The 144,179-nt window shown below is 41.4% G+C and overlaps 4 protein-coding genes and 1 non-coding gene across 8 annotated transcripts; 1 reads left to right on the forward strand and 4 right to left on the reverse strand.

Moving 5' to 3' along the window:
- Positions 1-4,379: 4,379 nt before the first annotated feature.
- Positions 4,380-73,153, forward strand: LYN (LYN proto-oncogene, Src family tyrosine kinase). Of its 4 annotated transcripts, none has more exons than XM_054984576.1 (13): positions 4,380-4,697; positions 25,782-25,918; positions 31,954-31,999; positions 32,089-32,197; positions 33,318-33,416; positions 33,521-33,624; positions 34,442-34,591; positions 35,715-35,867; positions 49,524-49,706; positions 51,221-51,297; positions 58,443-58,596; positions 60,860-60,991; positions 71,232-73,153. In XM_054984576.1, the coding sequence occupies exons 2-13, from the start codon at positions 25,787-25,789 to the stop codon at positions 71,432-71,434; spliced, it is 1,542 nt and encodes a 513-aa protein (XP_054840551.1). In that variant the 5' UTR covers positions 4,380-4,697; positions 25,782-25,786; the 3' UTR covers positions 71,435-73,153. The 4 variants fall into 4 exon arrangements, with proteins under 4 accessions (XP_054840551.1, XP_054840552.1, XP_054840554.1 ...); XM_054984577.1 differs by having other exon boundaries at positions 32,092-32,197; XM_054984579.1 differs by having other exon boundaries at positions 25,782-25,855; positions 32,092-32,197.
- Positions 73,154-78,089: 4,936 nt separating this feature from the next.
- Positions 78,090-103,021, reverse strand: LOC129333953 (kinesin-like protein KIF20A). The gene is made up of 18 exons (XM_054985883.1): positions 102,890-103,021; positions 101,011-101,088; positions 99,981-100,100; positions 99,064-99,202; positions 98,775-98,959; positions 98,154-98,250; positions 97,692-97,865; positions 95,199-95,310; positions 93,042-93,113; positions 92,146-92,292; positions 89,332-89,497; positions 88,617-88,793; positions 86,583-86,722; positions 82,467-82,632; positions 81,843-81,948; positions 81,689-81,759; positions 80,749-80,868; positions 78,090-78,923 (listed from the first exon to the last, which is right to left on the reverse strand). Exons 1-18 carry the CDS (start codon positions 103,019-103,021, stop codon positions 78,633-78,635), a joined length of 2,493 nt encoding a protein of 830 aa, XP_054841858.1. The 3' UTR covers positions 78,090-78,632.
- A 5,524-nt stretch (positions 103,022-108,545) lies between these two features.
- Positions 108,546-111,597, reverse strand: RPS20 (ribosomal protein S20). The gene is made up of 4 exons (XM_054985036.1): positions 111,469-111,597; positions 110,387-110,486; positions 109,442-109,515; positions 108,546-108,770 (listed from the first exon to the last, which is right to left on the reverse strand). Exons 1-4 carry the CDS (start codon positions 111,469-111,471, stop codon positions 108,588-108,590), a joined length of 360 nt encoding a protein of 119 aa, XP_054841011.1. The 5' UTR covers positions 111,472-111,597; the 3' UTR covers positions 108,546-108,587.
- Positions 109,580-109,648, reverse strand: LOC129334151 (small nucleolar RNA U54). Its single transcript, XR_008597488.1, has one exon. It is a non-coding gene; the product is annotated as a small nucleolar RNA U54 (small nucleolar RNA).
- Positions 111,598-120,423: 8,826 nt separating the features above from the next.
- Positions 120,424-121,455, reverse strand: MOS (MOS proto-oncogene, serine/threonine kinase). The gene has a single exon (XM_054985974.1). It carries the CDS (start codon positions 121,453-121,455, stop codon positions 120,424-120,426), a length of 1,032 nt encoding a protein of 343 aa, XP_054841949.1.
- Positions 121,456-144,179: the final 22,724 nt, after the last annotated feature.

Here is a 144,179-nt window from a genome sequence, read left to right on the forward strand (position 1 = left end):
CTTCTAGCAACTCCTGAGCCAGGCTGCTGTCTTCTAGCCATGGTGTGGCTCTGGGCTGCAGCAGCGGCGTCCTCTCCCTGCCAGGTAAGGGCTCTGCTTGGGCTGCTGCTGCTGCTGGACCCACCTTCCCCCTGCTGTGGCCCTTTCCCTCCAGCCTGCTTAGCCCCCTCTCTTCCCCCTGGAAGGTGGGGCTGGCTGGTCTCTCCTTGCCCCCTCCACCCCTCTGAGGTCCTGGCCTTTTGCCCCATCCCCATGGAGTAGGTAGGTTCTGGCCCTGGTTGCCGGCTTGGGGCGTGGAGTTGCTGCCACCCTTTTGTCCCCTGCTGTTCCCTCTTGTCAAGTCTGGGGGCTGGGGCTCAGACCCCGGACATAGTGTTAATATCATCATCAATATTTGTGGTTGGATTTGCAAATAAAGAACTAGGAACTGTGAACAAGGAACTAGGAACCAACTTCAGCCTCTTTCCTATCTATCACACGTTGGATGGCAACACTTCTTTTCCTACAGAAGTCATCTCAACTCCCAAATACATAACACCCCAAAACCATAGTTTTAAAAATGCACTGGCTTAATAAGAATAAACAAATGGAAATCAATAATAATTCACTGTAGTGGAACTCAGAAACCAGATGACTCCAGCAGTGCATCTATCTGCTTATCAACTCTACAGCAAGAGGCAGAAGGACTGTAATCATATTCTTTTCAAATGTATTTTGCTATCATGACATGAGTACTCTAACAGCAGATTATTGTTATTTTGCCCACTGGTGCCAAGAACTTGTAAAGGCTTTGTCAGTTCTGTTGCACAGGATTTCTAAGATGTCTTAAAGCGGCAAATTATTCACGCCACCAGGATAGAAGGACCAAGTCATTTGTATTTTTGTTGCCAGAGACTTGTCTCAATTCAAGTTTATGTTGCTTGGCAATTTTATCATTAGCCAGCTCCTCCTGAGTCCACCTGCACCTCTCTCTACATTCTCCTTCTGGCTAGAAGGGCCTGGAACCTGGACAGTATCATCAGTTCTCTGGGGCCTGAAGAGCTTATTAGGGCACCCCTATTTCTGTAACTCCTTATGTTTTTTCTGGGCATTAGATTTTAATTATTGTAAGCTACTTTGGGATTCTTGATGGCTGAAAAGTGGAATATAAATATAAAACAATACATGAATTGGTAAGAGATTCTAAGACTATGAGTCAACAACATAAAGGCAAAAGGCAGATACTGTTTTTTTTAACCAAGGTGTGTTCCAAAGCTTTCCAGAACTGAACAATCAGTGTCTTTGTTAATAATGGAAGTTTGCCAAGTGTTTTTACATAAGAAAACCAGCCAAAGAGACCAGATACTTGCTTATTCTTTGAGCCATTCTATCTTTATGATGTAATAGGAATGTGAAATCTATTTGTATGCATTTCATTTTGTCTTTCCTGCAAGTTTATACATGGTATTTCACAACTTTACTTTCAATACCAAGCTACTAGTGCAAGTGTACAAGCCACTGTGTGATTCACACTTGCAATGGTACTAAATATTACTCTTTTAATTAGATTCCACAGAAGATTTTTTTAAAATTTCAAGCTTCCTGGAACATATAACTTTACAGGTGGATGTGTTATTATTCATAGTTAACCATTTCTGAGTTTTTTAAACCCAGAAACAGGTGGCTGGAGCATCCTTAAAATGTAGCATCTGCAGTATTCCTTTATGCCCTCCCATTAATAGAATATGGGAGATATTCCCAACATGAAGCACAAATGTAGATAAATTACCTCAAGAATAATGGTAATATGCAGAGGAAACACAAAGTCATTAATAACATAAGATGTAAAGTAGCAAAGAGTCCAGTAGCACCTTTAAGACTAACCAACTTTATTGTAGCATAAGCTTTCGAGATCCACAGCTCTCTTCATCAGATGCATCAATGCATCTGACAAAGAAAGCTGTGGCTCTCAAAAGCTTATGCTACAGTAAAGTTGGTTTGTCTTAAAGGTGCTACTGGACTCTTTGCTATTTTGCTACTATAGACTAACATGGCTAACTCCTCTGAACATAAGATGTAGGCATTAACCCTTAATGAGATTTATATAAGCAATGGGCAAAGTGCATAACTGCTCAAGATATACATGCATAGCTAGAGTGCATTTGCATTTTCAAATCAGACGGGGAAATATAGTTTTAAGAAAACTTACTAGAGTGATGGAATCAGCAAAAAAGGTTCAAATGTACAATGGATATACATTCCCCAATCTCTCAGAAGTTCAATACTCAAACCTCTTAATTTGGGAAGGTTCTAGGTTTACTGGCCTTGATCCAACCCCTGTCCTTCTACTTCACTGAACAAATTTTGAAGTTTTACACTAGTCCATCCTCCAAGGAGCCTTCGTCCTCCCCCTTGTGGCTCTTCCATTGGAAGATAGCTCCTCGGAGGATGGTTGGATCCACCCCATTATCACAGTATTTCATCTCATTTTTTTTGTTTTCCATATACTAGTATGTGAATTCTCATCTAACGATCTGTTCCAAATCTCTTCAAGCACATTGACCAGCAATTTACCCATGCCCTTTTCCTTCCCCTTCCCCCCAAGCCTGCATTTAACACCTTTTGTACACACTCTATTATCTGTTAAATTGTGGGCATAAGCTGATCTGACTTCTTCCTTAATGTATGTTTGTCTGTAACCTAGAAGGAAACAAAATACAAAGTTTTCTTTGAACAAAAACTGGAATCTTTGGAAATTTTGGCTACCATAATCAACAACATGCTTTATTAATTTCTCCTTGGGATATTTATTTACTTCATTTATTTATTTCACCTTTCTCTCCAATGGAAATCCAAAACAGCTTACATCATTTTCCTCTTTTTAATCCACACAACAGCCCTGTGAGGTAGATTATGCTGAGAGTGGACCAAGGTCTCCCAGCAAACTTCTATGGCAGAGTAGGGAACTTCTAACTCTCCTTTCCATTAAACCTATCGATTAATAATTCTCTATCCATTTATAGTGAGATCTATGTATGTGGACTGATTTAAATCAAGATGCTTTAAATCAAGAGTTTGCGTTATCAAGAGAAAGGCCAATTTAAATAAAATTCCCTGCTGTTCCTTCTTTATATTTCTTATGCAGTGGTGGCGATATGACCTTGGATACATATTAATGTACAACTAAAATGAACATTTTCATTATCCAGAAGAGCATATATCAGGGTGTAAATAAAACAAAACTCTGCTTATCAGGGAGGAGTCTGTAGAATGGGGATAAACGTCCCAATTCTAAAATAACATCCCTGAACACAGCATTGGTAGTTTCCCCCCAATTGGCCCTGTCTCAGATAGAAGAAAACAAAACTCCAACCTTATCAGACACTACCTGAGAGTCAGCTTGAGGAAAGCTATAAAAGTAAGAAGTTAGCTGAGACAAACCAGTCTGTGCACTGGTATAGACTCAAGCTAAGGATGATCAAAGGAACACCACACAGTTACAGAGAATATTTTGTTGACTATAAATGTGCATTTAAAAGTTATATTTTGGAAAGTCTGTAAAAATATATATAAAAAACAATAAAGATCTAACTGAAGTTAACACTATACATACCTGTTAGAGCGTCTTGCTTTTCTAAGCCACAATAGTAACTTGTAGGGATAACAGCATTCTTAGTCAGCATCAGAGTTTCTAAATCCAAGACATCGAGTCAAAGATACAATCCAAAGGTGAAAAGGTACCCATAACTGAGAAAGGCAGGGTATAAATGATGTAAATAAATAAACTAAATTACATGTTACACTTTGTAATACTTTTTGTTCAGAATCTACTGCCAGTCACCCATATATGTTAAATAATTTTAAGGGCAATGATTCTATTTACAGGTCATGTTCATTCACCCTTAACAAGGCTTTTTCTTCTACATTTTAAAACAATTTAAAGACTACAAACTTTGTGATTTCATCATTTGCTCACCCCCTCCCACTTTACAGACACCTAACAAGGGATCCTCACACCATGAGTATAATCTGAGGCAGAGTTGAACATGCTTAGGTTCCTTGAAATAAAGGTGCTAGACTTTGAACCAGAATCCAGTTGCATTGGTCAGCTGACAAGTGCACTTCATTAATGGACTATTGAACCCAGCGAGCCCGTGCCCTTTGCCGTCCAGCAAGTAGGAACAAGGAAGACAGATCGGTGCTATTTAACGTGGAACGAAACCTAGATAAACAAAGCCCTTTCTCTCTTTCCTCCTCTTCTCTCTCTCCCTTTGTGTGTTCGTGGGTGGATGCTCTAGACAGTTGCAAGTTTAATTCTCTTGGGAGCGCCTTCTCCGTTCGGTCCCCTCTGCAAAATCATCACCCTTTTAACTCTCAATGCAAGACCTGGATCGAAGGCCCCCCCCCCCCACGCGCCCACCCCTGCCTTCCCGAATAACTATGCAAATTTCCCACGACCAGGAAGTGAGCAGCAAACGCTCAGCCAGGGGCGAGCCGGGCAACTCGTTTAAGTTCCTCTCTGCACAGGAGTGGGGCTAGCCGCGCTAAGAATGAAAGTTTCGAGGTCGTCTTCTCTGGGTTTTCGAGTCCACTGGCAAGAATCCTGAGCTGCCTGAATTTGAGCGACGCACCTACCGGCTGTGGCTTCGCTCCCACCCCTGTGGGCTGAAGCAACGGTGGGATTAGTTGAACGGCCCCAAATCTTCACGTTCAGGAAAGTAAGTTTCCCCCCCTCTCTACTCTTGTTGCGCGATTCTGACGTTTCTTAGCTGTTCAGCTAGCTGTGAAAATGGATTTCAGGGACGAAGACTGAATGGAATAAAAACTGCCCAAACTTACAAGTTCTTTGCTGCTGACAGAAGTGGCAACTAGTCTGCGGCGGCGAAGCAAAAGGGCTATGCGCCTTTTCGCTGAGAGTTGTCTCCGTGTGATAGGTTTCCTATGCTAGCCAAGCTTGTGAGATGCTTTAGGACAGTCAAGGGGCTTTTGTTCTTGGAGGGAGAGAGGAGCACCTGCGCGCCGCCCTCAAGCCGTTCGTTTCAGCGGTCTCGTTAGTTTAATTAAACCCAAACGTAGCCTGTGAGGTGAATGTGCACAAAAGACCTCGTAGATGCCCATTGGGGGATGGGAGTGGCCGGCTGTGGTCATCTAGATTTACCTCAGGACTGGTGAGGGTGGGTGGAACTGTGGGAGACGCGGATTCCGTCTGGCTCAGCGCTGTGTCGAGGCTGGCCTCGGGCAAGTTGCCTTCTCTCAGAAGTTTTAGGCGCGTAATCAGATAAGCAGCTTGTACAATTTGGTTGTACAACTGGGAGCGCGACTCATAGTAGAGGACTGCTAATATATCAAAGCAGGTCGATTTTTATCAAGTCCTGAAACCTAATATCCTCTCTTCTCCCCCCTCCCCCACCTTAAAGCGCTGTAATGCGGACCATATGGGAGCAAGTTTTTTAAAAGAGGAAGTGTGATACTGAATGGACAGTTGGTGTTTCTGACCCCCTAGAGGAACTTTTCTCTGAACGCCAGCTAAAACCTATGTTACACTACATTGGTTAAAAGGAAGTCAGTGTTATTTTCACAACGGCTCATTTTTCCTCTGGCCTGAGGGAAGGGCTACCAGTACAGTTTAATCTCTCATGTGGTGCTGATGACTTTTAAAGGACATCTGACCTACTGCTTGAATGCTTCACAAGGATTTTTTCCCCCTAGTCTTCCTTGTAGGATAATATTCTATGTAAGTTAGCAATTCTTTTCTTTTTAAAAACCTCTCTGGAATGTATACCAGATATACTACCATTCTTTCCCTCTAAAATCAAAATAATTTTAAGTGAAGGAGCATGATATGTAACCCAAAAGTTTTCAAAAAATGAAGCATGTTACTTTTATTTAAGACTGAAATCCTATGCAGGTTTGCTCAGAATTAAGTTCCACTGTGCTCAGTAGGACTTATTCCCCAGTATGTCTTTAGAATAGCAGTATGAATGGCTGCCAGCAGAAGTTAATGATTTTCATGACTAATTCAGCTTGTTCAAGAAACTTAGATTGCTGTTCAGTTTAGCAATTTACAGTCTTCGCCTGGCATCTGAGTCTTAAAGGTGTGCTTTTACTTTGTTTCGCTAGTCCTCTTGATCATTCCTCTGCAAGTTTAGGATTTTCAAAATCTTATTGTTTAGCATTCTTAGCTCATAACTCTTCTGGCTTTCAGTATATGATGAACAAAAGTTAAGAGTTAATGAAAACAGAGGGTTAAATGGACATCATACTGGATAAATAAAAAAGCAAAATATCTTCATTTTAAAAATGGGGCAATTCTTCACAAACAGCAGCAGAAGTTGCTTCCTGTCTTCTCAGCTGCTGAAAAAGGAACTAAATACATCTGAAATGAGGTTGGTACTAGCCCTTCTGCTTGAAAGCAGTAATGCCTTGGGGAACAAAGGCAGTTGCTGATTTAAATTAAAGTGTTTTGTTCTTTTAGCGTATTTACCACCCACTCATCTCTCAAAGTGGTTGAGATAGTGAACTGAGCCAAATAGTGTTTGAATCCACATCTGTTTAGTTGTAACCCTACTTACATCATCCCAGTTTATTCACTAGGACAGTTGCTTATTTGGTTTCTGGCTATGTAATCCTATAGTACAGTTCCAAACAGGAGAGCTGCTCTGCCTCTGTGATGCCTATCCTTGTTACTAATTGTTGATTGTTGTCATTTAAAAAAAATATGTCACTATAATTATTTTTGTTAGAAGGGTGCAGTACAAAAGATAAGTAAATAACATTTAGTAGAACATTGATATGCAAAAATTCAAAAATAAAATAAAATGTAAACATTCCCAAAGAGAGAGGAGCTGGAGGAGGATGGGAGATGAGGTCAATCTCCTTCCCTTGTATGAGACAGGATGGGCAGAGGGGAAGTAGGATGGTGCCAAAGTTTCCAACAGTACTTTAAAAAAACTATGTGCCTCTCTTCTGTACTCTCCAAGCCATGATCAGTTGTAGGCAGGGTATGGAACATATGAGCAATAGTCAGAAAATTATAAGCATAATTCAGCTAACTTGAACTTTGTCATTCTGCAGTAATTCTTGTGATACTCGTATGAATGACTGAAACAGCTGTTGCATTATCATTTTTAATAAAGATTTTAAGCATGCAGATTTGGTCTTATACAACATATACATTAGAAAATATACTTTTATCTGAGTTTTAATAAAGTCTTTGCACATTCATAATTGGTAGTGGCAATATTTTGTCTGAAAATGGAAAAATACCACAGATCCCCCCCCCCCCCCGTAATGGACCTAATGATTGTCAATTAATTGGTTTTAAAATTACTTTCTTTTTCCAAGACAAGCCTTGCAAGATAAATAATGGCAAGCAACAGGCCTTGTTTCAATAGAAAAGAGATTTATTTTAGCAGTAATCAGTACTCTTTATAAACAAATAGGACTGCATTATCACAGAATGATTTGGGAAGATCTTTCAATAAAGGGACCAGGACTGTGGTCTGTACTACTTGCATGCATTATCTGTTGCTGTATGTTTTTATCTTTCTCTTATTGCATTATACTTACATAATACTATTTCTTGCATTGTTTAACATGCCATGTTTAATACTTATGCCTTGTTTCAGATGTCTGCCATCCTAGTCCTATTACATTGTTTATTAGATGTCTCCTCATCCTGTGGATTGTACTGATTTATGTTATGCAATCCACCTTGAGCCTCAGTGAGAAAATAACATACTAGCAAATAACATAATTAAATATGACCACGAAAGCATGCAGCTTTTTTGTTTTTACAGTCTCATTGATTTGGGATTGATTTGTTTTTTGCTTGTGAACATTTTAGATGTTTGATCTCCATTTAGATCTAAAATCAAAAAGAGTCCAGTAGCACCTTTAAGACTAACCAATTTTATTTTATTGTAGCATAAGCTTTCGAGAATCAAGTTCTCTTCATCAGATGCCTGATCCAAACTGGTCAAATACAGAAGAGGAGGGGAGGGGAAAGAACAGGACATATATCACAAGAAGACAGGATGCAATTAGTGTGAAGGCAATCAAAACATTCCTTTGCTTGTAAATGTAAACATCTCCTTTTGGTGTGGAGTCAGTTTGCCGCAGTGAAGGTATACAATTCCTATGTAGTATAAGCCCTCGATAACCACAGCTCTCCCTGCCAGCTGCGTCTGACAAAGAGAACTGTGGTCCCCGAAAGCCCACACGCACTCAGGCTGAGATAATTGACAAACAAAGTCCACACCAGGCGTCTCTGGGCTCCCCCAGACCACGCCTCTGTAAAGGAAATCTGTTACCTGTGATAATGTGATAACCATTCATAGTCTCTATTCAGTCCCAGCTTGACAGAGTCAAATTTGCATATGAATTCCAATTCAGCAGCCTCCCGTTGGAATTCATATGCAAATTTGACTCTGTCAAGCTGGGACTGAATAGAGACTATGAATGGTTATCACAGGTAACAGATTTCCTTTACAGAGGCGTGGTCTGGGGGAGCCCAGAGACGCCTGGTGTGGACTTTGTTTGTCAATTATCTCAGCCTGAGTGCGTGTGGGCTTTCGGGGACCACAGTTCTCTTTGTCAGACGCAGCTGGCAGGGAGAGCTGTGGTTATCGAGGGCTTATACTACATAGGAATTGTATACCTTCACTGTGGCAAACTGACTCCACACCAAAAGGAGATGTTTACATTTACAAGCAAAGGAATGTTTTGATTGCCTTCACACTAATTGCATCCTGTCTTCTTGTGATATATGTCCTGTTCTTTCCCCTCCCCTCCTCTTCTGTATTTGACCAGTTTGGATCAGGCATCTGATGAAGAGAACTTGATTCTCGAAAGCTTATGCTGCAATAAAATAAAATTGGTTAGTCTTAAAGGTGCTACTGGACTCTTTTTGATTTTGCTACTACAGACTAACACGGCTAACTCCTCTGGATTTAGATCTAAGACTGTCTTCTGTATTTGCAGATGAATTTCCAGGTGGCTTTTCATCATGGTTGAAACCTAACTAAAATGTCCAAGGGGAAATATGATGTGCATTCTTACAGTACCGTCAGAACACATTGTTTGCAATATAGCAAGCCATGAGAAAATTCTTGCAAACAGTTGAGTTTTTAAGCGTATGCTCATGAAGGAAGCTTGAAAATATGAGCTGATTTTGAATCTAGCTGTGGTGAGTTTGCTTATCACTAATAGGAGCAGGAAGTAACTCTGTGTGTGTGTGTGTGTGTGTGTGTGTGTGTGTGTGTGTGTGTGTGTGTGTGTATTCAACCCTGCAACCATGTTTGGGAGGTATTTGCTTCCCCAGTTGAACTTTTTGGGGGGCAGAATACAGAGAAAAGAGGCTCCAGAACTTTTTCCTCTTAGGATATTGTAACCTGTACAGAAGTAAACAGTGTTCTTCAACATATAGCCAGTTACCACAGAATCTTAGAGTTGAAGGGGACCTTACAGACTATCTAGTCCAACTCTCTGCCCAATGCAGCCTAAAGCAGCCCCATCCAGCTGCTCCTTGAAGACTGCCAATGAGGGGAGAACCTATCACGTTCCTAGGCAGCCAATTTCACTGCTGAATTACTCAAAGATCTTCCTAATGTCCAGCCGGTACCTTCCGTCCTGTAGTTTAAACCCATTATTTCAAGTCCTATCCTCTGTTGCCAACAGGAACAGCTTCCTTCCCTCCTGTAAGTGATTTAAATACTTAAAGAGAGTAATCATGTCTTCCTTCAACCTCCTCTTCTGAACATTTCGAGGTCCCTCGGTCTTTCCTTATTTGTCTCCAGGCCCCTGATCATCTTGGTTGCTCTCTGTACCTGCTCCAGTTTGTCCACATCCTTTTTGAAGTTAGGCCTCCAGAACAGTACACGATACTCCAGGTGGGGCCTAACCAACATGGTAGAACATAGTGGAACAATGACATTCTGTGATTTGGATGTTATAGCTTTGTTAATACACCCCAAGACCTTGTTCGCTTTTTTTGCTGCTGCATCACACTGGCTGCTCATATTTAGCTTCCCATCCACCCACATCCCAAGATCTGGTTCACACACTGTTACCCAGAAGTGTATCCCTCATCCAGTATGTATGCATTACATTTTTGTTACCCAGGTGGAAAACCTGACATTTAGCTATGTTAAATTGCATTTTATTCAAATCTACCTACTTTCCCAGTGTATTTAGATCCCCCTGAATTCTATCCCTATCTTCAAAGATGTTTGCTACTCCTCCCAGTTTGGTATCATCTTGTCCTGATCATTTATAACAATATTGAAAAGCACTGTGCTCAAAACCAAGCCCTGAGGCACTCCACTGGACACCCTCCAATCAGACATGTTACCATTGAAAACTTCTGTTTAGGTGTGGTTATCCAGCCAGTTCTCTGCCCATATAACCATCCTAGAGTCCAGTCCACCAGTTTACTCATCAGAACATCATGAGGAACCTTGTCAAAAGCTTTACTGAAATACAGATAAGCTATATCGACAGCATTCCCTTGATCCAGTAAGCCTGTCACTCGATCATAGAAGAGATTAAGTTGGTCTGGCAGAATCTTTTGGGGACAAATCCATGCTGACTTCCCCATATTACCATGTTGTCGATCAGATGCTTGCAGACTGATACCTTTAATATCTGTTCCAGTATCTTCTCTGGGAAAGGGGTCAGGCTGACTGGCCTGCAGTTCCCAGGATTGTCTTTATTCCCTACCCTGAAGACTGGGTTTATATTTGCCCTCCTCCAGTCTTCCAGCACATCGCCTGTCCTCCAAGAGGCCTGGAAGATGATCGACCAAGGGCCTGCAAGCTCTTTTGAAAGTTCTTTAAGCATTCTCAGGTGTACTCCATCTGGCCCAGGGGATATGTACACATCCAGTGCAGCTAGGTGCTTCTCCACAATTTCTCTACTATGTCAACCAGCAGCCCTGAAGCCATGCTTTGCCCATTACCATCTCTAGGTAAGTCTGTTCTCTTCTTCAAGGAGAAAACTGAGGCAAAGTAGGCATTGGGTAGTTCTGCCTTCTCTCTGTCTTCTGTCAGTTTCTCCATTTTCACCCAGTAATTGGGGTATCGCCTCCTTGGCCTTCCATTTGCTCGTCACACATCTGAAGAACATCTTTTTGCTGTAGTGAGCCCCCCTGGCCAGTCTTAGCTCATTCTGAGTGTTGGCCTATCTGACAGCTGCCCCACAGTACCGAACTATCCCTAGATACTCTTCTTTGGATGCATTCCCTTCCTCCATTTCTTGAACGTCTCCTTTTTCCTCCTTAGCTCATCACAGAGGTCTCTGTTCATCTGTCCACATTAGCTTCTTAGATCTTCTACCTCATTTCTATCTTGCTGGGATGGGGATAACAGCTCTTCTTTTAGGAGAGCCTACCCTTCACTCGCTTCTTTCCCTTCCAGAATTCTTGTCCATGGAATAACTCTCATTTATTAAAGTTTTGCCCTACTAAAATCTAACCTGAACATTTGGCTACAAACTCCCTTGGTACCCCAGAGCAAAAGGGATTCTAGAAGGATGTGATCACTTCTCCCGAAGGTTCCCACCACCTTTACCTCATCAACCAATTCTTTCTTGTTGTTTAATATCAAGTCCAAAATAGCTAACCCCTAATGGCTTCCTCTTCCATTTGAGAAAAGAAGTTGTCTACAGGCAGCTCAGGAAGTTCCAGGGCCCTGGACATGTAGCAGAGTTAGTCTCTCAGCAGACATCAGGGAAGTTAGTCTCCCATAACTAAATGGTCATGTACCTTGGATACCCTATTAAGCTGCTCATGGAGGGCACAATGACCCCAGTAATCGATCCATGTTGCCATTGGGGAGTTTTTCATCCCAGCACATATAACATATTGAGATAGAAAAAACACTCTCTGATCCAGAAAACCAATTTTAAGTGCTCTGGAGAGTTACAGCCCTTCATGACAACCTAAAGTCCATCCCTGATGACGTGGAGAATAATTACCTCACCACAGAGAGATATATTTGTGGGTTAGGAAAAATATCCCAAGTATCAGTACCCAAGTATGAAATTTTGTTAGTTATTCTATTAAGTCCAAAACATAGTGTTTGTTTTTGAAAATTAAAAAGCTTTGTAAAGGTATACTGGTAACTCTATATGCAAAAGGGAAAGGGTAAATCTATGTGGGGGAAAAATTGCCTCATGTTAAAGTGTGTTTTCAAGCTCTTGATGTTTTAGTACTGTGAAACACAACGACTTCTGCCTCCTCAAACAATAACAGTTTTGTGGAACTTTTATGACCTCAAGATAGAGTAAGGTTTTTTTTATAGTGTTATTGTTAGAGGGTTAAGAATCTCGTTAGCTGCCATATCACATTGGAGATAGGGCTGCCAGTCCTCTGTAGGGGGCAGGGGACCCCCCCCCCACTCCTAGCCTCTGCCTTCTGCTGCAGTCACTTTCAGCCAGGCCCCTGTGAAGGGCAGGAGCATGCCCAGGAAGTGATGTTATCACGCCGGCAGGGACACATCCGCTGCACGCTGGCCTGGGAGGTTTTTTGTCTCTTGGGTCCATTTCCTGGGGCCTTCCCCCCCCCCACCAGCCAGGTGAGTGGAGGGGGGCAGAGACTGGGAGCGGGGAATCCTTTGCCCCCAGGGGGGGACTGGCAGCCCTAGGCTGGGATCTTAGCCTGAGATCTCAGAGATAAGAGATACTGACTAAGATGGACTAGTGATCTTAATTTTAATGCACTTTATCCCTTCATCATTGTAAATTAGATTTAAACAGCAACTTTAGGTTCACCTATTTGGCAAAGTTCCACTTAATTCAGTAAGGATCAGATTCTTGCTTTCATAATGGCAGAATACCATTCAGAAAGTACCGTATGGAATAAAATTTATAGTATAGATTGCATTAGGATTAATCTGACACAATACCTCTATATGAGAGATTTGTATTTTCTTTTTACTGTTGGCAGTGATTATTTGCAGTGATGTCAATTTAAAGAGCACTTATTTTATCTTTGAACTCTGATGTTGCTTGTCTTGTTTTGTGAAAAAATCTTTTCAATATCTCTATTTTCATGATAGCAGTACTTTTCATAATGTGTTGCTAAAGATTTGTCTTTGATCTATATCATTAATATTACCATTTTTCTTTGACGGTGTGTCTTTTTTTGCCAGTGCATAGTGCATAGATTTCACAATTCTTTATGTTTTTTGTTATACCATTCAGGTGGCATACCACCCCTCCTTTTGTGTAAATCACCCACTAATAGAAAACTGCCTCTCTTATTCTCTAGTGGTAGATTTCTAAGCCTGATTCAAAACCACATGACTTTTGAGGTCATTACCTACAATTTACATGAGGAACAGACATGCTTACATAACCACTGAAAGTGTCATGTTTCCTATAAGGTTATCTTAACTGCTGCAAGTTGTTGAATTTGAATACATATTCACAGTATACTAGGATACTATGTAGTATACAGAAGAGAAGAAAAGCCTAATCTGTATTTGGCACATTTTGGGTTTGTTAAATTATTATAGGTTAAAAGAAATGACTTTCAAATCTTTTGCATCCCATTATTCTCTTGTTAAAGAGATTTTAAGAAATTATATTATTACAAAGGATTTATTGATAAAAGGGAGATAGGGAACATAGTTTAAGACAGATGCTAGAATTTCAGATGAGGACATGAAAGTTTCTGAGGTAAAATTGGAGAGCTCCCCCATGCTTTGCCTCCCAGCATGCTCCACAGCCCCTCAGAGGCCTGCCTCCATCGACTCATCTTTTATCCTGGTGCAGGCGCTCTGCAGGGTCCTCAGTGCGCCTGCACCAGGATAAAATGTGAGTCATTGGCAATATGGTTTGCCTTTTATGTCAGGATTATGCCCTTCTTGCGTTCTGGTTCTGCTTCCATTGACGATAGGAACAGGCTCTTGCACAACTGTATGCTGCTACTTCTCTTTTCCTGTTGCTTCTCCCGCAGTTGCTTCATGTCTGCTGTATTTGCAGATTCTAATTTTTGTTTGCAAGTTTCACTTCACTCCTATAAGGTTTAAGCTTTTCTCAGGACAACCAAACTATAACATTCAAATTGCTTCAATTCATCTTCCATTATTGGCTGCTGTTCCACATTAATACAGGTGATATTGCTGAGAAGGGGGGTAAAGAAAGTAGTGAGGGACATCTACAACAATAAGAACTATTGAACTAAGCAGTTATTTGAGATCCACATGGTAGAGTTACTATGATGTGACTGAAGGATGGAGCAAAGAGGCACTGTTTGATAAAACTGAGAGAAGTTTCTGACTTTTATCTTTAATTATATATTCTTAATTAAAGCCTAGTTTTCAAAGTAACGTCATGTAAAATACAGAGCAGAAGTCAATATAAATGTCATCAGAAAAAAACTGTTTAGCTCTTATGTGATTTTAGAGTTACCAGTCCCCCTGCTCCCTCCCTCTGCCCCCTGCCACCATTCACCTGGCTGGCAAGGGGGAAAGGGTGGGAATGGGCCTCATGGGTGTGCTCCTGCAGCGGCATGACATCGCTTCCAGGGAGTAATGTCATTGTTGCACCCCAAGAGCACTCCTATGCTTCTCAGTGGGCCAGTTTGGTCCCAGATTAGCCCGTTGTGAAGCATACGTGCACTCCTACTCAATGACATCACCAAAAGTGAGGAACAAAGAGAAAGTGAGTGCCAGGTTCCCCTCTCCCTGTTGGGGAGGGGGTAAGGGGACCTGGCAACTCTATGTGGTGGAGCGGGAGATCCCTGCTCCCATCCTCTTCTCCTCGCCACCACTCACCTGGGCCAGTGCCAGGGTTTCTGGCGCCTGAGGCAAGATACCTACTTGCGCCCCCGCCCCCGCTAACCAATTTTAAAGAACAGAAGAAATGTAGGAAAAATGAAAATCACAAAACTTGAATTGCAAACTGACCTTCCCAATGTCCAATACCCACCAAATTTGCAGGAGATCTAGTCCTCACTGTCCTTTAAAGACCCCCCAAGTTTCAGAGAGATTGAACCCCGGGAAAGGCATGATCCATGGATCCCTCCCTTTCCTGTCATTTTCTCTTTACAGTGGCAAAAACTGGAGTGTCTGCTGGCAGCTACATTGAAAGGCTGGCACTTTTCCTGGCTGGATGGGCACAGCCTGATTGCTTCTGCGCCATACATCCCGCTGCGCTACTGCTGGACAGTAGTGCAGCGGGACGCATGGCGCAGAAGCTAACAGGACAAAAAACCCATGCTGATTACAAAAAAAGAACAGTTAGCAGCTATAGGGTGGAGAATAGAAAAGCTTCTTTACACACAAAAAAGCTGGAACTAGGTGTCTGTGTTTCTGTGTCCATGTGTGTTAATGACTTAAACTCCTTTGTTTAGAAGTTTAGGAAACCCCAAGGCCTAGATAGCCATATTGAGAAGAGATGGATAAGAGTATAGTGTTTGAATCTGGAGTTTTGAATTAAAAAAAAAAATAATTTGTTGTATTTGGTAACAAATTATTATTTTTTTTTTTAAAAAAAGAACCTGGAGTGAAAGCCAAGGCTAGTACCTCACTGAAGACTGATTTGTGGCCTTCTAGAAATTGTAACTTTTTTTCCAGCCCACCTCACAGAGTTGTTTTGAGAATAATTGAAAAAAGATTGTAAAAAGTGGGAGCTGTGACAGTGATCATCCCTTTTTACTGTAAAGAGAATATTTTATTTCCAAAAGATGATATAAAAAAAAACAAAGCATTCTTATCAGACATTAGTATTGTTACATTAGTTATGTAATTTTCTTTCACTGTTTTTCTTTGTCTGTTGTAGTCTACAAAGTTAAATGTTTATTATAAAGCTGATCCTATTTATAAAATTGCATGCTATTAAAAATTCAGAAATTAAAAAGGAATCAAGTTTAACAAATTTCTATTTTTTTTGTAAAGTCAAAACCTAACTGTTTTCTGTTTTTAACAGAAATTTGTTGGCATCAGTTCCAGCCATTCTGCCTCTTAAATCATGTTTGTAACTCTTTCCTGCTATAATCATGATTTCTAAATTGAACCAGTGAACAGAATGAAAATTCTCTTGAAGTGTGAATTTAAACTAAAGTCTGAAATTCAGTGATGGTTCAGTTAAAATTAGTCAAATTTGCTTTAAAGGAAGTACAGAATAGCATTGTTACAGTACAAAGCTATGCATAGTTATTCATTGGACTTGAACTAGAGTAATAGTAAAAGTTTGCATTTTTTAGGTTGCAATCCCAAAAATACTTTCCTGGAAGTAAGCCCCTTTGAATCACATGGGGCTTACTTTTGAGCAGAGTTTAGGATTAGCCTGTAGGTTCCCCTCTTAGTCTGTTAAAGCAAAGAAGACTGTGTGTGTCTTGTGGTACCTTGTAATTCATTTTATTTAATAATTTTGTCAGATTTCCTTTTTGTTGGTATTTTTCTACTGCACTCAATGAGAAACAGATTTTCTGGTGTACCCTTTATTTCCAACCATTTCAGAAATTGTTCTACTATCGTCTTGGCCAGTCCCAGAAAATCTGTCTAAATAGCAACTCACACAATAGAAAATCATACTCAGTCATAGCTTAGCAATAGCAGTACTGGTATTGACCTTTAAAGCCCTATAAGCTTCAGGGCCAGCATACCTTAAGGACCGCCTTCTCTCACATGAGTTTGTCTATGCACTCCAGTCACCTTTTTAAGCCCTGCTTCACATACCCTTGCCATCTGAGGCTAGATAGGAGGAAACCGAAAAGAAAGGGTCTCCTCAATTGTGGCATCAAAACTTTGGAACAGCCTTCCCAAGGAGATTTGTCCCTCTTTTTTCATCTTCCACCAATAACTGTCTATCCCCCAATAACTGTTATTGGCCTTCTAGGTTTTTTTGGTATGTCTGTTTATATGTTTTTTATTAAAGTATTGTATTCACACTTTATTTTAAATATTGAAATGTTTTAATGTTTTATGTTCACTGCCTTGGGAACCCTATTTGGGGGTAAAGGCAGAATAAAATAAACAACTAATAACACTGCAAGGCAAACCACAGAAAACCCATAAAGCATCTCACAGAATGTATTCAACATAGTGAGATGGTGATGCTTCACATTCATGAGATCCAAAAAGAACTCACTAATTGTGCAGTGATTCTTGGGTATGCTGAGTACAGAAATCTGTACTCTTGGTAAGATCAGTACATACCATACACACTCCTACTTGGTCAATGTGTGTACTCTCCTATTCCTTCTACCCTAGTCTGTAGTATAACAGCTTCAACGAGACACCTTATCCAAATGTCTATATCCATATGCCATTAATTTTTGAATTTGGATTAGTTGGTATTGTAACTGTATCAAACAACAGGGTATGTTCATTCTGGGTTTTAATGAGTTAACAATGCCATCTATCTATGTAAACCTAGTGCACATATTTGAGCTATGTATAGAAATGTCAAAAGTTGCCCATTCACAGCAAGGTGGTACTTTCACACATTCAAAGAGAGTAGTCTGTCATTTCTGCAGATCTTCTTGAACTGCATCTCATGTTGTTTGTAGAGTTCCCCCAGTCTAAGTGACAGGTTTTTCTTGCATCTTTGGGGAACAGCAAAAAGATTGGGAGAATAAAGAAATGTAAGTCATGTGAACAAAACTCTGCCTGCAGTTCTTTGGATCCAGCTTACTGTTAATTTTTCTATTGGTCTATTCAAGTCCATGGATGCATATACTTTATTTACTTCATTTATATACCACCTTTCTCTCTCTTTGATGCATCCTACCATACAATAGTTGGATGCAGCTGTGCAGATAAAAGGGGGCTAGATTCTCAGTAGCTCACATAATTATTAGTTACATGAGACAAAATGGGTTGTAGTCCAGGATGCCACGGTTAAGACAAAACCCCACTACCACCACAACAGCAATTTTCCCAGTTACAATTTAATGGTTTCTTCAGAGTATACAAGGATACATTGTAACCACCAGTACTAGGAATCTTTGCAATACATGCACTCTTTCTGTATCCTCAGATAATGTCTTTCATAATTAGTTGTTTTGCTATACTAATACTAACATCTTATTGTAAAAGTAATAACAGTGTGCTTATATACTATCTTTCTGGACAGATTAGTGCCTGCAGAGATGAGTGGGTGGTGTCCAGAGACAGGGCTTTTTCATTAGTGGCAGCTCACCTGTGAAATGCTCACCCCCATGGTGTATACTCTACTCTCTTTAAGGTGCCTGGCCAATACCAAGGTTTTGTCTGGAGGACTAAACATTTACATTGATTTTATAATCTGAAGACTGAGAAGAGGATCATTTAGGTTTCTAAATGTTTTATGTGACTGGGGTTTTATGTTTTTATGCTCCTGTTTTATTGGCTGGCTTTCAATGGTTGTTAATTTTAATGATTTTATGTTTTTATGATTCTATCATTTGCTTTGTGAGGTGTCTCAAGAAGGTCTCTGAAGAGGCAGAATGTAAATGTTTTCATTATTTGCCAGTACTCTAATGACCTGACTTAAGTTACACCATATGTTATAAGGAAACCCCATGCTGTATCTGTGGATGAGAGGAGCTTCTGCACTGGTTCTGTCTTTTCCCTGTGGCCCCTGTAAGACACAGCCCATAGGGAGGGTATTAGAGAATTAGGAACAAAATACACAATACATTTGTTCGCTAGATACCTCTGGGTTTCTGAAACCCAACTTGTTTTCAATGCAGTCATACATCAGCTGCAGGAATGTCGTTTTAAAGATCATATGGGGTCATTTTCAGCTTGAATTGCCGCTTGGGGGGAGGAGGGGCTCCTGCCTTTCCCTAGGCCATTTTCAGACACTGAAATGACCCCCCAGGGGAATTATTTACATAACTTTGGAGTAGCTCTTGCTCAAATCTCCCCCTTGGCTTCTTGGCCAGTTCAAGCCAAGAAATATTTCCTCTGATCTTTAAAACGACTTTCCTGCTGTAGATGTGTGACTACAGGGAAAACCAAAGTCATCTAGTAGGGTTGCCAACTATGAGTAGGGAAATTCCTGAAGATTTTGGAGGTGGAGCCTTGGGGGTAGTGGGGTTTGGAGAAGAGAGGGACCTTGGCAGGGTATAATGCTAGAGTCCACCCTCCAAAGCAGCCATTTTCTCCAGGGGAAGTGATCTCTGATCTGGAGATCAGTTGTAAACCTGGAAGGTCTCCAGGCCCCACTTGGAGGTAGACAACCCTAGCCATCTAGTGAACAAACATATTATATAATCTTCGCCCCTTAGATTTCAGACAGTACTTTGTATATCATGGAGGTAAATAATAATGATTTGAGAGTCCAAAGCCTGACCAAGATGTGTTACCCCTATGTAAATGTTTGTTATACTGATACAATACTGATAAATCCATTGAAAGCCGTGGATTTTACTGTGAAACTCTCTGGCATGTTTGTAATGCATGACCATGAGCTAGGAAAGAAAGACGGGCTTATGCAGTTCCTCTTCCCTCTTGCGCTCAATGTGTCACAGATTGATGAGTTACTTCCTGGTTTTTTGCACACCAAATAATAGTCCAAATTGGCAAGCTATGGTTTGCCTTGCCCTGGAATACAGGTTTGCTAGGGTTGCCAAGTCCCTTCACTCTCCCAGTGGGAGATGGGGATGCTGGCTCCTACTTCACTCTGTCACTCTCTTCTCCTCTTGTGTGCATGCACAGCATGTGCGTTTCCAGCTGGCGTGATGATGTCACTTCCAGGAAGTGACATCACATGGGTCAAAGGGTGGCCTGGGAGTGCTCCCATGCTCACCAAGCAGCTGAATCGCCCTGCTGTGGGGCACTGTTTGGCCTGAAATAGGCCCACTGTGGGGCATGAATCAGGCAACTGTGGGTGCGGGGGTGCACTGCACCACCCAGGGGTGCGCCATGCCATCCAAAGGGAGTGCCCTGGGGGAGGAGCCCCCCCCCCACTGACTGAGTAAGTGGGGGTAGGGGGGAAGGTAGGAGCAGGAGACCTCACCCTGGGCAGGGGAATGAGACCCTAAGTTTTGAAAATCTCAGCCACGCAAATCCCAATGCAATGAATCAAATGGAGATTTTTATTAGGAAGCCATTCAAAAGAAATAAGGACAAGAAGCAGCTTTCATGGTAAAACACAATAAAAATGCAAACTGCTTCTTGGTTGACGTATCCTCCTAATATATTAACTTGTGTCTATGTCCTTTCATCACTCTTCAAGACAAGCTTCATCTTGTATCTTTCCAGGTTCTTGCCAGTCTTTAACACCACTACTCCCAACATGGTATTCTTTGTTCTTTCCTGCTGACATAGACCCAAAGGGAATTTCATCTTCCACTTTGCCATTTTTGAGTGCCCAGTTTCTTATATGGAAAGCTTCCATCTCAGGAATGGGCCTATTATTTGTTCACAAGTCTTCTGAGAACATCAAGACACCATTCTCCCCTCTGGAGACATTGTCCTACTCTTGGGTACATTTAGGGTTGCCAGGGCCCCTTCCCTCTGGGCGGAAGGCGGCAGATCTGGCACTCACCTTTTCAGTTGTTTGCACGCGTGCTCCCGGGCTGCATGATGATATCACTTCTGGAAAGTGATGTCATCGTGCATGCCTCGTGTTGACCCCAGGAGCACTCCCGTGCTCCTCAGCAGGCTTATTTTGGCCCATTTGGGGCAGAAATCAGCCTGCTGTGCTGGGGTGGCGGGATGGGCTTTGCAGTGCTCCTGCACTTTGCAGCGGACAAAATTCAGCTCCAATTCAGCCTGCTGTAGAGCGTGAGAACACTGCTGGAAGAGCCCTGGCAAGCATCCCCTCTCCTCCCCGCCGCTGGCCAGGTAAGCAGAAGCCGGGGGTGGAGTGGGAGCGGAGGATCTTCCACCCCAGTGGGGAACTGGCAATCCTAGGAACATCAGATACAGGAACTTGAGTGTTTTGATAGTCTAAGAGTCCAGTAGCACCTTTAAGACTAACCAACTTTATTGTAGCATAAGCTTTTGAGAATCACAGTTCTCTTCGTCAGATGCATAAATTGGTAAGCCATACATTACAATTTACCGTACATCCATTGCAGTCTTGGCTTTTGCAAGATTTCTTAGGTTAATTGTGCCTTTGGGGAAGAAGAAGTGATGCAATAAATTATGGTCTCAAAAAATAAAAATATGTAGTTCCTAAAGCCAAATATTTTCAGCTCTTGGTTTCGTTCTGGTTTTTCATCATATAAAACTATATGGTCATCCTTTATTTCAATTAATCTGTTGATTCAATGGTGTTGGACATCAATAATACCTCCCTGTAATTCCAACCTCATCTTGAAGCCACAGCAGCCAGAAATTCTGCCATAGCGAACATTTGACCATAGTCAGTAGTCAGTATATGTTCATCCCTATTTTGATAAGTGAAGTAGATGCGTGCAAAGTGCATTAAAGACTTTGATAGCATCATGTACAAACACAACGCTATAAAGCTGCCAACATGTGCATAGATAAAGCTTTATCTGAGCTGAGTGCACTCTTCTTTGTTACAGAATTTTGTTTGTTTTGTTTTTATGAGAAGCAACAGGCTTGTAAAACTTTCCTCCTTGGTTTATTAGTGGCAGATTTTTCCTCTTTCAGTTCTTATCTTTTGTCTCTTATGTTTTACTGTTATGAATATTCCTGTTCAGACTACTTATTGAGGGATATACTTAAAATGAATAGTAATTTATAATTAAATTTTCTCCAAAACCATGAGGTATGATACCATATTTTTCTGGTAGTGTAAGCTAGCATTCTCAGGATTTTGACAATTGTCTGTGGTACAAATGTTTTGAGACCATATATTGATTGCAGGATAACATCTCTAGCCGTGAAGAAGCCCTGCAGCTTTTTTTTAAAAAAGTGAAATCAGTAAGATGTTCTTTGTTATTGCAAGAAGTATATAATTTGACCATACTTTTTAAAGCTTGGGTGAGACACCAGTGTTCTTTTGTTTTGTTTTTATTTGCTTAATGAATCTCATACAAACCTACAATCATAATGATTCTGAGTGAGACTATGGGAGTTTATGGGAACTACAATATGTGATCACAGGCAAGAAAGCTGGTGCAGCTCTGTGCATGCATCTGTACTAAACTGATATGAAGACAATAAGATATTGTTAAACTGTTGTACATTAATACGCTGAAAAATAGATTTCAGAAAGCACAGCACATGGGCATGGTACGATTGTGTGTTGGGTTGCCAACCTTCAGGTAGTTTCTGGTGATCTTCCAGAATTATAACTGATCTCCAGGCCATAGAGATCAGTTCCCCTAGACAGTATAGCAGTTTCTGGAAGGTAGACTGTATGGCATTATACACTGCTGAGTTCCCTCACCTTCCCAAACTCTACCTTCCACAGGCTCCACACCTAAAAGCTCCATGAATTTCCAAGCCTAGAGCTGGCAACCCCTATGTGTGTGTGAGTTGCTATGTAAAATATTGAGTGGAATTGCTACTACAAGAACAAAAATATACAACAATAGCATTTGTCAGAAAGCAATGACATTTCAAAAGTAATGAGTACATTTCTGGCATTGCCTCATATCTTAAGCATAGCTGAAATAAAAGGCAAATGTAAAAAAGGTATACGATAAAAATCCCTGTAATGATGGAATGAAATTAGGTGCTGACAGATAAGGAGTTCAAAGAGAAAATTTAAGCAATTGTGTGCATGTACGTGTATCAGAAAGTGAGTGGTTATATAGCAAGGAATTTGCAGGGATTTATTTCCCCAGTTTTTAGCTATAATTGTTCTAAACTACTGATTGCTTGAAAAACTACTGATAATTATTCTAATTATTGTAGTCTTTTAGACAGTATTTTATAGTTCAATCAGAAATGTGTTTGGTCACAACTCCTGTTTAAGGTAAACTTGTCAACCTTCAGGTGGTGGCTCAAGAATTACAACTGATCTCCACACCTAGGGATCTCATCCCCCTAGTGGGGACGGGGATCTTCCACTTTCACCCTCTGCCCCTTGCCACCACTTACCTGGCTGGCAGGGGGAAAGGTGTGGGAACAGGCTTCCCGGGTGCATTCCTGGGGTGGCGCAATGACGCGCCCTGCCAGGCGGTAAGGGGATTTGGTAACCCTATCCATGCCACAGAGATCATTTCCTCTGGAAAAAATGGCTGCTTTGGAGGATGGACTCTATGGTATTACACTTTGATGAGGTCTCTCCCCTCCCCAAACCCCGCCCTCTTCAGGTTCCACCCCCCCCAAATCTCCAGGAATTTCCCAACCTGGAGCTGGCAACCCTAGCTTACAATAATCATGATGATCTCTGTATTTTTTCTTTCTGTTATGCTTGTGATATAAATTGGGTTCTTATCAGTGCTGATCTCCTTAGCATTGCAATCTGGTTTTCTTTCTTGAGTTTTTCAAAAAGTGCTTGTTGGTGCACTTCCTCTCCTCAGTTCCTTTATAATTTTAAATCCTGTGAACTCTTGTGTAAGTATTGATAAAATACAGCATTTAGAGTGCAGGAAAATGACTATTACAAATAGATGCCAGTTTCAGCACATTTCTAAGCAATGTTGTTTTCAGGACTGTATTAAAGTAAAACTATCTAAAATAATGTTTGAAGCCCCTCTGTGGGTTTTTTAAAGTGGAAATAAACACGTTATGTTGCAAAAGATCAGTGAGCTAGTGATTTCATATAACTATGCATGTGCAAAGTCAGCTAATTACATTTGATATTCAATGCACGGAAAAGCCTCTTAGACATACAAGACAGCAATGGAAAGCATGTAGTGATTTGAGATCTCTAGGTCCTGGATGAGCAGCACAAAGCTTTGAAAAAGTGCCAGCTGCATGTGTTTGACGGAAACAGTTTTATTTCTGAAGAAAACTGGCCAGTTTCCTATATATGGCATTGCTTCCCTATATAGCATCTGGTTAAATTATTTTGAAAGGTCTTGCTTGCTTAAAGAAAATAATATCCAAATACACTGAGCATAGAGAGCATAGAGAGAAGTAGCTGTGTTGGCAATCTATATAATAATACCATAGTGTCTCGGAGAGAAGGAAATGACAGTTCAATGGTATTCCTAGCCATATTGCCAGTATTTCGTAGTTATTTATTAAATATATTGCACCTTTCAATAGCAGTTTTCATACTAGAATGCAACTTGAAAAGAATACATGTTATAACTTGTTCCAACTCACATTAAAACCAAGGAAACAAATAAATCAAATGTCATCGATGAAAGAATGAGTATATCTCAAAACAGGAGGCAGAGGCCTTGCTTTCAATAGGCTGGTAGAACAAAAAAAAATTATCAATTGCATAAGAAAGGCAGGGGTCAAAACCACCTTGTGAAGAATTCCCAGCCACTACCTATAATGCTGGGAAAGCCTTATGGATGCCAACTAGCTCCCGCAAAAGATAATATCATGGCTTACTTGCAGAGATCTTGGCTTACTTGTGTAGGGAGGGGAGTGATTTGAAAAATGTTCCTTGGGATTCCCCAGACTGAGACAGCTAGGGAAATAATAGTCAAAAACAAAATCTTGAATTCGACTTAAAAATGTAATGAAGAGGAGTCCTTCTCTCTTTCTCTGATACCCTTGGTTGTTATGTCACTAGAAATTTCAAACTTTGTAAAAAAATCACAGTAGGGCCAAAATAGCCTCCTGCAAAAACAAAAAAAAACAGTTCAGACTCTAAATCTCTAACATGTAAAATCAGATGATGAAAGTAACTCTAGGAGGGAATGGTAGCATAAAGAAATATACTTCCTTTTTAAATTTCAGATTAATTTGGGTTACAGCCTGCCCTTCCCATGCCCTTCCCAATCCCAATTTCCCAGCTGTCCCATTGTGAACACTTAACACTTGAGAACTCCCTCCTCTTGTGGATGTTGGAGCATGTCATTCATTTATAGCCACTTCATAAAAAGAAGCAATCCTGTAAGTATTTCTGTGCTGAAAACTGATGCACCTTCGATCAACTTTGTTCCAATTTAGCAATAAATGCTGGCACTCTGGCACACTTTATGTTTGCACTAATACATGTTAAGTAACGGAAACGATAATTGTGGTATCATGTTGCCATGTAGGTTTTTAAACAGGATTTGCTGCAGAACAGCTTAAAGGAATTCCCAGCTACTACCTATAACATTTTCATCATTTGCTGGTAAACTAGCATGTCAGAGGAATTAGAAAAATCTTATTGTTTTGGTAACCATGGCATCAATAACTTCATATTTCCATCTGTCCAACTTGAGTCAATGTCACATTTTTTAAAAATTTAAAAAATGTAGAATGATTTCTTTTTAAAAAATCATTTATTTTTAAAAACTCCATTAAAATATACTGAAACTTATAAAATAATACAGTTTTATCTTGGAGACTTTTTATATATGGTGACTTAATTAATGGAAATTATTAAGGAGTCTTTTGCCTCTGAAGAAATCCATACAAGTTTATATTGGAATAAAATTTTGGTTACTTTTAAGGTATATTTTTGCTGCAGCAGATTAACATTTCTGTACCTCTGAAGCACTGCATTTAGCTGTAAAGCGCTGCATCTAGTTGTTGGGAGTCTATCAACCTCATAAATATATGCACACAAACAGACATCTTCTTTCAATCCAAATGTACACAACTTTATTGTCAAAGGGACATGAAATGATTGTTTCAGGTCAGTCCTTTATTTACTTAGCTAAATTCAGTTGATCTTAAACAATAGGATGCTGGCAATTTGAAGCTATGAATATCCAGTTTCTAGAAGTTGTACTATAAATGTTGGGAAGGAAAAAAGATCTTTGTTATATAAACTAGACAATGTGTTTACCTAGTACAGAGTTTTTGCTTAATTGTGTTTTCTTCCAACAGGAAATATGGGATGTATAAAATCCAAAAGAAAAGAGAATCTTCATGGAGATGGGCTAGATATGAAGAACCAATCAGTACGTAAAACTGAAAGAACTATTTATGTGAGGGATCCAACGTCCAATAAACAGCAAAGGCCAGTAAGTAGATAGTCTCAGGGACGAACTGCAACAGTGAGATCACAACATGACTGGCACATCTTAAAATTCAGTCAAAAACAAAAGCTTGACAGAAATGAATATTGATTTTTTTTCCTGTAGTTTTGTTTTTGTAGTTGTTCAGCCTACAAAGAATATTGCTGAAATCTCGAGCTTTTTGGGACTTAGGCTCTTCTGAATAGCTTCATGAGCGCACTGAATATTTTGCTCTGTCAATGCATATATGCAAGTCAGTCTCACTGACTGTAGATAACTAACATGGTTTTGGGGTTCCCACTTGTATAACAGTTCATTCTTTAATGAGCACCAATTGATGTAGGAATTCTTGTTGATGTATTTGGAACTTTAAAAGAATTTGAGGTAATTTTTTTAAAGTGTTGTATTACAAACTTTCTTAAATTCTTAATGAGCATCATTATTTAAAATTACTTCCAAAATATGTGGCTTGCTTTATGAAAATCACCATATTTGGTAACCTGAAAAGCAATGTGGTTATATAAATAGGGAACATGCTCTTTCATATGCTTACCTTATGGACCAAAAAGGAAGGATCTCTCTGTAAATGACAGAATGGGAACTTTATTTATTTCAAGAAACATATTTTCAAGAAACACGCAGTTAAATAGGTGCACCTGCCAAATTAAAAAAATATGTATGTCTTGTGCTTTTCTTTCATCCTTTTACAGAAAAGGGGTTCATGACATGTGCCACATCAACTTCAGTTAATTTTCAACATCAGCTACATCATTTCAATTAATTGCCAACTAATAATTTGTATTTAATGTAATACACTGCATGTGATCATGTGCAGAGTGCACAATGTTTTGTGTCATTGGTTGGCCCTAATAAAAAGGTATTTAATGGATTTTGTTTCTTACTGTGAACATGTGCAGAGTGCCTTTCGCACAAAATTTAAATGGGACTAATAATAATAACATTTGATTTATATACCACCCTTCAGGACAACAATGCCCACTCAGAGTGGTTTACAAAGTATGCCATTATTAACCCCACAACAAAACACCCTGTGAGGTGGGTGGGGCTGAGAGAGCTCCAGAGAGCTGTGACTAGCCCAAGGTCACCCAGCTGGCTTCAAGTGGAGGAGTGGGGAATCAAACCTGGCTCTCCAGATTAGAGTCCTGTGCTCTTAACCACTACACCAAACTGGAAGATTGCATGGCATGGAGCCTTTGTCTTTGTTTTCAACCATAGCTCATGCTTCCCTTCAGCCCTGGCGCCAGGGTTTCTGGCGCGGGAGGTCACCCTCGCGTGCGTGCGGCCCCAGTCTGCCAGCAGGTGGTTGGGGCGCACCTCCCCGGCCACCTGTCATTCCTGGCCCATGTCTGCCAGGCGGTGACGGTGGTGGCGCGGGGCTGGGGCAGAGTGAGGAGGCCGCCTGCATGCCGCACGCTGCCCCGGCTGCCTGTTGTTCCTGGCCTGTGTCTGCCAGGCGGTGGCACGGGGCTAGCCGGCGGTGGCGCGGGACGCACGCCTCTGCCCCCGGGGTCCCCTCCAGCACCTCCTCCAGCCCTGCGGCGCCCGCGGCCCCCGCCTCACGACCTCAACGGTGGCCCTGGCCCTGCTTCCCTTGTTAGCACTGGGTACATTCTCATACAAGTCTATTCCGGTTTTTTCACCTCTCTTCCTGTCACTCTTCAGCAATAAATAAATGAAAATAATTTTAGCAGCCTGTTTCCCCATAGGCAAGCATTCCACATAGGCCCTTTTCTCTTAGTTTGTGGCTGGGCTGAGCATTGCAATGAAATACAGTAATGATAAAGGAAAGTGCCTCTAAGCATACACAGAATACCTTTGCCTCACTCCCACTAACTGTTGCCTGTCTCTACACAGTGAGTTTTGGGGTGGGGGTGGGGGTGGAATTTCTAGTGCAAATGGTGCAGTCTTCACACAGCTCCGTTCTATTCATTCCCACACAAAAATCCACTCCACTTTTTTCCTTCACCCCTTGCCAGTATTCTAATCTGAGTGTACCTTATCCATGCCTGTTCTTTTGGCAGGAAACAAGGTTCTACAAACCACTCTGCCTTCTCAGGTAACAATAAGGAAATACATTACTGCTGCATGCAAGCTGGCAATCCTTTCCCTGGCATGAGCCAGCTCCAGTGAGAACTTGAAATTTGCTCTGTTTGCAGGGCAAGCTTAAAGGCAGGGTTCTAGTGCAGGAAAAATACGCAACAGCTTTGTTGGATTAAAACAGGCCACAACTTTATTGGTTACAGAAAAGGAAAAGGAGCGTTGGCAGCGTAGGGCACGGATCCCAGCACTGGGTGACCCACCTGCCAGCCAATGACTCACTCACCCCCTCAGCCTGCCTGCTGAAGGGGGACACCCCGGGATGATGGTTGAGGGTTCCACACTGGGCAGAAGCCTCTGTGTGTTTTCCCCATCACCTGGAAGCAGGCATGCCTTGGCAGCCCCCCGAGCTGGGCCTGCCACTGCCATGCCTGGTCCAAGATCCCTTATGGGGATCCCTGTCTATGGGAAAACAGTGCCTGTAGTTCCTGTTTCCCCCAAAGGGATCGGTGCCCAATGCCCAACTGCCACTGGAGCCACGAAATGGCTCCCCACCAAAGCTCCTAATCCTGCAACCAACACAACTGTCCCGGACATCCTGTAGCCATATGTCCTGACCCCAGCTGGACAGGTGCACTCCGTCCGGGCGATACAAGGCCGAAATCCTGAAAGAAATGTCAGGGTGATCTATAACCAGTCCCTCATTCTCCTTAACAGATTGACCCACCTTTTTGGATAGCCGCCTGCGGGCCAAGTCCACCCTGGAGTTATCCCGGGCTCCCCTCCAAGTGCAGCGCTCAAGCAGAGCAGACCAAAATAGCATAACTATCCCTTAACAAACCCAAGTCCCATAACATGTCCTGTAACACTTCCAACTTGGTTCTTCTGGGCAGGTCGTTTTCCCCTAGCTGCAATACAACCACGTCCAGTGGTCCCTCACGCTCAGCAAGACGTTGAAAACGAGGGATCAGCGAACTCCAGGTCATCCCCCTCGATCCAATCCACTTTATGGTGACAAATTCTCCAAGGCCCAAATCACATTCCCAACCAGATGCCTTGGCATAGCGGGCCGCCCAGAAGACGATGCTATGACCCATGATCCACACCAGCTTGCGATGACCTGAAAGAGCTAAAAAGAAGACAGATTAAGTACCAATGGCCTGCACGCGACCAGGAGGCAGGCCAATAACAGAGGCTTCAGTGGTGGCCCCTGTCCGAAAAGAGTGGGCTCCAAAAGTCCGGGCTAGCAAACCAGCCCCATCCAAGGCCAAGCGCAAGACACTGACAAACTGGAAATGGGAAAGAGGGGTCCCATTCCTGTGAATGAAAAGGAAGCCCCCAACCATGGGGCGCACGCCCATGTAAGCTGTGAGCACCTGTAAGGGAAATGGTCCAGAGTCAGACCTACCCAGGGAAATCTGGGTCCCTTTTCCCCATTGATCTGTCTTTGAATAATGGAGATGTATAAGAACTCCACTGCTCAGCAAGGAAACATCCCCAAACTTGAGGGCCCGACCCACTGCCTCATGACGGGAGCCTGCCACCAGCTCCCCTACCCAGAACGCGGCAAAAAAGGCTAAAGTGAACGTTGCCTCGAATAACAGTGCTTCAAATGAAGAATTGCAGACGCCCCCAAGTTGCTGGATAAGCCCCTTGAGAACTGAATATGTGATGGGTCAGCGAGTATCCGGGGGAGGGGGGCAATGTGCCGCCACCCTTCAATTGCTCTGCGAGCCGCATAAATTGCACAAGGATCAGGCAGACCGCATGCCTTGCTGAAAAATGAAATGGCGGCTAGGTGGCATTTCATGGTTCTAGGGGCAAAACCTCTCTCTCGAAGGTGAGCCAGATATCAAAGCACCAGAACCTCCGACCCACCCTACTTAACAGAAATGGCTAAAAAACCTGTCAGAGCCCTGTGGTACACTTTCAATGAAGATGGAGCGACAGAAGCTAATACTCTCTGCACTATGGAACGTTCCCAAGGTTCCAGAGGTCCTCCAGGAATGGATCCGGGTCCCGACGTGCTTCCGGTGCCAAGGCAAAGAACCGCTCTGTCTGGAAGCGAGATAATGCGTCTGCGATGCCGGTATCTGTGCCTGCTATGTGCTTTACAGAGAAACAGATGTTACTTTCCAGGCACACCAGGACAAACCTGCGCACCAGACACATAACCCGCTCAGAGTGCAAGGATTGCTTATTTAATACCTTGACAACGGCTAAGTTGTCACACGAGAACACCACCCTCTTATTCCTGAATTGCTCTACCCAAATGATGACAGCTACCAGAATAGGGAAAAGCTCTAGGAATGTAAGATCACACAACAAACCAGACCCATCCCACTGGGCAGGCCAAGACTGGGCACACCAGCAGCTGTTGAGATAAATCCCAAAATCCCCGCTGCTGGTGGCATCAGAATGAACCTGAAGTGCCGGAGATGCAATCCATGCGTCTTGCCAGAAAGACACCCCATTGTACCGGGATAAGAAATCTAGCCAAACCATAAAGTCCTCCCTCATACCCTTAGAGACCCTGATGTGGTGCCGGGGGGAAGAGACCCCTAGCCAGTCGAGCACAGAAGGGGCGACCCGGGGAAACCACCCGATAGGCATAATTGAGGTGACCCAAAAGCGACTGCAACCACTTTAGCATGGTTTTGGGCCTATCCAACATGCCCCGAACAAGCTCCTGCAATGCTAAGAGCTTATCCTGGGGAAGCCTGGAGCATCCCACCACGGAGTTCAACTCAATCCCCAGATAGGTGAGCCGGGAGGCAGGACCCTCTGTCTTCTCCCCCGCCAAAGGGACCCCCAGCTCCAAGGCGAGGGCCTGGAAACCTGCTAACCTGTCAGCACACCCATGACCCCCAGGGGGTGCCACCAGGAGGAAGTCATCCAGGTAGTGCATGACCTGAGGGCACCCTAGCCGACCCTTGGCAGCCCATTCAAGGAAGGTACTAAAGGCCTCAAAGGCCACACAAGCAATAGAACAACCCATGGGCATGGCCTTATCCACATACCAGGAGCCCTCAAACTTAAAGCCTAGCACACAAAAATCGTCTGGGTGTACAGGCAGCAACTGGAAGGCGGACTGAATGTCGCATTTAGCCATAAGGGCTCCGGTGCCACAAGACCGAACCAAGCGCACTGCATGATCGAAGGATGCGTAGCGTATGGAGCAAAGCTCAGGCGGTATGGCATTGTTAACCGGGGAACCCTTTGGGTAAGAAAGATGGTGAATAAGGTGGTATTCACCTGGGGCTTTCTTAGGGACCACCCCCAAAGGCGACACCCGAAGATTAGAAAATGGAGGTGCCTCAAAGGGGCCAGCAATCCACCCGGCCTTGAGCTCCTTGTCCAGCTTGCTGGCAACAACATCTGGCATATCCCTGGTGGATTTTAAGTTGCCGGAAATAGTGGGCACCCTGGGACCAGTAAATGGGATGCAGAAACCAAAATTAAACCCTGCCCATAAGTAATCCACTGCTGATCTGTTGGGATAGAGATCCAAGAGAAGGCGCAGTGCCTCCTTCCAAATGGGAGAGGGAGCAGGGGCCAGCCCCAGGGATCCACACTACTTACCGCCAGCAGTGAGCTGAGAGGCAGCGCTGTTGGAGCCGGCAGAACCACTCTGCCTTCTCAGGTAACAATAAGGAAATACTTTACTACTGCATGCAAGCTGGCAATCCTTTCCCTGGCATGAGCCAGCTCCAGTGAGAACTTGAAATTTGCTCTGTTTCTGTTCTGATGTTTGGAGATCACAGATGGGGGTTCAGTGATGGTTTGCTCGATTCCTCAAACTCCCAAGGCAATACAAACTTTGTGAATTTTGTACCACACTTTGTGGTCTGGTAAGAGCCACAGTATTAATGTTATGAAATGCTTCTAAATGCTGGATTAAAAAACAGCTAATTAAAAATAGTGATTAATGTGAGCGTATAAATTTGACATGGACATAAACTGCTTTTTTATTATTATTCTAGGCAAATACAGACGCACTTTTACCAGGTCAGAGGTTCTTTCCAGAAGGTAAGCTTATAAAAGTCATTTTTTGCTACATGTTTCTATTTGTTGAAATCTATAAATGAATGAAAATATCTCTTAAATCTATATGTTAGCAGAGGAGAAGGAATTTCATTCCATTGTAGTTGCCTTGTACGCTTACGATGGTCTTCATGAAGATGATTTGTCCTTCAAGAAAGGAGAAAAAATAACAGTTCTTGAAGAGTAAGTATAAAAGTTCTCACCTGGGCATTATGAAACAGGGATATACTTTCAAGCCTATCCTCATAGCTGTAAAGACTAAGAACTTTTAAAAAGAATATTGAGTTTATTGGGAAACTCAATATTCTACTGAATATTGTACAGAATTAAAAAATTACTGAATAATTGATATTTCTTGTATCACATTCAGGGAAAACAAATGCAGAGAGAAAAACTCCCCCTTATATATGAAAACACTCAAAAGTTGCACAAGTATCTCTAAAACTTATCTGGTCTGTCTGTGGCAGTGGAAAAGCGCAAGAGTCTAGTAGCACCTATAAGACTAACAAAATTAGTGGTAGGGTATGAGCTTTCATGAACCACATGTCGCTTCTTCAGATACTTCTGGTCTGTGGAAGACACACCCATTTCTACTGTTGCATTTCTATTATTTATTTCCAATTTATATCCTGCCAGAATTAAAAGTACATTCTGCTTAAATGTACTTTTCTCAGTCCTTCAATTTATATTTTCACTGCTAGGCTTCAGCCCCTAAATATCTGCCTTAATAAATATGTCATACTTTGAGCTGTTGGGAGTAGCATGGTTAATGTTGTGCAAAAACAAACAAGTTGGTAATAATATCGAACAAATATCTTGTAAGCTACTGGTAGCATGCTGGCTGCTGTAGAGCAGCTTGTGTATGCCCTAGAAAACTCAGGAGAGGTTAGAAAAGATCTTCTCCAGGCTTTTTTTAAAAGCTTTTATTTCACAAGCTTTTCCCTCTATGCGGTTTAGCTGATAGCTTCATTTCTGGTGTTCTTCCTATTCCATGTTCTCTTTCTAGGATAGAGCTAAACTTTATGAGGGGGTGAGGAATAACTCAGGATATTTTTTGTTACTTATGAAGCTCTCATTAAAGGAAAGAATCGTCTAGTCAATGCTATATTGATTGTATTTTCCTAGTATGAGACCATCATCTACAAATGGACCACTTGATAACAGGCATGCCTAGTTGACAGCATTACTTTATCTCACACCTACTCCCACCCAGTGAAGTCTAAGAGAGGGTGTTTTTTTAAGACTGATAAAGATGATCATTCCTTTTTGCTTAAATGACTATTGCACTTTTCATTTTTTCCAGACATGGAGAATGGTGGAAAGCTAAATCCCTCTTGACCAAGAAGGAAGGCTTTATCCCCAGCAACTATGTTGCAAAGGTCAACACCTTAGAAACAGAAGAGTAGGTCCATGATTTTCAATTTTCCTTATTCATCACCTACTATGTTGAATGTTCCAAGTGGGAAAGGAAAGAAATGTGTAACTTTTTTGAAAATATTTTTTCAGATGGTTTTTTAAAGATATAACCAGGAAAGATGCAGAGAGGCAACTTCTAGCACCAGGAAATAGTCCTGGATCTTTCCTTATCAGAGAGAGTGAAACATTAAAAGGTAGGTAATGGCTTTTTAATTGCATCCAAATTAAAAGTAAATTCAACCTGCCCTTGTTAAGTCTATGCTTGGCTAGCTATAGGCTTCTTCGTAATATTTCTTCAGGTATAGCAATTCACTCATAATTTAGTCGTAATTTATAAAGGTCATGCAAAAGGCCTTTGTATTCCAACATCTGAAATTAGACTGTTAAAGGAGACAGAAAGATTCACTTACAACTAAGAAATGAGAGTTTGTGTTCAGTGAACATGAATTTGGTTTGTGTTGAGCTCAGGCTCCTTCCTTGCTCTCCCTGATCCTTTTCCTGCATTAAGCAGAGACTGAAGTTCAGAATCTTCAAGCTAATTCCAGTTTGTCACTCATGACCCCTAAATCTGCCTTAACAAACCAAGATTTGTTTCTATCCAAGTAACTGGAAAGTAACTCTCCCTCCCTCCTCCTCCCCCCCCTCCTGATTAAAATTCTGTTTTGTCTAGCTTATACAAGAGAAGCATTTTCTTAATCCAACATTTTCTCTGGAGCCCTGATTTCATAGCATTCATGTCTTCCTGGTTCCTAATGGGAAAAAGCAATACAGTAATGCCCTATTTAGTTTAGATATATTTTTTGTTCACTTTGGTGTGTGCCACTGTGCTTGCCAAAATCCATCCCTTTAGGAATCACTGTAACTAGCAGAAATCTCAATTTCTCTTCTACAAGGCTTTTTTTTTAAGTAATGCTTTAACATTAAAACTGGCCAGGTAAGCAGCATTTGATTTAGTGTGAATTTTATCTGTAATGCATGCAATGTAATCCTTTTTTTAAAAAATGTCCACAGGTAGCTACTCACTGTCCATTAGAGACAGTGACAATCAACATGGTGATGTTGTGAAGCACTACAAAATAAGAAGTCTAGACAATGGAGGATATTACATCTCCCCTAGAATTACCTTTCCCTCCATCAGTGACATGATTAAACATTATCAAAGTAAGTCACTTAATGTAATATTCTTTCAAATATTTGTTGTTACAAGATGCTCTTCTATTTCAGATCAAGTGTATTTTAATATATGGTACTAGCCAGTGGAAAGACAAAATTTAAAGAAGAATCTGTGCAACACTTACATAGGTTAGAATTAAATCAGCTTTGACTTAACTCAGTCTGAAAGTAAGGGGAGAATCAGATTAGCTTTAAACAGGAAGTATTCGCCAAGGGAGATTAAGCAGTGTTTAGAGTCTTCTGTGGACCTAAAATGAAAAGTTATCAGTATAGTAATTATCTTGTACCAACACTATAGTGTTCTTGTGACCATATTTGCTGTGGGACAGAAAAACAGCCATTGGCTTCTAAAAGCGTACGGTTTGACTTGTGCACAGAATTTTTTTAATACAGATGTTTCCAGGTTTTTTCCTGTCTCTTTTTCCTATGTACCTGTTTCCAGTAGGGGTCAGAAAAAACATACTTTGAATACATTTGGTGAGAAATTGGGTTCCGATTTTAATTAGTTTAATTGCATTCTGGTTTTAATTCAGGCAATTCAGCACTAATTCCAGCTTCTTTTAATATTAGGGTATTGAAAATTGATGTATTGGTTCAGAACTGTAAACTTTAAAACATATTTTCAAATGCTGAAAATAATGATTGCTGTGGCTAAGAAGCTACATTTATAGCATACATAACATCCAAAATAGACTTTAGTCTAATTTATCTCCTGTAAAAGGGTGTTTACTGTTGACAGTTGTCGATCATCCTCCCAAGTGATCACAAACCATGCTCTGATCTTGAGTAACACAGAGCTAGATAAGATTGACTCAACAGCTGTAGTATTCTTATGTCAGTTTATAATGCTGTAGTAGTAGCAGATGTCATCAAGTATGAAATTCGATTGCTATGGAGTTGATGGCACATACTGCATTGCTTAACTGCAAAAAAGTCCCTCATAAGTAACAAAACATAGCCCCTAGAATCGATTGTTGGTCTTGTTCATTTTTAATTTTCAGAATCTTAAAAAATATAGGGAAGCCCACCTGGGTATTTTGTTCATTTTGATTTAATTTTGATGTTGGTTAAAGCACTAAAGTGTAACATATCTTGTTTGTCTCTTAAACAGAGCAGGCAGATGGCTTATGTCGAAAGCTGGAGAAAGCATGCATTAGTCCCAAACCACAGAAACCATGGGACAAAGATGCCTGGGAGATTCCTCGGGATTCAATTAAATTAGTCAAAAAGCTTGGAGCAGGCCAATTTGGCGAAGTCTGGATGGGTAAGATGCTTGTTTGTCTGAAGAGCTGTGCAGATTAGTTTTATGTAAAATACCTCTGACCCTACAGTAGGGGGTCTCTAAGTTTTGTGAGCCTGTGGGAACTTTTGTAATTCTAATACAGAGTAGTGGGCACAACAATGAAATGGCTGCTGTGGCAGGTGGAAACAACCACAAAATGGCTGCTGCAGTAAACAAAGTCAACCACAAAATATCAGGGACTGAGGGTATGCATAAATCTCATAGTAAATCTTCAGCAAATCAGGCAGAAACTCTGTTTAGCAGCATGCCTTTAAAAATGAAAATATTGTTCTAAAATATTTTCTTGCAGACATGCCACAGTGAAGTTCCTTGTGCTGTGGTGGCAACTGTTACCAAAGCATTTTTTTTTTAAAAAAATCACAGCCACTCATATCTTCAATGGTCAATCAGAAGCCCTGCTGGGGAAACACCCCAGCTGGTCCTATATCCTTTCCTAACATCTGTTGGACACCATGAAAGGTATCTGCCATATTGGATACCTCTGCCCTATAGTACTGAAGTTCAAGCATTTACACACAGGATCTTTATAAGATTTTAATCCTAACCACTGTGTTCCCAATATACTGTTTTTTTCTGTACTGGTTTTCATTGCAAGCCCAGGAAATGAATCTGGTGACAAAAAAACACAATAGAAAAAGAAATAATAACTGAAATAACTGGTCCACTACCAGAAAGAATTGCAACAGAAGCCCAAGTGTATTGGAAGTCTTGGAATTGGTGAAAACCATGGATCCCCTCCTCCTCTCTAGTTTCACAGAAGTGGCCTATTCAGAAATGCTCATAAGACTTCCATGAGTGGAACCAGAGGAGTGCATGCAGTGTTTTAGGAACTGCAGGACTCCAACCGTCATACCACACAACAAAAGCTAGAAAACCAAAAGTACATGGAATTCCTATTTGACAGATTCAGTACAAAAACAGCCCAGACAGTTACTGCCACAGTATGTCTCCCTGCTTGCAATGAGAACAATCTGGTTCTGTCTTTCAGAGTGTAAAACAGGATTAACCTAGAATTCCAGAAAGCCTCATCATGAAGATATAGCAGTTTATTGCACTTGGGCCTCCGTCACTACCAGTATACCACTATTGCAGTCACTCAAATCCATCTACCACTGTGAGCTTTAGCTACACAACTAATTATACTTCTTTTAGCAGCACCATCATCAAGAAGCTTTGCTGCACTGCCCCCGCCCCAGCAAGCTAGATTGTCAATAATCATGTTACCAACTTTAGAATTCTCCCAAGCAGCCCTTTCCCCCTTTATTTGACTTGTTCCATAAGTACTGGCCTTTACCTGGATAGTCCAGGTATGCCTGATCTCAGATCTCAGAAGCTAAGTAGTGTTGGCCTTGGTTGGTAATGGGATGGGAGACCTCCAGTGACCAGGGTAGCAGAGGCAGGCAATGGCAAACCACTTTTTTTAGTCTCTTGCCATGAAAACCCCAGCTCTGAATTCTAAAGTTTGTTCTAATTTAATTCCAGAGGGGAAACTATCTTTATCTGTTGCAGCAAAACCAAACAAAATTCTTGTGCTACTGTAACATAAGCTTTCATGGGTCAGAACTAGGTGATAGCTGGAGATCTCCTGGAATTACAACATCTCCTGGCAACAAAGATCAGTTCCCCTGTAGAAAAATGGCTGCTCTGAAGGGTGAACTCTATTGCATTATATCCCACTGAGCCCCCCCCCAACCCCAACCCCCCAAATCTCCAGGAATTTCCCAACCTGGACCTGGCAACCCTAATTAGAACCCACTTCATCAGATGGTCTAATTTAAAGTTAAATGAAGAAATTGTTGTTCATAATCTTAAATGTGTCTCTTTCTTGAGGAACTGGTGTGCCATTGACCGTAAAAGTTGTTAGAGTGAGGCCACTTTTCACTAATGAGAACTTCTCCCCTGTCCAAGAACATTTTTCCCAATACCAAAATGTCCTCTTGTAGATCCTACACAGCACCTACAAATATAGCCCTCTTGGTGCTGCATTGATATGACAGGGCCCAAAAGTATTAGTCCTTTGTTTTAGAGCATTGTACAAATAAACCCTGTGTTCATTCCAACCTCTTCTTCTTTGTGATCTGACTACTGATCCATAGGAGGACTATGTCTGCCCACTTCAATAGTAATATTTAGCACATGCATAGCATTTTCATTGTTTAAAGTATTCCACAAACGTTATCAGAAAAATATTTATTTGGGACAACTTCTCTGAAAATTTTCTGGTAGTCTGAGTATATAAGAGGTAGAATACAGCCAGCTTTTTCCGTCAGTCTATTCCATATCCCTCCTTACTATGGCCCCCCATCTCACATGGCTTTTGTACATGCAGGAACCATTATCCCCAGCATAACATTTTTTTGGTGGTCAAAAGGAGATCCCTCCTCCCTTTTTCACCAGCAGAAAAGCTGGTTGGATCCAATCTATTGGATCACCCTATTTATTTTTATTTAAAACATTGTATCCTACTTTTCCACCCAGTTAGGGCCCTCAAGTCAGTGAACAGTTAAAAACACATTAAAATCAATTTTTAAGAACAATTCATAAATGTTAAACAGCAAATTAAACAGAAAGGAGGTTCAATAACAAAATGCCAAAAAAGTCTTCATTTGCATTCATACAAAGGTGGAGAGGAGTGCTTCATTTGCTGTGACAGTGATAGAGGATAGATACTATACTCTAGTAAACAAAAAGATTATGGAAGAAAAATTTTCTTTTGCAGAAGGATTTTTCCTCTACAAGGCTTATTATAGAGCTTCAATAAATTGACCAACGGGGGTGAGATGGGGGAGGCGTGTTTTGAATTCTGAGTAAATGGAAAACAGTAGCATCTTTAACAGATTACTTCATTCCAGGAAAATGATAAAAAAGTGAAGGTACAGTTTACAAGGTTTGTTGTATCTCCTTTGCAATGACAGATAGTCAGCAGTGAGCTGAGCAGGGCTCATTTTGAGGGGGAACACGCAGGAACGCAGTTCCGGCAGTTCCCCAAAGAGATCACATGTCAGGTGACCCCGCCCACCTGACTCGGCCATTTTGGACTCGTTTCGGCCTGGATTGGGGTCGAAACAGCCTGGATCAGGCCTCTGATGCGTGGTGGATCACTCTCCCACTCAGCAGTGGCCCAATCCTGACCATTTTGGGCCCCTTTTTAGCCATTTTCAGCCCCTTTTTGCCATTTTGGGCACAATTTTGGCCCTGAATGGTCAGGATTGGGTCCAAAACAGCCAGGATAGGTGATGTTAGGGAGTGTGGCTTATGCAAATCAGTTATGCTAATGATGCACTTCCGGTAATGTCAAGGGGCATGGCATATGCTAATGAGTTCCTCTAGTTCTTTTTCTACGAAATGACCCCTGGAGCTGAGGGAAACATTCTATAGGGATAATTACATTCTGTGGCCAGCCATTCATTTCTCTGAGAGAGACTGAAGTACTCTTGAAATGGGGACAGGATTCTCCCCTGACAGAATGCCATCTTGACATGTGACCCAGTAGCATTCTGCCAGGAAGAGGAGTGTCTGGGCGGTCTTTGTATGTGTACTGTAATGGCTCCTTATAGCTTATTGCCTTTTCTACCAGTCTTGATTGTTGCAGATTTACATGTTTAATAGAAAACATATCCTCTTTTGTGTGATCATTCTACATAAAATACCGTTCTTCAGCATCAGAGCATTTGCTGTTTAATAACCCCATATGACAACTATTTGGGGCAGTGAGCTAACATACAGAGATTAGTGAAGTGCTGTCATCTGTAGCACAAAGAACTAATTTCAGGAAGTTCTGTGCCTGCATATATGCATACAAAAGTGGAGAGGAATGCTTCTGGTTCAAGATGTTTCCTCTTGTTTATGTGAACCTTTTGACGTCTATATTTGGCTTAGTATGGCTGGTTCTCTGTGGGTTATTGTTAATTATGGGTAAAATTACTGCACTGAGAACCAAACTACATGCTTCCTCTCCAGGCTTCATTATGAAAAGTTGATTTGCCTAATGGGAAACATTTTGGTTTTTTTTTTTATAAAAAAATTTTATTGGATGGGTCAGTATACACAAATCATAATATTCAATATCAATATCCATCACATTATATCACTCCCACCCTTCCCCCCACTTTTCAGTTGACTTCCAACAGTTTCCCATTCCCTTCATCTACATTACATCACTATCTCCTATAATATTAATTTCTAGATTATAATATATAATATATCTATATCTACCATGTTTAAAATAAGTCTCTAATATTACTTTCAAGACTATAATATAAAATATACTATATCATTCTTACTTATACACTATCCATATTTTCACCTCTAACTAATATAGAGTAAAGATCTATTATCCCCTCTTAACAATTATCCAAAGACCACATTTTGCCTTTCATGTCCCACTTTTTTTCCACATAATTCTTAAGTTTCTCCCAACTCATAGCATATTCCACGGTATCTTGTTCTTTCAACTTCCTTATTAGCTTGTCCATTTCTGCCATATTTAGTAATTTCAAAATCCAATCTTCCACTGATGGTATCTCTTGAGTCTTCCACAACTGTGCATAAGACATCCTAGCCGCAGTTATCATATAAAACACCATTGTTCTGTCCATTCTATCAAATTCTTCTAGGTTCATACTTAATAACAACAATTCTGGGTTCTTAATCACATTTTTCTGTAAGATATCTGACATAACCTCTACAATTTCCCCCCAGAATTGTTTAGCTTTTTCACAAGTCCACCACATATGATAAAAAGAACCTTCATGTTTCTTACACTTCCAACACTTATCTGACATTTGACTATTACCATTTGCTAACTTTTTTGGCGTTAAATACCATCTATACATCATTTTATACACATTTTCTCTTATAGTGGTACATGTTGAAATTTTTATAGTATTTTTCCACAACCTTTCACAAGCTTCCATCAGTATATCTTTATTACAATTTATTGCCCACTATACCATCTGTACTTTAACTATCTCATTTTCTGTAAACCATTTTAACAGAATCTTATATACTTTAGATATCATCTTTTTCCCCTCTTGAAGTAAACATTCTTCTAGTTCCGAGTTTTTAGTCCTAAATCCTACCTTTCTACGATCTGTATCATATAAGTCTATATTGAAACCAACCATACTGAAACAGCAGTTCTTCATTGGTTTTAAGTATATATTTATCACAATCTATTCTTAAAATTTCTTTATATGTCCTCCACTCCTCTCCATCATATTCCACCTTTGGGTTTACAACTTCTGCAGGTATAATCCACATTGGAGTCTCTTCATCTAAATATCTCTTATATTTTTTCCAAACTGCAAATAAACTCCGTCTCACAAAATGATGTAAAAACATAGCATCAGCTCTTGTCTTCTCATACCACAGATACGCATGCCATCCAAAAAATTTGTTATATCCTTCCAACGTCAATAGCTTGTGGTTTTTCAATAACATCCACTCTTTCAACCAAACCAGACATATAGCTTCGTGATACAATTGCAAATTCGGTAATTGTAGTCCGCTTCTCTCCTTAGCATCATATAATACCTTCATCTTGACTCTGGGCTTCTTCCCTGCCCGTACAAAGTTCAAAATCTTCCTTTGCCATTTTTCAAATTGCTTATTATCTTTCACAATTGGTATTGTTTGCATTAAAACATTTTGATTGCAAACATTGGAACTAGGTTATGTGGTGTTTCTATTGCCTTTTTCATCCTGGAAGGTCCATGGCCTCATCAGTTCCTAAGGATTAAATTTACTTCGTATGTGAGTATTTCTGGATTATTTTAAGATGGCAAAGGAAGGAAACATAAAGAAGTGTGGGAGCTGACTCACAAAATCCACATAATCCACAAAATCCACATCAGATAACATATTAATATCTTTAAATTTTAGAAAAGTAGTTGCAGCTAAAACAGCAAAGAATCGTGTAGCATCTTAAAGACCAACAAATGTATTGTGCATGAGCTTACTTCATCAGAAGTGACCACTGAAGAAGTATGTGTGTATATACAAAGAGACAACCTGTTCTGAGGAGCCTGTTTTTGCAAAAGAATATTAAAAATCATTAAAAATATACTAAAAATAGGAAATCCACATCTTCAGTCAACGTCTGCCAGTTCTGTCTTGTGTGGAAACACTATCATAGGTCCAAATAATGTCCGCTTCAATAATTCATCTGTATGTTTGTTCATTATTTCAATATTGCACTTTCAGCTCCCAGGACAACTTCTGCTGTCCATCTGAAGTTACTAAGATGCCAGGATTTTCTCCTGAAAAATCTATTTCCATGTTTGTTATTTTAAATTAAACTCTGTATAATTCCTCCATAAATCTGTGCCCTTACACCAGTGACTAATTTGAGGAGGCATATTTGTGTAGACAAGCTAGATTTTAATGTGGTAGGAAATTTCGACAGGAATCTTGAAGAGAAGTTTCAGACAACATAGCTGCTTAATCGTATGACAGCCGATAAAGCCAGTAACAGAATTCTGTTGTTAATTACCTTGAAGTATACTTTAAATGTAAGGTAAACCTTTGGCCAGTCCTAAACTCATTAATCTTATATCATTATCAGCCTTTTCATATGGGAAGAAGCTACCTATGCTACAACATGATATGGTCCCCTCTGTGATTCAACTTTTCTCTTTTTCGTTTCCTGTTGTCCAAAAGCCATTAAAAATCTCGATTGTGATCACAGATTTTGTGTAGGAATCTTGGCCCCAGCCCTCATGTATCCGGGCCCAGTTTGACTTAAGTGCCTTCCCTTGGCATTAGACAGAGAGAGGTGGGGGTTGGATACCACCTTAGTCCACTTCATCTCTTTCTGAGCTACAGCCAGTCTGTCCTCCTTGTCTTCCTTCCTCATGCCCCGTCTTCTTCTACCTAGAAGCCTTAAGTGGGTGAGACCAAGCCTGGAAGAGAACAGTAGTGCCTCCTAAACAATTTCTGCCTTGTTATTTCCCTGCCCTGACCCTGGGGTGGAGCTTACCAATAGCTGATTGTCAGACGGCTGGCTGTTAAAGGGCCAGCTGACAGTGATCAGCAGGCTGGTGCTCAGCTCTTTATAAGGCTTCTTAGCCAGTTTGCTGGGCTTGGTAGTTGCCCGTGCTTGTGAGGAGTTGAGAAGGTGGGGACATGGTGCTGTCTCCACACTCCTCCCCAACACTTTGGAATTCTTATTTTGAAACCAAGAGTAATGCAGACATGTAGTTTTTTTGCAGTGTGTGTGTGGGAGGGGGAGGGAAACCCTCCTCTTCCTCCTCCTTCCCCCCCCCCCAGATCCACAATGCAGATCATTATATTATCTCCCACAGAGTGCAAGCAGGATAGCATGTGGTTGTGACCAGCAACTTGTGTTGTAAGTCTAAAGTGAACCAAATAATGTGCTGAAAGAAAAGGCTGTTCCCCACTTTAAGGAGCACTAGTAACCCATATGAAAATTAATCAAAGTCTGCATATGAGCAGTAGCTGTGTATTAAAAGCTGTTTCGCTTTCCTCAGTAGGTAATTTTATCGCATATCCTGTGTACCTCTCTAGTTCAGTAGTCTGTAGCATTTGAAAGAGAGGTGCACATTTACAAACGTGTAGCAGCAAGCTCTGAGGAACAGCACCAAGTTACGTTTACCATATCTCCTTCAGTTCTTAATGTTCACTGTCCGTCTTCTGTGCAGCCCCACATGGGACTGCGCCTGCGCAGGCCTGCCGACCGGATTTTTCTTTCTAGCAAACGTCCACTAGGGGGCGCACGTCCTTCCCAATGCGCATGCGCGGCCGTTTCCCGCCCGAGCGACATTGGGCGACGTCGCCCCCTTTCCCCTCAGTTTCTTCTTTGCCGCCGACCGGTAAAGATCTAGCTGTCCGCTTGTGAGGAAACTTTTCCTGTGAGGATCCTACGAAGATGTCTGAGAAGTCGCTGTTCAAGCGCTGCTCCAACTGCTCCACTAAGATGACAAGGACGGACGGTCACGCCGTTTGCCTCGAGTGTCTCGGCGAGGGACACATCGTCGGGAAGTGTGAGCACTGCCAACGGTTCACCCCGAAGGCCAGGGCTGAGAGGGCTAATAGGCTGAACGCCTTACTGTGGAGACGGGCGATGCGGGTTTCGGGGGCTCCCGTTACCCCGGAGGGACTGCCACCGGCTGGTGGGACGGGTGACACCCCCCTGAGAAGGGGTCCCAGAAGACCGCGTCCGCTTCGCGTTCCCGCTCCCCGGATCGTCGCCAAGCCCGGCAGTTAACCCCGGATCCGAAGGGGACTGCGAGTTCTGCGTCGGGTCGCAAGCCCTTGGCACCAACGTCGGATCCGACTCGGAAACGTGACCGTTCCAGGTCCCCGTCGAGGTCGGAACCGACCTTCACGCCGAACATCCCGGCTGGGTCGGTTCCCAAACCATCGGATCCGCCATCGGCTCCGACTCCATCGGTCCTGAAGCCTGCTGAGTCGGCGCGCACTGACCTCACTCCGAAGACGGGTGCTCGGTCGGATCCGAAGACATCGGATCCGATTGGCAGGGACCGAAGCTCGGATCCGGCTTCGGCTGACAAGGGCGGTAAAAAGTCCAAGAAGAAGTTGAAGCACAGTCAATCGGCTTCGGTCCAAACGGATGAGGTCCTCTGGGAGAGGCCTTTGACTCCGTCGCCGCACCTGTCGCCTCCGCTGCACCACTCGTCTGATGATGATGGTGATCTGCCCGACGCGCCACCTCCGGCCCAGCAGTGGCATGCGGGTGATTATGCGGACCGTGTGGACCGGCGTTACCACCTGCCGCGGGCTGCTTTTGACAGAGAGGGTTCCCTGTATGCCAGCTCTCCATCATTTGGCAGGGAGTGTTGGGGTGACACTCGAAGTGAGTTCTCCCACTATGGTTCTCCCAGACACGGTTCACCTTACTATCCTGCTGAACCCTAACAGGGCCCGAGTTCCAGTCCTCCATCTGACCCATCTCCAGATGACGTCATCATTGGGACCGGTCGTGTGTCACCATCTGAGGACTACCGGCTCTACTCTGAGCAGATGGTCAGGATGGCCCGTTCTCTCGACATCGAGATATCGGCCGTAGATCCTAAGCCAAAGGACAAAATTCTTCAATATGTCCAGTCCGGGAACCCTCCAACTATTGCCTTCCCATTCACTGAAGGCTTGGTGGAGATCATCCACGACATCTGTGAAAAGCCGGCCTCTGTGTACGCGACGTCCCGCAAGCTGGAGGCCCTGTATAAGACACGGGATGATGTTTGTGCATACCTCTTTGCACACCCGCCTCCTTCTTCCCTCATTACGGAGGAAATGCAGACCCGCCAACGCCAGGGGTCCTATGCGGTGCCCATTGACAAGGAGAGCAGGAAGTTGGATTCTTTGGGCAAGAAGCTATACTCTTCTGCTGCCCTCACGCTGAAAATCTCCAACTATTCAGCCATCATGGGGGCGTATCAGATATTCCTTTGGAACCGCATGGCGGCCTTCCTAGAGAAACTCCCAGCAGACCAGAGAGTGTTGGCGAAGGTGATCCTCGATGAGGCCCTGAGGCTTTCCCGGCAACAAATAAATGCGGGCCGTGACACAGTTGACACCTCTGCGAGGGCACTGGCTTCTTCCATCGTCCTGCGCCGGCACTCGTGGCTCCGCACGACTGCGTTGCCAGTGGAGACACGCAATAAGGTGGAGAACCTGCCATTTGAGGGGCAATCCCTGTTTTCTACCAAAACAGATGACTACCTGTCGCAGAAGCGCAAGGATCGTATTACAGCCCGATCCTATGGTATTCTCCCGGCCAGACCACCCACCGAGAATCGTGGCCAGTATCGCCCTGCCCAGGGTTATCGTGGACGACAGCACCGGTACCAGCCGTATCCACGCTATGGTTCCTACCGGCCATTCCAACCACCAGGCTCTTACCAGCGCCGGAAGCCTACCTACCGCCCTCGTCGCGGCCCTCATGCCGCCGATGCCAAAGAGTCAGCTACGCAACCAAAGCAGTTCTGACTAGAGCTCGAACAGGCTGTCGTGTTTGGAAACAGATTGGCTCAGTTTGCCTCTGCATGGGCGGAGATTACGTCCGATAGTTGGGTTCTTAAAATCGTTACAGTTGGATATAAAATTCAGTTTGATGTTTACCCAGTGTTGTCTCTTCCTGACCACTCAATACAATCCTCTTCTCATAACTTACAGGCTGAGGTTGTAGCACTGCTAGAGAAAGGGGCTGTGCGGGAGGTGCTCCCTCAGGACCCCCCCTTAGGCTTTTACTCCAGGATGTTCTTGGTAGACAAGAAGGATGGAGGGGTACGACCCATCTTAGACCTACGGGAACTGAATAAATTCGTTCTCGTCAAGAGGTTCAGGATGCTTACCTTGAACACGGTCCTCCAGTTAATGCCCGAGGACATGTGGTTCGCTGTCCTGGACCTCAAGGATGCATATTTTCATATTGCCATCCATCCTGATCATAGGAAGTACCTTAGGTTTCTATGTAACAATAAAGCCTACCACTACCAGGTGCTTCCCTTTGGTCTCTCAACAGCCCCATGAGTTTTTTCTAAGTGTATGGCTGTTGTAGTGGCTTATTTGAGGGAACAGGGTTGTACCATCTATCCCTATCTTGACAATTGGCTTCTAGCAGCTCCCTCTGCTGATGCACTCCTGGCCCAGATTCGTACAGTGATGCTCACCTGCTCCCGGTTAGGGCTTTTGGTTAATTTGCAAAAGTCTAACCTTACCCCGTCCAAGAGAATACTGTTTATCGGTATGGAATTGGATGGTGGTGTAAACAGAGGTTTTCTCCCCCGGGAGCGTGCATTAAGAATTGGCAGGATGGTGAACCTTTTTTCCAAGTGCAGGTTCCAATCCGTGACAGCGATCCAGAGGCTGCTGGGCCTAATGGCCTCTTCTACAGCAGTCACCCCTATGGCCCGGTTGCACATGCCACCTCTCCAGCTGTGGTTCCTGTCGGTTCATGATTTTGAACACGAGTCCCAGAGTAAACGATATTCCATCCCCAGAGGGATTATCCGGGCCTTACGATGGTGGCTTGATGAGACTAACCTCCTTGGGGGTGTGGCGTTTGGGTCCATCCAGACCGAGATCACAATCTCGACTGATGCCTCCACAGTAGGATGGGGAGCCCAGTGTGGTGCCCTGAGGGCACATGGGATTTGGTCGGAGCAGGAAAGGAGAGATCATATTAACCTGCTAGAATTGAGAGCGGTCCGTTATGCCCTTATCGCATTCGCAGACACGCTGCAGCAGAAAGCGGTTCAGGTGCTCACAGACAATTGCACCACGATGTTCTACCTGAACAAGCAAGGGGGCACTACATCCAAGGCCCTCTGCGACGAGGCCGTTCGGATCTGGAACTGGGCCGTGGACAGAGGCGTGTTCCTTCAGGCGGTCCATATTCCCGGCACCACCAATGTCATCGCAGAAAAACTGAGTTGGATGCGATTCGACAGCTACGAATGGACCGTAGCAGACAATTACCTGAGCTCCATCTTTTCGGACTGGGGGTTCCCAGACGTAGACCTTTTTGCGACGGAGGCCAACAAAAAGGCCCCGCAATTCTGCTCCAGGGGAGGGCTAGGTCACCGCTCCCTGGGGGACGCGTTCCAAATACGCTGGACAGGGCACCTGTTTTATGCCTTCCCTCCGTTCCCACTGCTGTCTCGGGTCGTCAGCAAAATCCAGAGGGATGGGCCGCACTTAATTCTGGTGGCCCCCTTCTGGCCCAGACAAGCATGGTTCCAACATGTCATGCAGCTTTCGCAGGGGTCATATTATCGGTTCGCACTGAACCCGGACCTTCTGTCCGACAAAGGGGTTTGGTATCACGACCTGCCCAAACTCAACCTTACTGCTTGGCACATTCGGGCACGGAGGGGATGTCTGACAGGGTAGCTGAAATTTTGCTGAATGCCCGTAGGGACACCACTCGCAGGTCATACGCAGCTAAATGGAAGCGTTTTGAGGCCTGGGCTGCTGACACCGCAGTTAATGTTTGGGATTGCCAGTTGTCTTTTATTTTTGAGTTCCTCCTGTCCCTAAAGGATGGGGGACTCTCTAATTCCTCTATTAAAGTTTATTTGGCTGCCATTTCAGCCTTCCACCCTAAAATAGATGGGAAGACGGTGTTCTCCCACAGTTTGTCGAAGTCTTTTTTGAAGGGGTTGTATAATATGTTTCCACAAGTCACGGAAATTGTTCCCCAATGGTCACTGCAGGTAGTGCTGACAGGACTTATGAAATCACCCTTCGAACCACTGGCTACCTGTGATTTAAAATGGTTATCCTGTAAAGTGGCCTTCCTGGTTGCCATTACATCTGCTCGCAGAGTTAGCGAGCTTGCTGCCCTGAGGCGGGATGCTCCCTTTTTGAAGGTCCATCAAAATAAGGTGGTGCTGAGACCTGACCTTCGTTTTAGACCCAAAGTGTCCACTCAATTTCACACCTCACAGGACATTGTCCTACCTATCTTTTTTCCTGACCCTTCTGATAACTCTGAAAGGGCTTTACATTCCTTGGATGTGAGAAGGGCTATTTTATTTTACCTCCAACGTACATCACAGTTTAGGAGTGCCAAACAACTGTTTGTGTGCTATTATGGGCCCAGGAAGGGAAAGGCTGCTACAGCCCAGTCAATTTCCCGTTGGGTCACTCAAACGGTTAGAGCCTGCTACTCGCATGCTAAGTTACCTTGCCCCTTGGAACTAAAAGCTCATTCCACCAGAGCACAGGCTGTTTCGGCGGCCTTCCTTAGGGGCGTGCCCTTGCAAGACATCTGCAGGGCTGCAACGTGGTCGTCTTCTGACACGTTCGCTAAACATTACGCACTAGATGTGTGGGAAAGGAAAGAGGCTGCTGTGGGTCAAGCAGTGCCTCAGTCTCTTTTTCGGTGAGAACACATGCCCGCCTCCTGGGTAAGTGGCTTGTGAGTCTCCCATGTGGGGCTGCACAGAAGACGGACAGTGAAAACAAAGTTGCGCTTACCGTAACTACTGTTCATTGACATCTTCTGTGCAGACACACAACCCTCCCTCCTACCCCGCTGTGTTCTTCCAGATAATGTGAAGACATCCGGCGGCAAAGGAGAAACTGAGGGGAAAGGGGGCGACGTCGCCCAATGTCGCTCGGGCGGGAAACGGCCGCGCATGCGCATTGGGAAGGACGTGCGCCCCCTAGTGGACGTTTGCTAGAAAGAAAAATCCGGTCGGCAGGCCTGCGCAGGCGCAGTCCCATGTGTGTCTGCACAGAAGACGTCAATGAACAGTAGTTACGGTAAGCGCAACTCTGTTTTCTTTCCCCTCCACAGACGTAACAGTGACAAGTGGCAACTTTCTTTGCCACCTAAAGAGTGAATCAGCTTGGAGTGTTCCAGATGATATCTGGAAGTTAGCTAATGTGTATTTTCTATACAAGTACTTGTTAAATAGTACTAAATCACTACTTTAGGTAAACAGTTGGCTTGGTGACTCACGAAAGCTCATACCTACCACAAATTTTGTTAAATTTTATAGGTGCTACTGGACTCTTGTTCTTTTCTTGGCTTTTAACAAATTATTAAGAGCCTCATGTAGCTCTCTGACAATCAGTTTAGCTTGCTGGATTTCAGCAATCCCGTAATAATGTCTTTCATTCTAGGTTACTACAATAACAATACCAAAGTAGCGGTTAAAACTCTGAAGCCTGGTACTATGTCTGTGCAAGCTTTTATGGAAGAGGCCAATCTTATGAAATCACTTCAACATGACAAGCTGGTCAGACTGTATGCTGTGGTCACCAAAGAGGAACCTATTTATATAATAACAGAATACATGGCAAAAGGTAGGAATTACTGATTTCAGAAACAAAAAAAATCATTTGTGTATGTATATTAATGTGTACTTGTAGTGGACTACTGAAAGCAATTTGTTATGCACAGAAGTGGCTAAGAATTTCATTTACAATATCCGCTTCTTATATTGGACAAAATCACTTCACATTCTCACAATTAGTGTCACAGGAACACAACACACTAATGAATAGATAACTGAACGTTTTAGAAGATGAATGAATGTACCAAGGTTTTGATTTTGTTTCACATGTAAGTGTCTTGTTTTTATGCATTTATAGAGGCATAAGAATAAGAACTCATCTCACAGATAGTGGTCGTCTGTCTATGGCATTTGTAGAAGCACTAGCAACAGAGCCCATTGTAAAAATAAATACAACAGGCTCTAGCAGCTGGGTGTTGGGAGGTCCACAGGTCCACGCCAGTGCAGCCTTCCCAAGGCCCACAGCCAACGCCGACTCCACAGGCAGGCCTTTGAGGGGCTACAGAGCCGGCAGGGAGGCTCCCCTGAGTTTCACCTCCTCGCCAGCTCCGCAGGCAGGCCTCTGAGGGGCCGCAGAGCTGGCGGGGAGGCATAGCGTGGCTCTGCAGCCGCTGTTGAGGCGACAGGAGCTTCCCCGTGCTTTGCTTCCTTGCTGGCTCCATGGCCACTCAGAGACCTGCCTCCACCAGTTCACTTTTTATCCTGGCGCAGGCACACCACAGGGCTCTCAGCACGCCTGCATCAGGATAAAAAGTGAGTTGACGGCAACATGGTTTGCATTTTATGTCTTAGGATAATAACAGGAACTCATGTCAGATAGTGGTCATCTCTCTATGACAAGTACCTGTTGGTTTAGTTTCAGTATTTGAGCAAAGCTACATTAGCAGCAATGAAGTACATTGTAAGTATCAGGAGGATATTTAGGATTGTTTACAGAATATTAAATATTATATGTTTATTAGGAAGAAAGAAATTTTTACAATATACAAATAACAGATTTTTTTTCTTGATGTATAAGGTAGGTTATTTTGAAAGTAAATTTATCTTTACACAGATTCTTGTTAGTAAGATTGCAAGTATATGAGTCAGCAGGTTACTTTATAAACATATTTCTATGACTGTTTAAAAGCAGCTTTTAATGGGTTCTCAGCGGTTTGTATCATGTTTTCAAAGGAGCTGCTTTTTTTAAAAGGCTGTGTGAGTCTAATGCCACACTTGTAGGCATAAAAAAATGGGTCTAATCTGAGTGTAGATCATGAAGTTGTACATGATGATCATACCTCCATCTTTTTCACTTAATGTGAGCATAATGCGTACACACAGTGGTAAAACATTGCTAATTGTTGAGAGCAATTTTGTAGAAACACTAAGCATTTGTAAAAAAGAAACCTGAAAAAAGCTTATCCATGTTGCAAAAAATTGGTATACTTCCTGCTTTAAAGGATGTACAAATAAATGTCTGCTTCCTTCGGTCTTTTTACTTACATCTTGGTTTCAAATTGTTTTAAATTTCTGTTCACACAGGCAGCTTGCTGGATTTTCTGAAGAGTTCAGAGGGTGGGAAATTACTGCTTCCAAAGCTGATTGACTTCTCAGCTCAGGTAAACTAGTAATAATATAAATGGGTATTACTGAGAACTCTAATAAAAACTTGATGTGGCCACCAAGGATTTTACTTTCACAAGGCTTTCTGCTATGGTAAAACAGGAGCTGTAGGAAACTGGGTCAGCCATTCCCACCATCACAATGTTTGGCTGAAGCTCAGTATATTCAGGTACAAAAAGTGATAGAGAAGTGCTTTGACCTCAGCTTGACCTCTCTTCCATAACTGCCTAGAGGTCAAGTGTGTTGAGGCATTCTTTGATCTACACCTTCAATTTCCATAATTTAGATACTGAGTTTTTGTTTAAATTACTGTTATGTCAGGGTCAGTTTGATTTTTATTTTCTTTAGAACCATCTCAAAACTGACTTGGTCACAGTTTGTGTCAGCCGGCACTGGTAGGGGACAGAATAATGTACCAAAGGAAGGTCCTGATCATCTGCCTTAGCAATATAGGGAACTTGGGGGGGGGGGACGACACATGGCAGGTCAGCTACAGGTGGTAGAGAATAGTAGAACATGTCTAGAATGCACTACAAATAGTTACCCTAATGCAATGCTAGTGTCTAGATTCAGACCCCAGAATGCAGAAGAAAGTATCCTTTGAAATACTAAGTGCCATCTCTGTAAATAGAGATTTATTGTGTAAACTTACATTTAATTATAAAGGGCTAATTTGTTGTGCTTGCAGTCCTGTTAGCTGTGTGTCACCATTTCCTGTAATGCTTGGCTGAATTGCTGTGATGTCATGGAAATATATATCTTCTAATTGAAGGCTTGAGCTATGCTCAGAGAAGAAATTTTGTGCAGGGAAAGGAAGAGCTGCTTGTTATTGTTGAACAGAATGCAATGATTATGGCTTAGTTCTAAAGTGATTAAGAGGGGAGGGTATGTCTCCTGCACAGATGGATGACAGAGTAGCCCAGAAAGAGATTAATGTAAAGCCACTGATGACTCTTCTAAACTAAGGAATGGGTAAGGGGTGGAAAATTGTACCTAAGGAAAAGACTACTTCTTTTACCCGATTGTTTCATGAACAGGAACATTACCATTTTGCTTTGCAGGGGCTGGCATCTAGTGTCTTCATAAACCATAGAGAAGGGGCTGTCCTAAGCTGACTCTTATTGCTATGGAACAGTAAAGAAACTGGAGTAGGCTCACAGGTTGCAAAGTTCTACAAACTCAGGAGGATACGTTGCTGATTTTCTTAGTATCTGAACTGCAGAATAGATGCTTCAAGCCAGTGGCAACTAGCTGTTGGACATTCCAAACTAGAAACTCTCAAGAAGTTGGATATCTTTACCCAGATCCACTCCTTGACTCAATTCTGTCAATTCAGTGTAATGCAGGAAGCATCTTTTCCTTGGGTCCTCTTGTCAGTTTAAGGAAGGGATCAATGTACTTCTTATCCACCTTTATCCAACCAGTCAAAGGGCTACAGTAGCCTCCTAGGAGAAAAGATAGACCCTATTACATCAGAGGGACAGAGGAAATGTGGGTGTGGGGGCGGCAAAAGCATAAGGGTAACATTTTCCAGTCTGGTAAGTGATTGCACAACAGATTGCTGTCAGTTTCATCTTCCCTATTTTTGCAAAGGGCTTTTCTTCTTTCTAGAACAAGCACCACATGCTGTTCAGTTATCACTTTAAAGTAAGCACAGTAAAGAGAGAAACTGTAAATGAGTACAATGTGCACAAAGCCTGGGCTTGTTTTTCTTTTTTAAATCTTGCTTGAAACAATATTTACTGCAAGTCATGATGTTAAAAATTGTCCTGTAACAAATAACCTTTGAACAAGCCCTTAATTTTATAATATGAAAATTAGCCTTAATTTTAACTAGCACTATAAACATAGTAATAGTATCTTCTGTTTTGTTATCTAACTGTATCATGCTACCTAGAAAATTTATATCTTAATTCTATCAGTCTGCCTGAGTTGAACAAATCTGTGTTCAACTAATGATCTGATTGTGGGTGTCATACATCATATGTTCAGCTGTCTAGCAGGTTAACTGCAAAATCCATGGCACCTGCACATCTGTCCACATGAAGGCCTTTTTGGAAAAAACCATACCTACCCATTTTGATGCTATTGTATTCCAGTTGTGCATTGTCACACAGTTGGACAGTAAAACTGGCATGTTGCATAGTATGAAAAATTTATTAGGATTTTTCTTTGCACACAATTCTAAAGGATGTAGTTAAACTTCTTAGAGATGTGGAACAAGCTGGATAAAGTATACTGTCCTAAGCCAATATCCCACTTTCCATCCAAAGTCCTAGGAGGCATTTCACACTCCTAAAGGTGCCAGGATAATCTCATCATACTGTTCATGGTGGTGGTAGAGAGTGCTGTCAAGTCATAGCTGACTTACGGCAACCCCTGCTGGGATTTTCAAGGCAAGAGACTAATGGATATGATTTGCCATTTCCTACCTCTGAATAACAAACCTGGTCTTCCTTGGAGGTTTCCCATCTAATAGCTATGCAAGGCCAGCCCTGCTTAGCTTCTGAGATCTGACGAGATCATGCTTGACTGGGATATCTGCTAGAGGGACATACTGTTCATATAAAACAATAAACTGGGACATGTTAAAAAAAATAGCCACAACTATAAATATGGAAGTGCTTTAGGTTTCATAGGATATCCACAAAGTTCGTGTTGCAGGAGGGGTCTCTATTCAAGCACACATTTTGCATGGTTTATTTCTATAAGTGTAACATGTTTGAGTAAAAATTGTGTCAGTCAAGGTGTTTTTACTTTTACTGTTCTTGTCCAATTATATTAAAAATACTTTCAGTCATGGTTTCTAGTAAACTAGATTCGTAAAAACATTAGAACCAAGAATACTGGGAATAAATCATACATAATTATGTAACTATTTAGGCTCCAACCTGGCATATTCACAGCCAGAATTCTTTTTGAAACTTTTCTTGTAGAATTGCAATAACAGCTGAAAAGATCAGCAGCTTCCAGGGCCGGATCTACGGTCGCCAGCACCCAGGGCAACTTTAGTCAGGCTCTACGCGCGCTCCTGGCGCTGCGTGATGACGTCACTTCCATGATGTCATCACGCTGCTCCCCCCTCCCGCCCCCGCGGCAAGCTGGCTGGCCCAGCGCGCCGCGGAGCTGGCGGCAGCGCGAGTGGCTCAGAGGCTGCCTGCGCCGTTCACCTGCCCCGCAGGACAAGGGGCGGCTGGCTTGCCATGCACCCCTTGTCCTGGGGAAAGGCGAATGGCACGGGCGGCCTCCCAGCCACCCGCGCTGCCTTTTGCCTTTCCCGCAAGCTGACCACCCCTTGTCCTGCAGGAAAGGCAAAAGGCAGCGCGGGTGGCTGGGAGGCCACCCGCGCCGTTCGCCTTTCCCCAGGTGTGCTCCTGGGGCTGGCAACTGCGCCCAGCGCCCCCTCTTTGGCGGTGCCAGGGGCAGACTGCCCCCCCTGCCCCCCCCATCGATCCAGCCCTGGCAGCTTCATGGAATAAAACATGGCTGAACTGATATGATGAAACTATTGAGAAGTTCTTCCTAGTATGAGCTTTCTGGGATTGTGGTTTAGGGTACGTCCTGTTCCGCAAAACAGTCTGCTGCGCAACTGCAATAGAGTTCATTGAAAAACAGAGCCATTGGAGAAAGTTAAGCACATGCAACTATGTGAAGTCTCTATGGCCATTTGTTGGAGCAAGGAATTACTCTGTGTGTGTACCTGTTTGTTTTTCCTGTGTTAAATACAAGGCAGGAAACAACAATAGTTTCTCTTAAGAGTTAGAGACTCCATGTATAGCTTCTGTCTGTGGAAGCTGTATGTGTGAGGTCTGTGCAACAAGCAGAGAGTTGAGCACACAATACCAATTTCCCTCTCCATATATTAACTGTATCAACTTAAAGAATATATACAAGGCACTCACTTGAGAGCTATACTTCAGAAATGTTTGTCATTCACATAGGATGCATCCATTTCATTCAGACTCATTGATTTTAAAAGTAAACTATTGTGACAAAGGACCTTATTCTATTAGACTTGCTATTACTCTTTGGCAGAGACCTTAGCATCAGCTGTCAATACTGTACAACCTACATGGATACGTTTTTCAACCACATGCCAAAGTGATTTTTGCAGTTTTTAAAACACAAATGTTATTAATTAGTTGTAAACCCTGTTCAGCATTAGCCGGAAACCGAAACTGCCCATTCGTTTCAGGGATTATTCACAAATACAAGGATCTGGCTTCATGCAATATTTCTTTTTTTAAAACTTTGTGCAGTCTTATGATACTGTGGTGGGAAGTGCTGTCAGCTTTTTTCCATTGTCTGACCCCTTAAAAGAGGAACAAGGAGAATGTGCAGTTTCGCTTTATGAACAGTGATTTGCTTGTAAAATACAGGACTGCCACTTGAGGGGCATTTAAATGGTTTTCCTGGGTGTTGACTTTACTTACAGCATGTAGTTCTGTGTGGCAAAAATGCCTCTTAAATCAGATTAATCATATTGATTTATAAGCATGAACTTGGTTTGTGTTCAAATGTTTTAATCTAGTTGGTAATCTTGATTACACTGCATGTTGGCTAACTTCCTGCAGGAACCTAGAGCAAAACTAGGAACTGAACTAAAATGTTCTTGCTGTATGTCCCCAATGAACAGGCATCAGCACTTCTAACTTTTAATCATTCCACTGATCTCTTTGAAACAATGATTTGTAAAATAATTCAGTAGCATTGTATCTGTTTCTTTGTTAAGCTGCACAGTGGCAGAAGTGGCTGTAATGTAAAAAAATCCAAAAGACACAAGGTTAGTATATTTTTGGAATGGAGAAGAGCTGGAGCCTGGGCTCATTTTTTTGAGGGGGAGGTTGAAGACTGCCTCCTGATGCCATCTTAGTTCCAGAAAGCATTTAAATGATCCCAATTCATATAGATCAAAAGATTCTAATCAATGGCAGAAAGTAATAAATGACTTCATATGGAAAGGGAAGAAACCAAGAATAAGATTCAAAATATTACAGGACAACCAAAATCGAAGAGGACTGGCAGTACTGAACATCAAATTGCATCACCAAGCAGTGGTGCTAGTTTGGATAACAGACTGGATTATAAATCAAAGCAATAGACATATCAAATTGGAGATAGTGGACACCAAAGAAGGCATCCATAATTATTTATGGATAAGAAATCATGGAAACCCATTCACAAACAGGATGGGGCCCATATATTAAGAGACAGACTGCTGAAAACATGGTTTCAGTGCAGAAATAGATCGAGTCCACTGATCTCCCCACTGATGTTGCCAATAAATGCTTACTATGACACAGCCATGAGAAATAGAATTGATCAGCTCAGCTATGAATCAATGATTAATAGAAAGGAAATATAAAAACCTGGCAAGAAATTCAAGCTCAAGGTAAAAATATCCAATGGCTTATATATCATCAAACAGTATCAAGACTAATGGAACAAACTCTTAAAGAAAGTGGTACGTTGAGAGGGAAAAAAGAATTTGAACTACTAATATCTGGAGATCTGAAGCATCTCCTAGGGAAAATCTGTAAAATTTTACTGAAACACAATACAGAGCAAATGAAAACCCGTATGCTAAAATGGGTGGAAAATTTTGGAGAAATTATTCTGATGAACCTATGGGAAGATCTATGGACTGACATAAAATTTACAGGCTCTCAGTTACTAAGAGAGAATTGGTATAAAATGTTCTTTAGATGGTACAATATCCCTAAAGAGATTGCAAGGTTTAGTAAGGATTATAGTGGACTTCGTTAGAAATGTCAAAACATGGACGCAACATTTTACCATATGTGGTGAACCTATAAGAGAACGTGAAAATACTGGATAAAGATAACATGAAGAGATGCAGAAGATTCTCAAACTCAGATTTGAGCTAAATCCAAAAAATATGCTCCTAAATATCCTACCAATTAATGTTAGAAAAGAACAGGGAGACCTTTTCCATTACATGGTGACAGCAGCAAGAGTACTATATGCAGCAAAATGGAAAACAGATATATGTCCTAATGTGTCAGAATGGATAGACAAGACTTATGAATATGCATCAATGGCCAAATTAACTATTTATTTACACAATAGACCAATAGCCAAATTTTGGGGGAAATGGAAGGATTTCTTTGACTACCTAGGCAAAAATTAATGTTAATTAAAGTAACTAGGTATAAAGCTAAGAAGATAAAAAATAGGGAAATGATCAAGCAAATAGTTGATATTATAGTGTGTACAAATATAAATAACCAAGGAGGGAGCAGGAGAGCCATTATACATTTAAGTTCCATCATGGCAAATTTTGAGTGTATTTTTATATTAGTTCAGTGTAATTTTAAAGCAGTGCTTGTATAAGTCTTAAATCAATTCCAAATTTACTCTTTATATAAGTTTATATGTCTCAATTCAATTTCAAACAGTCTTTGTCAGGGCTTTTTTTCTGGGAAAAGAGGTGGTGGAACTCAATGGGTTGACCTTGGAGAAAATTGTCACATGGCTGGTGGCCCCATCCCCTGAGTGGCGTGGAGCACAATCTAAACTCCCCTCTGTCTGGAGATCAGGGGGCGGGGCCACCAGCCATGTGATCATTTTCAAGAGGTTCTGGAACTCCGTTCCACCATGTTCCCGCTGAAAAAAAACTCTGGTCTCTGTACAATCTTTTATTATGCACTTTCTATTTTTGTATCTTTTAAATACAATTTCTAAATAAAAAACAGAAAGCATTTAAATACATATTTAGCTGTAATTTTTTTAATGTTAAAGATACATTGACTGAGTCAGTGTTGAACTGTTCTGAATATGGTGATTAAGAATCTAGAATTGTTATTCACAGTAACATCAATCAGGTCTTTTCCTGGAATATAATTTGTAGGGGAGAAGGAGAGAAAACATATTCAATCAAAAGGGGAGACCAAAAATAATTTATAGCTTTTAGATGTTGTGGTCCATAATTATTTTTCTATTTTTTTAAGATAATAGGATTGTGTAAATGATTGAAAAGATGAAATTTCCATGTATATGAGAAAATATCTAGATTATTTTTCACTTGATTGACTTGAATCTCACATACAATTATCAGTACTTTAATGTCAACTTTTGTGCTGTGATACAACACTGGAAGACCTTTCTCTTGTTGATACAGATTGCAGAGGGCATGGCATATATAGAAAGGAAAAACTACATACATCGGGATCTGAGAGCAGCTAACGTTTTAGTTTCAGAATCACTGATGTGCAAAATTGCTGATTTTGGACTAGCTAGAGTAATTGAAGATAATGAATATACAGCCAGGGAAGGTAAGTATCACTTTATAACATTATAAAAACAGTTACATGGATGGCTTTCTTATGAAGGAATATTATATTTCCAATGCCATTGCTTCATTTTTAAACAACAGTAGTATATCAAAGAATATATAAAGTGGTATCTTGCATTCTTTCAGATCTTCAGAATGAAAGTTTATGTATATCACAGTTATGTACCTTAATCATAGGTTACTGTTGTATTGGTTGAAGACTGTTCTTTTCTTCACCAATTAAAGGAAACATGTTTCCAGAAGATTTCAATTAAAAATAATTTTATACTGCAGATAATTACCCATGTGTTTCTAGTAAATTGCCCCTCTTTCAGTCTCTGGACACCAGCTGGTTGTATACTGGCTTTCTCTTTCTGTTTGACTGCAACCAAGGCCTCCTACCACTGCATGTTTCTCTGGGCAGAAGGTATGGTGGAGTAAATCTCTAGGTTATCTTTGTAACTTCTTGAAGATTTAGGATCTTAGCTTTTCTAAAGGAAACACCGACAGTTTGTATAATGCACTTGCACAATACTTAGGGAAAGTTGAGGCATCTCCTGTACCTTTCTATAGAGGAGGTATAGAAGTTTCCTCTTCAGGCATACTCAAAGTGCAAATGCTTGAATCCTTCAGTCAGCTATCTTGGGTTCCTTGGAGTATCTGAAACAGTAGTAGAAAGTGCAAGAGAGGGTTACTCTGGCTTGTCTTCAGGCATGTTGTGCAATAGTCCAATCCTACTTTGTTTCATCAAGGAGTGCAATTAGAGGAAAGTGATCTTATGTAATTCCACCGTTATGCAGGATATGCTGTACATAAATTTGAGAGTAATTTTACTTGAAACTGATCAGCACCACAGTCAACCTTCAACTCTGAAATAGCACTGGAATTCTTAACTCTTAAATGATATTTATATGAAAGCTACAGAGCAAAAATGCATAGTGAAGCATGCTGCAAACTAAGCAATAAGAAACACTTAAGGCAGGAAAGTGTCTAGCAAAACAGACTTTAAAAAATTTTCAATAAATTAAATGTTAATGTTAATTTTGTTAATGTTATTTTGGTGTACAAGATACACATTCCTCAAAAAGAATAGTACATCACTATCAGTGTTACCTGTATAATACAGATTAAGAGAGTGTGATTTGTGAGAATAGGCATAGTCAGGGCTCATTTTGAGGGGGAACGTGCAGGAACGCAGTTCCGGTAGTTCTCCAAAGAGGTCACATGTTAGGTGGCCCCGCCCACCTGATTTTTGGCCATTTTGGGCCTGTTTTGGCCTGGATTGGGCCCCAAATGGCCAGGATCGGGCCTAAAACAACCAAGATTGGTCCCAAAACAGCCAGAATTGGGCCTCTGATGGGTGGTGGATCACTGTCCTGCTCAGCAGCGGCCCAATCGTGACCATTTTAGGCCCCTTTTCAGCCATTTTCAGCCCCCTTTTGCCATTTTGGGCCAAATTCCGGCCCTGAATGGCCAGGATTGGGTCCAAAACAGACAGGATAGGTGAGATCAGGGGGTGTGGCATATGCAAATCAGTTGTGCTGATGACACATTTCTGGTGATGTCAAGGGGCGTGACATATGCTAATAGATTATGCTAATGAGTTCCTGCAGCTCTTTTTCTACGAAATGACCCCTGGGCATAGTGTATTAAGAACTCTTGGCATGCACATTGAGGCTGCCTTTTGATTGCTGATTGAATTGATTGAGCATAAGGAAAAATGTAGTTTCCTTCTCCATTCCCTCCAACTCACCTATTCAATTTTCCATCTTGCTTCTCCTTCCTTTTATTCCCAGATTAATGTTGCTGCTTGTAGTCTTCCCCTCTTCTAACCGCTGTGGGGCTCTCATTGGGGGCTCCCTTGGCCCAAGATTTGCAGCTATATGCAGATTCCATAGCACTGACTAGATTGCTACCTGTTCGCATTTTGGAAATTGTAAACAACTCTTTCATTTTCTTCTCTTTAAGCATCAGCACCTTATTAAAATCTAGAAAGAAAAATGGGAGAGCTGCATGGGCAGCTGCCATGGCTCCTTATGTAAATAGGCAGCAGAATCATTCATCTTCACTGCTAGCCCAGGGGCCGTTATGTTAGGAAAGGCAGTTCTTACTTGCCTCAGATTGGAAGAGAGAAGACTTCTTGTGTAGATGCAACAGGTCTCAAAATGTTTCTTCCAAACCATTGTTCTCTTCTTAATCCTTTTTAATTTTTCAGTCAATTCTCTTCCTCAGTAAATTCAGATGGATTTTACCCCCTTCCTTAGGTGCAAAATTCCCTATCAAATGGACGGCACCAGAAGCTATTAACTATGGCTCATTTACTATTAAGTCTGATGTGTGGTCTTTTGGAATTCTCCTATATGAAATCATTACGTATGGAAAAATTCCTTATCCAGGTATGTACCTTTTTATTCACCTCTCTGTTTTATTTATTCTCATTATTTCTAGGTACCAAAATATTTTCCTATTGAACCCTATATGAAGTTAACAAAGTTTATGAATGGGTTTGGGAAGTGCAAAGCAGTCATTTTATGTCCATGATGCAACTTGTAAATTTTACACAGGTTTATTTATTTCTAATTCACCTTTCTTGTTGAGACTTAATATGGGTTACAAAATTAGAAATTAATGGAATAAAAAAACAAGAAGTTTAATAAGCAATGCCAAAATTGGATTAAAAGAATTAGAAGACAGTGCAGAAAATACAAGATAATTCATACAAGAAGCAGTAAAATAAACTACAAGCCTGCTTCCTTTATATAAGCATCCTCCTGAACAATTCCTTTTTTTTTTTTTTTTGAAAAAATTTTATTGGGTTAGAATCCATTATTTTTTACATTACATTCAATTTTCCCCAAATTTTTCGCTTCTAACCCCCTCCCTTTCCCCCCCTTTTGTTGACTTCCAACAGCTTTCCCACCCTTTGTCCCTTTTCCCTTACTTCTGTTAAATTCCTCTATCTAAAACAAATATACATTCTTCATTATACTAAGCAGTACATCCTTAACTACTTTTCTTGTTATATACCCAAACTGTAAGTCTTTGTTTCCATCTTGGATAAACAATTTATCCCATTTCCAGTTTTAAATATTTCTATATATCATAAACCTATATATCATAAACCATAGAACTCTTACATTTAAATCAAACAATTTGACTTATTCTCTATGTATTACTCATTGTATCTTTTTATGGTAATTCTATATAACTCATCACATCAATTTAACTCTTCAGTTTGGTGCAAAATCTTATCAATCTTATCAAAGAAAGAAAATATTGTTGGTTACTCAATACTTATATTTAAACCTTATCATTAATTATTTTCCATCAATATTCTATCTATTAACCTATATATATCTATATATATATCAATCTGTTAATCTAACTGCTTATAAATTCACATTTATCTCTTCCCCCCCCGGTAAAGTCACCCCCCTCTACATTCTATTATACTTCAGTAGTTCTCAAACTGCCACAGTTTTCCTCCCACCTCCCATTTCTTCTCCAGATATTGTTTCAGCTTCTCCCAATCTGTGTTAAACTGCCCTGAGTCCAGATTTCTCAGTTTTCTTGTCATCTTGTCCATTTCTGCCATGTACAGCAATTTGTAAATCCAATCTTCAATAGTTGGCACTTCTTGTACTTTCCATTTTTGCGCATACAAAAGTCTGGCTGCTGCTGTCATATAAAATATCAACGTCCTATGATGGGCTGGGATTCCCTCCATTCCCAAGTTTAGTAGCAGGAGTTCTGGGTTCTTATTTATTTGAAATTGTAAAATTTCACTCATTTCTCTTATTATTTCCCCCCAGTACTGCCTAGCTACATCACACGACCACCACATGTGATAGAGGGAGCCCTCATGCTTTCTACATTTCCAGCATTTATTAGAAGTGTTCAAGTTCCCTAGCGCAATCTTCTTTGGTGTCATGTACCAACGATAGATCATTTTGTAAATATTCTCTTTAATATTTGTACATGTCGTTGTCTTCATTGTAGTCTTCCACAAGTATTCCCATGCCTCCATTGTTATCTCTTTATTAAAATTTATAGCCCATTTCACCATTTGTGTTTTGATTGTCTCATCCTCAGTATACCATTTCAACAGTAATTGGTATACCTTGGATATTCTTTTCTTGTCCTCTTTAAAAAGGGTCTGCTCTAGTTCCGAATTCTCTATTCGTATACCTCCCTTTGCAGAGTCCGAATTATACAAATCTCTGATCTGTCTATACTGGAACCAATCATAGTTCGGTGATAGTTCCTCTTGCGTCTTTATTCTAAGTTTAGATGCTTCTATTTTAGTTATTTCTTTGTATGTCAAACATTGTCGTTCATTGTCAACAGCTCTCGGGTCTATCACCTCATATGGAACCACCCACCAAGGAGTTCCTTCTTGTAGGTAAATTCTGTACTTCTTCCAGATTGTGTATAGACTTCTCCGTACAAAATGGTGCAGGAACATCGAGTTGACCTTTACTTTGTCATGCCATAGGTATGCATGCCATCCAAATATTTTTTTATATCCCTCTAGGGCTAATAGTTTCTTGTTCTTTAATGTCATCCACTCTTTCAGCCAAACTAGGCAGATTGCATCATGATAAAGTCTCAGATTGGGCAGTTGCATTCCGCCTCTTTCTTTTGCATCTTGTAAAACTTTCATTTTCACTCGAGGCTTCTTGCCTGCCCATACAAAATCTGATATTTTCCTCTGCCATTTTTCAAATTGTTTAGAGTCTCTGATGATTGGTATTGTCTGTAGCAAAAACATCACTCTTGGTAACACATTCATCTTAACCGCTGCAATCCTACCCAACCATGACAGATTGAGCCTATTCCATTTAATCAAGTCTCTCTCAATCTGAATCCACAATTTTTCGTAATTATTCTTGAACAAATCTATATTCTTTGCAGTCAGTTCAATTCCCAAATATTTCACCTTACTTGTTACTTCACAATCCGTTGTTTCCATTAACAATTGTTGTTTCTGCTTAGTCATGTTTTTGCATAGTATCTTTGACTTCTTTTTGTTAATGAAGAAACCTGCCAAATCTCCAAACTCCTTGATCTTATCTATCACTTTTGGCATGTTCTCCAGTGGGTCCTCTACAATTAACATTATGTCATCCGCAAATGCTCTGACCTTGTATGAATAGTCCTTTATTTTTATTCCTCGAATTTCCTCGTCTTGTCGTATTTGTATCATCAGAATCTCCAATACTAAAATGAACAACAGTGGAGACAGCGGGCAACCTTGTCTTGTTCCTTTGCTTATAGTCAATTTCTTGGTCAATTCATCATTTACCACAATTGCTGCAGTCTGGTCCCTATAGATTTCCTTAATTGCTCTGATGAATCTTTCTCCCAATTGTAGCTTTTCCATAGTGGCAAACATAAAGTCCCAGTTTAAATTGTCAAATGCCTTTTCAGCGTCAACAAAGAAGAAACCAACCTCTTTATCACAACGCTTATCATAGTATTCAATAGCATCAATCACTGTCCTTAAATTGTCTCTTATTTGTCTGTCTGGTAGAAAGCCTGCTTGCTCCTCCTCTATAACTTCCGAAAGCCACCCCTTCAGTCTCTCCGCCAGTATCTTCGCAAAGATTTTATAGTCATTGTTAAGTAACGATATAGGTCTGTAATTTTTCACACTAGTCAAATCTTGGCCCTCTTTTGGGATCAATGATATGTTCGCTTCAGACCAAGTGTCTGGAATCCTTTGATCCCTTAAAACTCCATTGATCACCTCCTTTAGGAATGGTGCCAGCTCATTGGCCATAGTCTTATAAAATTTAGCTGTAAGTCCATCTGGCCCTGGCGCCTTTCCTAGATTTGCAGATTGTATTGCCCTGAACAATTCCATTATGTTACAACCCTAATTATTCCCCTTTATAAAAATTTATTATTATTATTTATTTAAAACATTTTAATGCCATCTTTCCACTCAAACACAGTCCCCAAGGCAGAAAACATCAAGGCATTGACATTTTAAACATTAAAACAAAATTTAAAATAAATATATAAATATTTAACAATACGTTTAAAACATTGGCAGATATTAAATGTACATATGAATGAAATAAATAGAGCAATTTTGACAATGTATTTTTTTTCTGCTGATGTGACTTAGATTCCTGAAGAGGGTAGATACATATATTGGAAGTGATGACGTGTAACACACATGGGGTTTTTTTTTGCAGGGTGCCCTGTGCTTTTAAAATTTTATCAACAGTCTCATTCCTTATAATCCTTATAATCTGAAATGATGGAGTGGTTTACAGCTTTTGAAATATAAAAATCATATATTTACTGAGAAAGTTACTGAGAAAGTAATTTCCAGCTGAACTTTTCAGTGTGGTCTGTACTACCTATGCTTTTCAAACATCTGACTTTAGAGCTGCACCTGTGCATAATGAGAACACATTCTATATGTGATTGTACCATTGTATATGGTTGCCATTTTATCTGAATGGGAAAATGTGCATATTTTCCATGTTTGTACAACTTTGGTACATACAAATTTGTCCCCTCATACTTGGGTTCTGTTTGCATGTACCAAACTTGTATACACATGAAAAATGTGTATTGCCCCACACCAATAGGTGACTGCATGTGTGGGTACTGCTTCCATTAGGAACAGTTAGAGCACCAAAAATGTCTGAAAAGGGCTATGGATTCCCTTACTTCTCCCCTTGTTACATATGCCTTGTGGGATCTCATTTCTTTCTGTTTGGTACCGGGATTAGATTATGACCTACTTGTCCTATATGGAGTTCATCCTGACTGATAATACTAAAATTGGAAGAACTCCAGTTCTAAAGGAAGATTGCCAGAGAGACTTGCAAATGCAATCAGAGGTTAAAAATTCAAATCAGAGGTAAAATTTGGAAATTTTAATAATGAAGTAGGAAAAAAATCTAGTATGACCATGAAATCAGAACTTGAGGAGATCTGAGGATGTTTCCCTTTAATCTTAAAAACTCTTGTCAAAAAGAGATGCTAAAATTATACTTCCCAACATCTGAAAAGCTGCACGTCAGGTCTCCTGGATCCTAGTCTGACACTCTGACCACTATACCACACTTGCCAGGTAATTCTTAGCAAGATGTATACCTCAATAACTATTATGATTTATCGTAGGTATAGTATACAAGTAATACTATTAGTGATTCTTTGCTTCCATTTCATTCTTTTATTACAATGTAACTATTTGCATCTTTAATAATGAATAACACAAAAGAAAATTATACCATCCTTTTCTGCTACACAGATAAAGGAAAGAAATTATATGAGTTGATTAAAATATCTTCTTCAAAGATAAACATGTCACAAGCAAGGAACTTCTTCTAAAATGAAGCTCCTAATCAGTTTAGACTCCCATATTTATAGTTTTTTCAAATCATTTTCCAGCAACAGCTAGCTATCTCACTACATAGGGCTAATTACCTTATAACTTTAAACACAATACAATATGTACATATACAGTTCCTATATTTGAATATCTTCTTAAATATATAAAACAATTCATTCTTGCTATATTTAAAACATTATATTTAAAAACAGTGATTTCAAGTTTCTCATACATATTAATATCCCACAACCAATACATCCCATCTGTGAGCTAGAGTTTCATTTCTGTGAAGCTGGACATTCTTGCCATTCTCAGACACTTCTCGCACCTGGGCCCCAATACATTATGTCTTGATATGGGTTAGACTGTTTCCAATCTAAAAAAGTCACTATGTCATTTTTTTGTTTCTTGCCCCTCTCCAAGACTATTCTGTTTGGGGTCTCTAGACTCCCTGTTTGGCATGTTCAGCTGAGAGGCTGGGCCAGCTCTGTTTCTGGTGTGTTAAAAAATCCTCTGTGACCTTTTTGGACAAGACCAGCAACTGACAATGCCCAACATCACTTAGCACCAATTGCCTTGCTGCACTACTGACTTGTGTTGCATACCATACTAGAAAGAAAACATCTTTTGTTATTACTACTATGGAGATAAAACTTCTTTGGTCCAACCAAACAACGTATTGACATTTGTACAGGTTTTCAGATACAGTGGTGACACATTGAGAGCAGTCAAGTGGTTGCCAACTGCTGGAACCAAAATTTTTACCTGAGCTGCATTGTGGACTTTTGGATCGGGGTAGATCCTAATGGAGATATGGTGACAGAACCAAGGGCAAAGCCCACTGGTTTTTCACAAGTCTGGAGTAGATGCTGTAGTACATAAGCAGCCTATTCATCTAAAATGAATAGATTAAACTGGTAGAAATGGGATTAGCACTGTGCTTTTCTGGAAATAGGTCCAGAAGCTCTCACACAAAAGAGTCAATTCCAAGCTTAAGTCATTGATTAGCAACCTTAGAGTTTATCCTTGGATTTAAAATACATGAGCAAAGTCCTCTGCCAACTTTATATCTATAAATCTATTGATTTATTTGAAGTCATGATTATTTGTAGGAGCAATGTAGGTTGAAATCACACGCCTCTTTAGCTTCCCTTCACTTTAAGAAAAAAGATCCTGCCTCTCTAGAGTTTATACAGCTCAAAGAATTATTCTGCTGCAACAGTATCCTGTTCAATAGCATGCTTTGCTACAAAAGCAGGTTTGTTTGCCTGCTGAGATGGAAAACTGAAAGCGAGCCTTAAGATTAGAGCCAAGTTTTACAGGCGAAGAAATGGGGGGATTGGCTAGCAATCTTTGGCTCTCATCTTTTTTGGGGTGGTGGTGGTGGTGAATGAACTAAGCCCAGATAATTTTGTTGTCTGATCTATCTGGGGAAGGGCTTTTTGATGGCAACCACTCCAGAGGCAACGAGTACCAATCATACTGAAAATATTTATACCCTCTTTTCCCAAGACTAAAGGAGGCTAATAAAGAAGCAAAAGCTATAGGGTACAAAACATCATAATCATCTAGCAACAAATTTAAAACAAACTGCCCTCTGGAATAAAACTGTATTACACAGCTTTCTGATACAACAGTACCAGCCAAACTCTGTTTTCCCAACCATCATTACTTCCATCTTGTTTGGACTAGGATTCAGTTCGTTTACCCCTAGCCTCAAGACACTGGCTGATTTTACCTTTTAGTTGATTTTAATAACTTTTATGGCTAGCATTCTGCCTTGCTTTAACAAGGTTTTAGCTTGCTCTTATAATGATGTTCTGTTAATTTTATGATTTCTGAATTAAGGTATTTTTTACAGACTAGGTTAGTTGATATGGTTTGGTTTCAATTATTTGATTTTTATATTGAAAGCCACCACAAGAGGAAGCAGCAAATACATATACTAAATATTTTTAGTATAATCTAGACTTCAAAAGGTAGTGAGTGTATAAGCACACAGGCAATGATCGTCTGATATTCTGAAAGCAGGGTTTATTCCCAAACAGCAGTAACACCATTGAAATCTAAAAATTACAGGAGGTTTGTTTGTACTAGGCATCCAAACAAAGTTTTCAACTCAAGTTCTATTAAGTAAAATCATAGCATTGAAAATGTGACATGGATGTATCATGAATTTTCAATTCCATGTTTGACATGCAAGTAGATCAGTTCAGTCCCTTTCCAAATTAAGACCTGACTTATTTGCAGGCATATGTTTCTGAGTAAAATCACAGTGAGAATTGATCTTTGATCAGAAAAATAATCTAACCCTATGAACATGGATCCTAAGCCTCATTTATGTTGCACACTTTCCATGGCAGCAGTAGTTTTCTGATGCTGGCAACTTCTGGAAGACAAATGTCTTATGAGCTGAAAAGCGCTAGGCACCTAAGGAAACCTCTCCACTACAGATTAAGACGGTGTGCAAATGCAAACAAGGTTTAGGGGGCAGGTGTTCCTGGCTTGAATATAACACTTCTTCTGCCCTTTGGCTCCTGATTTTGGTGTCTAATGCAATATGGGAGTTAACTTTATATGGAGCTTTAGGGAACCAGAGCTGCATGTTTTGTATATATAGTTGAGCAGGTAGCGAGTATGCAAAGACACTGGGTTATTCCCAAAACAGCAGTAACATCTCTGAAGTCTCAAAATTGGTTCAGCCAGTCTGCTCAGAAAATTAGAACTGTATCATGCCCTTACCCGTATCTACTCTTTTTAGATCCCCAACAGCGGTTAAGTGGATAGGTTACAAATCAGAAAATCAGGATTGGTTTGAATCCCACTGTTGCCATGAGCTCAGCGGGTGGCCTTGGGTAAGCCTCTCATTCCCAGCTCCCTAGCTGAATCATAGGGATAATAATAACATTATTAGATAGTATAAATTTCCAGCCTTCCTCCCTTTTGGACAATTAATATATATGTTACATACAGCTTACTGAGTTGTCATTGGCCTTTATAAAATCACATCAGATTTTTTATGAGACTTCTTGTCTGTAATGATATGGTTAAACAGGGTTTCAGTTTAGGACAGTTTTAATCCTGCCATAAAATTTGGGCCAGGTAAGCTTTAAGGGATGTTTAGATGGAGGTGAAATTGTGACTTTCCTTTGTAAGAGTGTTCCTCTATGTCTGCTTTTTTTAGGATCAAGTACATATCAGGAATTTCAATTGCAGAATTCAAACAACACTGCAATATATTTATTTCTGAACCTTGCCATAGAAGATATGATTGACAGAACTGCAAAATGGAGCTAGGAACAAATTGAAGAGATTTTTCTAAAACCCTGAAGGAAATCCTAGGGTTGTAGAAAAATCAGAAATCCAAAAAAGAAAAAATGGGGGAGCAAATAACAGAAATAACAGTAGCTTTCAGAAAAGAATACCCACAGAATTCTCAGTGGTTGTTGGGGGTTGCTAGACAGCCACAACATATTGCCAAGCATCGATTTTATGTAAAACAAAGCCATGGTGGGGGAGGGAAACAGGAGTTGACTTCAGGGGTTGAAACAACCCTGAAAAAGGTCCCCCCTTCCTCATGCCCCTGATGGAGGAGGACTCAACAGCAGCCTCTCAGCTGCCTTTGATACCATGGACCATGGTATGCTACTGAGTTCCCTCTAGTCTCTGGGACTAAGGGGTACCACGTTCCAGTGGTTTGAGTCCTATCTCAGCAATCTGTCTCAGAAGGTGGTAATTGGGAACCTTTGCTCTGCCCCATGGCTGTTGGCATATGGAGTCCTATAAGATTTGATTTTATCCCCAAAGCAATTTAATATTTACATGAAGCCACTGGGAGAGGTCATCAGGAAGCTTGTCCTGTGATGTTACCAATATGTGGATGATATCCAGTTCTACCTTTCTTTTCCATCTAATTCAGAGGATACTGTTAATGTTCTGAACTGGTGCTTAAAGTCAATAATAGACATTCAATGGGAGAGCAACCACATCCAAGACAGGAGAGATCTAACCTTGCTGGTCAGCCTTTCTGCTAAACCAGAGGACCTTTGTCTTGTCTGGATTAAGCTTCAGTTCATTCACCCTCATCCAGTCTATTATTTGCAGCTCAGCAGTATTGCTTGACACGGTAAGCCACGTGGCTCAGCAGTATTGCTTGACATGGTAAGCCACGTGGCTATGGTGGGTCAAAGTGCATTTGCCCAGCTTCGGCTGGTACAGCAGCTGTGTCCATTCCTGGTTCTGTCAAAGCTAGCCACAGCGATCCATATCTTAGTTACATCTGAACTGGACTATTGCAGTACACTCTGCTTTGAGCTACTCTTGAACAATGTTTGAAAGCTGCAGCTAGTACAGAATGCTGTGGCTAGACTTTTGGTCAGGGCCAGCTACCAGGAATATGTGACCTCAATATTACAGCAATTATACTGGTTGCTAGTCAAGGTGTTAGTTCTACCCTTTAAAGCACTACATGGCTTATCTGAAGGACTATCATCTCCCATACATGCCTGCCCAGGTGTTAATATCACAGGTAGAGGCTTCCTGACTGCCCCATCAACCAAAGGAGCTTACTTGGTAGGTACACAAGAGAAGGCCTTTACCATAGCAGCCCCATGATCATGGAACAATCTCTACAAGGAAGTGTACCTGCCCCCCTCATTCTATCAACAGGAGATAGCTGAAGTTTTTTAAAAATTTGGGATAGTTTTTGTTCAGCCACTTTTTAATTGAATTTTTGATGTATTCTTACATTTGTTTCTATTTTTTATCGTAAGTTGCCCTCAGCTCCTCTAAGGGAAAAAAGTGGCTAATAAATGTTTTAAAGAAAGAAAGAAATACTGGACACTCACTACCCATATAACTCAGCTTGGCCCAACCACAGCCAATGTGCAACTGGACCCAACTACCATGAAGACTTTTTAGGGGGAGATGCTGGCAGGGGGTGGAAGGGAAAGCTGAAGACACAGGGGCAGACAAAGGTAGGTTGGCTGGTGGGTAAAGGATAAAAGGAAGCAGCAAAAGGGGGTAGGCTATAAGGGTTGCTAGAGAAGGGTAGGAGGAAATATTGAGGGAGGGGATAGTGGTAGGAAAAGAGATGCCCCCACAAGCCCTTGCAGGTCCCCCACTTGCTTCATCTGAATTGTCTATATTGCTGCCTTCTTTCTTTGACTTGTTTGAAAATCAAGGAATATTGAAATCAAGGAATGTCAGAAAATGTAAAACCTACTTGCTCTGTTGTGGCCAGATCAGACTGATTAAAGGGGTCTTTGCTTTTATTGTTTCAGGGATGAGTAACTCTGATGTAATGGTAGCTCTTCAGCGGGGTTATCGTATGCCGCGTATGGAGGCTTGCCCAGTTGAGCTCTATGACATCATGAAAACATGCTGGAAAGACAAAGCTGAAGAGAGACCAACTTTTGAATATTTACAGAGTGTGCTTGATGACTTCTACACAGCTACAGAAGGACAATATCAGCAGCAGCCATAACAAAAGGGGGCTGCTGTTCCCCCACTGATACTTTGGATAAAAAAATGTAGTTGAGGCAGTTACTTTGGATATATTGGAATACGTGTATCACTTGATTCCTGAAACTAAAGGCTGCAATTCTGCTGGAAGAATATGAACAATGTAAATTATCATCATCCTGCTTAAGGTTAAAATCCACTATTAATGCTTCCTTTGCATTTTGCTTAAACAAACATCCAGATGAGATGAGATGAGCTTTGACTCAGAAGTCAAAAGGAAAATACCGCCATGCCAGTGCTAAACATAAGGAAGAAACAGCTGCAAACATAATGAACAAATGCAAGTATATGAAGGCAATCAGAATTGCAGCAAATGGCCCTGCAGTACTGTGCATCGTTAAAAAAAAGTCTGTATCAGGGCCAAATCTGATGTTGCACAGGAAACATCTGAATGTCTCCTAGCAGAATGTCTTAACAGAAGCTTCAGGGGCTACTCTTGGCAGCAGAAGAGCAGTGGTGGGAGGTACAGGAGAGGGGAAACAGTAGCTACTTAACTTTTCCCCTCCTGCTGTTTGTCTATTAAAAATTCCCACCCAATGTTTTTCAGCTGGAGGACCTTGTATCTTTTTACTCCTGTGGGGACAATATTAGCTGAAGTTTTGCAGCAGGTCACCAAGGTTTAAAGCATAGAACAAGTAATGGTGTCACTCCCTCTCTTATAAATCCTAAATACCAAAATAGTTCACTATTCAAAGGTTCAATGTATGGAATTTGAAATACATTTTATAACTGATAAAAAAACATTATATGTGATGGAGAGAATAGTTTAAACCCACTTGATAAAGGTAAATGGTTACTAGTCGGTGGAATTCTTTATTTCATGAGGCTCCTAATACTTTTTTTCTATAGACTTTTTAAAAAAAAAATCACATCCATCTCCTAGTACTAAATGTGCCTTGTTGCAATTGATTAACAGTATCGAGGAAGCTGGTTTCATTGTACAACAACTTCGGAGTTTTTACTATTCTCATTCTTGAATCTTTACATTTTATCAAATGTAGTGTTACAAAAGGCACAAGTAAAACGTAAATTTCTTCTTAGGAAGTATAACTTGCTGTTTGTACAGCCAAAGAGTCTGGTATATTTGCACACACAGGCTTGGAACCAGTCTAATGTTTCCATGCACAGAAGCAGCTCTTTACTGCTGCTCCCCCCCCGCCCCCCACTGTAGCCTGATATGCTCCTCCTGGAGAATGTAGGATATGCTGCTCTTAGCAACAGCATGAAGGGGGTGGGTGAGTCTGAGGACAGAATTTGTTAAAAATCACACAAATAGCATGTGTGATATTTGACAAGATCCAACCCATTATCTAGAATGAAAAATCAGATTAAAGATCTTCATGGATACAGGTTTGGGATTCAAGTCAAAAACTAGATGAGAGAATTGTATGTGAGTTAACTTTGGTAATCTTGTTATTCTGTACATCTACTTTTTCCTCAATTGAACTGTTTTCTTTTTATCATTATAAGATTGGGAAGACAATGGTATTAAGGAAATGTTTATTCACAGGATGGTTACTATAAGGAATATGATTCTATTCAGTTGCAAACACATTTTTTTTAAAAAAATAATAAACATGCTATTTACTATTTTCAAATGAAGGAATCCAGTTGGCAGACTGGTAACCAGTATGTCAACCTGTAAATATTTACATGATGTGATTTTAATAAATATGCATTCTTGAAACTTTGAACTTGATAGCAGATTCCTTTGTGCACTTACGTTATTGCTAACGAGACATGTTTCTATTTTAACATAGTTTGACTGGGTCTATGCCTGCTACTCTTCAACTCAAAATCATGGAAACTGTAGATTTTAAAGACTAGAAATACCAATATCAATTTTTGTTATTGTTATTGTTCAACCTGTAACTAATGAACTAGTTGGTACTGAACTGTGACCTGAATGATCTTGGGCCAGTCATGTATTAAGCTGTCTACTTCACTGTTAGGATACAGTGGAGGATACAGCCATATACACTGTCCCCCTTCCATAGAAGAATGGCATAAAAATGTGATACTTGCCAAAGTAGACAATGCCAACCTTTATAGACCAGTTGTCCAGTGCTGTGTAAGGCAGCTTCATTGTGGTATAATAACTCAGTATTGCTGGATGTGCCTTCCTTGCTTTTTCACTATTCCTTTTTGATCCATTATGAACAATCCCAACCTTAAGCTCTATGGCAAGCCAAAAGTGAAATCTGTATAAAATTAGAACCTCCAGTGCAAACTGGTTGTTTTCCAAGTAGTAAGTGGCACAAGTGTAGTTTCCGATTCTGTTTTGCTTTTAGGGGTCTGAAAACAAACACTTAGTAGTCTGAATCTCAGCTGTGTGTGCGTTATGTGCCGTCAAGTCATTTCCAACCTATGGTGACCCTATGAATGAAAGACCTCCAAAATGTTCTGTCTTTAACAGACCTACTCAGATCCTGCAAACTGGAGGACGTGGCTTCTTAGCTATTTTAAAAATTTAATTTGTGACTCCATGGCAGATATTCATAGCATGAACATCCACATTGCAACTGCATAAAGGAATCTCTACATTTAAGCATTAGCATCTCTGGCTCTGGAACCTTCCCATCCACTGAGCATATATAATGCAACTGAAAACAAATTGTCAAAGAATACCCTCCTCCCCCCACACACTAATAACCAACCCTTAACTCTCCCCTGACTTCCCAAGAGTGTTGCAAGCTAGTAATCTTCAAGACAAATCTGGATGTGGAAAAGCTGAGGCAGGCAATGTGACAATAGCAACAAGCTATATTTTGACAATATACCACATCAATATAATTATAGACTTATTTTTTTACTCATTTTAGCATGTTGGAGAAATTTTAGATGTAAACAGGGAAATTTCAGTTACAGCATATGCTACATAATTCAGTACAATAGCATAGTAAAGGAAAAGATGACTCTTCATGTAGCGTTACTTTTTAGGCTACCTTCAGAAATCAAATCTCACACACTATAAGGTCTGGTAATTAATTGACGGCTTTCTAATGGCTGGAACTATGCTATGAATGTAAAAATTTAGCTGTGTCTAATTTTTAAGTTTTGCCATCACTTCAGCCTTATAACTATGTTTTCCTGGCACAATAATCTTATAATCGGTGTTTAATTTCGGCTACAGTATATACACTGCCACCTGTTTTTAACAAAGAAACCTGAAGTCATATAGTCCTCACAGAGGTAGCCCATGTCCTGGACAAGCTGTGCAAACATGCCTTCTAGTACATGAATAAAGTGTGTTTATTTTTCTTTATTGATCCTCTATTTATGGTTGAAGGAATGAGAACAGGGAGCATAGGAGTTGGAGAAGGTCCTCGTTTTCCTCCCAGTTTCATGTTTCCATGCTAGGAAAGCAAAGCTCATACAACTGCAGGAATTAAAAGTGATTGATGATAATGATCTTACCTTGGGTTCAGAAATGCATGCATTCTTTTTTTATTAAAGCAAAATTAGGGTACAGAAAAGAAGGGGACAAAAAGGGGACAAGCAAAACAGATGTGAAAAACTGTATACTACAAGGATTATTAAAATACAAAGTATCAAAGTCATGACCTTTATAGTTATTAAAATAGTGATTAAATATTTTACCAAAATGAACAACACATGCAAAATTCAAACCTATTTTCTACTCATTATTTTATTAAAAATAAACAAGAACAATTATTAACACTAATGCTACTTATTACTTGATATAACTTTATCATAACCTTTAAAAGCCTTGAGATAAAATACTATTAAGAATTCTAACCTGTTTCTGCTCCTTATCTTCATTACCTACTACTTATACTTTAGTTAACAGTAACAATGCTGACTTTTTGACAATATTTCAATATTATATAATCTATTATCTTAATATAATTCTCTTATAATCGGATTGTCAAATATATCAATATGCCATCATTTTCAAATCTGCAGGACTAAGATATACTTTTTTCCCATTACAAGCAAAATATTTTCCCCATTTCTCTTCACATTCTTTAAAGAAATGCATGCATTTCTGAATGCTTTCGCAATGTCTCATCTGTTTAAGCTTAAGATTTCCTTATATACCAAATGTAAGGAACCATTTCACTTTGGAACTCCCTCCCCAAGGAGATTGTCTGTCTCCTTCTATCGTAGTCTTCTGCCAAGAGGTGAAGTTTGGCATTCCCTCACTAACTCTCATTAGTCATCCTCCCTGTTTTGTGTATTGTGTGTTTTAAATATTTTTATATATTTGTATTTCAAATGTTATTTTAATGTTCAGAACATTTAATGTTTGACACTTTGGGGACCTTCAGTTGGGGTGAAAAGTGTCATAGAAATGTTTTAAATTAATTTTTAAAAATCTATTGTTGGGGAACAAATGCAGTTCTTTGCGTTCTGTCATTTGTCTTTTCCCTTCTATAATGATGAATTAATAAATGATTGCTAGACAAATACTAAAAAAGAGAAACAGGGCTGTTAGTATTTCAACAACATAAAATTGCTCCTGCCAAAGGCCCGTTTAGTTTCTCATTCTGCTGCCAAGAGCACCCAGGCAGTCATCCAGCAAGCCCACAAGCAGGGCATAAAGGCACTCGCCCTTCTCCGTTGTTCATGTCTTCACACACATAGTGGGCCTACTGTCACTGGACAGGGACATCTAACTATCATCATCATTAGCCATTCATAAATCCATCTTCCATTACTTTATTATAATGCTTGTGACAGAGAGGTCAATGTCCTGCCCATTTTCTGGCACTTCCCAATTCTTTTAAAGTGCGGGTTAGAAGCTTCAATCAGTCAGCAGAGCACTTATAATCTTGAGAGCAGATGGGAGGGGAAGGTGGAGCAAAAAGTAGTTAACTGCCATCTTCCCTTCAGCCAGTGAGGCAGGTTAGGGGATCCTGGGTTGTAGGAGACAGTAGCCCAGTTCACCTGTTTGAGTGAACACTCCTACAGGATGCATGTAGGTATACACCTGTTGGTAATAAAGGCCAATGTGCATTCACTTTATTGGAGAAATTAGGGATTACTACCTGGATAAATTATTTATTTATGTCATTCTGTCTGCCTTTCTCATCGAGACTCAAGGCAGATTACATAGCACTAGCAAGAATCCAACCCAGAGTTCAAGAAATGCTGAAGCAGAGAATAAGCAGTTCTAGGACTGACATTAGACAACATAGAACTACCCAACAAGATCATGCTTGAAGCTGAGGTAGCACATACTTAAAGCAACAGATAGGACATAAGGCAACATAGCGGAGAAGTCTATGGTCCCTAATGTGTTAGTGAAGCATCTGAGACCCGCCCCCCTCCCTACAATACAGCCCTCTACCTGAATAAAAAGCCTTTTTGAATAATTCAGTTTTGCACTCTTTGCAGAAAACCAATAGAGAGAGGGGTCTCCTGACCTCAGGCAGGCCATTCCACAGGACAGGGGCCACCACAGAGTATGCACGTGTACTGCAGCTATTGATTTCACTCATGTGCAGGGTGGCACCTGCATGAGACCCTGTTCAGATGAGCAAAGCTGCTGTGGAGGAAGAGAGGGAGAGAGGTAGTCCCTTAGGTCTGTTTGACTCCTGATAACAGCCAAGTTGCAACGTTTTTGCGCCAACTGGAGTCTCCTAAGCAGGAGACCTATGTATAGTGCCTTACAATAGTTGAATATAAGAATTGCTTAATGCATGCACTGTACAAGGATTGCACATGCATTCACTAGCAGAGTGTAGTGTCCAGGGAGGCTCACAGTGATTAAAGAATGAGAACTAATTTTCCAAGGTACATATTACAGTCATATTTTTAAAGTACTCCAATAGTTCTAATCTGGTATTCAGAATCCCTCGCTCCAGTCATTCATCATTTTCTCTTAGAGTGCAGATTGTCTGTTTTTTCTTACTATCCTCAGAATACGGGTTTTTTTCCATACTGGTTTCTCTAGCCTGTGTCCCGCAGAAAGTGAGAGTTACATTTGTATATATTTTTGCACTTCACTGCTTCATCTAAGCCTTTAACCCATGTCAGTGAATAAATAAAAGCAATTTGATTTTTTTTACCTCGACTCCTAAGTGGTTATAAGTACTTTCCTGATTAATATTCAAAACAGGAGAAAATAAGGCTTATTACAATGGTACCCCTTTAGCGCAAAGGGAAGAAAACCTTATACTCGCATCCATGGTAGCTTACTTACTGAAAGGGACAACACACTTACACCAAAAAGAACATTCTGAAACTCATGGGTTTAGGTTAAAGATTCCAAGAGAGGGCTCTGGGTTGTGGCTGCTCTACCCACGATTATTAGATTTTATATAGATCCCACCGTTCTTAAACTCATCTACCTCATGGCCATAGTGCTATACATGGCTGACTTTTGCTACAGAAAAAAATTAGTATCTACTGGCACTAGCTTCCCTCTAAGCCTCGGAACAGCCGATTGGATCAATGCCGTAGTTTGCAATGTTCTCTTTAGACATCATAAAAGATGAACTATGAAAATTTGTAAAAAGAGGGAAACGGGGGTGGTAAATATTCATAAATGAAGAGGTTTTTATTGTACAGCTGTACTTAGGACACATACTAAATAACAGCAAAAAGTTAATAATAGGATTAGGGTTAAGATCTTCAGTGGTGCACAAATCTCAATTTTGTATTATATACTAGGGAACAGTTTGCACAAGTCAAGAACTGGAAACTATTTATTAGCAAATATACAATATAGGCTTTTTGAAACATATTCCATTCCTTCATAACAAGGAAAAACTGTTCGGTGATTGCATTCAATAGTTCCTTTTTAATATGTTAGTATCTGTCATGAAATTAAGATAGAAATCTGAATATAAGCTGCTTTTCTTAAAAAATATCAATGTAAAGTTTCAAAAAAGTGCAAAAAAATCTCAGTGGTTTATTTAAAAAGTGCTCTGATATGCTTGATGCCAAGGTTTTCCAACACTACAGGTGCAGAGAAACTCCTGCAGATTAAGGTGCACTGCCAAAAAAGCAGAAACTATAGCAATACTGTTTTCCTGTAGAAAGAAAAGAGAAGTGACATGCGGTTTCCCTTCAGGTTACAGTGACATTTAGGCAGTCTTTATGGTTTTTCTTCTGTGATTTTTCATTAGGGGGAAAAAAAACACCCCATAATCCGACGTCTTCTTCAACTCTGTCATGGTAATTTAACATGCCTAAAAAGACTGGAGCGATTCTTTTACTTTATGCACTACTGTTTGTTTACACAAAGCTGTAGGAGACCAATTAGATTTTTCTGAGTCTTTGTTGCTGTTCGCTTTAGGAACCTCTGCTACTGTGTATTTAAGATTTGCAAAGAAGCCTTTCTTGGATTTTCGATGCTTAAGATCTTCCATGCCAAGGAACCTTTTTTTGCTTTCATCTAGTTCTTTTTGCAGAAGAGATACTGTGGCTTCAAGTTCACGGACACGTTTAGCCCAGTTTTGAAGGCCTTCAATCTCTTGTTCCTACGGAAGCATTAGATGTACATTAGAAGGTTATTCATGGAACTTACTTAATCATCTCCCTAAGCTAAAATGAAGCTAGTTATCCTAGCTGAATTGTTAGAATGTTACCTCAGAATACAGAACATAGTGAAGGCCATCTTGAAACTACTGGTTGGAGAGATTTATTATTTATTATTTGAATATCAAGGAAAAGATACTGTAGTATAGTATTTTCATGCTCTGTAATATATTTACTTACGATATACTGTCTGAGGTTATTCCAAAATACTATTTTATATACCTCAGTTCCCTTTAAAATTCTCCAAAGCAATTTATAACAATGATACAATGAGTAGGCTCCTATAAACTTTCTGTTGGTTGAACATAATCTTTTTCCATCTTTTTCTTCGTCTGAAAGTAGAGATGGGCACGAACAGCAATATGAACTAAAAAAACCCATAAACAGCCCAATCTGCTGTTCACGAACAAGCTGTTTGTGAGGCCCCATTCCAATTGAACAGGTGGTCATTGCAAGCCTCTTCGTTGCTGTTTGTCAAGCCAGACAATCTGGCACCTGCAATCAGTTCCCATGGCAACTCAGTCAGGGATTGTCTGAACTCTCTCTGAACTCCTGCTGTTGCCCTGGAAACCCCAATCTAAGCCCAATTTAGCTTGATAGGCAGGTCTTCCTTCCAAGTGTGGACTGGAGCTCCAAATTTGTTACAAGAGGAAAAGACCAGGGGGGAGGGGGCTCCCAGCTCTGGCTTTCAGGGAGAGACAGCTGCTGTTAGAGAGACAGGGTGAGTGCATTGGAGCTTGAATTTTCTTTGTGTGTGGTGGGATAGGGATCTACCCCTTCAGGTTCCAGCGCTGCTGCCAGGCTCTGGGGCCAAGCTATTATTTATTATTGGTACATATCCTGCTGCCTGCTCAGGTAGGATTTCTGGGAGTGGTGCAGTAGGGATCTTGATGGCTGGAGGAGAGTCTGCTGGCCCCCACGAACAATGAACAACGAACATGTTTGTGAACAGGATCATGTTCGTCAATGTTCGTGGATAGCAACGAACAATGAACACCATGTTCGTTGGGGTTTTTTCTGTTCGTTCCCATGTCTGTCTGAAAGCCTACGCTTTGAGATCTGGCAACCAGCAAAGGTTAAATAAATCACAGAAGGCCTCAGTGAAAAGGAAGCATCTGGAAAGATTGCAGATGCAAGAGAGGCAAACAGACAGGTGGTAGAGTCTATTCCAATAGTGGCTCCGTTCAGACTTTATTGCAATTGTCTGGATGCAGGACACTCCACTGCACCAGGATCCGAAGCCGATTTATTAATCAAAGTTCATACTAACTGTGGTTTCATGGAATCTCTGAATGCAGAAATGATCTCTTAAACTTGACTTGTTCTCTGGTGATGCCCCGCAAGGCTTACACAATCGGCATTAGACAAGGATTTGTGTGATTGTCTACAAGCTAAATTCTGGTTTCAGAAAATAAAATAAACTATAGCTTTCTCATGATGTTTGAACTAGCATAGTAAATGCAATAAAAACCATATAAACAAACTAACACACAATATCCTATCCTTAGTGACCAGCAGTCCTTCCATATGAAGGTGGTTTTCTAACACAGAAGACAAGATCATAAGCTAAGAACCTACATTAGATTTGAATAGAAACATAAGTACAGAAATCTTATTCTATTGATCTGGCAAATTTATTATGTTGTTGCTTTCAGTTCCTTCATAATGCTAATGCTTAGAGGTACAATACTGTTACAAACAGAATCACAACTATGCAAGTAGGACACACAAAGGTTGCAATGCAACTTTAAGAGAAATATGACAAACCTTGAACATTAACACTTGCTTCAGTCTATTATTCTCTTCAACTGTTTTTTTACAGGCATCATTGGCATCTTGTAGCATTTCATTTAGTTTTTGCATTTTCAACTTCAGCAATTTGATTAACTGCAAACAAGATTATTTTCCTGTTAAAACATTGTAAGCACCAAGGATAAATGGTTGTAAAACAACTCTCTTAAGAGGAGTTTGGAGATATGAAAGTGTATTAACTATTATTTATAATATTTTAGCTAATGAAGTTATATCAAGTCTGACCGGCAGGAGCAATGAAGCTTTCAGACCATTCTTTAACTATTTATTACCACCCAATAAGCTTTTTGCCCAAACCCAGTAATTTGAAGAGTGAATTCTACTACATTATATCCCACTGAGGTCCCTCCCCAAACCCTGCCCAGTCCCCAGCCCCAAACTCCGGGAATTTCCCAACCCTGAGTTGGCTACTCTACCTGTGAGGTATGTTAGGCTGAGCATGTGAATGACCCAAAGTCACTCAACAAGCTTCCACAGCAGAATGGGGATTCATACCTGGTTCTCCCAGACCACAGTCTGACACTGTACCCATTACACCATACTGGTAGATCTTAAAGTCATAGGGTATGTAACCTGAAGGGCTACAATCCACTACATATTTACAGCTAATTGTATGTGAAACTTCATATAGTCCAGTTCTACCTTCTATTTGGTTACTTTGTTTAGCAGCAACAGATATAGGGGTGTAATGGCAGGGTATTAACTGTACAAGGAACAGTAACTTGTGTACTTGCACAGAGCTGCCTCTGGGAGTCCCCTGAACCCCTGGGACAGTATTTGGGAGGAAGCTGTCAGGGGGTATAGTCTCCCCCCCAAAAAAAAAATTAGTACTCACAGTTCATTAGATACAATCCACAAAGTCCAAGTGACTGGTAGCAATAACAAGGGAAGTTACCTCATCTCTCTCTTCACACTGCCTTGACAAAGCATCTGAAGTTCTCTGAATTATCATCTTGTATTTAACATCTGTGTGTAATGAAAAATGTTATGAATATTTGTACCACATACTGAAGAATAGTACAGCTCAGAAATGTAAAACAATTTCTTACCTCGATTAGTTTCTCCTTCTGTAATGTCTGAATTAGGATTTTCCAAAGCGAAGGCACTGGGCTCTCCAAACTTTAGCTTCAACTGCTGTATTTTTATCTCTCGATCCTTGAACAATGAGATATATTTTGAGGTTATTATCATCAAAGAATATTGAAAAATGTACGAAGAGATTTTCAGTCTCTTACTGTGCCAGGAAAAACCTGTAAAAATTATGTTAATCACATGACCAATAGTCCAATTGTCTTTAACCTTATAATCTCCTTAATGAAAATAAAGCATTGTGAAAAGTGTTTTAATTTTGTGCCACATGCCTATCCCAAATAGGACTTTTGGTTATTAAATGTTTTAAAAACTTTTTCACATCTCTATAGAGTTCTCTCAGTACAATCCATTAATGCTGCTGGGCAAAGTACTTACTCTCACGTGACATCAGTTACAGTATTCTTGCAGCACAAGCATTTCAAATACAGGAATATATTCAAAACAGCCAAGATAAACAACCTGAAAAAAAATCTTACAGCTTTTATCTCTCACCATTACTTTTAAATAGAATTCCTGGATACAATTTTAAATAAGTGCAAATTGAGCTAAGTCAGGATAAATAGTTTTCTGGGAAGACATACCTCAACTTTTGCTTGTTCAGCTATGAACTCTTCAACTGGAACATAGTGCTCTTCAATTTGCTCCATTGCACACATATATGCATGTTTCTTTATAGCCTCCTTGTACATTTCAAATTTACTCTCCAGTTTCTCTTCATAGCTTTCTTTCATCTCTTCCAGACGTTTACTGGATAGGGTAGCATTAAGACTTACAGAACACTTTTAAGGACTTAGTTACTATTAACCCTCAAATAGGCTGCAATTTTACATTAAGAATAAAATTACATGAGCCATGGAGATTGGATCCCCACATTTTTTTTTAAATAAAATTTTATTGGTGAGTGGAAAAACAAAAGAAAATTTTCCAAATTTAACACATATAATCCCATTTTTTCCCCTTACTCTGTCCCCCACCCTTTTCCTCCCCCCTCCCTATTGACTTCCAATAGCTTTCCAACCCTTAACCCTTCTTATTACTTAAATCTATTTCATTTATATTTTCCTACCAACTTTGAATCATAATATCTCTTACTCTAAGCACATTCTTATTCTTTTACATAAACTCTATCAAACATACTATCAATATAGTATATCTCATATCAATATAACATAACAATATAGTATAATATATAGCAGGGATCGCACTATCTCTTACTTTAAACTTATTCTATTTCTTTTCTTTTAAGCATATACTCCATCAAATACACTATCAATATAGTATATATTATAGTAATATATTATATATATATTGTATGCTATGCCACCAATGTAGCACAGCACACAACACCATATAGCACAACCACATAATATGTTATAATATAGAGTCTGATCCACTAACCCGTTATTTTATGTTATATATCATATATAGTATACCTCATTGAGATATCTGTTTACCCCTTCTCATTATCCCATATATTCAATGTAAAATTCCCTTAAATATTATATTAGCTTAGATTATAATTACATTCCCCCTAAATGGTAAGATCCCTTCTCTCTTCTCATTGCAACATTGTTCTTTAAAAATTTTCAAACTGCCACAGTTCTCCTTTTACATCCCACTTTTTTTCCAAAAATTGTTTCAATTTCCCCCAATCAACAATATATTGTCCTAGGTCAAGATCTTTAAGTTTCCTTGTCATTTTGTCCATTTCTGCCATGTACAGCAATTTGTAAATCCAGTCTTCTACAGTTGGTATTTCTTGTGTCTTCCATTTCTGCGCATACAAAAGTCTTGCCGCTGCTGTCATATAAAATAACAATGTTCTATACTGCATTGGAACTGCCTCCATTCCCAAGCAGTAGCAACAATTCTGGGTTCTTATTTATTTGTATTTGTAAAATCTCATTTATTGCTTCAATTATTTCTCCCCAGTACTGTTTAGCTACTTCACATGTCCACCACATATGATATAATGATCCTTCATGCTTTTTACATTTCCAGCATTTGTCTGACATGTTAGTATTTCCTAGCGCAATTTTCTTTGGTGTTAAATACCATCTGTAAATCATTTTATACACATTCTCTTTAATGTTCGTACAAGTTGAAATCTTCACTGTATTTTTCCATAGGTACTCCCATGCCTCCATTGTTATTTCTTTATGAAAGTTTATTGCCCACTTCACCATCTGGACTTTTACTGTTTCGTCCACCGTAAACCATTTTAAAAGTAATTTGTAAATCTTGGATATTTCTTTCTTGCCTTCTTGTAGTATCACTTCCTCTAACTCCGAATTTTCCAATCTTATTCCTCCTCTCTGGCAGTCCGCATTATAAAGGTCTCTGATCTGTCTGTACTGGAACCATCCATAACAAGGAGACAATTCTTCTTCTGTCTTTATTCTCAGCTTTGAATATTGTATTTGTGTAATCTCCTTGTAAGTTAGACATTGCTGTTCGTTATCAACAGTTCTCGGATCTATTACTTCATACGGAACCACCCATGAAGGAATTCCATCTTCCATATACAACTTGTATTTCTTCCAGACCGTGAAGAGGCTTCTCCGAATATAGTGATGCAAAAACATAGAGTCCGCTTTTACTTTGTCATACCACATGTATGCATGCCATCCAAATATTTTTTATGTCCCTCCAGGGCCAGCAACTTACGGTTTTTTAACATTATCCAGTCTTTCAACCATACAAGACATACTGCCTCATGATACAGTCTTACGTTGGGCAGTTGCAAGCCACCTCTTTCCTTCGCATCTTGTAAAACCTTCATTTTCACTCGTGGTTTCTTGCCTGCCCACACAAAATCTGAGATTTTCCTTTGCCATTTATCAAATTGTTTGGAGTCTCGGATAATTGGTATAGTTTGCAACAAGAACATCACACGTGGTAAGATGTTCATTTTTACTGCTGCAATTCTTCCCAGCCATGATAAATTCAGTTTGTTCCATTTTATTAAGTCTCTCCCTATTTGTATCCACAGTTTCTCATAATTATTTTTGAACAAATCTATATTTTTCACAGTCAGTTCAATGCCAAGATATTTATTAGTCACCTCACAGTCTGTTATCTCCGTTAGCTCTTGCTGCTTCTGTTTAGTCATATTCTTACATAAAATCTTTGACTTCTTTTTGTTCACGTAAAATCCAGCCAAATCTCCAAACTCTTTTATTTTCTCTATTACCTTTGGCATATTTTCAATTGGATCCTCTACTATTAACATTATGTCATCCGCAAAAGCTCTGACCTTGTAAGAAAACTCTTTTATTTTCATACCTCGGATTGTGTCATCTTCACGTATTTGAATCATCAATATTTCCAAAATCAAAATAAACAACAATGGAGACAATGGGCATCCCTGTCTAGTTCCTTTGCTGATTTTCAATTTTTTTGTCAAATCCTCATTCACTATGATTGCTGCACTCTGGTCTCTATAAATTTCCTTGACCGCTTGTATGAACTTTTCTCCCATTTGCAGCTTTTCCATGGTAGCAAACATAAAGTCCCAGTTCAGATTGTCAAATGCTTTTTCCGCGTCTACGAAGAAAAAACCAACCTCTCTGTCACAGTGCTTGTCATAGTATTCAATAGCGTTTATTACTGTCCTCAAATTGTCTTTAATTTGTCTGTTAGGTAGAAATCCCACCTGTTTTTCAGCAATGAATTCCGACATCCATCCTTTCAACCTCTCTGCCAACACCTCTGCAAATATTTTATAGTCATTATTCAACAACGAAATTGGTCTGTAATTTTTAACATTGGTCAAATCTTGACCTTCCTTCGGAATCAGCGATATACTGGCTTCGTTCCATGAATCAGGAATCCTTTGATCTTGCATCACTCCATTCATTGCCTCTTTCAGAAAGGGCGCCAGTTCGTTAGCCATCACTTTATAAAACTTTGCCATTAGTCCATCTGGTCCTGGCGCCTGGTCCTGGTCCTGGCGCCTTTCCTATTTTCGTTGATTGTATAGCTTCCTTTATTTCATCTTCCGTCACTTCCTTATTTAATTTCTCTTTCCATTTTTCAGGAATTGTCGGAATTTTCATCTTCTCTAGGTATTCCACTATTGAATCTTTGCTCACTTCTTTTTTTTGGTACAATTTTGCATAAAACTTAAAAAAGGCTCTACTAATAGCCGCTTGGTCCATAAGCACATTATGTGGTGATCCCCACATATTTTTTAATGTGTAAAAGCAGCTACAGAAGAGGCAACTTTATGCCAGGGCCAGGAAAACAAGGAGCTTAAATAAAATAAAGGTTAGAATATGTATACCTCCTGCCTTTTCTCTTGGCTCAAGGTGACTATAGCTCTTGGGACATTTTAAGGCCTTAAAAGGTAAGGACCAAATGTTTGAAATCTACCCCTCAACCCTGGCCACCACATTTTAGACCTACTGAAGTTTCCATACAATATTCAAAAGACATGCCCCCATGAAGCACATTATAGTAATCTAACCTGGATATTTCTAAACAGCCTAACACTTTGAAATAATTTGAACTTACATAAAAAATAAAGATCATGCAAGACTAATAGGCTACCAACATAACATCTAGTTTCCAGTATGGTATTGATTCAATATCAAATCTTCATTTTAGAACTAATGATTCGTCATCCTAACAACACACCTACTCAATGCACATATGCAATACTTTGTTCTTTGCCATTACAAGATCTTACAACATACCGCCAGGATTCTTCAGTTTCCAACAGTTGTTGAAACATTGCTTCTGCCATTTCTTTCCGTATCTGCACTTCAAGAAGCAGCTTGCTTTGTCTTTCTGAAATCAGTTTCTCCTTTAGGAGCTCAGTAGTTTTCAAGAGATCCTGCGATATATTGTTGTGATATTATCAGGAATCAGAAGAATCAAGTATCTCTAGATTCAAGTTTTATCATAAACTGTTATCCTGTTCAGTTGAGGTAAGACTGTTCAACCTGGCTCCTCCCTGTTTTCCTGGAACAGTAAGCTGATCAGCGGTCCTGATTGGGGAGGGAAGAGCATAGAGCCAGCGACCAACCATCCAACTGTCAGCAGTGATCCTGAGAAAACTGAATGGGAACAACCAGTCTTAATGAGAATTATAATTTGGGTAGGCATTCCTGTGTCAGGGGAGATGGAACATTCCCAAGTACTGTTCTGGGTAAGATGCCTTGGGGATCCTTATGGATTGAAAGGAGGGATGATAGAATGAATAAATAAATATTTATAACATAGAAAGGAATGTTAGCCAGCTGTAGTACATGCCCTTCACTGTAACTTAGTGTGTAGTTTTGTAAGAACCTGTGACAATTCTCTTATACAACTAGGAAAATGTTTAGGATGTCAAACTTGCCAAGGGATTGGGGCAAGTAACACTACCAAAACCTCCAATCAATATATATTGATTTAAAACCCTATTATAAATGTGTTTATATTGTTACACAAGTTGCATTTGGAGTGTATTCCCTACCCCAAATCAAACTCCAATATATCAGAGCAAAACAAAGTGTCCCACAACACAAAAAGTCTAGTTTTGTTGGCGAATATCAGTTTGTTTCACAGCTTTCAGACTTGGTTTCAAATACCAACCTTGATATACACCTCAGCACGAGAGAATTTTGCCCCCTCCATGCTTGAATATTCAATAACATTCCACAGAACTATTGTGAGTTATCAGGCCATACTTCTGTGAAATGAAAATGTATCTTTCCAAAGCTCTTCATACTGCTAAAAAAAACTTCTCTCAAATGAACCCAATCAAATTGCCTGAGGGAAAATGTCTCAATCATAATTCAATTGATTTTTCTGAGGTTCTTTTATACCCCAAGTGCTTTTTTAAAAACAGCAAAAAACCAAGTAGTAAATAGGTGTACTTTCAGGAACCAATCCATCACGAAGTGAGAAAGAATGTTATCCTAGAATGATGGTAAACAACTTTAATGCTCAATCCCATTAATCATATCTAAAATTGAAACTGATGTGCAAATTATTTCAGTAGGACCAATGACTTACAGCTTAGTTTTAGGTCTGTTTACAACTAGGTAAATATACAGGGGATTACAGCTTTATTTGTCAGAGAATCAAGTCCTCAAATCAACCTAGTCATAACACTTCTTAAATCAATACACCAGCACATGGGATAGCTCATACCAACTGCTGCAAGCATGCAACATACATCAGCATTGCAATGTGAAAGCACAAGCATTTAGGATCAGAGTTCCAGTGAGAACCCTCTCAACCAGTGAGACTCTTCTCCTTCGACAGAAAGTGCAGTTTCTGAGGTCTTCATAAAATCAACTAATTGTATTTATAAATACAAACAAATATTATTCACTCAGAATCAAAGAAAGAAGAAATCAGTGGGCACATCCGGTAGCTGTAGCTGGGTTAACAGAAAAATTCAGAAAATGTATTAAAAACAACATGGCAAGCAACACATTAACAGTAAAGGGAACACAGCTGTAGATATGGAAGACCTCCTTTAAAGGGTATTAATGAGAATGTCCAATTCTCAACCTAGCCAAGCCAAACCAAGTTCCTGCCTACAGTACTTGAAGAAGGCATCTGGCCAACATCTGTGTACTGGGTCAAGCATACCAGCGTAACAATCTGCTTGTAACAACCTCGAGATTTGTCACACTTAAACCACTGCCTTTATGAGCAATGTAGACTTATCGGGGAAAAAAAATCACACAGGCAAGTAAAAACAACATGTACGCTTTGGGACAGTTTTAAATTACCTCATGTGTCATAATGCTAATATCTATTTCTTCTTCAGAGGAAGAGGATGATATATTAGTATCATCTGGAAGTTCCTCAGCAGATATGTCATCAAACTGCACTGTGGGCTTACCTTCCCTCCCACTGTTTTGTGGGTTGAAATAATCAAAGATTTTAGGTTGAAATGTTTGAATAATCTGAAAAAAACAGAAGAGGCACAAATGAGGATAAATATGCAGCTTCTCTACATATTTTAGTTTGGGGTTATTTGCCTTAGAAATCTACTTAAGAAGTTGGGGATACACACTTGCAGCCCAATCATATATCTGTTTATTTACAAGCTAATTCCTGTTGATAGCTAGGCTGGAGTTAAACTGGATGTGATGGACAGACTTAAGTCCATCCTCTTTGACCTGTTCTGCCAGACCCCCTTTAACCTTGCTGGTGTGGTAGACAGCCAAACAGCTTTTACTATGGAGAAAAGAAAATCAGTGAGCCATTATGATGTAGTGGTTCAGACACCCAGATTTGAGAAACACCAGATTTGAGTCCCCTCTCTGCCATGGAAGCTCACTGGGTGACCTTGGGCCAGTCACACATTCTCAGCCTTACTTACCTCACAGGGCTGTTGCAAAGATTAAATGGAACATAGGAGAATGTTGTTCTAAAGCCACTAGATACTTATTTGGAAGAAAAGCAGGGTATAAGCATCTATATAAATGAAATTGTACTCACTTGCTTTGCTACAGCAGAAAACTTCATTACGTGCAGGGTCTCATCATATGTAGAGGCACATTGGTTAATGTTAACTATCATACAAGCTTTGCCTTTACCACAGAAGAATGGTTGAAATAAGCGGGTTAGCTTACTCTCTCTGAAGGGAATATATGCCTGCCTTAACCTTGAAGAGAAAATGGTATGAACATTAATGCCAAGATACAATAGTAAGGCCAGGTGTGTATACAGTCATATATGATATTTGTTCTTCACCTATAGAAGACACAAGAAGTCTTGTTGATGCAGCTCAACTGTCAAGAAGAATCACAGTATTTGAAATGAACAACTACAAAAAGGACTGAGATAAGGGTCGCTAAATAATTAAAATATATTCTTATCCAATTAGAAGTGGGTTATTGATGTAAAACTTGATCTAACATGCAATACATCCAATTCAATCCTCAGTTACTAGAAAGTAACTAATAAATAATGTAACAAAGTAATTATAACTCATACGCAATCAAATATACTTGATGTTGGGTCCAAACATTCCAAATATGTACAACAACTTTCTTTTAATCTTCCTTCTTTCTGAAGAGCTTCTGGGTTAAACCTCATTTTGGAGTCTTCGTCAGAGGAAGGAGTAAATACAATCATACATATTTCTATAGAGTCATTAAAATTAATAGTCAAAATGATTCTTTGATAACATATCATAGAAGAGTAGTACAAACACAAAGAAGGTAAGCCAGACCAAACAACACTTACCAAACAATATAAGCAGGAAAAAATAACTGAATCATTGCACAGAAGGCACCAATCAACACTTCCTCCAAAGACAAAACTTCAAATATTAATTCCCGCTGGTAAAGCCCTCTTAACAATAGCGCTATCTGGTAGGTTTATGAAGACATAGGTCTAAACCTCTAACAGCTGTATGCAGAATTACAATATCACCTTAAAAGCACACAGTTTAATGAGTTGCAGTAATAATTTCTCTATTCTACAGAAAGCAAGACAATTCTAAATTAAGATTTAATGCATGTGGTGTGTAGGTCTTTAGTCTGTATATACAGATATACTGTATATCTCAGTGCTTTTGTAGTTGTTGTTGATGCAGCTATCATTAAACTTAGTTGCAATTAAATAATTTTTCATCTTCTTCCCTTCTGTCCACACACCGGGAATGGGAAACCTGCAACTATCTTAGAGCTTAGTTTCTTCTCAGACCAAGCAAGCAGGAATGGGAATGATGGATTAAGTCAGGAAAGCAGCCTGCTGAACTGACAATAATCACGTCTGCTTGCCAAATGTCGAATCTGTTCATTTAAAATATTTTAGACTCTGTTTTTTCCATAAATGTGTTAGAGTCAGCTAACAATAAAATTGCAACTGAATAAATATATAACAGCATAAGAACTATGATCTTTTTTATTTGTCATCATAAAAAACAGAAAGTTACTTAAAATATTTGTATGCACTTTTCCACCCAAGGCAGCAAACATTTGAATATTAAAAAGAACATTTAATATTAAAAAATCAATAAACACACACACACAACACCATGGAGGGGGACCAATAACAGTTACAGCGGGAAATATGCCAAACAAAACATGCAGTTGCTGGTGGGTGCTGAGAGATAAATTAATCCCCCTGGGAAGGGAGTACCAAAGTTTTGGCACCACAACCTAGGAGGCCCTTTCTTGGGTTGTCATCTGTCTAGCCACAGATGATGATGATAACAACAACATTCAATTTCACGACCTGATTACGGCGGAAGCTGGGTAGCTGGCTCAAGGTTGACTCAGCCTTCCATCCTTCTGAGGTCGGTAAAATGAGTACCCAGTTTCCTGGGAGTAAAGTGTAGATCACTGGGGAAGGCAATGGCAAACCACCCCGTAAAAAGTCTGCCAAGAAAACGTTGTGATGTGACGTCCCCCCGTGGGTCAGTAGTGACTCGGTGCTTGCACAGGGGACTACCTTTACCTTTTTTTATAGAAGCATTTACAAAGTGTGTTATTATTATCCTCACAACAATCACCCTGTGAGGTGGATGGGACTGAGAAAGATCTGAGAAACTGTGATTGAGCCAGAGTCACCCAGCTGGCTTTAAGCAGAAGAGTGGGGAATCAAACCCAGTCCTCCAGATTAAAGTCCTGCCACTCTAAACCATTACACCAAACTGGAGCTGAGCTGGTGTAGATGGAACACGACTGGACTAATAGGGTCCTTATTGCCCACTCCAAATAGCACTTTAACTGCAGCATTCTGCACCAACTGCAGTCTCCAGACAATCTTCAAGGGCAGCCCCATGCAGAGTTCATGCAGTAATCTAATGTAAATGTGACCAGGGCATACATTATAGTGGCAAGATCATTCTTGCCCAAGAATGGCCACAGCTGGCTTACCAGTAGAAACTGGTAAAAGGCACCCCTGACTATAGTTGCCACCTGCTTATACAACAGGAGGTCTGGGTCCAGGAGCATCCCCAGGCTATGAACCCTCTCCTTTACAGGGAGTGCAACCCAATCCAGAAGAGGAGATGGTCCAGTTCCGGGTTCAGGCCTTCTCCCCGTCACCAGTTCCCCTTTGTTTTGTAGGAATTAAAAAACCCTTATCATAAAAGACAAATTACTTAAAAGCTTGGACTTTAATGAAGCTGAACTGTTCTTTATTATATTTGTTAATTAAATGGATTACATAGTCCCTAGAAGTTTCCACAGCATTTTTACCCACAGGAAACTCAACTTGTAGCACTGTGCTAGACTTCCCACAACTTGGGGATGTGGCAAGCATGGCACTGGGTTCCAAAATTTGATTTTTCACACTTACTTAGGATTTTGATTTTGTTTCAGAGCTGCAATGCATTTTCCAAGGATAAGAAGAGAATTATTAATATTGCCTGCTTCTTTCAGCCTGTCTCCAAAGCTTTGCGTTTTATTGCAACGTTCTGATCCAGCTAGGTCACACAGAGAGAGTCTAAACAAATAAATACCTGAAGTTAAAACTTGCTGCATTGCTTTAGATAGGTTGGTACAAGTGAGATCCAGTGTTATATAACACATGCTGCAGAATAACAACTTTCAGTTTGCTGGAAGTCAAAGTGATCTTCCACTAAACATTGCCCTGAACAGAAAAGCAAAGAGACAGATATACAGCTCAGAGATGTCCCATTGTTTGGTTCTGAGTTTTCCTATTAACCCTTAGGTGGCAAGCAACTCTACAAATACACCAAAGGGCAGAATGGTTTAAGTACTGTAAAATCAATTAGTCTTTGTGGCATTTGCCAAAGTATATTCTCAAAGTAAATACTTTTGTCCTCTCAGTTCTTAGGATATCAACAAAATCATGAGAAAACCAAAGTAAAGCATTGCTTCATAAGGATTCAGCCAATTTTGACTGCTTGTGCCCAGGAAAAGTGTTCTAAGGTAAGGAAAACAAACAAATGAACTCACTTGCCTAGGTAGTGAGGTCAGATTGACCTGAAGAAGGGGGAGGAAGTAACTAAAATTTTGTTCTGTCTTCTACAACACCTCCCTCCATATAGGGAGGGCAGGAAGGGTTACATCAGAGCTTAGTTCTTGTGGCCCCTTATTCCGAAATCTATTTGACTACCACATCAGATTAATAAAGTACACTTTTATTTTTACAATAGATTAAGACCACTAATATGCTTTCTGAGAAATACAAATTCTAGTACAGTTTAGCAGAAGAGAGAAAACACTTACTCAGACACTCCAAGAACACGTGGCACAGTCTCATCACTCAAGTTGATTAGTCTGATAGAAAAGATGCTGTGACTAGAAAAGTACAGAAACATGCTTGGTTTCATATTTAAAAGTTATTCCATTTACTCAAAACATCCATCTAATATTTTCCCAATAGGATGTACGTACTACACGTGATGAGTCAGGTCCTGGACCAGACTCAGTCAAACATTCATGAGGGACCAATCTAAACTTTTCAGTCACTCTGTGTGGCTCCAAACACTGCAAGGAAAAAGGCAAGGCCCTGTGTGCCTCTTCTTTGGGCTTGTAAGATTAGGAGGACAATTACACTGTCTCTTACTCATGTTTCAGATGGGGATAATCAAAGAGTTAGAAAGGTCTAGAATCTGTATATCCTTGCTCTCTACTATCCTGCCACTATCCTTTGATGTGTAAATTGATGTGTAGATTGTATAAATAAATAAATATTCTCAGGGACTTCCTCCTTCTTGCACCACATCTTCCTCTCATGGTCTCTCCCCTTCTTCATTTTGACACAATGGATGCAGAACATGCCATCCTGCCATCCACCGGCATCTTTAGACTAGACAGCTAGAAAGAATCCTGTCTCTTCCCTTTCCTATCCTATATGGAGTTCCAACAATAAATGAACTTATATTTCTTTTCTAAAGTTTAACTAAGGCTCTGACGTTTCTTTCCATTCTGCCCCACAGGCACATACAAATATGCTTCTCTGCAGACTATGCAACTCTAACAGGGCTCCTGCTACCCTGAGCATGTAGAACTCAAGGAAGGGGTAAATGGGCCCCCTGTGGCCATGGTGAATATGGCTTCAGAGGGAAGCCTGAAGCCCCTTCTTCTCTCTCTCTCAGTGTTTGGAGCCATGTGGTGCGACTGAGAGGTTTTTAATAGTCTCCACCTGAGTGTGTGACTAAGAGACAGGTGCCTGCACTATGATCCAGTTCATTGTCACATGAAATGGGTATTCTGGTCTTAAACTCTGTCTGGGTCCAGAATAGAAGACATGCTTAATCAAAACCCTGCCTTGGGAACCCTATTTTGGGGTAGAAAATGGCATATAAATATATTTTTAAGGTGTCAATACTTTCCAATATCACATTAGTGTTTTAACCCACAGCAGTTACTTAAAATTAAATAGCTGTCGGCTTCCTTGAGTGATTTTTGACGCCATCCATTTACAAAATGGAGGCAGGCAGCCATGAAAGCACCATCATTACTGCCTGCCTCTGTTTTGTAAATGAATGGTGTAAAAATCTTGCAAGGAAGCCAGCAGCCTTCTGTGAGTATCGCGCTATTTTTAGACCGTGGGGAAATGGCCTTAGGAAGAAAACAAGGCCAATTCAGAATAATTTCTGTTAGCAGAAGAATTATCAATGGCCAAAAGGATGAGATTTACAGTAAAGGTGTCTCTGAACTAAGACTTATGGGAAATAGATGGTTTTGTTTGAAGTATCAATATTAGACTGTTAGAACTAATAGTGCTACTGCTGCTGTCAAACATGTCTTTACGTCTGTTCACAAGCCTGTCCAGGGAACCTGTAATGCTTAGTAACAAGGGGAGAACCAGGGCTTTTAAACTCCCCTCTGTCTGGAGATCAGGGGGCGGGGCTACTAGCCATGTGACCATTTTCTCCGAGAGCAACCCGTTCCACCACCTCTTTTCCCAGAAAAAAAGCCCTGGGGAGAACCAAATATTTCCCACACCTCAGGCCTTTATTTCTGGAGGTACATGCAGGTACAGAGTACCAGCACCTCCTTCAGCAGGCAGGCTTATGACTGAACATCATAAGTACTGGCACATCTTTTTTTTCCCCTTGAAGTGGAAAAAACAAACGACCACATACAAAGCTGCATCCAACTCTGAATTTTCATTCTTTCCCTAACAGGAAAAAGTATTATGCATAGAATTCAAGACAGAATACCTTTAGATGTTGTTAATTTACATCAAGTAAATTAAATTTTTATTTGACCAGATGTATCTGTACAGTATATGACTTCAAAAAATCCAAGCACTCAGGTTGCCACATGGCAAGAATAAGCTGAAAAGTCCAATATGTGTACAGTTCTGTAGTCTGAAGCCCTAGAACTGCTACCAGCTTAAGAAGAAAGGCTTAACTATATTTAGAAAGAGCGAACCTTCTACTTGATTGCTGATTCGTCTTAGTGCATGCCAAACTTCTGTTTTTGTTTCCTATTTTAAGTATTTTGTAAGCTTCATCTATGCTCTTTATATTGATCCACTTCAAGTCTGGATAAGAAAATATTTTTCAAGTTATTTTTAAATTATGTCTACTAAAGGCATAAAATGATTCATTAGCAATACAGCATAAAAGATTTAGCAAGTTAAATGCAAGAACGAAAAGGGTGACCAAGACAAAACAGAAAAGCAGCTTTTCTGCAACAAAAGTTGCAACAAAACATTTATAATTAAATTGGGTTGAATGAACTACTCCCTTCTGTGAGTGAAGAAGTTTCCTGTAGAGTTTCCTCTCATACAGGGTACCAGAGAAAGCACAGCAATACTTTCAACTGCCCACATGAGTGTATAAACAAATTTAATAGAGCAGTAATATTATACTTATCCAACAAGCCCATCAGTATCTGAAAATCAAAATTAAGAATTTGCGCACATATCTAAATGTCTCTTGTAACATAAAATCCCAATTCACAGTATTACACTTTGTTCTGATACTGAAACTAGCAAGGGATGATCGAATTAAATGGTATGCCCTGAACCTTTCAGGAAGCCTTTCATAAAGACATATACAAGAGGCCGCTAAAAGTTTGCAACATGAAGGATTTTGACAATAGCTGTAAGTTGAATAAAAGCAGCAAAGAGTACACAATGGTTAATTTTCCCAATTAGATAAAATGTTTAACTTCATTTACATTTTTAAAGGTTTCTTTTTGGAATGTTTTCTATATTTTTATTATGTACGTATCAATTAAAGAAAATCTAGTAATGGAATGCCCCGGCCCCAAACTTACCTGGGCCGGCGTTTGCGGACCCAAGCGGCCAGGGGGAAGCAAGCAGGAGTGGTGTCCATGCTGGCCCTGCAGAAACGCGCTCACAGCCTCGGGCTAGGAATGTGGAATTGAATGATCCCAGCCAATCAGAGCAGCTGTCTGGGAGCTACAAGGGCGGGAGCCGTTGCCTGACCTGAGTGAACGAGTTTTCACTCAGGTCCTCCTGCCCTCTATATGGTACTGGGCCAGCCTCCTCTGGACGCAGTCGGCTCCGGAACAGCGATCCCCACCCACCCTCCGCAGGATCAATTTAGAAGGTTTAGTATGGTTATACGGTTATGTGGGGGGTTGGCGGCGGTATTGCTGATAATAGTGTATTGTCATTCTGAGTTAAGCATTGTTGGGCTTTATGGAAGATGTTGATGTGTTATTTGTCACAACTTTCAGTGGGCGGTTTGGGCGTTGGGCACCGATCCCTTGGGGGGGAAAGGGCCTGTGTGCACTGTTTCCCCATAGAGGGGATCCCCATAAGGGGTCTTGGACCAGGCTTGGCAGTGGTAAGCCCAGCTCGGGGGGCTGACAGAACAAGCCTGCGTTCAGGTGACAGGGGGCCACGCAGAGGCTACCGCCTAGTGTGGCTTCCTCATACATCATCCCATGGTGTCCCCTTTCAGCAGGCGGGCTGATAGGGTGGAGAGTCATCATTGACAGGCGGGTCTGCCGATGCTGGGATCCGTGCCCTACGCTGCCATGGCTCCTTTATTCTGTAATCAATAAAGTTGTGGCCTATTTTCTCCAAACAAGCGTCGGTGTGTTTATTCTGCTTGGAAGACCCGGGCCATATCAAGCTGGGCCCGCAAGCTGCTTTACATTAAGCTGTTTATTATATTGCCTTGAACACTGTGTGGCAGAAAAGTGGCCTAACATTGTATAAACATAACATCTTTTAAAAGTAACACTCAAAGAAAAGCCGTAAAGCAGTCTGTAGATTGGGAAGAGTTCCAACTGGATTTCACAACATGAATTCAGCATTAACTATGTGAAGTAATGTGTTTAATGGAGCGTTACCACTTAGGGATTGTAGTCAACAAAACTCCAAACATGGAGAATAAATGCATCTTTACACCTCATAATCCATGGGCTGGATCCCACTACACTACTCAGCTAAGGGCAGTACATTCTGTCATACATCAACACAAGCAACTCCCCAGCCCAAACCAAGGCTTCATACAGAACAGAGTGGTGGGATGTAACAGTCTCATTGGAGGGGGGGGGGGTGTATACTCTGTATACACATACACAAACATACAGACACACATATATCACAACAGGATGAACATACTTTCTGCTTTTGCCTCCTATTACTACAGATAAGACATTTTTGTGATAGAAGTCTGCTTTTAAAGATGTAACAGCTAAAAATATGTTTGAAGTACCTCTGACTCCCAAATAGGAAAGAGGCAACATCCACAAGGTTTTCAGCAATATTAGAGCTACGGAGAGTGGTATTAACGCCCCCTAGTGTTAAGAGCTTCCCCATGCATCTGAAGCTTGCCCATGTCTATTCCATTAGGTGGTCCAATACAGTAAGTATTCTTAGACCTCCCATTTCCATTATTTAATCATTGCACTGAACCTATAACTTTGAAGGGTTATCATTACCTTTTACATAAGAATTTCCTCCTTGATCTTCACAGATCCTTAGAACTTTGCGCTTTTGAGTTTTTGATATTGGTAATAAGTCCAGTAGTTCATATATGTACTCATTGTAGATTTCAAAGAAAGAAACCCAGACAGAGAAAAGTATTTTCTGATGCTTGGTACATCTTTCAGAATCTAGCAGTTCATTTCTTTGGTCTGTTAACCAGAAGTAGGAAAAAGGTAGAATAACTCAAAACATCAGTTGTATGTAAGTGTAAACAAACATAAAGGTCCTCAGGAAAGATGTGCCCCCAAACCAAGACAACAAAGTAAGTACCACACAATTATACTTATGTATCTTTAACAACTGATTCAAAACCTTTAGAGCAAAATACATGCTTCTGCATTAATTCTTTCCCTCTTTTTTCATGGAAATTAATATTTCCAAAAGAAATTTGTTAACCATAACCATTTAGCAGTTACCTAATTGGTCCAAAGCAAGACTGGGTGAGCTACGGTTACTACAAGTTGAATCTGATGTACCCAACGTTGTGGTAAGCTTCAACGTATTATCAGCCTCCTTGATAGACATAAAAAGATTAAGATTAATGGTGTTCTAATATGTATCCAATTATTATGCTATGCCAGTATATACTTTTTCCAGTATCTACAAGGTGTAAAATTGTCCATTAAATAAAGATTTTTTTAAAAATGATCTAATTAAATTTTCAAACTTAGTATTTGAAAACTTTCAGTTTACATACTTTGATACAAGTGCAGAACAGTCTATAAATTATTATTACTATTCAACTGCCATGAGCTCAGTAGGTGGCCTTAGGTAAGCCACTCCTCTCAGCCCCAGCTGCCTTGTGGGGATAACAACAACACGGACTTTGTTCACCACTCTGGGCGGGGCACTAATCTGTCTAGAAGAGCAGTATATAGGCACAGATACTATTTCTTGCTGTGGATTGCACAGCATAACTCAATGCACATACAAGGGGCCCTCTTGACTGGAAACTCCATGTTTCCCTTACACTGCGTAGTGCTACCATCAAACACTTCTAATGCAGGGTTATCTTCAAAGCCCTTCTTGCCACTGACCTCTTTCAAAGAGGCAAGGAGTGCAGCTTTTATGGATTCTTCTCGCTTAGACTGCAAATCATCCAGCCTTTTGATAAGATTGCTGAAGCAAGGCTTTAAGTTCATCTTTTGATACTGTCTTTCTCGTATATGGTTAAAGATCATCTCAAGAGCACGAGGCAGGATACCACCATCTTTTGGACAACCTGTGGAAATAATTCATTTTTCTTGTGTTATATGCTATAGTTTTTGCAGCTGCTAAAATTTGCGTTTCTTGTATAGAATTGTGAACATTGAACAGAGAATGTACCATGAACAGTGAACGTTTTGCCAGCATTAGTGACACCATAGGTAAACACAAGACCATTCATTCCTTTGATGTATGCTTTTACTATCTCACTCATTGTACCTTCAAAAAATTCACTTTGAGTACTGTCTGGTCCAAAAACCTAAAGAGAGAACAGAGTGTTATACTGTCGTTGAGAGAACATCGTTTTGTTTGAATATGTGCTTTATTGTTGAGCTTCTCTACATAGCAATAGCCCAATGCTGTCTGGTCACTTTGGCCCAATGGCCTCTTTGAGAGTAAGTGTGCTGTAATGGTTAGGGAAAGAAGACCCACAATGAAGCTTACTGGATAAACTATGGACAGTTATTCTCTCTAAGCCAATCTACCCCTAAGGATTATTCTAAAGGATAAAATGGGCAGGTAGGGACTCACTATTCATACCACCTTGAGCTACATCAAACCAAAGGTATTTTCAGGTGGGCAGCCGTGTTGGTCTGCAGTAGAACAGCAGGATTTGAGTCCAGTGAGGATTAGAGACCAACACGATTTTAAGGGTATAAGCTTTTGATAGTTAAAGCTTATTTGAAGAAGGAAGCTCTTGAAAGCTTATACCCTGAAAATCTTGTTAGTCTCTAGCGTGCCACTGGATTTAAATTCTGCTTTTCAAAGGGTTAAGTAATAAATAATAGCATTTAAGTGATAAAAGTTCTATTAATCAAACCTTCCTAAAATCACATTAAGGATTTCTAGTTAGAATCTGACAGAATTGTTATTCTCATACAGTGGTCCACATTTTATCTAGTTATGCATTTAAGGGTGCAATTTACTCTGGACTAAGCTATATGTCTGTGGACTTATTTCTGAGTAAGCACTCTGGATCAAAGTGCAGTGTTACAGTGCCTTAAGTCTATTTTGTCCCCAAAGGAAGTTAATCTTACCTGAGTAAAGGTGAATCGATGTGCACATTGCCCAATTCCCTTTTCACTGTTCTTCATTGCAGCTGATTCTTTAGGTGCCCGAAGAGTTACTTTTTCTTGGTTTTCAATAGTTAAGCAGTCCTTAACAGTATATAAGTTACTTTAAATAAATTTCCTGAAAAGTACTTCATCTACTAAAATTAACACCTTAGGTTTTAAGCACTCCAAGTGCTCTGCCAAGTACCATCAGAGCGTGAAGTGACCTTCTCCAAGGTGAGAAAAGAGGGGAAGGGACCAGTGAGAGAGAAGCAGACAGGAAAATTTGCGAGATGTCTGAGGAATTTTTGATGATTAATGTTTTCAGGAAAGTGATCTCTTATTCTTAAATAAATACTTTTCTTAGATTTCACCTCCATCCCTTTCCCAGTATCCAGTGCTGGTTAAAAAAATCGACTGCCCTACAGGAATCCTTCTTACCAATCCCATGCTCTACTTGTACATTTGTAAATAAAACAAATATTACAACAACACTTGAAGGTTCCACTCCTCCAAAGGGAACCAATCCAGGAGGTGCAGCTTCTAGAATGTTCTGCCCCTCAGACAAGTGTGGAGGATGTTACTGTGATTCTATGTATATGCCCTTTGTTGTTCATTTTGTCTTTTTTGAATTGTTCTTGAAATACAAATTTTAGGTCAATTTCATATTTAACCAAAAGCATTTTGATGTTGTATATGATTTTAAATATACATCTAAAAGCCCTCTGTTCCAAGACAGCCTATTTCCTAAAAGTTTTTTTTTTAAATTGTATCTCATTTTCCTGTTTTGGTTATCCAAGTTTTGTCATCAAACACCCTCCAAATGTTACATCCTTTCTCTATATCCTGCAGTAATTAAAGCTAGAATCTCACTAAATATTAATAAAGGGGTAAAGCGAATCAAATCCACATTCCTGTGTCTGCAGTTGTAAAAATGGAACATCACATTTGATACAAAATTCTGAACCTGATTCTACACACATGCATCCAACTAGTGATAAGCTGTACAATTCACCTGGTCTTCATTGTTTTCAAGCTCTGCCTTGGAGAAAGGTCGCACTCTCAAGTACACTTTCAACGGCTGACACACATCCTAAAAAAAATTAAAGATGACAGTAACAGCCTTCAGATGAAGTTGCCAGAAATGTCTGAGTTGTGTATTTCCACTTCAACCTTCAGTATTTCTCCACTTGTCTTCATGCTTCACCCAGCTCACCTTGTCCCTGTCTGTGCACTCCTCACTCTGAAAACTTCTCTCTGTCAAACATATCAAACGTCTTTCCAACAGCCTTCTGCTACAGGACTACATCCCATAACAGACATGCCTTGGCTCCGTTTGCTAGTCATTTCTGGTTGGTTCCAACTTCACGAGTTAAGCTGCTTGTGCAACTTCCCTCCTTCAGCTTCAGTCCACTTCATGCTCAGTGTTGTTCCAAAGACTGCAGGAGAAATTCCTCCTTTCCTCCTCAGCTGACAGAAATACACTTGAACTGATAGAAAATTACCATAGGATCCAACACATTGGGCATTTATTTATTGAAACCACAACACACAATGATAATGCAAGGACTTCACGTGAGAAAATATCTGCAGAAGCAGTCACAAGAAAGCTTGCCTTGTCTAGCAGAACCATAATCGCCATCCAATAATTAAGAGGATTCAGGGTGGGCCCACTTTAGCGATATTAATGTAGACATTCCCACTCTGATTCTGCCATCATTTATATATTCCAGAGGGAAATACAGGATACAAAGCAAATTGAAAAGGGGTGACTATGTAATTTAAACACTTATACACCACTATTTTCAATGGGGACACAAAGTGGTTTACAAAGATTTTTCCTCAACTATCATCCTGTGAGATAGGTTAGGCTGAGAAAGAATTTAAAATAAGTGGAAATTGAATTAACTATAAGGATTAAATATAAGGATTGAGTAACTAATAATATTTTCTTTCTTTGATAAGATTTGTATAATGCACCAAACTGAATGTCTGAAGGTATAGACGAGTCAAATTGATTGACTAGGTGATGAGAGTTATATAGAATTACCATAAAAAGACAGAATGAGTAATATATAGAGAATAAGTCAAATTGTTTGATTTAAATGTGTAAGATTTTTATGGTTTATGATATATAGGTTTATGATATATAGAAATATTTAAAAATGGAAAATGGGATAAATTGTTTATCTAAGATGGAAACAAAGACTTACAGTTTGGGTATATAATAAGAAAAAATAGTTAAGGATGTACTGCTTAGTATAATGGAGAATATATATTTGTTTTAGATAGAGGAATTTAATAGAAGTAAGGGAAAAGGGACAAAGGGTTGGAAAACTGTTGGAAGTCAACAAAAGGGGGGGGGGAAAGGGAGGGGGTTAGAAATGAAAAATTTGGGGAAAATTGAATGTAAATGTAAAAAAAAAACGGATTCTAACCCAATAAAAATTTTTTCAAAAAAAAAAAAAAAAGTGGAAATTGAATAGTTTTGAACACATTTTCTGAATAGTTAAACCTTTATTTAATATAAATAGCCATGTTTCTATTATCTTTTTCAAAGTTTCACAGGACATGGTACACATTTTGGAAGACTAGTATAGTTGCTTTACTTTGCCTTTTCAAGCAACCAATCTGTCACTGCTTCCTTACTTCCTGCAGAAACATGCAAAAGAGTATCTATCTAATTTTTATTCTAGATCTAAGACTGTTCACCACTTTTCACACAAGCTCCATTTTGCATAAAATAATTTTATTTTGTATCACTGGGAATGTTTAATAATTCCTCCATACAGGTAGGAGAAAGTGATTTCATTTTCAAACAGCCTGTTACATTAAAAAAAGAAAAAAGAAAAACTCTTTAATGTCTACATAAAGTCAAACAGCAAGCAGCTCACCTCTTCCTCATAATGTTCTTTAGCGCTGGATATCTCTGACAACTCCAGGGGCAAAGTTAAGCCCACCTTAGACACCAAATCCTTCATACTACACGTTGTTGAGAGCACACCAGTTCCTTCCTGACAATTCATTGTTTCACTGTAAGATGAGAGTAATAGCAGGTTTGTGTTGGATCCAACCCTCTAGATTTTTACTGATAAAACACTTCCCCTTTAAGTCAATGATATACTTTTTAGATATTTTAATGCTTCAGCATTGTGGCCACTAAAACCCCCACTTGTTCTCAAAACCTTACAAAAGCAAGAGAAAAATCATACGCGTAGTGAGGCTGCAGCTACAAACAAGTTTAACAAAGCTTTATACACACCCTAATGATGAGACATAAGCCTCCTTCTATGAGTAGAAAGATGCCCGTTTCACGGTAATACCAGAAACTGTTTATTTGGCCCAAACCACAGATTAACATGTGATGGGATCCAAGCCCACAGAATTCAAGCCCAAACCCAGGTTCTGCTTTCAGAACCAATGCCCCCCTGAGTAACACCACTATCCATTACACCTATGCTTACAAAGCTAGGCCACCTGCTTCTCCACCCACCCACCTCATAAGGAAACAAAGCAAACATGCAGCAATTTAGCAGGCTCATTAAGCAGCTTCCTCTGATACTTATCTCAAGTCAGTTTTACAGATGGGCTACTACCAAGGCCAAGACACAAGCGATTCACTCTCAGCTACAAAATGAACACACAATACAGAAGCAGATCTGGACCTGCGGACAGATCCTATTTAACATAAATAAACATACCAAGGCATGTACAGACCTCAGCTGCTCTGTAGTACACAATATAACACTTGGCCATAAATAATGTGCCTGAACTTGTGCAGAGTACCTTCCACTTGGGTCTCTTTAAATACATAATGCACCAATTTAATGTAATCTACCTAAAGGTCTTGGGCACTTCCAGAAACAAATAATTTAAAAAATACTTTGACTCTGAAATTTCTTGCCTATCAAACTCCAGTTGTGCTTAACATACCCATCAACTTTCAACCCCTTAATATATTTCTTTACTGCAGTATTTGCACTCCTTACATATATTCATGGCTCTTACAGCCCAGTCTTATGCAGATTGGGCACACTTACACCTTTTGGTTACCAAAGGCTTACATATACCTAGCACTTCATAAAAGCAGCATGTCTGGTTGTAATCCTGCATGCAATTACTCAGTACAGCTAGCAAATGTACAAAGAATCAGGCTTCTTTCCCACACTTTCATTCAAACTTTGTTCTACTCCTTAGTTTTACAGATAAGACTTTTTCTTGCTTTTGCACACGTTTCCTTTATCTTACAATTGACTTTACATTTCTTTTGTGTTTACTTACCTACTTTGTCTATAAGCACTACTAAACCCCACTCTCTATTTTATCTCTGATACTCTCTATGCCCCACACCCCCAAGTTTTATAGGCTGGCCATTGACCAATAAGGAACAGTCAAGTAAGTTATTAATATCCATCAATCCACTCCTAGTCCCACCCTCTAAATGACTTAGGAAGCAATTATCCTAAGAATGTCTACTCAAAATCTTACTCAGGTCTATTCAATGAGGTTTACTCTCAAGAAAGTGTTCTTAGGAGTGTGCTGTTAGAACACTAACAGACAAGCAGTTCACAGGCCACAGGCAGGCCTATAAAATCTAATGCCTTACTGTTGTGTAAAACCACTATTCTGATTTGGTGCTATTTGGGCTTGCAAATATTTTGATGTCAGCATCTTAGTACAAATGGTGATATACTTCTGCCATCTTACGCTTTCTGGAAATAATATTCTCAGAACTTACTTTCTGGATAAAGAGGATAGGATCAGATAGTACTCATGTGCATAGCAGGCAAAAGTCATTAAAGTTGACAGTCAATTCCACAATACTAATTGCAGGCCCAGGAAATAAGGAAAAATAAGCTTGAAGTCAAAGCAGCCATCGCTCATGCAAACAAGTTTAACAAAACTTTATACACACATACACCCACTTCCTCTCTGTGATACACCCTGCTGTGTATCTTTGTTCAGTATGACAATTCTTTAATCAAAAATGTTTCATATCAGCCTCTGATATGAAATTAAGTTTTGATATTGGATAGCATATTATATAATTAATCTGTTTAGATTTGTGCTACGAGACTCTTACAGTGCAATCCTAAACAGAGTTACTCCAGTCTACGCCCATTGAAATCAGTGGACTTCAATTGGTGTAACTCTGCTTAGGATTGCACTGTTAAATTGCTACCATTGCATTTACTGCCCTCTGCTGTAACATATGGGCAATATAACATCTCACATAATTTAAGATACTGTAGCTGTAGTGAGGAAGCAGATTTCTTCTACCACTGGTTGAAAGAGTGTGGCCAGCTGGTGACCAGAAATTAGACATCTTCCTAGCAAATAACAACAAAGAGCTTACATAAACTGTGGCTACTGACCTGGTTGCCACAAACCTTTGCAAAAAAATTTGGTTGATCCTGAAGCACACTGTAATCTGGAAATATATATATTTTGATTATCTCTTCTTTAGATGTTTATACTATCCCTTACTGCAATTACTTCAGCAAATATTCAGAACTTTCTACAATCTTGCTATAAAGGAAGGAAATATAATTATACTCCTAGAATTCTACTGGACTCTAGAGGTTCCTGTGTAATGTAAGAATTTATCAGTTTCACAGACCACAATTAATACCATACTTTCAACCAATATACTGTTAGTAAGAAATTCTGGCTTTGTTTTTAATATTTAACAGGCTGAGTCATTGCAGTCTTGTTGTAGCAGTCAGGGCCATGTTTGCAGCTCTCACTCTCGTTCTCTCCTAATCAGAATTGAAAATGTGCTTTAAAAACATTGCCAATTCTGATTCAGGTGGTAAAGTAACCATGATTTTTTTTTTCATCAGGATATTATGGTCAGTGATTATGCCTCTGGATTCCTTGTGGCTATACAAACCATTTTTGATATGATTTACTCTGATGTTAATACAGATCTTAGGCATCTGGACTACTGAAAAACTATCATTTAACATTTGCGGTAGTTCTGGTCTACTTAAATGGGAAAGTCGGAGCTACCCACTCTGTATTTACATCTTTTTTGTAGTGTTTGGTTAGAAATTCTGTAATATATGGTGTGTATAAAACAAGTAAAAACCACTGAGGAAGGCCTCACAGCTGATACGCGTTTAGTTACACATTTCAGTGATGTATGTAATAGTACCTGGTCATTTTTAAGATAGGTCAGAGTTGCTTTGGTAACAAGCAACTTGCTTTGGTAACAAGCCCTTGCTTTGGGACAAGGACTTTAGACCATACTACTGGATACACTGTAGGTATAAAATTAGGGGTAGTTTCCAGTTTAATGTGTCACATCAAATTACTGTTTCAGCAACATTTCATCAATATATATCCTGTATTTAAACTGTATGCTTCTTTTCAAATTTCCACCATGCATACCGTATTGTATTGTATTGAATGTTCCAGCAGTTGATCACATGGACTAGCATAGTGTAATCTGTCTCAGATCTCAGTGAAAGGTGGACTATACATATTTAAAAGAACATTTTCACTATCCTGTCTTCCTTGTATAAACTTCAAGGGATCAAAGGTTTTTCTAGAAAAAGCTAATTCCTATATTTAGCCTATATTTAGTTTCTCAGTTACCTGCTGCCATTCAAGTACTTAATCTTCTTCCAAGTACCAACAGCAGCATATTTTTCAAGTTCTTCCCCACATTTTAAGCATGACAATATTTAAAATATTTTAATGCTGCTTTTCCACCCAAATAGGGTCCCAAACGTGGCAAACATGAAACATTTGAGCATTAAAATAGAATTTAAAATATAAAAAAATATTTCAATAAAAACACAAACATGACTCTAAAACCTGGGAGGAGAGTCAATACAAGTTATTGGAGGTATGCCAAATGAAATAAAAGTCTTCACCTTTGGTAGAAGATAACCTCCCTAGGCAGGGTGTACCAGACTTTTGGTGCTGCAACCAAGGCCTTTCACGGGTTGCCACCCATCTAGCCTCAAACAGCAGGGCCACCCAAATAGGACAAGTGAATGGGTAATGTCACGACAAGCCCAGTGACCGAAGCCTCACCACCTGCCAACAAAAGCTGCTGAGCAAGCCTATTTAGGCTGAATGTACAAGTACAGTGCTCCAGCTCCTATCTATGTTCCCTTATCTAGCTAGCCAAGCTTAAGCCCTTCCCCAGAGTAGCCCAGACCCAGCCTGTCTGCAGACTGCAGGACAGGTAGGTTCATATGGAAAAGGCAGTTCTTAAGGGAAACTTTTATGGCATTAACTATTCGTCTTAAATATTTTGTAGTTGATAGACAATACAAATTCATTTTATACCAGACTCACTGGTTCAGTAATTCTTTTTATAGGGTAAACAAGCTGTAATTTTACAAAGCTATTCTACCATTTTTTTTCTTTTTAACAATTGCATGGTATGTGGAATGCAACCCTGGAAATAAGAACTGCAATGAAATACTGTATGATATAGTTAAATGCTCCTTGGATTAGGTGATCATCATTGTTCCAAGATTATACAAAAATACTCGACAGGTAATTTTCATTAAATAAGTGATCAACAGCAGTAGAATCACTTTATGGAAGAAGAATTTTATCTAGTCAATTTACATTAGTTTGCCCCAGGGTGGAAAAAAATCAATGGTTTTTTTTTAAAAATCAAAACAATCAGATATTTTTTATTTAAATCGGATTTTTTTAAATAAAATGCTTTTTGAGGAAAATATATTACCATCCAAAGGTTATTCCATCATGAAATAAAGATTAGTTTTTAATTATGTAGAATAAGGCTGTATATGTTTAATTTTTTTGGTAAATAAATTCCATTAACCCATTCACAATGTCATGCTCTTCCAGGTTTTTGTAAGATTGAGCAGTTTCTCCGCATACAAGATATTATCACAGATGCTTGGTTTTGCATTCTCAAAACTGAATTTGTGTCAGCTCAGCAGAGATCACATGCCTCTTCTTCACAGCAAAAATGTTATAACATGAACAGAGTTGAGAAAAAGACCTTAAAGACAATGCTGCAAATGTATCCAAGATGAGAAGAAATTTAGAAGAGCAGGAAGGGAATACAGAGCTAATAACATATGGTTGCAGTGCTCATTTGCTGCACCTCTTAGCCAAAGACTTAAGTGTTCCAGAAATGAAGAAATTGCTAAATACTTTCGTAACAATCATTTTGCTGCAGCAGCTCTGAAAAGGATGGGTGGAACCAAGCTAACGCTCCCACAAGATGTTAGATGGAACTCTGTGGGGGACTGTTTTGAGAAGTATATCAAGAACTGGCCTATTCTGATGACAGTTTGTAAACAATCTTCATCTACTTGCATATTAAAGTTATACCAGCAAGAATTAGTCTTTATGTAGAAAACTATGATTTAAATCAAGCCTTACTGACAGTTTGATTTAAATCAAACCCACCCTGGTTTGCCCCATTCATATAATTCACAGAATTATTTTAATATTCACACTGAGGTTTTTATGTAGTCCTATTTACAAGTGTTCTATTAACTTTCTAGCTGTTCATAATTAAAATCAAGATACTAATTATAGGCAAGAAAAAAGTTTAAGTGTTTAACAACTTTTATTGAAACAGCTGACAATCATTTAGGCATCAGCAATAGTAACTTCAACTTCTACACCAGGCTCAATACTGATGGAAGTTATCTGCTTGACAATCTCTGAAGGACTGTGCAAATCGATGAGACGTTTGTGAATACGCATTTGGAAACGATCCCAAGTCTTGGAACCTTCACCACATGGTGTTTTCCTCGTAGTGATTCGCAGAGTCTAAAATGTGAACAGAAAGAATAAAGATTTCAAGAATTAAATGACCCATACGGCAAGTGAAGTGCAACATAAAATGAATGTTTCCATACATTTTGCATGCATAAGAAACTTAAGGATTAATCCATGACACTAATAACATCAAAGTTTGGATCACTAAACAATGTAATACAATGTTGGGTAATTCTGACCTTTTTGCCGAGGAGCTAGGTGAGAGTGACTAGCAATGCAACCCTATGGTTACCCCAGTCTAAGCTCACTGAAATCAAACAACATTGACTCAGCTAGTATTTCTGTTGCAGACGATTTACTGTTTACAGCAATCACTCCGCTTTGTTTCCATTGCCAGTAACTTTGTCCCTTGAGATGAATATGCATGCATCAGTGCAAATCTCAGAGGCACCTTGGTGCAGCTCCTCAACCTAACTTGGCAGCCCTGAACACTTCCAAAAAGGGTTTTAAAAAGATGTTTTTAGGGGGTGGTTGTAAATTTCTTCTGACTATTGCTTCTACAACTATACCAATGTCTGTTGTTTTTTTTAACAAAAACAGCTGTTACCCTGAACAAGACCAACCCTGCTCCCTTTCCAGTTTGAGATATCACTATAATCCATTACATTATTACTATAATGTACAGTTTCCAGAATTATTTCCCAGTATCCACAATTATATACCTTGGTAGGCATGCGAACAGGTCCTTTCACTTTTAGGTTTTTCTCTTTTGCACCTCTGATCAAATCTGCGCAAACTAAAAAACAATGATACATTTTTAAAAAGTTTAATGGTAATTGCTATAAACATTAAATAACCACAGTTGGCTCAGAATAGCGTATAAAATAATCACAGAAAGTCAGTTAACAATTTTTTTTTCCTCACAGCCAACCATTTCTTGGTAAAATTACTTATTTTAAAATTATCAATGTCATAAAAAGAATTTTTAATTAGCATGCCTTTCCTAGATATTATCCTGATTCTGCAATATTACTGTGGAGATGGTCACCCTAGAATACAGACCATGAATTATTTCCTTTCCCCAAATGTGGAGATTGACCTATGAGGATTATGTGCTCTCACGTCGCCTCTGACCTATGGTAACACCAGGGCTTTTTTTCAGCAGGAACGCGGTGCAACAGAGTTCTGGCACCTCTTGAAGATGGTCACATGGCCGGTGGCCCTGCTTCCTGATCTCCAGACTGGAGTTTAGATTGCCCTCTGTGCAGCAGCGTAGAGGGCAATCTAAACTCCCCTCTGTCTGGAGATCAGTGGGCGGGGCCACCGGCTATGTGACCATTTTCACCAAGGGCAAGTTAAACTTTAAAAAACTCCCCCCTTGTTCCAGCTGACCCAAAGTGACGTCATTGCGCAGTCCTGAGTTCCACCACCTCTTTTCCCAAGCCCTGGGTAACACTATGAATGAAAGACCTCCAAAACATCCTATCATTAACAGACTTGCTCAAATCCTGCAAACTGGAGGATATGGCTTCTTTTATTGAGTTAACCCATCTTCTTTTGATCTTCATCTTTTCCTAGCGTTACTTGACTTTTACAGATAATCTCGTCTTCTTATGACGTTGACCTAGCTGGACTTTAATCAACAGCTGGTTTCTAGACTTACTTACCTTTCTCAAGTGACTTCACATTGCGACTTGTCAAGGTAATTCTGATTCGGTGAATTGCTACTTCTTGTTCTACAGGTGCTTTGCCAGTGTCTTTAAATGCCTGCAACAGAACCATTTACAAAGATGAGCCTGCAAGCCAAATGTCTGTCAGAGCCCTGTATAAGGCAAACATTTAACACAGCTACCAATGTGGAAAATTTGGAGCTATCTTTGGATGCTCAAAGCAAGCAACAGCTGAAGGGTTTTCCCCCTTAGCCAGAATGCTGCAAGTAGTTGAGAGGAAAGAGCTATTCATTTCCTGTCTTTTAGTTCAACCTTTATAGCAACAAGGTAATTTTTGTTGCCAGGGGTCAGGGGAATATACAACACTAATAATAAAATAATCCACCTTACAAATCAGACGGTTGGCAGGGCTCTAGAACATAAACACAGGCATAGTTTTTTTAATGGTAACTGAGCTCTACTTTTTCAGTTTTACCCCAAACTGTGAAAACGGCCCACTTTCGGGGGGGGGTGTTGTTTAGCATTTTAAGTTTTTTACAAATCTAAAGGATCTCATGCATAGATCATTCTTTTACTCCTAAACTTACTGAAACCAGAGCATTCCAGGAAGACCGGTTATTTTTTCAGAGTAAGTCGTAAATATTTCTGCCGCAAATAAAACTTTCTCTGTGTCCTATTTTAACTAATCCGCGCGATCCAAATCTGGGCGCCACGTTTGCCAACCCCCGAGCAGCCCGGCCCAACGCGCGCTTAATCGTCCCGGAATTCCATTTCGTTCAAACACACAGGTAAGTTTTGCAACCCTTAGAGATACAGTTACCGTACTCTAACCCAGCCGGTAGTTGCCCAAGGAACATTAAAAACACTACAAAGAAAGGGCAACTGCGACCGAGGCCACTGGCTGGGCCGGCCCAGCCATCACTCCCTCCCCATCCACGCCGAGGAGACCGCGTGCGAGAAAGAACGCTGCTTGTTCTCGCGGGCGGCGCGAGGTGCTGCAGGGGAAGGGGAGAGCAGGCGCGCGCTAGAGCCGTTAAACGGGGTTTCCGCCACCCACCTCCCCTCCCTACCCCTCTCACCATGGCCGCTCTGAAGCCTTCCTGACCGACTTATTCCTGGCCGGAACAAATGAGGCCCAAGGAACAGCGGTGAGTCAGGAAACAGCACCAACACCCGGACACCAAAGAAAGAAAAACAGGCGAAGCCGCGGCTTATATAGGCCCGCCACCAAACACCCGCCTCTTTCCTCTTCACCCCGGAACTGATTGGGAGGGAGGCCGGGAATTGCTTGACTACCACAGAGCGGGAAATAATTGCGGGGAGGGGTAGGAGGCTGCTGGCTGCCTCTGTGGCCTGGCTTCCCATCAAAGAAACTGCGCCTCCTCGCGCTGGGTTTACCACTCTTCCACGCGTGGAGGTAGTGAAGAAAGTGACGGACCCGATCAGGTTCATTCGGAATTTTAGCCGAGTACAGTAGGACTCACTAGAGAGTACGTAGGTTACACTCCTATGCATACTTATTTGGGAATTGTTCCTTTAGACGCAGCGAGACGTACTGCTGAATAAACATATGAGATGAGGTTTATATTCTAATCTAGTACTGAAAGGTTTTCACGTGTATATTCTTCAAACTGTTGGTGTACATAAAGCAAATATACCATACGTAAGCCCATGAACTATGAATAAAGCATACAGTTCACATTTCAGCCAGTGTATGGGGGAGGGGACCATTGGTGTTAATGCAGTTATTCTACAAGACCGTTACGGCATTTGATATGTGCCCAGGGTTTTGTGTGTAACAATAGTAGGGATGCAGGCAGTACACTGATAGAAGCATTACATCTTATAATTATTTTTTTATTACGTTCTAAATATGACTGGCTGTATAAAAGTATCCACAGATTTTATTTAATAAAAATTGTATCCTGCCTTTCCTCACAATAATAATAATACTGCCCTTCAGGACAACTTAACACCCACTCAGAGCAGTTTACAAATTGTATTATTATCCTTACAAATTGTGTTATCACTCTGTGAGGTAGGTGAGGCTGAGAGAGCTCTGGGAGAGCTGTGACTGACTTCTGCTGGCTTCAAGCAGAAGAGTGGGGAATCAAACCCGACTCCAGATTAGAGTCTTGCCCCTCTTAGGGTCACCTTGTCTGCTACCAAACTAAAACACAGATACTAAAATCCCATTATAAAACCATTAAAATCAACCAAAACACATCATTAAAACTTATAACTAGAGCTTTGAAAACATAAGAAAACATAAAACAACAATTAAAATTGTGTGTATGATGGAGGGATCACAGGGACACCAAACCAAAAAGTCTTCATCTGACGCTGGAAGATGGCAACAGAAAAGAACAGATGAATCTCCCTGGGGAAAGGGTGTTGGCATTTTGGTGCCACAACTGAAAAGGGCCCTCTCCTGGGATACCACCAGTTTAATCTCAGAAAGTAGGGACACCTGAAACAGGGCCTTCAATGATTACCACAGTGGTTGATGTAGGTTTGCAAGCAAGTAGGTGGTGGTCCTTCAGATATGTTGGTGTTAAACCATAAAGATACTTATTTACAAGATTCGTAAATCTGCCTCTCAGAAAACTGGGTAGCAACATACAGTTTAATACTTAAAAAAACAAACAAAGCCTGTAAATAAGTTACAAACACAGCTTGGCATTAACACATTGCTTTCCCACATGAGTCTCCAAATGTTTTTTTAAAAAGTTCCATCTTACAACCTTTTCTGAAGGCCTTTAGCAAAAATGAATCTCATTGCTCCAAGCAAACAAGCACTTGTCAAGGTGAGTTCCCCCATGTACATCTGTCTGCAAGTCCAGTCATGCAATCATGACCTGTCACGTGTGGAGTGTATCATGTAGCTACTCCCTAAGCCACAGGTTGCACAGAGATTGTTTCTCTGCAGCAACTTTCGACAGCTAAATCTATCAGACATTTCTGACATCTACATCTATCAGGTCTGAATGAGACTCATTACCTTAATGAACTGTGTACCTTAATATGATACAGTATTGACACCATAAACTTTAAACATCATTAAAAAGTTTTGTGAGCCGCCGTACTGCCTGTTCCACTGGTTTGTCCCTCTGCCGTCCTACCGTATACTGGGACTCCTCCCTAAGCCTTGACACTGGGTAGAGGAGGGTGTTGTGCAACCTGGTTCCTCTGCCAACACACTGTGTCATGACAGCCTGCTTGCCAGGTCATGCCAGCTCTCCTCCCCGGCCTCATGGGGAGGAGCCCCTTTTAAGCCTTGCCCCTACCCTCTTCCCTGGGACCCACCAATCCCCAGGATGCCTGTACCTTCTCCACTTGCTGCTGCAGGGAGCAGGAGATGCTACAGGTCTGACCTGCTCTGAAAAATGAGGACCCCCCAGAATGGCCCACGTGCTGCTGCGATTCTTTTCACAGGTGGGCCTCTGGCAGGAAATCTTGAGGGATTGCAGCAAGCCCATGGCTATTCTGATAAAGATTGGCCGCCCACTGTGGCTCCTGCTTCGCCAGTCTCCAGAACCTGGCATAGGTCCCGAAAGAGTGCAGCCTGGGTGTTGCATGTTGCTGGGCCAGCAGGTCACACCAGCTCTCGCCTCCCCAGCCTCAAGAGTAACTTTTATGATGGCATGCAGCTACAATAGAATAGGAAAGCCAGGTTCTATAAATGGCAAAGATAAAGAGTGGAGAACCACCAACCAAGAGGAAAATACAATAAACATAGAAAAATATTTTTATATCTAATACATCTATTAAAGTGCAATAGTGATAAGGTGCTTACAGGTAATATAGATACAATAAATACAATTAATAAATGCATTCAATAAATTACAGTCAAAGTCCAAATCACAAGCCCAAAAGTGTAAAAACAGCCGAAAAATCCCAAGCAACTCATATACTCATGTTGTTTTTTTCTATTTTTATTTTTGCAGGTGTACTGTAAAGCAATATTACATCCGGAATCACAGGTAAGAAAAAGCCATCTAGTGCTAATAGTTGCCCATGTGGTGTCCTCCTTAGACTGAAGGTGGAGGAACACTGCAGGGAAAGAATCTACAAGACCCTGTGCCTGGCATTTCCAGAGAGAAAAGACCTGCACTCACAAGTAGTTTCTCAAATGCTGTTCTTTGGTTTCCTTTTGTTAGGTGGAGAAGCACTGCAGAAAAGAGATCCTGATGACCCGACAAGGAACTAGTTAAATTTCAACTTTTTTCAAGGGAAACTTCATCAGGGGTTGTGCCACTGAGAATGCCACCGTACAACAGAAATGCAAATAAAATCACAATAAAGCATTCATTTTACAAACAAATGGCTGGTCATTGGAGAAAAAAAGTCATATTAAAACACCCATGCAGAAACATGAACTCTCTTATGTGTCCGCATAAAGCACACTGCAAAGTAACAGCCGTGTGCAAAACTGACCACCTCAATACAGAATAAACAGGTACTTAAAGCAACAGTAGCACAAAATCACTTATAGCGAGGTTAAAGAGACAGTGTATACTTCACAGAATTACAGTATACAGTATAATTACTATATAATGCAGATACATAGAATGTAATTAGAGGCATTGCCATTTGTTCATAAAATAAATGCTTTATTGGGATTTTATTTGCCTTTCTGTTAGACAGTGGCATGACCCCTGGTGAAGTTTCCCTTGAAACAAGCTTCTCCAAAAGAACAGCATTTGAGAAACTACTTGTGAGAGCTGGTCTTTTCTCTCTGGAAATTCCAGGCACAGGATCTTGTGGATTCTTTCCCTGCACGGTTCCTCCACCTTCAGTCTAGGGAGGACACCACATAGGGAACTATTAGCACTAGACAGCTTTTCCTTACCTGTAATTCCGGATGTAATATTGCTTTACTGTACAACTGCAAAAATAAAAATAGAAAAAACAACTTGATTATATGAGTTACTTGGGACTTTTGGCCTGTTTTTACACATTTTGGCTTGTGATTTGGACTTTGTAATTTATTGACAGTATTTATTAATTGTATTTATTGTATCTACATTAACTGTAAAGCACCTTATCACTATTGCATTTTAATAGATATAAGATACAAAAATATTTTCTGTATTTATTGCATTTTCCCCCTCTGGGTTGGCGGTTCTCCACTCTTTATCTTTGCCTTGTCTTTATCGGAGGGGTGCTTCTTTTTTTGATCTGTAAGTTCTATAAATGGACTTCTATTTATATTTTGATGAATCCAAGTATCTGTTGTTTTGTACATTTAGAAGTGCTAACCCTGTCTAACCTACCTCACAGGATTGTTGTGAGTGCAAATGAAGTAAATAAGGCAGAGTTTTCCAACATGGCACCCACCATTTTTTCCTATTCTGATTTCTTTCTTCCCCAAACCAAAGAGCCAATCCTGGCTTTCTTCCACCTTGCTGGAGCAGAAAGTGCTTTAGAGGAGCTCAGGAGTCATCACATTTGCAACTGGTTATAGCCTGAAGATACAAACAGCTGTGTCCATCATAGGGTGATATTTGGCTTGTGATTAGCCCCAATTCCCATAATAGCTGTTTTGTGGTTGATGGAACCTCCCCTCCGTCCCATGGGGTACCTTATATAGCAGCACCATTAACCATTATCAAAAATCCCCAACCACAGGCTCAGCAAGATTGGGGTACTGTCTTAAGGGATAAGAAGTTACATGCCATCAAGTATCAACATTTTGTAGTATTTGCTTTTATTTATGTATTTTGAACTCTGGGTATGGATATGAAGAACAGACATCATTCGAGAGAATGATACACCCAAATACTTTCATGAACAGAATAGTACTTTGGAAATCGTACAGTACAGCATAAGAATATCCCAAAATATTCACTTTAAACTTTCAAGACACAAGTGCATATGAGAATCATTGTATCTAATGCTGAACTGGGTCATAGAGTATGAATCGGTAATTTCACACCATGGACCAGGAGGTAAGCTAGGTCTGCATAAAAAATATGGAATATAAACATAAACATAATACGTTGAAAGTTTAAAACAATCATAGAAGCAAATTTTGCTTTTTCAAGAAAAATGTGCCACTGAGATCCTGTGAGTCTACAGTTGTGCGGCCCACAACCAACATTGCTGAGGATTCCAAGCCTCTAATTGTCTGTATGAGGGAGGGGCAGGAGACAGTCTAAAATATATAGAAGGTAGGTGGAACAGAGAGGGAAGGAGGAGGAGCAGAAATAGTTAAAAAAGGAAAGTTTTGTGGATAAAAGGATTGAAATTTACATTAAGTTCTAGTCTTAAGGAAAATTTTTATTAAATGATGTATCAATGGTATATGACTCCTGAGAAATTGGCTAGAATATATAAGAGTACATCAAATGCTGGAAATGTTCTCAACATGAAGGATCGTTCTTTCATATGTGGTAGTCTTGTAAGTTAGCAAAAACCTTTTGGAAACAAATACAGTTATTGATAGAGAAGATTTGAAAGATTAAAGTGCAATTGAAACCTGAGATATTTTTATTGGGAATGATGGACTTTCAGTTGGAAAAAAGCACCAGCGCTCTCTTTTTATATATGATTGCAGAAGTGAGACTATTATATGCTCAAAATTGGAAGAATTTGACTTTGCTTACAATGGAGGATTGGTTGACAAAGATGATGGAACTGGTTGAGATGGCAAAGCTTACTTTACTGATTAGAAAAAAGTTAAATAAGTTTGTTTGTTGATCAATGGAAACCTTCATAGACTATTTATATGAAATAGATAACAATGATTTGATGATTTCTGGATTAAGGGATTTTGACATTAGAAAAAAAAGAGCTGTTAAAGTGTAGATTTGACATGATATGAACATTTGTTTTGGATAAAATCAAACACTTTTTAGTTAAGATTGTTTTTGTTGTTTTCTTTTCCTGTATTATGTATGTTTTTGTATGTTGATTTGTGGTTTTTGTTTTTATTTGTTTTATATATGTTTGTTTTTAATTATATAAAACTTTTAATTAAAAAAGTAAAACTGAAGATGGAGGCAAGAAACAAAAAGGATGAGGTGACGGAGGGGAAAACAGGAAAGAATAAGCAGCCTATTAGTGATTATGTAGGTTCAGCCGAAGTGCTAAATAAGCTTACTGGTACAATAAAACACAGTATCTTGGCAAAACTTAATTCTAAGCTTTTCTTAAAGTACAGGTGCTGTGATCCCATCTGTTTCTCAGTCCATTCTGCAAACTATTAGAATAAGAATTCACTTAAGAATTCCCTAAACAATTTCCTTTTAATACATCTGAAGAAGTGACTCCTGACTCATGCTGAAACAAATGTTGTTAGTCTTTAAAGTGCCATTGGACTTCTATTTCATTCTGCAAACAATCATAATAAAATATGACTCCAGCCACAGTACAGAAACTAGCAGCACAGCGTATATCAGAGTTTATTGAAATACGAAGGAAGCATTTAAAAGTAATTTCAGGGGTGTGTGTGTAGACAGTACTTTTGTGAATGCAAAGAACCTACATCAAAAGAGCTCTCTGAACTGTGACAAAAATGTTGGGAGGGGGAGGAGCTGTCTCTAATATCCTTAAAGAATTTTCTCTAATAAATAAGATGTCAACTACATGCCACTAATGCCACTATTTATAAAGAAATCATATTAAACTAAAACAAACTATGTCTTGCATTTTCAGGCCATCTGAAGGCACATCCTAACAGAATAATGAGAATGTCATCACATATTATGATCCATCTAGCAAACTATTACCATCTTTATGTCTCCTGTTTCACTACCCAGGAGACATGTCAGATTTTACACCGAAACAGCATATAACTATGAATCTATGTCCAAACGCTTCTGCAACATAAGTATTATAAGTTAATGTTTTTCATGTTCTCACTGTCCAAAAATATTTACATTGTAGGTTATATTAATACAAGTTCTAGTCAGCAAAAATAAGTTAAATAGGTTAAGGGTCAGACGAATGTATTTCTAATCTTATTTTTAGCCCTTAGAAGTGGGAAGAATAAAGTTTAGCAGTCACCATACAAACAACAACATATTAGAAGTAAAGAAAAAATGTTTGGTTTGAAGGGTTGTATTATAATCTAATAGCTGGATTTTATTCATACCTAGTCAGAATTTAGTTACTAAATTTAGTAGGATTTAGGAACTGACTAAAGGTGCATAGGATACAGTCTTGAATTGATCCATCACACTTTCCAGATACAGCACGTCTCCCAATTCACATGAAGTTAGCAGATGGGAAAGGAGTCTAAATTACTTACTAGAGCTCATTAATACAGGATGATCTAATGAATAATGGCTTGTATCCTGCCATTCAGATTTTTAAAAATGAAATTATTAATGCACCTGGGCTATTTTCACATGCTCATAAAGGGAAGGCCCACTCACTGAATACTGATGGCTTTCCCCCAGAAGTCCACATGCTCTGTTTGCAAAATGACCGTGGGCTGTTTGTCTTCCATGTTTTTGGCACCTTTTCTGGGAGTGCACTTTCAGCGCTCCCAAAAAAGGTGCTGAAAACATGGAAGCCAAATGACTCGCAGCAGTTTTGCAAATGGAGCTGTGTGGATTCCTGGGGGAAAGCTGCCAGCATTCGGGGAGTGGGCCGTCCCTTTAAAAGTGTGTGGAAACAGCACTGGTTAGCATTGGCTTTGTTTCAAGCTGCACAGCAAAATCCTTATTTATAGGTCTTTGTAGTTGAAGGGCTATTATAATTACTTATCTGATACGGAATAACAGGTAGTATCAGAGATACCATGGACAATGAATCTGAGATGCTCAGCTGATGCCATGGGACAGTAGAAGTGTACTGCTACTAGACAAATAGACAAACACATCCATGGCATATCATGCTGGGTTCTTAGGGTATGCTAAAATTAGTATCTCAGTAATTTTCAGCACCTTTGGTTTATTTTTTTAACTATAAGCAATATAAAATGTATACTGTCTTGAAATATTTTCAAGCATTATTCAAATACTATAATTTCCACATTAAGCTTTAAATTTGAATATTTCACACTTCATTATTTTAGTTAAAGCATTGGTTTAACTGACACAAAATTAACATACAGTACTTTAAAGATGTTTATTAAATACAACTTAAACTTTGTTAACTCTGATCACACTATGTTTTCCTCCCAAAATCCAAATTGCTTGTAAGGATGATACACTTTGTAAAGTGTATCATCACATTGTGAAGAGCAACTAGATGGGGCAAATGTGCTGGAGGCAGACAAAATAACCAATTAGTAGTGTAATTTTTAAAATAGGTATAAATATATTTCTTGCTAGTTTGCAAACATTTGTGTATGATGAGCACAGTGTTTCCAATACCTGTTCCTCATCTTGAAGCCAAGATGTTCACCAGAACATTTAGAATATAAGTTGAAATTATTTCTAGCACGATTCACTTACAAAAGTCCACCAATGTCATCTTCAACAAAAAAATATACTTCCAGTTACTTGTCACTGATACATTTGCTCAGGATAAGCAGCATGACAATTCCATTGCACACAATTCTTTTCAGTTCAACGTGTAGACTCTACTTATAACAAAGGTTTAATCTCCTCTGCAATCAATAGAGCTTACTCCCAGCTAAACTGCATAGTATTACAGCCCACATTTCAAGAAGTTTGAGGAGAATCAGCATTGAGAAAGAGAAGGCTTCTTTAAATAAACACACCAAGATTTTTTTTAAAAGTCCTGTATACTACTATACTTCAGGAACAATCTTAAGCAGGTCTACTTAGAAGTAAGTTCCATGCTATTCAATTGGGTTTACTCCCAGGAAAACTTCCTTACTAATGTAGCTTTAGCACCAATTAACATTATCCTTAGCACAACATAATCAAAAATATTTCTAATTTTCTGGAAAAAAAACTTTATTTATAGAATATTAGATCACTAGTAACATCTTTTTTTGAAGCTTCCCTTGTGTGCTGACTGGGACCACAGCAGTAACACACACTAGTTTATCAAGTATTAACACTAATAAAATTACAGAGAAATTTAAGACAAGATTAAGAGTTTTACACTATTAATCATAAAGAAAGAAGATTGTGAAGATGATCTGCACTAGGACGTTCTGCTACATCAGCTTTCCAACAGTTTCTAATTATAGTCTCAAGCTTTTGTCCGGTAGTTGAATTTCTAAACACAGCCGCAGACAGAGAGGGGCGAAGGTTATAAGCCACCACAGAGTAGAGTATGTACTGGCGCTCACCCTGATAAGGCTCTTCTTGTGTAAGCATTTGCCAGAGAGTGATGGCAAAAGAGTAAATATCTGCTTTAGGGGTGACTTTTTCCCCTTTAAGGAGTTCAGGAGCTCGATGCGTGTATGTCCCCCCTTGGTGATAAAGCTGAAGGCCTGAGGAGGCAACATCCTCTAGCTTTTGAGAACATCCAAAGTCTCCAATCTTGCAAATATTTTGTTCAGTGATGAATATGTTGGCAGGTTTTAAATCCAGGTGCACAATGAACTGTGAATGGAGAAAAACTAAGCCTGCCACAATGTCACAGGAGTAGCTCAGACACTCACCCATGCTTAAAGACTCTCGGCCATATCCAAGCCCATCATCCTTTCTTTTGGCTGTTATCCAGTCAGTCCCATAGATAGCATGATGCAGAGTGCTGTTACCTACATATTCCATTATTATGGTCCCCAAATTGTCCTGGCCAGCAGGGGAGCTTGTACTAGCAGCTACTACACGCACCACATTTTGATGATCAAGATATGCCACATTTAGTTCTGCCCAGAAGCTCTGCCTTGATGCTAAACTGTTCTTACTGCATTTCTTCACCTGCTTTACAGCCACTGTAGTTCCACGATAAGTAGCCTTGTAGACCAGACCAAAGCCACCAGAGCCTAGGCAATGCAGCAGACACAAATGATCCCAATCTATAGAACACCAAGCCAAGCGAGGGGGCAGCCGACGCAGCTTGGGAGAACTTTCCCCTACCAAGAGCTTTCCACTTTTGGGAGGCAACACCAAGGGACTGCTACAGGGTCGCACATTCACAGGTGTAGAAAATTCCAAGTGCAGGACACGACTAAGAGGAAGAGGAGATGGCATTATCTAAATATAAAGTTAGGATTAAGTAAATAGAAAATTATTAAGCAGTTACTATGGAAGCTTTAACTCCACCCTTTCACATTAATATCTTCATCTGTTTTCAGATGATAGCAACTTTAATAGTGATTTACTTATCTGGGCCTATATAGGAAAATCAAAATACAGCCTCAATCCTAAAAAGACTTAGAACACTGGCCTAATACTCAAAAGTAAGTATCACTGAATTCAGTGGGACTTATGGGACTTAAACAAGTATGTGTAAAATAATAGTCTTACATGCATGAACATTACATAGCAATATCTTCCAGAGGATTGTTTTAGGTATGTAGCCATGTTGGTCTGCCCTAGAAGAGCAAGATTTAGGTCCAGTAGCACCTTAAAGACCAACTAGAATTCCTGGGTATGAGCTTTCAACAGATGCTCTGCTTGACGAAGGGAGCTTTGACTCTTGAAAGCTCATACCCTGGCAATCTAGTTAGTCTTTAAGGTGCTAGTAGACTCAAATCTTGCTGTTCAGGAGGGTTAGTATTGGTTTTTACTTGCATGAAAAATCACCAAGTAAATAGGCCTGAGAGACACAGGGTTGTCATTTCAGGCACTGTTTTTCTCTCTCCTCATCTTCAAGAACTGTAGGGCAGACAGATATTTAGTAGCCACAGCCTTCTTCAGCTCTGTATCTCTGTGCTATGAACCTGATGAATTTCTGCCTGTTTTGCAGCAACGCAAGAGCTCTGCCAGAAAAATAGTGGAGAGCCTATACAGATACATTGTCTTAAATAATAAAGGTTATTATTTGCTTTATGTAATAAAAGTAGACAAAGATTTAAAAAAAACTATTCTTCAAACCAACAAAGAAAACTATCAGTATAACCAGGGCTTTTTTTCAGCAGGAACGCGTTGGAACGGAGTTCCGGAACCTCTTGAAAATGGCTGGTGGCCCCGCCCCCTGATCTCCAGACAGAGGGCAGTTGAGATTGCCCTCTGCGCTGCAATCTAAACTCTCCACGGTCTGGAGCTCAGGGGGCGGGGCCACCAGCCATGTAACTATTTTCTCCAAGGGCAGCCCACTGAGTTCCACTACCTCTTTTCCCAGAAAAAAAGCCCTGAGTATAACGCAACCCAGTTTTGCAATTGTTGTACAGCGATACTTCATGGAATGCCTTACAGATACTTTTTGTCACATGCATTGTGCTTCTTTGCAGATAGACTTTGCCAAGATATGGTTGCCAGTAGGGATGTGCGTTTCGGCATTCAGAATGCCGAAAGAATGCCGAAACAAAAGTGTTTTGGCATTCTTCTGCTATCCCGAAACGTTTCGGGGAATGCCGAAACGTTTCGGGATAGCCGAAAGAAAAAGCCGAAACGTTTCGGGATTCTTTCGGCATTCTTTCGGCATTCGAGAATCGCCATTTTGATTTTGCTAGCCGTTTGCCTTAGCAAGCGGCTAGCAAAATCCTGCTGGAAGCAAAGGCTTCCTGCAGGCTCTTAGAAGAGGGGAGGGGGGGAGAAGGAGTGAATCACTCACTCCTTCTGTCACCCCCCACCCCTCTTGCAAAGGAGGATAGGGAATCCTGCTTTGCCTTGCAAATGCAAGGTGCAAGCATTGCACTTTGCATTTGCAAAGCAGCAGAGATTCCCGCCAAAACCAACAGGTAGGGGAGGGGGAGCAGGAGGAGGGTGGCTCTTGGAGTGTGGGTGGGGAAAGGCAGGGGAGGGGGGACTTTAGGAGTCACCAATCCCTCTGCTGTATTTTCATGCCAGCCAATAGATTTAAATCTTTGGCTGAGGCTGCAGCAGGGGGTTTAAATTTGGAGCTAGACTGTCTGGAGCACCTCTGTTGCTGCTGCTGCTGACCGAGAGAGGAGAAGAAAAGAGACTGCACTGCACCTGGAGCCTGGAGGACATCTGCCTGGAGGATCAACTGTGCTGCTGGACATCCTGAGAGGACACCTGGTAGGCCTTTTTAAAATTTTTGAATATTTTTTTGATGCTGGGCAATGTGCTGCTGTGGCCTGCCTCTGCAAAAAGGTGTTGCAGTTTATTCTTGGCATGGCCTGGGGGACAGGTTGGGCAGACAATGTTTGATGGTGGGGGGGGGGGTTCAGCATTGGTTGTTGTGCTTGCCTTCTTTAAGCTTGATCTACTGTTTTAAGATTAAAACAAGAGTGTGCCAGCTTTGGGCCTACACAAGCCAGAAGCTCTGCTGGGTGTCTTTGGTGCCTTTCTTCTGGCTGGCTCTCACAGTTATGCTTCACAATCTGGAATGGTGTGGCTTGTTTTTCTGTGTCTGGTCCCCTGCTTGCAAGGATTCCCAACAGGCTCCGTCCTGATCAACTGTGCCAGCCTGCGGCCCACACACAGGTCTGTTGCTCTGGCTTTGGTAACCCTTTTTGGTTGCTGGCCTGGCACTCACTGTTTTGCTTCACAAACTGGAATGGTGTGGGCTTTTTTCCTGTGTCTGGCCCCCTGCTTGCAAGGATTCCCAACAGGCTCCGTCCTGAACAACTGTGCCAGCCTGCGGCCCACACACAGGTCTGTTGCTCTGGCTTTGGTAACCCTTTTTGGTTGCTGGCCTGGCACTCACTGTTTTGCTTCACAAACTGGAATGGTGTGGGCTTTTTTCCTGTGTCTGGCCCCCTGCTTCCAAGGCTTCCCAACAGGCTCCGTCTTGATCAACTGTGCCAGCCTGCAGCCCACACACAGGTCTGTTGCTCTGGCTTTGGTAACCCTTTTTGGTTGCTGGCCTGGCACTCACAGTTGTGCTTCACAAACTGGAATGGTGTGGGCTCTTTTCCTGTGTCTGGCCCCCTGCTTCCAAGGCTTCCCAACAGGCTCCGTCCTGATCAACTGTGCCAGCCTGCGGCCCACACACAGGTCTGTTGCTCTGGCTAAGGTAACCCTTTTTGGTTGCTGGCCTGGCACTCACTGTTTTGCTTCACAAACTGGAATGGTGTGGGCTTTTTTCCTGTGTCTGGCCCCCTGCTTCCAAGGCTTCCCAACAGGCTCCGTCCTGATCAACTGTGCCAGCCTGCGGCCCACACACAGGTCTGTTGCTCTGGCTTTGGTAACCCTTTTTGGTTGCTGGCCTGGCACTCACAGTTGTGCTTCACAAACTGGAATGGTGTGGGCTTTTTTCCTGTGTCTGGCCCCCTGCTTCCAAGGCTTCCCAACAGGCTCCGTCCTGATCAACTGTGCCAGCCTGCGGCCCACACACAGGTCTGTTGCTCTGGCTAAGGTAACCCTTTTTGGTTGCTGGCCTGGCACTCACTGTTTTGCTTCACAAACTGGAATGGTGTGGGCTTTTTTCCTGTGTCTGGCCCCCTGCTTCCAAGGCTTCCCAACAGGCTCCGTCCTGATCAACTGTGCCAGCCTGCGGCCCACACACAGGTCTGTTGCTCTGGCTAAGGTAACCCTTTTTGGTTGCTGGCCTGGCACTCACTGTTTTGCTTCACAAACTGGAATGGTGTGGGCTTTTTTCCTGTGTCTGGCCCCCTGCTTCCAAGGCTTCCCAACAGGCTCCATCCTGATCAACTGTGCCAGTCTGCGGCCCACACACAGGCATGCTGCTTTGGCTAAGGTAACCCTTTTTGGTTGCTGGCCTGGCACTCACAGTTTTGCTTCACATTCAGGTTGTTTATCGTTGGTGGACCTCTTCTGGACTGGACTGCACTTGGTGGACATCGGCCTGCAGATCTCTGCGTGGAGGATCAACATTGCTGGACATCTGCAGTGGTGGACTGGTAGGGTTGTTGTAAAATTTGTTTTTTGAGCTTATGTCTGCTGCTGTGCCTACCTGCGAGCATATGCTTTGGCTCGGTCTTTATGGCTTGGGCTGGGGGGGGCATTTTCTGGTTGGGCAAGAGGATATTGTTTGGGGGTTAGGGGGGGCCAGCATTGATTGCAGTGCCTGCTTTCTTTCATGTTTCATTTGTCAAGTTTGAGTGTGGGGTGGGCTTGAACTACTGTTTCACAGGACTAAAAAATGAGTGTGCCAGCTTTTGGCCTGCAAAGGCCAGAAGCTCTGCTGGGTGGATGTGTTTTGTTTTGCTGCTGGTTGGCCGTAGCCTTTCAGGGGGGGGCTGACTTGGCTTGTGCAATGGGGCCTTGACTTTTGGGGGTTGCGTGTGCGGCGTGTGGTGTTGACTCTGTTAACATTTCCAATTTTCTTGACAGCATCGCGGAGGAGAGGAGGACCAGCTGCAAGACCGCCTGAACATCGCTGGACTGCAGGACTGGTGTTAGTGTGAGCGAGTCCGGGTTCACATTTGGGTGGGCTTGGGGGTGGGTTCTTGCTAGCTTGGGAGGGGGGGAGGCTCATCTTCAAAACACCACATCCACACCCCACACCGACATACCACAGATACATTGGTCCCGCTAAATAGTGTCTCTTAGGTAGGTAGGCCAGTTGGTAGGTGATCAGTGGATAATTGCCCTCAACATAATTATTAGGGAAACCAAGCCTAGTTTTTTTAAAAAAACTAAATAGGGACTCAGCAGGGAAAGCATTAGTGAGTGAGTGTTAGGTTTGAATTCTATATATATATAAAAAAATTTGTAATAGCTGTCAATAGGCTTCCCATTAGTGCCCCCATAACTAGGGTTCCACTGCCCATCTCTGGCACCCGTGGTGGTGCCAGGCCGGCCCGGGCATACTAGTGTGTGAGTGTTTAAGGCTTAGTCACCTCTGTTATTGGGGTTTAGGGCCAGCTCAATTCCAGAGGAATTCAGCTGATTGGCAGGCTCAGGTTCCCTGACATAAATAGGGTTGCTTAAAAAGGCACTTGATTGTTCATCTCCAAGTCACAGAGCCACTAGAAGCACAGATTTAGAGCAGGTTAGTTAGGTCTTGAAAACAAAGTTGACCTTTGTTTTCCAAATCTTTTCTGATTAGTTAGGGTAGAATTTGGGAGGGGAAAGTATGTCAGAGAGGAAAGCAGAGAGGGGCCCCGGGGGAAAGGCTAGGGAGAAATCTAGAGGGGAGGAGGGGAGGGGGAGGGGGACTGCTGCGGCAGCCCCCCCATCTGAGCGGAGGAGGCCCTCCCCTGCGCTGCTGCCGTTCACCAGCCTGGCTTCTGGTGACAGGAAGAGGGTTCGCAAGACTCTCTTTCCTGAGGCAGCTGCTGGAGGGCCACCCCCAACCCGGGTGCGTGAGGCAGGGGCTGGCACTGGGCGGGGGCCTGCTGCTGAGGCTCCTCCTCCTCCAGTGGTTGCGAGCCAGCTGCTGGAGGAGGGGCAGCATGTGGTGTCTCCTGGGATGGGCGCGGAGCACATGACTTTCCCTGCGCTCCCGCTCACCCCAGGAACCCAGAGGATGTTGGAGGAACTGCCCGTGAGACCCCCCCTGGGGTGGTCCACCCCAGTTTCCTCTGAGGCCAGCAGCAGGCCTCTCGCGGCTGTGCAGGAGGAGAGGATGCGGGAGGAAGAGGCAGAGACTGTGGTGGAAGAGCCCACATCTCTGCCCCTTCAGCCTCGTCCATCCCCACCTGCCCGGCCGAGAGTGGGACACGGTGTGTCCGGCCAGAGCACCTCACAGGAGGTGCCTCAGGGTGATCCGGAAAGCGCTTCTCCTGGGAAGCGTGGGTTGCCCTTTTCCTCCGAAATCTGGAAGCACTTCCAGACAGCGGAGGATCCCCGAGCAGCCCTGTGCCTGCATTGTAGGCAGCGCGTCAGCCGTGGCAAAGATGTGTGGCATCTCTCCACGTCTGGGATGAGGTACCATATGAAGAGGCACCACCAGGCAGTGCTTCTTCGGGAGGAGGGTTCGAGTGGCGCCGCACGGCCGCCAGCTAGCCAGAAGGAGGCAGGCTCCTCTGGTGCTCTCCCCCTAAGGGTACCTGCAGGAAAGGGACGCCAAGCCTCTCTCCCGGAGATGCTTGGTATGCAGGGCGCTAGTGTGCCCAGAGAGGGGATCCGGAGGGCGAGCAGGCGCATCACGCGCCACATCGTCAACATGATAGCAGTGGATGGGCAACCGTATTCCATAGTTGAAGACTTCGGCTTCTCAGGGCTGCTCCAAGATTGCTTTCCCTGGTACGCCGTCCCTGCTCGCACGTCGTTGAGCAGATCGGTGGTGCCCTCGTTTTACAGGGCTGCCAGGGATCATGTGAAGGCACAGCTGTCCCGGGTTGCCGGGAGAACTGTGCACTTCACATCGGACATCTGGACCTGCCCAAGTGTGCAGCAAGCGTACCTCTCGCATACTGCTCACTGGTGGGAACCCGAGTCGGTTCTGGGTGGGGGCCGGGGGGAGGTGCCTAGCACAGCTAGACAGGGAAGGATGCGAGACCGCCAGGCCGGCTACTGCAAGGCCTTGCTTCACGCCGAGGTGCTCGACGTGTCCCACACGGCGGAGAACATCGCTGCCACCTTAAGGAGACAGTTGGACGAGTGGATAGGCCAGGGACCCGCCACCGTGGGATGCATGGTGACGGACGGTGGCAAGAACATGAGGGCAGCGGCGCATCTAGTGAGCCGAGAGAGCGTCTACTGTGCCGCTCACAAGCTTCACCTAGTGGTGAGAGATGCGCTGGGGTTGGGCTTCTCGAAGGAACCCGTGGATACCCGGACCCGTGAACTCCAGTTACTTGTCCAGAAATGTCGGAGGCTCACGGGTCACTTCTCGCGCAGCGTGAAGGCCACGCACGAACTGCGCCAGACACAGGTCAGGACAGGTGTGCCAGAGCACGCTCTGATCACTGACGTCAGCACTCGCTGGAACTCCACCTGCGCCATGCTTGAGCGCTTGGTGGAGCAGAAGGCCGCACTCCACGCATGGCTCTCCGAGAACTGCGGTGCGAGTCAGGTGGGTGAGTTCAGCCGGGAGGATTGGCTCACCATCACCCAGACAGTGGAGGTCCTGAAGCCCTTCAAGGACTTCACTGTGGTGGTCTCGTCAGACACGGCGACCCTCGGTCTGGTCATTCCCCTGGTGCACACGCTCCAGAGGAATCTGGCCACCCTTGCAGACCGGGTCGCGCCCCGTGCTGACCTTGTTCCAGCGGTGCGCGCATTAGTGAGAAGGCTGCAGCAGGGCATAGCTGCCAGGCTAACTCCTCTCACTAAGGAAGAGTCATACATGTTGGCGACCATGTGTGACCTGCGCATAAAGGGCACTTTCGCCGAGTGGGACGGGAACCTCACCCAAGCCAGAGACGGGCTCTGCTCTTGGGTGAGGCGCAGGCAGGCCAAGAGGGGACGCCTGTCGACAGGGGGGACGCAAGAGGGGCCCTGCTGTGTGGGTCCCTCTGACGCCCCCTCTGTGCAGGCCCCCCCCGAGGCCACCACCGGAGTGCCGATGGAGATGGAGATGCTCCGGTGGGCCCTCGTCCCCTCTGGGGTCGTGAGGACCATGAGAGAGGATCCGGCGGAGGCGATGGTCAGGGACTACCTCGCGGAGCCCTGCGAGTCGCTCTCCACCGATCCGCTCAGCTACTGGGCCAGGAAGGAGTCGGTCTGGCCGGACCTCTCCCTCGAGGCGCAGCGGCTGCTCTCATGCCCTCCGACGAGCGTGGAGAGCGAGCGCGTCTTTTCACATGCGGGCGACATTGTCGGCCCACATCGCACTCACCTTCTCCCATGGAGAGTCGAGCAGTTGACCTTCCTGAAGGTCAACTCTCGCCTCTTCGATTTCTCAGGACTGGACTTCCAGAGTGACTGAGGTGAGCCCAACTTGTGGCCTACATCCTCTATGAGTCCAATCCTTTGGAATCGCGCTCTCCCCTGTATAAAACCCTGTATATACAGTTAAAACCGGCCAGTAGAGGGAGGGTGGTTAGGAACCAGTGGCAAAGGGAAAACACCCAGCAATTTGAAAGCCCCCCCCCAGGGTATTCAAAACATCTCCCATCACTGAGACAGACCCTGTGGGACCAAATTTATTATGAAAAATAATGCCCCAGAAACATGGATTGCTACTGGAGGGAGAAACAGGTTAGATAGGGATTGCTTAGGTGTTTTTATCAGATGAAATCCTTGTAAAAAAAAATTGAAGAAGAATTGTTGTACTGTTTTTTGAAAGTTGATGTTCTGTTCATGTAAAAAAAAGAAAAAAAAACCCAAAAAATGTTGTGATTATGTTTTTTAAAAGTTGATTGAATGTTAATGATGAAAAAAAACAAACCAAAAAAAATTGTTGATGTTAATGTTGGGTTTGCATGGTTGGGGGATGCGGGAAGAGTGGTGGATGGGCACCGGCCAATGATGATCTCTCGCAGATGTTCCCAGGTAAATTCTGAGGCTGGTGTGGGGGTGGGGGGAGACCTCTGCAGAACTGCTCCAGAAATACCATTGTCCAGTGCCTTGGAAGTGCCCAGTTCAGCTTTGTGTGTCTGAACTGAAAGCACAGCCACAGGAAATGACATAGGTTCTGCTGGACCCTGTTGCAGTGGTTCCCCCCCATTAAGTCGTTTTATGGAGGGAGAGTTGTATTAGGCTGGTAGTTATGATCATCTTCTGTTTCCATGCCCTGTTGTGCCCGCTCACTATGTAACCTGTGGAAATGTTCAAAACTTTACAGTTTGTCCATTTCAAAAGAAAAATTGTTGTAAAGATTCTCTGATGTGTAGTTAATTGTGTTGTGCTGTGAGGGACAATAAGTGTAATATATGTTGTGTGATTTGTTCACCACTTGTAATTTGAAAATGATAAAATAAAGTTTTTTTTAAACTTAATGATTGTGTGTCTGTGTTCCCTTCTTTGATGGGAGGTTGGTTCCCAGCATAGGGAACAATGGGGCAGGCTGGCCAGCCTGTTCCTGGGGTACTGGGTGTGGGGCAGCTGAGGGTGGTTTTGGTTCTGAGAGGGGCTGAGTGGAGGATTTGGGTCTGTGTGTGGCAGCTGGGGTGGGGGAACTGGGTTTGTGTGGGGCTGTAAGGAGTGGACTATGGGAGATGAGAGCACTGGTCGTCCTTTGTGCCCAAGTAGGCCCCTGCTACTGTCCTGGTGTGGGCTTCCATGCCTCTATCAGTTGCTGGCCCTCCTTTGCCATCTTTTTCAGAAATTTTCCTAGGGCTGCCAAACTCCAGGTTGGGCTTGAGTTCAGGTTAGAGAGAGTAGTTCCCTACAGAGAAACTGGCTGCTTCCAAGGGCAATCTCTTTAGAGGGCAAATGTGGACCATGGATTCTGGGGGAGATCCCTACTCAGATTTCCCTTTCCACAAGTCCCACCCCCAAATTGCCAGTAACTTCCAAGGCCAGAGTTTGCCACCCCAGAGAGATCCCGTTCCCACCCTCTTAGCCTTGGCATGAAAGTTGTAGCCCCCATGGAACACTTCCAGGTTCCTGATTCCAAGCCCAATGACACCAATGTAAGACAATCCAGACCTCCATCAAAAATGGATTTTAAGTAGCAGTGGGATTGGGCTGCATTTCAGTCATTCACATATCTGGTTGTGTTCCCAAACATTTAGCTTATGTTTTTTTAAATCAGCGTATGGCACTTAAAGACACTTTTAAATGGTTCTAAAAACATATTTTTATTATGAAGTATTTAATGTGGCATTGCTCAAGGGCAGGCCTTTTGGCCAAATGAGCAGTATCAGTACAGTAAAATTTAGACAAAGCTCATAGGAAGAAAACGCATTCATACTGTCAAGTGGGAAGAAAGTTTTAATTTACATGTACCATGGACTCCGAAAAAGACATGTAAGTGGCATCCAGACCAAATCAGGCCTGCTTTCTCCCTTGAAGATATCAATTGATGATAGTGCTTATGTCACATCATGAGAAGACAAGGTTCACTAGAAAAGACAATAATGCTAGGAAAAATTGAAGGCAGTAGGGAAAAGAAGAATACCCTAGATGTGGTAGATTGACTTCGGTTTGCAATACATGGACAAGGTTTTTGGGATATTTTGGAGCTCAATATAATTCTAAAGTACAACATAAGTGATTTGAATGCATAAAACATACAGACACATACACATAAAATGTATATACCCCCTCCCCACCAAATTAAAGGTTTATCTTATGCCCCGGTTTTCTCCCCCATGGGAACCTAGAGTGGTTTACACATTGCTGTTCTCCCTTGATTTGTTTCACCCTCATCACAACCAGGCTAACAATAGACAGCTGCTCCATGCCTCACATTGGAGTGACTACATCCACCGATGGCCTTCTTAGTTGTATGAGGGGGTGGAGGGGGGGGGAGGAAGGAAACAACGCACTCCTGCCCACTCTATCTGGGGCCTAGGTGACCAAATTGCTTGGCCTTGGCAAGGAGCCAGTGGTGGGGCGGCACTGGTTCTGGGGCCCCGTCCAGAACATTTGTCCAGGGCCCCAAAATCACCTAGACTGCCTCTGGAAAACACAACACAATTGTTTACTTAGGCTGAGCCAAGAACATCCATCAAGCCTACAAGGCACAGAATCAGAGTCTGCCAGATTCTAGACCAACTCTCTAGCCATTGCACTACAGTGGATATCTAAAAATTGTTCATACCCCCACCAGCAACTTGAACATTTTTCTCCAAAAGGCACACAACTTGGCTGGGTCTCAAAAAGGACTATGATGCATGGGCCTGCCAATGCATACTGTTACTAAGGCTCTGGCCGGGGGGAGGGGGGCATTGTGCCAATGCCACCCTGGCTTTGGAAGGGGACAGTAAAATAGAAGAAATAATCTAGGTTCAGTGCCTCCCCCCCTTCTCTGTCTCTCTCTCTCTCTATAATGTGAGTGAAAACATTACTATACCATCACTGAAGCCTACAGGATACTTAGGGTCTGTTCACACACGCATGATCATTTCATGGCAATGCTCTGGCATGATGATGTCTGTTCTAGGAAGTGATGTGATCATCACACAAGGCTGGGGAGCACGCACAATTCACAGCAGGCAGATTTGGGCCACAAGGGATCCTGCTTTGGCCTGTAGGGCCCAAATCAGCCCACTGCAAAGCACAGGAATACTCTCAGGGCAGCCAGATGACATCAGTGACATCACGGCAGCAGCCCCTGGAGCGTACCTTGAAGGCTCATTCCCTGACTTTCCCCCTTCCAGCCAGGTAAGCAGTGACAGGGGGTGATAGGTGAGAGTGGGGGATCCCCCACCAAGGGGAAACGGATCCCTAATTGTGTCTGAGGTTGTGGAAATCAAATGGGTCATTACCTCCATATTGCTTCTGTCTTTGAGGGACTTACATGCACATTATATTTAACTCCAGATTTCTTGATTGTCAAGGAATGCATGTGGTGGGGGGTGGTAGGAAGGGTGGGAGAAGGGCCACTGAGGGTAAGGGTGGCATTTGGCATGCAAAATGCCACCCCTGGCAAGACAAGCCTCCCCCAGCTGTCAGTGGTAGAGATGAGAGCAGAGCACCTACTTGGGGAGGCCATGAAATGCCCCCCCCCAAGTGGGAGCAGGCTGAGCCTTGGTGGGGGGTGGGTGGGAGGAAGGGTGGGAGAAGGGCCCCAGAGGGTTGGGGGGGATTTTGTTGCAGTGGTTCCCCCCCATTAAGTCATGTTATGGAGGGAGAGTTGTATTAGGCTGGTAGTTATTATGATCATCTTGTCTAGTGTGGGCTTCTGTTTCCATGCCCTGTTGTGCCCGCTTACTATGTAACCTGTTGTAATGTTCAAAACTTTACAGATTGTCCATTTCAAAAGAAAAATTGTTGTAAAGATTCTCTGATGTGTAGTTAATTGTGTTGTGTTGTGCTGTGAGGGACAATAAGTGTAATATGTTGTGATTTGTTGACCACTTGTAATTTGAAAATGATAAAATAAAGGTTTTTTAAACTTAATCATTGTGTGTCTGTGTTCCCTTCTTTGATGGGAGGTTGGTTCCCAGCATAGGGAACAATGGGGCAGGCTGGCCAGCCTTCTCTGCAGGTGGTGGGGGGGTCAGGGGGGTGGTTGTCTGTGTGCCAGGGCAGGTGCTCTTTCCCAGGGACTATTTGGCACTGCCACCATTGTGGCACCCCTGGTCTGTGCGGAACTGCCCTGGGAAAGAGAGTTTAGGGGTTCCCAAAAGGGGAGGGCAGGCCAGCCTGTTCCTGGGGTTATGGTGGGTGTGGGGCAGGTGGGGGTTGATTTGGGTCTGTGAGGGGCTACTGGGGGGATTTGGGTCTGTATGTGGCAGCTGGGGGGGAATTGGGTTTGTGTGGGGCTGTGAGGGGTGGACTTTGGGGGCTGAGGGGACCTACTTGGGGAGGCCATGAAATGGCCCCCCCAAGTGGGAGCAGGCTGAGCCTTGGTGGGGGGTGGGAGGAGGGGTGAGAGAAGGGCCGCTGAGGGTAGGGGGGCATTTTGCATGCAAAATGCCACCCCTGGCAAAGGAAGCCTCCCCCAGCTGTCAGTGGTAGAGATTAGAGCACCTACTTGGGGAGGCCATGAAATGCCCCCCCCAAGTGGGAGCAGGCTGAGCCTTGGTGGGGGGTGGGAGGAGGGGTGGGAGAACGGCCCCTGAGGGCTGGGGGGCATTTTGCATGCAAAATGCCACCCCTGGCAAAGGAAGCCTGCCTCTTCATTTTTTCCCCATAGGAAATAATGAAGAAAGATTAGCAGCAGCATGCTAACAATATGCTGCTCCTTCGCTTTCTTATGGGAGGATGGGGGGACCTGCTTTGGGGGGCCATAACATGGCCCCCCAAAGTCCAATCTGTCTGAAACTTGGGTGGTTGTTAGAGAAGGGTTAGAGGAAGGTCCCCACCAATTTTGGGCTTATTCGGTGGGAAAATGCCTCCTCCAGGCGTCCTGAAAGACGGAGGCATTTTCCCATAGAAAAAAGCCGAAAGAATGCCGATAGAAAGCCAAAAGAATCCCGAATCCCGAAAGCCGAAAGAGATTCTTGTTTCGGCTTTCGGCTTTAACGGTAGAGAATCTTGTTTCGGGTAATCCCGAAACAAGAAAGCCGAAAGTTTTTTCCTTGCACACCCCTAGTTGCCAGTCATACTATAAGAACTGCATGTATGCTGGTCCATTTCACAAGATCAAGTTCCATCAGACGGTGGCTTTGAAATATAATTGTAATGAGACTTTTGGGTTTTTCTAGATCAGCTGATGATAATACAAAATTCATTCCATATGTATATAACAGTATAGTGATTAGAGTGTTGTACTAAGACAACTTGAGTTTAATTGCCATTCAGTCATGAAGATCACTGGGTGACACTGGCCAGTCACTCTTTCTCAGCCTGACCTACTTTCTGAGCTGTTGAAAATAAAAGAAGGAAAGCAAGTGTATGCTATAACAAGCTCCTTGTAGGACTGATTGGGTGAAAATGTTGTATGTAGGAATATTTTTATATGGAATATAGAAGAAGAATATTTCTATGGGATTTTAGACTAATATGAAATCTGTTGTGCAGTATACTACACAAATCTCTAGTCTTTATGGCTGTATATAAAAGCCAGGTTTAGTGCCTGGTGGAATCTTTCCATTCACAGAGATGAACTTTCATATTAGCTTTGCTAATGAAAGGTTGTTTTGCCTTATCTATTCTTTATTAATTCAGGTAGTTACAGACAGAGTCAGGCACTCTCTGTAAGGCTAACCTACCACCTCACAGGGTTGTTGCGAAGATAAATAAGGGAGAACAATATACAATGCTTTGAGCTCCTAGAAGGAAGGGTGGGATAAAAATGTACTAGTTAGAAAATTTTAGTAAATTTCTTGCATAGGTGCTTGCAGTATTACACACTACCATCCTAAGAACGCTTTCTTGGGAGTAAGCTCCATTGAATATACTTGAATAGGATTCTGAATAGACCTGATTAGGATTGCTCTTTAAATTGTTGTATGTTCTGCTATAAGCCTACCTACATTTATTCAGAACTAACAGAACAATTCGGGGAAAAGGGGAGCAAACCAAAAGCACCCTGGAAGCTGACTAGGAGTTACACCAGCATATCCCGGACTTAGACCAGTGTAACCTCCACTACAACAGCCCAGTGCTGCTCTGCCCTGGGCCCCCGCCAGCGCCTGGCCGCAGCAGCTGAGCATGGGCATAACCAGGGTGTACCCTGTGCCAGTGGGCTAGGGGGCAGGGCATGAGTCAGTCAGCTCTGTAATACATTTCAGGCACAGGAACACCCTCAGCAGCAGTAGAAACTTACATCACAAAAAATGATAGCTTAGCCCATAGGTGCCCATAGGCGCCTTTTGTGCAGGAAAAAGTTATTGCCCCTCCTGCACTCAGCCCTGCCTAAGCAGCCTAAGCTGCTGGCTACCATGAGGACCAATCCACGTATGCCTCCGCAGTTGCTGAGCCCTCCTCGCTGCGCCCAATCACAAATGGGAGAGCCACATCCAGAATATCTGACTAACAACTACCACCTGAGTTCCCCTGCCGATTACCTGTCTCCTGAGACCTGGTTTGGGGAGGGGCAAGGGCGCATCAACAGGTAAGAAGGGGCTGGGGAGGGGGCTGCCCTGGCTTGCTCGTTCACACCGGGCTCTCTTCTCCCCTCACCCGTACCCTCCCAAACACTGGCCTCTGCAGTTGTCTCACAGGAGCGGGGGGGGGGCCTGCCCATGAGCCAGTGCAGCCCATGCCTGCCAAAGAGGCAGTCACCCAAGAACCATGCTCAACAGATGTTTTTGGGGGGAGGGCTTCTAGCACCCCTTGTTGGGGTTCCGTTCAGACTCACTGAGCCGGGTTCTCCCCTCAGGGAGAGAGTGTGGCTGTGGGTTGAAGTGACTGGGTGCTTGTTCTTGTAACTCCCCTGAAATGGCGTGCGTGCAAACCCATGATTGTCTCCCTCACAGGATCAGAGCTCCAAGCAGCCATGCAGCAGCAGAGCATCTAGATGAAGATGAGAAGCACTTTCTTGCTGGAGGGGCATCAATCATCTGGTTGCTGGCAGCACCTGTGGCAATGGAGTTGCTGCCAGCACCACCAACCATGGATAGTTTCACCGGATGAGGTAGACCTGGCTGTGGCTTGCGTGAGGCCAGGCCTGTCACTATACATGTCTCTGTTTCCCTTTCAGGCAGGTCATAGTCCATCAGAGAGGCCAAGGAGCATGGCTGTTTCAGCCCCCAGTGATTCTTGATTGCCATCTGCACCAGCCTCATGAGTGGTTCCCCAAGCAGTCTGCGAGTCAACTCTGCTCCTGAGAAAACAGCACAAGAAATGGCTCTCCTGGCCCTGACTGCTGCGCTAACAGGAATAGCTCCCTAACTGGAAGTGGAAAGTTGGCCACATGTGTCCGGACATCCTTTTCACTTTTGGCAGTTCAATAAAGTTTTTGTCAAACAACAACTCCCTCCTATCTGCTTGCTTGCCTGTGTATAACAGTAGCCTCCCCACCCCTACTTCCCTGTAGGTCTGCCCTTTCACACCTGCACCCTCACCCGTGAATGGTCTCTGACTTTGGGCTGGAATGGATGGGGTGGCCCCAAAGAGGCTTCAGGTGCCTCCATGCCTTTGGGTGGCTACACTGCCAAAAAGAGCAGGTGTCCAGTGGCACCTTGGAGACTCCAACCCTGCCCAGTGTACCTCCCCCCCCCCCACAAATGCCTGCAGACAGCAGGGTGGCACTTGGAGTGTTGCCTCTGAGTATCTGGTGGGGGCGGCAGAGAATTCTCATTCTCCTACAGTGTTGCTGCAGTCTGATAAACCAGGTAGAAGACAACTGCACGTGGAGGGGGGGTGAGGTTGATGCTGGGATGTATGGAGTGATGTCCTGGAATCTCTGGGCTTCTTCCCCTCAAGGCCAGACTGCTCTCCCTTTTGCTTTTTGCAGAGGCAGAGATAGACTTCTGGAATGTGATTCTGGGAAGGGGATGACAGCTCCTGGAGCAGTTTCTTTGGTCCTGGAGGCTGTAATTCCACTCTGGGGGCCAACATTCCAGCACCAGGGCACACTGCTCGAGGTCCACCTCACATTTTCCTTGCATCTTTTTGATGTAGCGATGTATTTCAATGGAGCTGCTGCAAGACAATAGGCACTCATGGCTCCCATCGTATCCAATGGGTGTTTCAGCCTCTCCTGCTGTTTCAGATGGGCATTATCCAGTGGTCCTAGGAGTGAGTTCATGGTAGCCTGTTATGGAGCTCAACACTCTCACCAACTCCCACAGGCTTGGAAGGAGCAGGCCCCAGCCGCAGCAGAGGAACTGCTCCAATCACGGCATCCCCGACTGAACCGTGGTAAGACTGATCCAGCAGGGAAGGGGCCACAAAAGGAAGGAAGAGGGTGAGAAGAGCAGCCGAAACCATGGAGCCAGCTCATCTCAAATAAAAAGGAGCCCATTTTATTTTTTTATTTTTTTCTGTTTGCCATATATTTTTTTAAAATTTTATTATTATAACATATGTACATAATCTTACATTGAACCGTATACATCTATTTTAACCCTTCCCTCCCCCCCCACCCCCCCATTATATCTTCATATCTTTAACCATGTGCACAGATTCTTCATACGGGCTTGAATGCTTGGGTTGGCTTCCCCCCTTTCCACCCAGTGCCTATAACACGACCATTTACTTGTAATCTTTTGACGCTTATCCTCCCATGTCTCATCAGCAGTTATCTGTACAAATATATCCGATTATACACGTTCAAAGACATAATTGTTCCATTTTTCCATTGTCCATTTATGCTTGTCCTTCCATCCCAATGCTATTACAGCCATTCCAGCTAAAATCATAATTTTATATAGGTCTTGCTTATTTCCATCTACTCTTTTATTTCCCAATATTCCGGAGATAAGCAGATCCCTATTAACCTCTATATTAACTTGAAATAAACCAGACATTACCCTTATAATCTTTTGCCAATATTCCTTGACCACATTACAATCCCACCACATATGCGCATATATACCAACTTCTTGACCACAATGCCAGCATTTAGGGCTCATTCCTTTAACTATATACGATATCTGAGCCGGTGTTCTATACCATTTCCATATAAATTTCTTGGCCAATTCTTTATCTTTATCCATTTTAATTTTATTTATACATTTCATTATTTCTTGAATCGTTTCCTGTTGAGATAAGCCTTCTCGCTCCCATTTATTCTGTATTATCCTTATCATCCTTTCCTTATCTCTTATCATTAATTTATATAACGCCCCTGCTAGCCCTTTCTCTTTTATTTGTCTTTTACTTAGTATATCATCAATTTCTGTTTTTACCCCAATTATCTCCTCTTTTTCAGATTTAATTAACACATATAATCCTTGCACCACCAACCAGTATTGTTTTCCTATTTTCTCCAGCAAGTTATTTTTTGCAACTAAAGTCCCACCTTCAACAAACAAATCTTTTAATCTATTAAATCCAAATTCTTCTAATTTCTTCCACCCACCAGTGTCTGTATATTCCTTATTTATATATTTTATTGGAGTCCACTTTGAGTAAACCGGCATCCATTTCCTATACCATCTTTTCCAGATACCTAGTGCCGTTTTCCTTGGGCCAATCGCCTTCTTATAAGCCATCTGAACATCCCTATTAAAAATCCCTCTCTTCCTATTCTATTATTTATCTCATTCTCTATCCTAACCCATTTAACTCTATCATTATGCCCAATCTCTATTAAATATTTCAATTGAAACGCCTCATAATACAATTCCAGATTTGGTATCCCCCATCCCATCTCCTCCTGTGATGCATAATTTACTATATCTGGAGTTCTAGCCCTTTTGCTTCCAAAAACCCAGTTTTTCAGCACCTTATTCCAGGTTTTAAACCAATTTGTTCTTATCGGGAGCACAATTACTTGAAATAAATATAATTTTGGCACCAGAAACATCTTAACTGCCCTAACCTTACCTAAGATAGACAAGTTCTTATTTTTCCAAGCTCTCATATCTTTCTTAACCTTCCTCCATACTTCTTTATAATTCACATCTGGGATCTTGGCCACATTTTTAATAATATTCACTCTCAAGTATTTAATTTTTTTTCTCTTAGAGTCCATCCTTGTCATTTTTACTATTTCCTTCCTTTCCTCTCCATTTACATCCCAAAATAAAATTTCAGACTTGTCCATATTGACTCCCAAACCAGACACCTCTTCAAAACCCTTCAAGATAATCAAGAGTTCTCTTAGTCCCTCTAGTGGGTTTACCAAAAATAATAAAATATCGTCTGCATACATATTTATTTTAATTTCCTCCTTACCCTTTTTATACCCTTGTATCCTTACTGAATTTCTTATCCTATCTGCTAGGTACTCCATACCCATCACAAATAGTAGTGGTGAGAGTGGGCAACCTTGTTTAACGCCTCTTTGTATATTAAATTGTTCAGAGACTCCATCATTCACCCTTACCACTGCCTTCCTGTCTTTGTATAATTCTTGAACTGCCCTCACAAAGTTTTCTCCTATTCCTGCCTTCTGTCAGATCTGTGGCTAAATAATAGTTGTATCCAGACTACCTTCTGCAATCAGACAAGAGTCCGTTGTTTTCAAAAGATTTACTGAAAAAAGCATCCATTATAGTCCACTCGCCCAGATGCAATATACACGTGTACACGTGTATTGTTACGAATGAGAGGCAAAGAATACAGTACAAAGTATCAAGACTCAGTAGGCCCAGCCTCCCCCCATAGTTCTCAAAACAATCCCTTTGAAGCTGAGAAAGTGAAAGTTTCCCAGGGCTGGAAAAGCTGTAGTCAAAACATTCCTCGTCTGAGAGATAGCTGCTAGGGAACATCTTGGCACCTGTGAAGAAAGCACTCAGAACACTAAAAGAATTAAAATGGAGTATCTTTGGTTACAACATATAGGGAAGCATTCTGAACCTGACATTTCTGCCCTCCCTAAAATGCCCCTCCCCCTGGTTTATGCGGATAGCGGGTATGGAATGCTTTTACTAATCTAGGAGCATGAACATGCACAGAGTTCACCCATTCATCAAACCCAGAGTCAAAGTCTTTCCATCTGATAAGATAAAACAGCTGATTTCTTTTAAGTTTAGAGTCCAAAATTTGCTGCACTTCATAATGGCTCTGATCATCAATCAAAGTAGGGATAGGAGGGGCACGGGTGTGCCATTGATTTGCTGGGGGAACCTTTTTTAAGAGGCTGACATGGAATGTATCATGTACATGGCGTAGGTTCTTTGGTAAATCCAGGGCTACAGTCACTTTATTGATTACTTTACGAATAGGAAAAGGTCCCAGAAATTTCAATGCTAGTTTTCGGCTCATTTGAGTAACTTTTAAATTTTTTGTAGATAGATAAACAAGGTCTCCAGGTTGTAAGTCCCATTCGGCCACACGATGGCAATCAGCATATTTTTTGTAATCCTGTTTGGCTTTGTCGAGATGCTTTTTAATTAGAGTCCATTGCTGAGCTGCTTCCCCCCACCATTCTGAAACATCTCGGGACGCTGAAGTAGGAGGGGGGAGCGCTTCAAACGGGAAGGGTTTGAAGTGGAAGCCATATACTACTTTGAAGGGAGTTTCTCCAGTGGAGGCGTGTACGCTGTTATTGTATGAGAATTCCGCTAAGGGAAGGAAATCGATCCAGTTGTCTTGTTGAAAATTGATATAACAGCGAAGGAACTGTTCCAATATTTGATTAGTTTTTTCGGACTGTCCGTCGGTTTGAGGATGATGACTGGAACTTAAACCTTGCTCAATTCCCATAATTTGTAGAAGCTCCCGCCAGAAGTTGGCAACAAACTGTCCGCCGTGGTCCGAAATCACCTTTGACGGAAAAGAATGCAGTTTAACAAAGTGTTTTAGGAAGATATCTGCTAGTTTTCAGGCCGAAGGTATAGTGGTGCAAGGTATGAAATGAGCTTGCTTGGAGAACAAATCCACTACAACCAAAATGCAAGTGTGGCCCTTGGAGGGGGGGAGATCTGTAATAAAATCCATGGATATGGTTTCCCATGGTCTGTTTGGCGTTTCTAAAGGTTGTAAAAGTCCGGGTGGCTTGCCTTTGCGTGACTTGGCACTGAGACAGATGGGGCATGACGCTATATATTGGGAAATGTCTTTGCGCATGCCTGGCCACCAAAATTGCCGTTGCACTAGATGGAGTGTTTTTAAGTACCCGTAGTGGCCTGCCGTAGGGGCATCGTGACAGCGTTGTAACACTTCTTAAACTGCTGGGGACATAAAAGCAGTCGCCCCAAAGCCACTCTCCTTGCTCGGATTGTTGTAACTTTTCCTTGGGTACATTCCCCCCCTCCTTTTCCACTTCAGCTTTTAGTTTTTGTCTCCACCCTTGGTCTGGTTGAGAAGGTTGGGTGGCGCGACTGCGCGTTGTAACCACTCCCCCTAATTGCGTAGGTGAAAAGACAGTGTCTATTGTCTCCTCCCGCTTGCTCTTATGTTGAGGCATGCGCGATAGGGCGTCGGCAAGGAAGTTAGTTTTGCCGGGCAAAAAGTTCAAAGTGAAGTTGAATTTAGAAAAGTATTCCACCCATCGCAATTGTTTGGCATTCAGCCTTCGAGGACTGTGTAGGGCTTCTAAATTCTTGTGATCCGTCCATACTTCAAACAGATGGCGGGCTCCCTCTAGCCAATGTCTCCAGGTGGAGAGTGCCGCCTTTACAGCAAAAGCTTCTTTTCCCCAAACATTCCAATTTCCTTCAGGTTCAGAAAATTTGCGGGATAGGAAGGCACAGGGTTTAAGCACATCGTCCTCCCCTCGCTGCAAGAGGATGCCTCCAATCGCAGTATCGCTGGCGTCTACTTGTACTACAAATGGGCGATTTTCGTCAGGGTGTTGCAGAACTGGTTCGGAAATAAATTGGGTTTTGAGCTGATTGAATGCTGCTTGGCACTGGGGCGTCCATGACAATTTAGCGCTTTGGCCAGGCCAAAAGGCATAACTAAGTATTCGTATTGGCCGAGGGGCGTATTGAACGCGGTTTTCCATTCATCGCCTTCCCTTATACGAACGTGGAAGTAAGCATCTTTTAAATCCAATTTCGTAAAGATCTTACCTTGTGCCACAACGTTGAGTAGATCCCGGATGAGTGGGATGGGGTAGGCGTTGCTGGAGGAGACTGCATTAAGTCCTCTAAAGACTGTGCAAAGTCTCAATCCCCCATCCTTTTTTTTGACAAATAGCACTGGAGCAGCATGTGGGCTATTTGCGGGTCGGATGAATCCTCTTTGAAGATTAGTGTCAATGAATTTGCGGAGCTCCTCCCGCTCATTTGGGCTCATGGGATACAGTCTGCCTTTGGGTAAAGATGCACCTGGTAAAATTTCCATGGCACAGTCCGTCCTCCAGTGGGGAGGTAAGGAGTTGGCTTCTTCTTCGGTGAAGGCTTGGACATAGGCTCTATATTGTTTAGGTATTTGGTTAAGTTCTTCTTGAGTTAACAGGGCTTGTTCAATGAGAGTAGGGTTGTTACCCCAGTTTTGATTCCAACGATGATTTTCACATTTATCATGGGAAAAGGTAATGCTTCCTACTGTCCAGTCTATATAGGGGTTGTGATCCCACAACCATCTGCTTCCCAATATTAAAGGGTACTTTGCTGTAGTACTAATTACGAATGATCTCGTCTCCCAATGTTGTCCCATGCCTGTAATGACAGGTATAGTTTCGGTAGTGACAGGATTCATATTAGTGCCTTCCATTTGTTCAAAAATGACTGGAGTTTCCAGTTCTTTTACAGGGAGTACTAATCCATTTACTAAGGCTGATGCAATAATGTCTCTAGAGCAGCCCGAGTCTATGAGGGCTTGCACACGAATATGTGTTTTTCTTTCTGGGTTAACTAACGTTACTGGTATGAATAGTATGGACCCATGAGGCCTTTCCGGAATTGGAACTGACTGGTTTTTGATCTGCCGCTTGGGTCCTTTTACGACAGATCCATCTCGTTTCCCGAGGCAGGACTTTCGGGGTTTTCCTCACCGATTAGAGCTGTTGAATCATAGTCCATAATTTCTTCAAGCTCTAAGCCCTTTTCAGGAGGATTTCTGCAGAAAGTCCCTCTGCCTCTCGACGCTCTGGGAGCGGGTGTCAGGCGGGCTGGCGTGGGCTGAGAGGTGGGGGCTGGATGCCTTGGTAGGAACGGATTTCTTTGCACAGGTCGGAACAGACATTGTGCCGCAAAGTGACCGCTTTGGCCACACTGTAGACACAATCCTTGTTGCCATCTAGCATCTCTCGCTCCTCTAGTTGCATATCCAGCACCCCTGCTCCCTCTCACAAGTACAGATGAGCGCCGGTGCCCAGCGGTTTGTTGCTGTTCGACCAAGCGTACTTCTTGCATACAATTTTCCACTTCACAAGCTAATTGAATCTACCCCAAGAGTGTGGGGGGATTATCTTGCATAAGGGGCCTGTCCAATAGTCTGGGATTCATGCCCTGTTTGAACAGAATTATTTGATAATATTCCATAAAAAAGTATGCATTATAGTATCGAAGGCCTTATATACATCTAATTTCAGTAAAGCCAATTTCCCTTTTGTCCTACTTGTTAATACGTTTAACACATTTCGTATAGGGTGGCCTATATATCTTCCTCTTATGAAACCATATTGGTCTTCTTTGATTATTTTAGGCAGAACCTTTTCCAAGCGTTTTGCCAAAATCTTTGTAAATATTTTATAGTCTGCATTCAGTAAGCTGATTGGTCTATATGAACCCACCTCTGTAGGGTCCTTCTGTGGTTTTCCTATCACTACTATTTCAGCAAATTTCCATGTATCTGGAGCCCTTCCCCCTTCTAAAATATTATTAAATACTTTTTTCATTTCTGGGCCAATGATATCAATTGTTTCTTTATAAAAATCCATAGTAAACCCATCTAATCCCGGGGACTTCTTTCTCTTAAATGTTCTAACAGCCTCT

The sequence above is a fragment of the Eublepharis macularius genome, chromosome 7 (genome assembly GCF_028583425.1).
Source record: "Eublepharis macularius isolate TG4126 chromosome 7, MPM_Emac_v1.0, whole genome shotgun sequence".
In the NCBI taxonomy this organism is placed as follows: Eukaryota; Metazoa; Chordata; class Lepidosauria; order Squamata; family Eublepharidae; genus Eublepharis; species Eublepharis macularius.

Excerpts from the sequence above, each read along its gene's own strand:
- MOS (XM_054985974.1), bottom strand. The coding sequence starts at position 121,455 with ATGCCATCTCCTCTTCCTCTTAGTCGTGTCCTGCACTTGGAATTTTCT.
- LYN (XM_054984576.1), top strand. The coding sequence starts at position 25,787 with ATGGGATGTATAAAATCCAAAAGAAAAGAGAATCTTCATGGAGATGGG. Across the intron at positions 34,592-35,714 it reads CATGATTAAACATTATCAAA|AGCAGGCAGATGGCTTATGT; the intron begins GTAAGTCACTTA and ends TCTCTTAAACAG. Across the intron at positions 35,868-49,523 it reads ATTTGGCGAAGTCTGGATGG|GTTACTACAATAACAATACC; the intron begins GTAAGATGCTTG and ends CTTTCATTCTAG.
- RPS20 (XM_054985036.1), bottom strand. Across the intron at positions 109,516-110,386 it reads TGTGAAGTCACTTGAGAAAG|TTTGCGCAGATTTGATCAGA; the intron begins GTAAGTAAGTCT and ends ATTGTTTTTTAG. Across the intron at positions 108,771-109,441 it reads CTGTTCGCATGCCTACCAAG|ACTCTGCGAATCACTACGAG; the intron begins GTATATAATTGT and ends TTCACATTTTAG.
- LOC129333953 (XM_054985883.1), bottom strand. The coding sequence starts at position 103,021 with ATGAATTGTCAGGAAGGAACTGGTGTGCTCTCAACAACGTGTAGTATG. Across the intron at positions 97,866-98,153 it reads TCTTGCTTTGGACCAATTAG|ATTCTGAAAGATGTACCAAG; the intron begins GTAACTGCTAAA and ends ATGAACTGCTAG. Across the intron at positions 81,949-82,466 it reads CTGAACAAGCAAAAGTTGAG|GATCGAGAGATAAAAATACA; the intron begins GTATGTCTTCCC and ends TCATTGTTCAAG.